We start from the raw sequence: 144179 nt of genomic DNA, 5'->3' as shown, positions 1-144179 counted from the left end.
TCGTTTAACAAATTTGTTGCTCATTTGCCGAAGTTAACGAGCTTCAAAGTTTGAAAAGTCAAAAAGATGTGTGTTTGAGCACATAAAGTTCTATTTTTCTTGCAAATTCAACAAGATGAAATCATGATGTGTTGTGACATCAAAATCTCGTCGAGATGATTAATTTGACACTCCGTTTAACAAATTTGTTACTCATTTGTCGAAGTTATCGAGCTTCAAAGTTTGGAAAGTCAAAAAGATGTGTTTTTGAGCACATAAAGTACTATTTTTCTTGGAAATTCAACAAGATGCAATCATGATGTGTTGTGACATCTTCAAAATCACGTCGAGATGATTAATTTGACACTCCGTTTAACAAATTTATTCCTCATTTGCCGAAGTTAACGAGCTTCAAAGTATGAAAAGTCAAAAAGATGTGTATTTGAGCACATAAAGTACTATTTTTCTTGGAAATTCAACAAGATGCAATCATGATGTGTTGTGACATCTTCAAAATCACGTCGAGATGATTAATTTGACACTCCGTTTAACAAATTTATTCCTCATTTGCCGAAGTTAACGAGCTTCAAAGTGTGAAAAGTCAAAAAGATGTGTATTTGAGCACATAAAGTACTATTTTTCTTGGAAATTCAACAAGATGCAATCATGATGAGTTGTGACATCTTCAAAATCACGTCGAGATGATTAATTTGACACTCCGTTTAACAAATTTATTCCTCATTTGCCGAAGTTAACGTGCTTCAAAGTGTGAAAAGTCAAAAAGATGTGTATTTGAGCACATAAAGTACTATTTTTCTTGGAAATTCAACAAGATGCAATCATGATGAGTTGTGACATCTTCAAAATCACGTCGAGATGATTAATTTGACACTCCGTTTAACAAATTTGTTCCTCATTTGCCGAAGTTATCGAGCTCCAAAGTTTGAAAAGTCAAAAAGATGTTTGTTTGAGCACATAAAGTACTATTTTTCGTGGAAATTCAACAAGATGCAATCATGATGAGTGTTGACATCTTCAAAATCACGTCGAGATGATTAATTTGACACTCCGTTTAACAAATTTGTTCCTCATTTGCCGAAGTTATCAAGCTCCAATGTTTGAAACGTCAAAAAGATGTGTGTTTGAGCACATAAAGTACTATTTTTCGTGGAAATTCAACAAGATGCAATCATGATGAGTGTTGACATCTTCAAAATCACGTCGAGATGATTAATTTGACACTCCGTTTAACAAATTTGTTCCTCATTTGCCGAAGTTATCGAGCTCCAAAGTTTGAAAAGTCAAAAAGATGTGTGTTTGAGCACATAAAGTACTATTTTTCGTGGAAATTCAACAAGATGCAATCATGATGAGTGTTGACATCTTCAAAATCACGTCGAGATGATTAATTTGACACTCCGTTTAACAAATTTGTTCCTCATTTGTCGAAGTTATCGAGCTCCAAAGTTTGAAAAGTCAAAAAGATGTGTGTTTGAGCACAACAAGAACTATTTTTCTTGGAAATTCAACAAGATGCAATCTTGATGTGTTGTGACATCTTCAAAATCTCGTCGAGCTGATTAATTTGACACTCCGTTTAACAAGTTTGTTCCTCATTTGCCGAAGTTATTGAGCTTCAAATTTGGAAAGTTACAAAAGATGTTTGTTTGAGCAGATAAAGTACTATTTTTCTTGGAAATTCAATAAGATGCAATCATGATGAGTTGTGACATCTTCAAAATCTCGTCGCGCTGATTAATTTGACTCTTCGTTTAACAAATTTGTTCCTCATTTGCCGAAGTTAACGAGCTTCAAAGTTTGAAAAGTCAAAAAGATGTGTGTTTGAGCACATAAAGTACTATTTTTCTTGGAAATTCAACAAGATGCAATCATGATGAGTTGTTACATCTTCAAATCTCGTCGAGCTGATTAATTTGACTCTTCGTTTAACAAATTTGTTCCTCATTTGCCGATGTTAACGAGCTTCAAAGTTTGAAAAGTCAAAAAGAGGTGAGTTTGAGCACATAAAGTACTATTTTTCTTGGAAATTCAACAAGATGCAATCAAGATGTGTTGTGACATCAAAATCTCGTCGAGCTGATTAATTTGACACTCCGTTTAACAAATTTGTTACTCATTTGCCGAAGTTAACGAGCTTCAAAGTTTGAAAAGTCAAAAAGATGTGTTTTTGAGCACATAAAGTACTATTTTTCTTGGAAATTCAACAAGATGCAATCATGATGAGTTGTGACATCTTCAAATCTCGTCGAGCTGATTAATTTGACACTTCCTTTAACAAATTTGTTCCTCATTTGCCGAAGTTAACGAGCTTCAAAGTTTGAAAAGTCAAAAAGATGTGTTTTTGAGCACATAAAGTACTATTTTTCTTGGAAATTCAACAAGATGCAATCATGATGTGTTGTGACATCTTCAAATCTCGTCGAGCTGATTAATTTGACACTTCCTTTAACAAATTTGTTCCTCATTTGCCGAAGTTAACGAGCTTCAAAGTTTGAAAAGTCAAAAAGATGTGTTTTTGAGCACATAAAGTACTATTTTTCTTGGAAATTCAACAAGATGCAATCATGATGTGTTGTGACATCTTCAAAATCACGTCGAGATGATTAATTTGACACTCCGTTTAACAAATTTATTCCTCATTTGCCGAAGTTAACGAGCTTCAAAGTGTGAAAAGTCAAAAAGATGTGTATTTGAGCACATAAAGTACTATTTTTCGTGGAAATTCAACAAGATGCAATCATGATGAGTTGTGACATCTTCAAAATCACGTCGAGATGATTAATTTGACACTCCGTTTAACAAATTTATTCCTCATTTGCCGAAGTTAACGTGCTTCAAAGTGTGAAAAGTCAAAAAGATGTGTATTTGAGCACATAAAGTACTATTTTTCTTGGAAATTCAACAAGATGCAATCATGATGAGTTGTGACATCTTCAAAATCACGTCGAGATGATTAATTTGACACTCCGTTTAACAAATTTGTTCCTCATTTGCCGAAGTTATCGAGCTCCAAAGTTTGAAAAGTCAAAAAGATGTTTGTTTGAGCACATAAAGTACTATTTTTCGTGGAAATTCAACAAGATGCAATCATGATGAGTGTTGACATCTTCAAAATCACGTCGAGATGATTAATTTGACACTCCGTTTAACAAATTTGTTCCTCATTTGCCGAAGTTATCAAGCTCCAATGTTTGAAACGTCAAAAAGATGTGTGTTTGAGCACATAAAGTACTATTTTTCGTGGAAATTCAACAAGATGCAATCATGATGAGTGTTGACATCTTCAAAATCACGTCGAGATGATTAATTTGACACTCCGTTTAACAAATTTGTTCCTCATTTGCCGAAGTTATCGAGCTCCAAAGTTTGAAAAGTCAAAAAGATGTGTGTTTGAGCACATAAAGTACTATTTTTCGTGGAAATTCAACAAGATGCAATCATGATGAGTGTTGACATCTTCAAAATCACGTCGAGATGATTAATTTGACACTCCGTTTAACAAATTTGTTCCTCATTTGTCGAAGTTATCGAGCTCCAAAGTTTGAAAAGTCAAAAAGATGTGTGTTTGAGCACAACAAGAACTATTTTTCTTGGAAATTCAACAAGATGCAATCTTGATGTGTTGTGACATCTTCAAAATCTCGTCGAGCTGATTAATTTGACACTCCGTTTAACAAGTTTGTTCCTCATTTGCCGAAGTTATTGAGCTTCAAATTTGGAAAGTTACAAAAGATGTTTGTTTGAGCAGATAAAGTACTATTTTTCTTGGAAATTCAATAAGATGCAATCATGATGAGTTGTGACATCTTCAAAATCTCGTCGCGCTGATTAATTTGACTCTTCGTTTAACAAATTTGTTCCTCATTTGCCGAAGTTAACGAGCTTCAAAGTTTGAAAAGTCAAAAAGATGTGTGTTTGAGCACATAAAGTACTATTTTTCTTGGAAATTCAACAAGATGCAATCATGATGAGTTGTTACATCTTCAAATCTCGTCGAGCTGATTAATTTGACTCTTCGTTTAACAAATTTGTTCCTCATTTGCCGATGTTAACGAGCTTCAAAGTTTGAAAAGTCAAAAAGAGGTGAGTTTGAGCACATAAAGTACTATTTTTCTTGGAAATTCAACAAGATGCAATCAAGATGTGTTGTGACATCAAAATCTCGTCGAGCTGATTAATTTGACACTCCGTTTAACAAATTTGTTACTCATTTGCCGAAGTTATCGAGCTTCATAGTTTGAAAAGTCAAAAAGATGTGTTTTTGAGCACATAAAGTACTATTTTTCTTGCAAATTCAACAAGATGAAATCATAATGTGTTGTGACATCTTCAAATCTCGTCGAGCTGATTAATTTGACTCTTCGTTTAACAAATTTGTTCCTCATTTGCCGAAGTTATCGAGCTTCAAAGTTTGGAAAGTCGCAAAAGTTGTTTGTTTGAGCACATAAAGTACTATTTTACTTGGAAATTCAACAAGGTGCAAACAAGATGAGTTGTGATATCTTCAAAATCTTGACGAGCTGATTAATTTGACACTCTGTTTAACAAATTTATTCCTCATTTGCCGAAGTTAACGAGCTTCAAAGTGTGAAAAGTCAAAAAGATGTGTATTTGAGCACATAAAGTACTATTTTTCTTGGAAATTCAACAAGATGCAATCATGATGTGTTGTGACATCTTCAAAATCACGTCGAGATGATTAATTTGACACTCCGTTTAACAAATTTGTTCCTCATTTGTCGAAGTTATCGAGCTCCAAAGTTTGAAAAGTCAAAAAGATGTGTGTTTGAGCACAACAAGAACTATTTTTCTTGGAAATTCAACAAGATGCAATCTTGATGTGTTGTGACATCTTCAAATCTCGTCGAGCTGATTAATTTGACTCTTCGTTTAACAAATTTGTTCCTCATTTGCCGAAGTTAACGAGCTTCAAAGTTTGAAAAGTCAAAAAGATGTGTGTTTGAGCACATAAAGTACTATTTTTCTTGGAAATTCAACAAGATGCAATCTTGATGTGTTGTGACATCTTCAAAATCTCGTCGAGCTGATTAATTTGACACTCCGTTTAACAAGTTTGTTCCTCATTTGCCGAAGTTATTGAGCTTCAAATTTGGAAAGTTACAAAAGATGTTTGTTTGAGCAGATAAAGTACTATTTTTCTTGGAAATTCAATAAGATGCAATCATGATGAGTTGTGACATCTTCAAAATCTCGTCGCGCTGATTAATTTGACTCTTCGTTTAACAAATTTGTTCCTCATTTGCCGAAGTTAACGAGCTTCAAAGTTTGAAAAGTCAAAAAGATGTGTGTTTGAGCACATAAAGTACTATTTTTCTTGGAAATTCAACAAGATGCAATCATGATGAGTTGTTACATCTTCAAATCTCGTCGAGCTGATTAATTTGACTCTTCGTTTAACAAATTTGTTCCTCATTTGCCGATGTTAACGAGCTTCAAAGTTTGAAAAGTCAAAAAGAGGTGAGTTTGAGCACATAAAGTACTATTTTTCTTGGAAATTCAACAAGATGCAATCAAGATGTGTTGTGACATCAAAATCTCGTCGAGCTGATTAATTTGACACTCCGTTTAACAAATTTGTTACTCATTTGCCGAAGTTATCGAGCTTCATAGTTTGAAAAGTCAAAAAGATGTGTGTTTGAGCACATAAAGTACTATTTTTCTTGGAAATTCAACAAGATGCAATCATGATGAGTTGTGACATCTTCAAATCTCGTCGAGCTGATTAATTTGACACTTCCTTTAACAAATTTGTTCCTCATTTGCCGAAGTTAACGAGCTTCAAAGTTTGAAAAGTCAAAAAGATGTGTTTTTGAGCACATAAAGTACTATTTTTCTTGGAAATTCAACAAGATGCAATCATGATGTGTTGTGACATCTTCAAATCTCGTCGAGCTGATTAATTTGACACTTCCTTTAACAAATTTGTTCCTCATTTGCCGAAGTTAACGAGCTTCAAAGTTTGAAAAGTCAAAAAGATGTGTTTTTGAGCACATAAAGTACTATTTTTCTTGGAAATTCAACAAGATGCAATCATGATGTGTTGTGACATCTTCAAAATCACGTCGAGATGATTAATTTGACACTCCGTTTAACAAATTTATTCCTCATTTGCCGAAGTTAACGAGCTTCAAAGTGTGAAAAGTCAAAAAGATGTGTATTTGAGCACATAAAGTACTATTTTTCTTGGAAATTCAACAAGATGCAATCATGATGAGTTGTGACATCTTCAAAATCACGTCGAGATGATTAATTTGACACTCCGTTTAACAAATTTATTCCTCATTTGCCGAAGTTAACGTGCTTCAAAGTGTGAAAAGTCAAAAAGATGTGTATTTGAGCACATAAAGTACTATTTTTCTTGGAAATTCAACAAGATGCAATCATGATGAGTTGTGACATCTTCAAAATCACGTCGAGATGATTAATTTGACACTCCGTTTAACAAATTTGTTCCTCATTTGCCGAAGTTATCGAGCTCCAAAGTTTGAAAAGTCAAAAAGATGTTTGTTTGAGCACATAAAGTACTATTTTTCGTGGAAATTCAACAAGATGCAATCATGATGAGTGTTGACATCTTCAAAATCACGTCGAGATGATTAATTTGACACTCCGTTTAACAAATTTGTTCCTCATTTGCCGAAGTTATCAAGCTCCAATGTTTGAAACGTCAAAAAGATGTGTGTTTGAGCACATAAAGTACTATTTTTCGTGGAAATTCAACAAGATGCAATCATGATGAGTGTTGACATCTTCAAAATCACGTCGAGATGATTAATTTGACACTCCGTTTAACAAATTTGTTCCTCATTTGCCGAAGTTATCGAGCTCCAAAGTTTGAAAAGTCAAAAAGATGTGTGTTTGAGCACATAAAGTACTATTTTTCGTGGAAATTCAACAAGATGCAATCATGATGAGTGTTGACATCTTCAAAATCACGTCGAGATGATTAATTTGACACTCCGTTTAACAAATTTGTTCCTCATTTGTCGAAGTTATCGAGCTCCAAAGTTTGAAAAGTCAAAAAGATGTGTGTTTGAGCACAACAAGAACTATTTTTCTTGGAAATTCAACAAGATGCAATCTTGATGTGTTGTGACATCTTCAAAATCTCGTCGAGCTGATTAATTTGACACTCCGTTTAACAAGTTTGTTCCTCATTTGCCGAAGTTATTGAGCTTCAAATTTGGAAAGTTACAAAAGATGTTTGTTTGAGCAGATAAAGTACTATTTTTCTTGGAAATTCAATAAGATGCAATCATGATGAGTTGTGACATCTTCAAAATCTCGTCGCGCTGATTAATTTGACTCTTCGTTTAACAAATTTGTTCCTCATTTGCCGAAGTTAACGAGCTTCAAAGTTTGAAAAGTCAAAAAGATGTGTGTTTGAGCACATAAAGTACTATTTTTCTTGGAAATTCAACAAGATGCAATCATGATGAGTTGTTACATCTTCAAATCTCGTCGAGCTGATTAATTTGACTCTTCGTTTAACAAATTTGTTCCTCATTTGCCGATGTTAACGAGCTTCAAAGTTTGAAAAGTCAAAAAGAGGTGAGTTTGAGCACATAAAGTACTATTTTTCTTGGAAATTCAACAAGATGCAATCAAGATGTGTTGTGACATCAAAATCTCGTCGAGCTGATTAATTTGACACTCCGTTTAACAAATTTGTTACTCATTTGCCGAAGTTATCGAGCTTCATAGTTTGAAAAGTCAAAAAGATGTGTTTTTGAGCACATAAAGTACTATTTTTCTTGCAAATTCAACAAGATGAAATCATAATGTGTTGTGACATCTTCAAATCTCGTCGAGCTGATTAATTTGACTCTTCGTTTAACAAATTTGTTCCTCATTTGCCGAAGTTATCGAGCTTCAAAGTTTGGAAAGTCGCAAAAGTTGTTTGTTTGAGCACATAAAGTACTATTATACTTGGAAATTCAACAAGGTGCAAACAAGATGAGTTGTGATATCTTCAAAATCTTGACGAGCTGATTAATTTGACACTCTGTTTAACAAATTTATTCCTCATTTGCCGAAGTTAACGAGCTTCAAAGTGTGAAAAGTCAAAAAGATGTGTATTTGAGCACATAAAGTACTATTTTTCTTGGAAATTCAACAAGATGCAATCATGATGTGTTGTGACATCTTCAAAATCACGTCGAGATGATTAATTTGACACTCCGTTTAACAAATTTGTTCCTCATTTGTCGAAGTTATCGAGCTCCAAAGTTTGAAAAGTCAAAAAGATGTGTGTTTGAGCACAACAAGAACTATTTTTCTTGGAAATTCAACAAGATGCAATCTTGATGTGTTGTGACATCTTCAAATCTCGTCGAGCTGATTAATTTGACTCTTCGTTTAACAAATTTGTTCCTCATTTGCCGAAGTTAACGAGCTTCAAAGTTTGAAAAGTCAAAAAGATGTGTGTTTGAGCACATAAAGTACTATTTTTCTTGGAAATTCAACAAGATGCAATCATGATGAGTTGTTACATCTTCAAATCTCGTCGAGCTGATTAATTTGACTCTTCGTTTAACAAATTTGTTCCTCATTTGCCGATGTTAACGAGCTTCAAAGTTTGAAAAGTCAAAAAGATGTGTGTTTGAGCACATAAAGTACTATTTTTCTTGGAAATTCAACAAGATGCAATCATGATGAGTTGTTACATCTTCAAATCTCGTCGAGCTGATTAATTTGACTCTTCGTTTAACAAATTTGTTCCTCATTTGCCGATGTTAACGAGCTTCAAAGTTTGAAAAGTCAAAAAGAGGTGAGTTTGAGCACATAAAGTACTATTTTTCTTGGAAATTCAACAAGATGCAATCAAGATGTGTTGTGACATCAAAATCACGTCGAGCTGATTAATTTGACACTCCGTTTAACAAATTTGTTACTCATTTGCCGAAGTTATCGAGCTTCATAGTTTGAAAAGTCAAAAAGATGTGTGTTTGAGCACATAAAGTACTATTTTTCTTGGAAATTCAACAAGATGCAATCATGATGAGTTGTGACATCTTCAAATCTCGTCGAGCTGATTAATTTGACACTTCCTTTAACAAATTTGTTCCTCATTTGCCGAAGTGAACGAGCTTCAAAGTTTGAAAAGTCAAAAAGATGTGTTTTTGAGCACATATAGTACTATTTTTCTTGGAAATTCAACAAGATGCAATCATGATGAGTTGTGACATCTTCAAATCTCGTCGAGCTGATTAATTTGACACTTCGTTTAACAAATTTGTTGCTCATTTGCCGAAGTTAACGAGCTTCAAAGTGTGAAAAGTCAAAAAGATGTGTATTTGAGCACATAAAGTACTATTTTTCTTGGAAATTCAACAAGATGCAATCATGATGTGTTGTGACATCAAAATCTCGTCGAGATGATTAATTTGACACTCCGTTTAACAAATTTGTTACTCATTTGCCGAAGTTAACGAGCTTCAAAGTTTGAAAAGTCAAAAAGATGTGTTTTTGAGCACATATAGTACTATTTTTCTTGGAAATTCAACAAGATGCAATCATGATGAGTTGTGACATCTTCAAATCTCGTCGAGCTGATTAATTTGACACTTCGTTTAACAAATTTGTTGCTCATTTGCCGAAGTTAACGAGCTTCAAAGTGTGAAAAGTCAAAAAGATGTGTATTTGAGCACATAAAGTACTATTTTTCTTGGAAATTCAACAAGATGCAATCATGATGTGTTGTGACATCTTCAAAATCACGTCGAGATGATTAATTTGACTCTTCGTTTAACAAATTTGTTGCTCATTTGCCGAAGTTAACGAGCTTCAAAGTTTGAAAAGTCAAAAAGATGTGTGTTTGAGCACATAAAGTTCTATTTTTCTTGCAAATTCAACAAGATGAAATCATGATGTGTTGTGACATCAAAATCTCGTCGAGATGATTAATTTGACACTCTGTTTAACAAATTTGTTACTCATTTGTCGAAGTTATCGAGCTTCAAAGTTTGAAAAGTCAAAAAGATGTGTTTTTGAGCACATAAAGTACTATTTTTCTTGGAAATTCAACAAGATGCAATCATGATGTGTTGTGACATCTTCAAAATCACGTCGAGATGATTAATTTGACACTCCGTTTAACAAATTTATTCCTCATTTGCCGAAGTTAACGAGCTTCAAAGTATGAAAAGTCAAAAAGATGTGTATTTGAGCACATAAAGTACTATTTTTCTTGGAAATTCAACAAGATGCAATCATGATGTGTTGTGACATCTTCAAAATCACGTCGAGATGATTAATTTGACACTCCGTTTAACAAATTTATTCCTCATTTGCCGAAGTTAACGAGCTTCAAAGTATGAAAAGTCAAAAAGATGTGTATTTGAGCACATAAAGTACTATTTTTCTTGGAAATTCAACAAGATGCAATCATGATGTGTTGTGACATCTTCAAAATCACGTCGAGATGATTAATTTGACACTCCGTTTAACAAATTTGTTCCTCATTTGCCGAAGTTATCGAGCTCCAAAGTTTGAAAAGTCAAAAAGATGTTTGTTTGAGCACATAAAGTACTATTTTTCGTGGAAATTCAACAAGATGCAATCATGATGAGTGTTGACATCTTCAAAATCACGTCGAGATGATTAATTTGACACTCCGTTTAACAAATTTGTTCCTCATTTGCCGAAGTTATCGAGCTCCAAAGTTTGAAAAGTCAAAAAGATGTGTGTTTGAGCACATAAAGTACTATTTTTCGTGGAAATTCAACAAGATGCAATCATGATGTGTTGTGACATCTTCAAAATCACGTCGAGATGATTAATTTGACACTCCGTTTAACAAATTTGTTCCTCATTTGTCGAAGTTATCGAGCTCCAAAGTTTGAAAAGTCAAAAAGATGTGTGTTTGAGCACAACAAGAACTATTTTTCTTGGAAATTCAACAAGATGCAATCTTGATGTGTTGTGACATCTTCAAATCTCGTCGAGCTGATTAATTTGACTCTTCGTTTAACAAATTTGTTCCTCATTTGCCGAAGTTAACGAGCTTCAAAGTTTGAAAAGTCAAAAAGATGTGTGTTTGAGCACATAAAGTACTATTTTTCTTGGAAATTCAACAAGATGCAATCATGATGAGTTGTTACATCTTCAAATCTCGTCGAGCTGATTAATTTGACTCTTCGTTTAACAAATTTGTTCCTCATTTGCCGATGTTAACGAGCTTCAAAGTTTGAAAAGTCAAAAAGATGTGTGTTTGAGCACATAAAGTACTATTTTTCTTGGAAATTCAACAAGATGCAATCATGATGAGTTGTTACATCTTCAAATCTCGTCGAGCTGATTAATTTGACTCTTCGTTTAACAAATTTGTTCCTCATTTGCCGATGTTAACGAGCTTCAAAGTTTGAAAAGTCAAAAAGAGGTGAGTTTGAGCACATAAAGTACTATTTTTCTTGGAAATTCAACAAGATGCAATCAAGATGTGTTGTGACATCAAAATCTCGTCGAGCTGATTAATTTGACACTCCGTTTAACAAATTTGTTACTCATTTGCCGAAGTTATCGAGCTTCATAGTTTGAAAAGTCAAAAAGATGTGTGTTTGAGCACATAAAGTACTATTTTTCTTGGAAATTCAACAAGATGCAATCATGATGAGTTGTGACATCTTCAAATCTCGTCGAGCTGATTAATTTGACACTTCCTTTAACAAATTTGTTCCTCATTTGCCGAAGTGAACGAGCTTCAAAGTTTGAAAAGTCAAAAAGATGTGTTTTTGAGCACATATAGTACTATTTTTCTTGGAAATTCAACAAGATGCAATCATGATGAGTTGTGACATCTTCAAATCTCGTCGAGCTGATTAATTTGACACTTCGTTTAACAAATTTGTTGCTCATTTGCCGAAGTTAACGAGCTTCAAAGTGTGAAAAGTCAAAAAGATGTGTATTTGAGCACATAAAGTACTATTTTTCTTGGAAATTCAACAAGATGCAATCATGATGAGTTGTGACATCAAAATCTCGTCGAGCTGATTAATTTGACACTGCGTTTAACAAATTTGTTACTCATTTGTCGAAGTTAACGAGCTTCAAAGTTTGAAAAGTCAAAAAGATGTGTGTTTGAGCACATAAAGTTCTATTTTTCTTGCAAATTCAACAAGATGAAATCATGATGTGTTGTGACATCAAAATCTCGTCGAGATGATTAATTTGACACTCCGTTTAACAAATTTGTTACTCATTTGCCGAAGTTAACGAGCTTCAAAGTTTGAAAAGTCAAAAAGATGTGTTTTTGAGCACATATAGTACTATTTTTCTTGGAAATTCAACAAGATGCAATCATGATGAGTTGTGACATCTTCAAATCTCGTCGAGCTGATTAATTTGACACTTCGTTTAACAAATTTGTTGCTCATTTGCCGAAGTTAACGAGCTTCAAAGTGTGAAAAGTCAAAAAGATGTGTATTTGAGCACATAAAGTACTATTTTTCTTAGAAATTCAACAAGATGCAATCATGATGTGTTGTGACATCTTCAAAATCACGTCGAGATGATTAATTTGACTCTTCGTTTAACAAATTTGTTGCTCATTTGCCGAAGTTAACGAGCTTCAAAGTTTGAAAAGTCAAAAAGATGTGTGTTTGAGCACATAAAGTTCTATTTTTCTTGCAAATTCAACAAGATGAAATCATGATGTGTTGTGACATCAAAATCTCGTCGAGATGATTAATTTGACACTCTGTTTAACAAATTTGTTACTCATTTGTCGAAGTTATCGAGCTTCAAAGTTTGAAAAGTCAAAAAGATGTGTTTTTGAGCACATAAAGTACTATTTTTCTTGGAAATTCAACAAGATGCAATCATGATGTGTTGTGACATCTTCAAAATCACGTCGAGATGATTAATTTGACACTCCGTTTAACAAATTTATTCCTCATTTGCCGAAGTTAACGAGCTTCAAAGTATGAAAACTCAAAAAGATGTGTATTTGAGCACATAAAGTACTATTTTTCTTGGAAATTCAACAAGATGCAATCATGATGTGTTGTGACATCTTCAAAATCACGTCGAGATGATTAATTTGACACTCCGTTTAACAAATTTATTCCTCATTTGCCGAAGTTAACGAGCTTCAAAGTGTGAAAAGTCAAAAAGATGTGTATTTGAGCACATAAAGTACTATTTTTCTTGGAAATTCAACAAGATGCAATCATGATGAGTTGTGACATCTTCAAAATCACGTCGAGATGATTAATTTGACACTCCGTTTAACAAATTTGTTCCTCATTTGCCGAAGTTATCTAGCTCCAAAGTTTGAAAAGTCAAAAAGATGTTTGTTTGAGCACATAAAGTACTATTTTTCGTGGAAATTCAACAAGATGCAATCATGATGAGTGTTGACATCTTCAAAATCACGTCGAGATGATTAATTTGACACTCCGTTTAACAAATTTGTTCCTCATTTGCCGATGTTAACGAGCTTCAAAGTGTGAAAAGTCAAAAAGATGTGTATTTGAGCACATAAAGTACTATTTTTCTTGGAAATTCAACAAGATGCAATCTTGATGTGTTGTGACATCTTCAAAATCTCGTCGAGCTGATTAATTTGACACTCCGTTTAACAAGTTTGTTCCTCATTTGCCGAAGTTATTGAGCTTCAAATTTGGAAAGTTACAAAAGATGTTTGTTTGAGCAGATAAAGTACTATTTTTCTTGGAAATTCAACAAGATGCAATCATGATGAGTTGTGACATCTTCAAATCTCGTCGAGCTGATTAATTTGACTCTTCGTTTAACAAATTTGTTCCTCATTTGCCGAAGTTAACGAGCTTCAAAGTTTGAAAAGTCAAAAAGATGTGTGTTTGAGCACATAAAGTACTATTTTTCTTGGAAATTCAACAAGATGCAATCATGATGAGTTGTTACATCTTCAAATCTCGTCGAGCTGATTAATTTGACTCTTCGTTTAACAAATTTGTTCCTCATTTGCCGATGTTAACGAGCTTCAAAGTTTGAAAAGTCAAAAAGATGTGTGTTTGAGCACATAAAGTACTATTTTTCTTGGAAATTCAACAAGATGCAATCATGATGAGTTGTTACATCTTCAAATCTCGTCGAGCTGATTAATCTGACTCTTCGTTTAACAAATTTGTTCCTCATTTGCCGATGTTAACGAGCTTCAAAGTTTGAAAAGTCAAAAAGAGGTGAGTTTGAGCACATAAAGTACTATTTTTCTTGGAAATTCAACAAGATGCAATCATGATGTGTTGTGACATCTTCAAAATCACGTCGAGATGATTAATTTGACTCTTCGTTTAACAAATTTGTTGCTCATTTGCCGAAGTTAACGAGCTTCAAAGTTTGAAAAGTCAAAAAGATGTGTGTTTGAGCACATAAAGTTCTATTTTTCTTGCAAATTCAACAAGATGAAATCATGATGTGTTGTGACATCAAAATCTCGTCGAGATGATTAATTTGACACTCCGTTTAACAAATTTATTCCTCATTTGCCGAAGTTAACGAGCTTCAAAGTGTGAAAAGTCAAAAAGATGTGTATTTGAGCACATAAAGTACTATTTTTCTTGGAAATTCAACAAGATGCAATCATGATGTGTTGTGACATCTTCAAAATCACGTCGAGATGATTAATTTGACTCTTCGTTTAACAAATTTGTTGCTCATTTGCCGAAGTTAACGAGCTTCAAAGTTTGAAAAGTCAAAAAGATGTGTGTTTGAGCACATAAAGTTCTATTTTTCTTGCAAATTCAACAAGATGAAATCATGATGTGTTGTGACATCAAAATCTCGTCGAGATGATTAATTTGACACTCCGTTTAACAAATTTGTTACTCATTTGTCGAAGTTATCGAGCTTCAAAGTTTGAAAAGTCAAAAAGATGTGTTTTTGAGCACATAAAGTACTATTTTTCTTGGAAATTCAACAAGATGCAATCATGATGTGTTGTGACATCTTCAAAATCACGTCGAGATGATTAATTTGACACTCCGTTTAACAAATTTATTCCTCATTTGCCGAAGTTAACGAGCTTCAAAGTATGAAAAGTCAAAAAGATGTGTATTTGAGCACATAAAGTACTATTTTTCTTGGAAATTCAACAAGATGCAATCATGATGTGTTGTGACATCTTCAAAATCACGTCGAGATGATTAATTTGACACTCCGTTTAACAAATTTATTCCTCATTTGCCGAAGTTAACGAGCTTCAAAGTGTGAAAAGTCAAAAAGATGTGTATTTGAGCACATAAAGTACTATTTTTCTTCGAAATTCAACAAGATGCAATCATGATGTGTTGTGACATCTTCAAAATCACGTCGAGATGATTAATTTGACACTCCGTTTAACAAATTTGTTCCTCATTTGCCGAAGTTATCGAGCTCCAAAGTTTGAAAAGTCAAAAAGATGTTTGTTTGAGCACATAAAGTACTATTTTTCGTGGAAATTCAACAAGATGCAATCATGATGAGTGTTGACATCTTCAAAATCACGTCGAGATGATTAATTTGACACTCCGTTTAACAAATTTGTTCCTCATTTGCCGAAGTTATCGAGCTCCAAAGTTTGAAAAGTCAAAAAGATGTTTGTTTGAGCACATAAAGTACTATTTTTCGTGGAAATTCAACAAGATGCAATCATGATGAGTGTTGACATCTTCAAAATCACGTCGAGATGATTAATTTGACACTCCGTTTAACAAATTTGTTCCTCATTTGCCGAAGTTATCGAGCTCCAAAGTTTGAAAAGTCAAAAAGATGTGTGTTTGAGCACATAAAGTACTATTTTTCGTGGAAATTCAACAAGATGCAATCATGATGAGTGTTGACATCTTCAAAATCACGTCGAGATGATTAATTTGACACTCCGTTTAACAAATTTGTTCCTCATTTGCCGAAGTTATCGAGCTCCAAAGTTTGAAAAGTCAAAAAGATGTGTGTTTGAGCACATAAAGTACTATTTTTCGTGGAAATTCTACAAGATGCAATCATGATGAGTGTTGACATCTTCAAAATCACGTCGAGATGATTAATTTGACACTCCGTTTAACAAATTTGTTCCTCATTTGTCGAAGTTATCGAGCTCCAAAGTTTGAAAAGTCAAAAAGATGTGTGTTTGAGCACAACAAGAACTATTTTTCTTGGAAATTCAACAAGATGCAATCTTGATGTGTTGTGACATCTTCAAAATCTCGTCGAGCTGATTAATTTGACACTCCGTTTAACAAGTTTGTTCCTCATTTGCCGAAGTTATTGAGCTTCAAATTTGGAAAGTTACAAAAGATGTTTGTTTGAGCAGATAAAGTACTATTTTTCTTGGAAATTCAATAAGATGCAATCATGATGAGTTGTGACATCTTCAAAATCTCGTCGCGCTGATTAATTTGACTCTTCGTTTAACAAATTTGTTCCTCATTTGCCGAAGTTAACGAGCTTCAAAGTTTGAAAAGTCAAAAAGATGTGTGTTTGAGCACATAAAGTACTATTTTTCTTGGAAATTCAACAAGATGCAATCATGATGAGTTGTTACATCTTCAAATCTCGTCGAGCTGATTAATTTGACTCTTCGTTTAACAAATTTGTTCCTCATTTGCCGATGTTAACGAGCTTCAAAGTTTGAAAAGTCAAAAAGAGGTGAGTTTGAGCACATAAAGTACTATTTTTCTTGGAAATTCAACAAGATGCAATCATGATGAGTGTTGACATCTTCAAAATCACGTCGAGATGATTAATTTGACACTCCGTTTAACAAATTTGTTCCTCATTTGTCGAAGTTATCGAGCTCCAAAGTTTGAAAAGTCAAAAAGATGTGTGTTTGAGCACAACAAGAACTATTTTTCTTGGAAATTCAACAAGATGCAATCTTGATGTGTTGTGACATCTTCAAAATCTCGTCGAGCTGATTAATTTGACACTCCGTTTAACAAATTTGTAACTCATTTGCCGAAGTTATCGAGCTTCATAGTTTGAAAAGTCAAAAAGATGTGTGTTTGAGCACATAAAGTACTATTTTTCTTGGAAATTCAACAAGATGCAATCATGATGAGTTGTGACATCTTCAAATCTCGTCGAGCTGATTAATTTGACACTTCCTTTAACAAATTTGTTCCTCATTTGCCGAAGTTAACGAGCTTCAAAGTTTTAAAAGTCAAAAAGATGTGTTTTTGAGCACATAAAGTACTATTTTTCTTGCAAATTCAACAAGATGAAATCATAATGTGTTGTGACATCTTCAAATCTCGTCGAGCTGATTAATTTGACTCTTCGTTTAACAAATTTGTTCCTCATTTGCCGAAGTTATCGAGCTTCAAAGTTTGGAAAGTCGCAAAAGTTGTTTGTTTGAGCACATAAAGTACTATTTTACTTGGAAATTCAACAAGGTGCAAACAAGATGAGTTGTGATATCTTCAAAATCTTGACGAGCTGATTAATTTGACACTCTGTTTAACAAATTTATTCCTCATTTGCCGAAGTTAACGAGCTTCAAAGTGTTAAAAGTCAAAAAGATGTGTATTTGAGCACATAAAGTACTATTTTTCTTGCAAATTCAACAAGATGAAATCATAATGTGTTGTGACATCTTCAAATCTCGTCGAGCTGATTAATTTGACTCTTCGTTTAACAAATTTGTTCCTCATTTGCCGAAGTTATCGAGCTTCAAAGTTTGGAAAGTCGCAAAAGTTGTTTGTTTGAGCACATAAAGTACTATTTTACTTGGAAATTCAACAAGGTGCAAACAAGATGAGTTGTGATATCTTCAAAATCTTGACGAGCTGATTAATTTGACACTCTGTTTAACAAATTTATTCCTCATTTGCCGAAGTTAACGAGCTTCAAAGTTTGAAAATCAAAAAGATGTGTTTTTGAGCACATATAGTACTATTTTTCTTGCAAATTCAACAAGATGCAATCATGATGTGTTGTGACATCTTTAAAATCTCGTCGAGCTGGTTAATTTGACACTTCGTTTAAGAAATTTGGTCCACATTTGCCGCAGTTATTGAGCTTCACAATTTGGAAAGTCAAAAAGATGTGTGTTTGAGCACATAAAGTACTATTTTTCTTGGAAATTCAACAAGATGCAATCATGATGTGTTGTGACATCTTCAAAATCTCGTGGAGCTGATTAATTTGACTCTTCGTTTAACAAATTTGTTCCTCATTTGCCGAAGTTAACGAGCTCCAAAGTTTGAAAAGTCAAAAAGATGTTTGTTTGAGCACATAAAGTACTATTTTTCGTGGAAATTCAACAAGATGCAATCATGATGAGTGTTGACATCTTCAAAATCACGTCGAGATGATTAATTTGACACTCCGTTTAACAAATTTGTTCCTCATTTGCCGAAGTTATCGAGCTCCAAAGTTTGAAAAGTCAAAAAGATGTGTGTTTGAGCACATAAAGTACTATTTTTCGTGGAAATTCAACAAGATGCAATCATGATGAGTGTTGACATCTTCAAAATCACGTCGAGATGATTAATTTGACACTCCGTTTAACAAATTTGTTCCTCATTTGCCGAAGTTATCGAGCTCCAAAGTTTGAAAAGTCAAAAAGATGTGTGTTTGAGCACATAAAGTACTATTTTTCGTGGAAATTCAACAAGATGCAATCATGATGAGTGTTGACATCTTCAAAATCACGTCGAGATGATTAATTTGACACTCCGTTTAACAAATTTGTTCCTCATTTGTCGAAGTTATCGAGCTCCAAAGTTTGAAAAGTCAAAAAGATGTGTGTTTGAGCACAACAAGAACTATTTTTCTTGGAAATTCAACAAGATGCAATCTTGATGTGTTGTGACATCTTCAAAATCTCGTCGAGCTGATTAATTTGACACTCCGTTTAACAAGTTTGTTCCTCATTTGCCGAAGTTATTGAGCTTCAAATTTGGAAAGTTACAAAAGATGTTTGTTTGAGCAGATAAAGTACTATTTTTCTTGGAAATTCAATAAGATGCAATCATGATGAGTTGTGACATCTTCAAAATCTCGTCGCGCTGATTAATTTGACTCTTCGTTTAACAAATTTGTTCCTCATTTGCCGAAGTTAACGAGCTTCAAAGTTTGAAAAGTCAAAAAGATGTGTGTTTGAGCACATAAAGTACTATTTTTCTTGGAAATTCAACAAGATGCAATCATGATGAGTTGTTACATCTTCAAATCTCGTCGAGCTGATTAATTTGACTCTTCGTTTAACAAATTTGTTCCTCATTTGCCGAAGTTAACGAGCTTCAAAGTTTGAAAAGTCAAAAAGATGTGTGTTTGAGCACATAAAGTACTATTTTTCTTGGAAATTCAACAAGATGCAATCATGATGAGTTGTGACATCTTCAAATCTCGTCGAGCTGATTAATTTGACACTTCGTTTAACAAATTTGTTGCTCATTTGCCGAAGTTATCGAGCTTCAAAGTTTGAAAAGTCAAAAAGATGTGTTTTTGAGCACATAAAGTACTATTTTTCTTGCAAATTCAACAAGATGAAATCATAATGTGTTGTGACATCTTCAAATCTCGTCGAGCTGATTAATTTGACTCTTCGTTTAACAAATTTGTTCCTCATTTGCCGAAGTTATCGAGCTTCAAAGTTTGGAAAGTCGCAAAAGTTGTTTGTTTGAGCACATAAAGTACTATTTTACTTGGAAATTCAACAAGGTGCAAACAAGATGAGTTGTGATATCTTCAAAATCTTGACGAGCTGATTAATTTGACACTCTGTTTAACAAATTTATTCCTCATTTGCCGAAGTTAACGAGCTTCAAAGTGTGAAAAGTCAAAAAGATGTGTATTTGAGCACATAAAGTACTATTTTTCTTGCAAATTCAACAAGATTAAATCATAATGTGTTGTGACATCTTCAAATCTCGTCGAGCTGATTAATTTGACTCTTCGTTTAACAAATTTGTTCCTCATTTGCCGAAGTTATCGAGCTTCAAAGTTTGGAAAGTCGCAAAAGTTGTTTGTTTGAGCACATAAAGTACTATTTTACTTGGAAATTCAACAAGGTGCAAACAAGATGAGTTGTGATATCTTCAAAATCTTGACGAGCTGATTAATTTGACACTCTGTTTAACAAATTTATTCCTCATTTGCCGAAGTTAACGAGCTTCAAAGTGTGAAAAGTCAAAAAGATGTGTATTTGAGCACATAAAGTACTATTTTTCTTGGAAATTCAACAAGATGCAATCTTGATGTGTTGTGACATCTTCAAAATCTCGTCGAGCTGATTAATTTGACACTCCGTTTAACAAGTTTGTTCCTCATTTGCCGAAGTTATTGAGCTTCAAATTTGGAAAGTTACAAAAGATGTTTGTTTGAGCAGATAAAGTACTATTTTTCTTGGAAATTCAACAAGATGCAATCATGATGAGTTGTGACATCTTCAAATCTCGTCGAGCTGATTAATTTGACTCTTCGTTTAACAAATTTGTTCCTCATTTGCCGAAGTTAACGAGCTTCAAAGTTTGAAAAGTCAAAAAGATGTGTGTTTGAGCACATAAAGTACTATTTTTCTTGGAAATTCAACAAGATGCAATCATGATGAGTTGTTACATCTTCAAATCTCGTCGAGCTGATTAATTTGACTCTTCGTTTAACAAATTTGTTCCTCATTTGCCGATGTTAACGAGCTTCAAAGTTTGAAAAGTCAAAAAGATGTGTGTTTGAGCACATAAAGTACTATTTTTCTTGGAAATTCAACAAGATGCAATCATGATGAGTTGTTACATCTTCAAATCTCGTCGAGCTGATTAATCTGACTCTTCGTTTAACAAATTTGTTCCTCATTTGCCGATGTTAACGAGCTTCAAAGTTTGAAAAGTCAAAAAGAGGTGAGTTTGAGCACATAAAGTACTATTTTTCTTGGAAATTCAACAAGATGCAATCAAGATGTGTTGTGACATCAAAATCTCGTCGAGCTGATTAATTTGACACTCCGTTTAACAAATTTGTTACTCATTTGCCGAAGTTATCGAGCTTCATAGTTTGAAAAGTCAAAAAGATGTGTGTTTGAGCACATAAAGTACTATTTTTCTTGGAAATTCAACAAGATGCAATCATGATGAGTTGTGACATCTTCAAATCTCGTCGAGCTGATTAATTTGACACTTCCTTTAACAAATTTGTTCCTCATTTGCCGAAGTTAACGAGCTTCAAAGTGTGAAAAGTCAAAAAGATGTGTATTTGAGCACATAAAGTACTATTTTTCTTGGAAATTCAACAAGATGCAATCTTGATGTGTTGTGACATCTTCAAAATCTCGTCGAGCTGATTAATTTGACACTCCGTTTAACAAGTTTGTTCCTCATTTGCCGAAGTTATCTAGCTCCAAAGTTTGAAAAGTCAAAAAGATGTTTGTTTGAGCACATAAAGTACTATTTTTCGTGGAAATTCAACAAGATGCAATCATGATGAGTGTTGACATCTTCAAAATCACGTCGAGCTGATTAATTTGACTCTTCGTTTAACAAATTTGTTCCTCATTTGCCGAAGTTAACGAGCTTCAAAGTTTGAAAAGTCAAAAAGATGTGTGTTTGAGCACATAAAGTACTATTTTTCTTGGAAATTCAACAAGATGCAATCATGATGAGTTGTTACATCTTCAAATCTCGTCGAGCTGATTAATTTGACTCTTCGTTTAACAAATTTGTTCCTCATTTGCCGATGTTAACGAGCTTCAAAGTTTGAAAAGTCAAAAAGATGTATGTTTGAGCACATAAAGTACTATTTTTCTTGGAAATTCAACAAGATGCAATCATGATGAGTTGTTACATCTTCAAATCTCGTTGAGCTGATTAATCTGACTCTTCGTTTAACAAATTTGTTCCTCATTTGCCGATGTTAACGAGCTTCAAAGTTTGAAAAGTCAAAAAGAGGTGAGTTTGAGCACATAAAGTACTATTTTTCTTGGAAATTCAACAAGATGCAATCAAGATGTGTTGTGACATCAAAATCTCGTCGAGCTGATTAATTTGACACTCTGTTTAACAAATTTATTCCTCATTTGCCGAAGTTAACGAGCTTCAAAGTGTGAAAAGTCAAAAAGATGTGTATTTGAGCACATAAAGTACTATTTTTCTTGCAAATTCAACAAGATTAAATCATAATGTGTTGTGACATCTTCAAATCTCGTCGAGCTGATTAATTTGACTCTTCGTTTAACAAATTTGTTCCTCATTTGCCGAAGTTATCGAGCTTCAAAGTTTGGAAAGTCGCAAAAGTTGTTTGTTTGAGCACATAAAGTACTATTTTACTTGGAAATTCAACAAGGTGCAAACAAGATGAGTTGTGATATCTTCAAAATCTTGACGAGCTGATTAATTTGACACTCTGTTTAACAAATTTATTCCTCATTTGCCGAAGTTAACGAGCTTCAAAGTGTGAAAAGTCAAAAAGATGTGTATTTGAGCACATAAAGTACTATTTTTCTTGGAAATTCAACAAGATGCAATCTTGATGTGTTGTGACATCTTCAAAATCTCGTCGAGCTGATTAATTTGACACTCCGTTTAACAAGTTTGTTCCTCATTTGCCGAAGTTATTGAGCTTCAAATTTGGAAAGTTACAAAAGATGTTTGTTTGAGCAGATAAAGTACTATTTTTCTTGGAAATTCAACAAGATGCAATCATGATGAGTTGTGACATCTTCAAATCTCGTCGAGCTGATTAATTTGACTCTTCGTTTAACAAATTTGTTCCTCATTTGCCGAAGTTAACGAGCTTCAAAGTTTGAAAAGTCAAAAAGATGTGTGTTTGAGCACATAAAGTACTATTTTTCTTGGAAATTCAACAAGATGCAATCATGATGAGTTGTTACATCTTCAAATCTCGTCGAGCTGATTAATTTGACTCTTCGTTTAACAAATTTGTTCCTCATTTGCCGATGTTAACGAGCTTCAAAGTTTGAAAAGTCAAAAAGATGTGTGTTTGAGCACATAAAGTACTATTTTTCTTGGAAATTCAACAAGATGCAATCATGATGAGTTGTTACATCTTCAAATCTCGTCGAGCTGATTAATCTGACTCTTCGTTTAACAAATTTGTTCCTCATTTGCCGATGTTAACGAGCTTCAAAGTTTGAAAAGTCAAAAAGAGGTGAGTTTGAGCACATAAAGTACTATTTTTCTTGGAAATTCAACAAGATGCAATCAAGATGTGTTGTGACATCAAAATCTCGTCGAGCTGATTAATTTGACACTCCGTTTAACAAATTTGTTACTCATTTGCCGAAGTTATCGAGCTTCATAGTTTGAAAAGTCAAAAAGATGTGTGTTTGAGCACATAAAGTACTATTTTTCTTGGAAATTCAACAAGATGCAATCATGATGAGTTGTGACATCTTCAAATCTCGTCGAGCTGATTAATTTGACACTTCCTTTAACAAATTTGTTCCTCATTTGCCGAAGTTAACGAGCTTCAAAGTGTGAAAAGTCAAAAAGATGTGTATTTGAGCACATAAAGTACTATTTTTCTTGGAAATTCAACAAGATGCAATCTTGATGTGTTGTGACATCTTCAAAATCTCGTCGAGCTGATTAATTTGACACTCCGTTTAACAAGTTTGTTCCTCATTTGCCGAAGTTATTGAGCTTCAAATTTGGAAAGTTACAAAAGATGTTTGTTTGAGCAGATAAAGTACTATTTTTCTTGGAAATTCAACAAGATGCAATCATGATGAGTTGTGACATCTTCAAATCTCGTCGAGCTGATTAATTTGACTCTTCGTTTAACAAATTTGTTCCTCATTTGCCGAAGTTAACGAGCTTCAAAGTTTGAAAAGTCAAAAAGATGTGTGTTTGAGCACATAAAGTACTATTTTTCTTGGAAATTCAACAAGATGCAATCATGATGAGTTGTTACATCTTCAAATCTCGTCGAGCTGATTAATTTGACTCTTCGTTTAACAAATTTGTTCCTCATTTGCCGATGTTAACGAGCTTCAAAGTTTGAAAAGTCAAAAAGATGTGTGTTTGAGCACATAAAGTACTATTTTTCTTGGAAATTCAACAAGATGCAATCATGATGAGTTGTTACATCTTCAAATCTCGTTGAGCTGATTAATCTGACTCTTCGTTTAACAAATTTGTTCCTCATTTGCCGATGTTAACGAGCTTCAAAGTTTGAAAAGTCAAAAAGAGGTGAGTTTGAGCACATAAAGTACTATTTTTCTTGGAAATTCAACAAGATGCAATCAAGATGTGTTGTGACATCAAAATCTCGTCGAGCTGATTAATTTGACACTCCGTTTAACAAATTTGTTACTCATTTGCCGAAGTTATCGAGCTTCATAGTTTGAAAAGTCAAAAAGATGTGTGTTTGAGCACATAAAGTACTATTTTTCTTGGAAATTCAACAAGATGCAATCATGATGAGTTGTGACATCTTCAAATCTCGTCGAGCTGATTAATTTGACACTTCCTTTAACAAATTTGTTCCTCATTTGCCGAAGTTAACGAGCTTCAAAGTTTGAAAAGTCAAAAAGATGTGTTTTTGAGCACATAAAGTACTATTTTTCTTGCAAATTCAACAAGATGAAATCATAATGTGTTGTGACATCTTCAAATCTCGTCGAGCTGATTAATTTGACTCTTCGTTTAACAAATTTGTTCCTCATTTGCCGAAGTTATCGAGCTTCAAAGTTTGGAAAGTCGCAAAAGTTGTTTGTTTGAGCACATAAAGTACTATTTTACTTGGAAATTCAACAAGGTGCAAACAAGATGAGTTGTGATATCTTCAAAATCTTGACGAGCTGATTAATTTGACACTCCGTTTAACAAATTTGTTCCTCATTTGCCGAAGTTATCGAGCTCCAAAGTTTGAAAAGTCAAAAAGATGTGTTTTTGAGCACATATAGTACTATTTTTCTTGGAAATTCAACAAGATGCAATCATGATGAGTTGTGACATCTTCAAATCTCGTCGAGATGATTAATTTGACACTCCGTTTAACAAATTTGTTCCTCATTTGTCGAAGTTATCGAGCTCCAAAGTTTGAAAAGTCAAAAAGATGTGTGTTTGAGCACATAAAGTACTATTTTTCTTGGAAATTCAACAAGATGCAATCATGATGAGTTGTGACATCTTCAAAATCTCGTCGAGCTGATTAATTTGACACTCCGTTTAACAAATTTGTAACTCATTTGCCGAAGTTATCGAGCTCCAAAGTTTGAAAAGTCAAAAAGATGTGTTTTTGAGCACATATAGTACTATTTTTCTTGGAAATTCAACAAGATGCAATCATGATGAGTTGTGACATCTTCAAAATCTCGTCGAGCTGATTAATTTGACACTCCGTTTAACAAATTTGTAACTCATTTGCCGAAGTTATCGAGCTTCATAGTTTGAAAAGTCAAAAAGATGTGTGTTTGAGCACATAAAGTACTATTTTTCTTGGAAATTCAACAAGATGCAATCATGATGAGTTGTGACATCTTCAAATCTCGTCGAGCTGATTAATTTGACACTTCCTTTAACAAATTTGTTCCTCATTTGCCGAAGTTAACGAGCTTCAAAGTTTGAAAAGTCAAAAAGATGTGTGTTTGAGCACATAAAGTACTATTTTTCTTGGAAATTCAACAAGATGCAATCATGATGAGTTGTTACATCTTCAAATCTCGTCGAGCTGATTAATTTGACTCTTCGTTTAACAAATTTGTTCCTCATTTGCCGATGTTAACGAGCTTCAAAGTTTGAAAAGTCAAAAAGATGTGTGTTTGAGCACATAAAGTACTATTTTTCTTGGAAATTCAACAAGATGCAATCATGATGAGTTGTTACATCTTCAAATCTCGTCGAGCTGATTAATTTGACTCTTCGTTTAACAAATTTGTTCCTCATTTGCCGATGTTAACGAGCTTCAAAGTTTGAAAAGTCAAAAAGAGGTGAGTTTGAGCACATAAAGTACTATTTTTCTTGGAAATTCAACAAGATGCAATCAAGATGTGTTGTGACATCAAAATCTCGTCGAGCTGATTAATTTGACACTCCGTTTAACAAATTTGTTACTCATTTGCCGAAGTTATCGAGCTTCATAGTTTGAAAAGTCAAAAAGATGTGTGTTTGAGCACATAAAGTACTATTTTTCTTGGAAATTCAACAAGATGCAATCATGATGAGTTGTGACATCTTCAAATCTCCTCGAGCTGATTAATTTGACACTTCCTTTAACAAATTTGTTCCTCATTTGCCGAAGTTAACGAGCTTCAAAGTTTGAAAAGTCAAAAAGATGTGTTTGTGAGCACATATAGTACTATTTTTCTTGGAAATTCAACAAGATGCAATCATGATGAGTTGTGACATCTTCAAATCTCGTCGAGCTGATTAATTTGACACTTCGTTTAACAAATTTGTTGCTCATTTGCCGAAGTTAACGAGCTTCAAAGTGTGAAAAGTCAAAAAGATGTGTATTTGAGCACATAAAGTACTATTTTTCTTGGAAATTCAACAAGATGCAATCATGATGAGTTGTGACATCAAAATCTCGTCGAGCTGATTAATTTGACACTGCGTTTAACAAATTTGTTACTCATTTGTCGAAGTTATCGAGCTTCAAAGTTTGAAAAGTCAAAAAGATGTGTTTTTGAGCACATAAAGTACTATTTTTCTTGGAAATTCAACAAGATGCAATCATGATGTGTTGTGACATCTTCAAAATCACGTCGAGATGATTAATTTGACTCTTCGTTTAACAAATTTGTTGCTCATTTGCCGAAGCTAACGAGCTTCAAAGTTTGAAAAGTCAAAAAGATGTGTGTTTGAGCACATAAAGTTCTATTTTTCTTGCAAATTCAACAAGATGAAATCATGATGTGTTGTGACATCAAAATCTCGTCGAGATGATTAATTTGACACTCCGTTTAACAAATTTGTTACTCATTTGCCGAAGTTATCGAGCTTCATAGTTTGAAAAGTCAAAAAGATGTGTGTTTGAGCACATAAAGTACTATTTTTCTTGGAAATTCAACAAGATGCAATCATGATGAGTTGTGACATCTTCAAATCTCGTCGAGCTGATTAATTTGACACTTCCTTTAACAAATTTGTTCCTCATTTGCCGAAGTTAACGAGCTTCAAAGTTTGAAAAGTCAAAAAGATATGTTTTTGAGCACATATAGTACTATTTTTCTTGGAAATTCAACAAGATGCAATCATGATGAGTTGTGACATCTTCAAATCTCGTCGAGCTGATTAATTTGACACTTCGTTTAACAAATTTGTTGCTCATTTGCCGAAGTTATCGAGCTTCAAAGTTTGAAAAGTCAAAAAGATGTGTGTTTGAGCACATAAAGTACTATTTTTCTTGGAAATTCAACAAGATGCAATCATGATGAGTTGTGACATCTTCAAATCTCGTCGAGCTGATTAATTTGACACTTCCTTTAACAAATTTGTTCCTCATTTGCCGAAGTGAACGAGCTTCAAAGTTTGAAAAGTCAAAAAGATGTGTTTTTGAGCACATATAGTACTATTTTTCTTGGAAATTCAACAAGATGCAATCATGATGAGTTGTGACATCTTCAAATCTCGTCGAGCTGATTAATTTGACACTTCGTTTAACAAATTTGTTGCTCATTTGCCGAAGTTAACGAGCTTCAAAGTGTGAAAAGTCAAAAAGATGTGTATTTGAGCACATAAAGTACTATTTTTCTTGGAAATTCAACAAGATGCAATCATGATGAGTTGTGACATCAAAATCTCGTCGAGCTGATTAATTTGACACTGCGTTTAACAAATTTGTTACTCATTTGTCGAAGTTAACGAGCTTCAAAGTTTGAAAAGTCAAAAAGATGTGTGTTTGAGCACATAAAGTTCTATTTTTCTTGCAAATTCAACAAGATGAAATCATGATGTGTTGTGACATCAAAATCTCGTCGAGATGATTAATTTGACACTCCGTTTAACAAATTTGTTACTCATTTGCCGAACTTAACGAGCTTCAAAGTTTGAAAAGTCAAAAAGATGTGTTTTTGAGCACATATAGTACTATTTTTCTTGGAAATTCAACAAGATGCAATCATGATGAGTTGTGACATCTTCAAATCTCGTCGAGCTGATTAATTTGACACTTCCTTTAACAAATTTGTTCCTCATTTGCCGAAGTGAACGAGCTTCAAAGTTTGAAAAGTCAAAAAGATGTGTTTTTGAGCACATATAGTACTATTTTTCTTGGAAATTCAACAAGATGCAATCATGATGAGTTGTGACATCTTCAAATCTCGTCGAGCTGATTAATTTGACACTTCGTTTAACAAATTTGTTGCTCATTTGCCGAAGTTAACGAGCTTCAAAGTGTGAAAAGTCAAAAAGATGTGTATTTGAGCACATAAAGTACTATTTTTCTTGGAAATTCAACAAGATGCAATCACGATGAGTTGTGACATCAAAATTTCGTCGAGCTGATTAATTTGACACTGCGTTTAACAAATTTGTTACTCATTTGTCGAAGTTAACGAGCTTCAAAGTTTGAAAAGTCAAAAAGATGTGTGTTTGAGCACATAAAGTTCTATTTTTCTTGCAAATTCAACAAGATGCAATCATGATGAGTTGTGACATCAAAATCTCGTCGAGATGATTAATTTGACACTCCGTTTAACAAATTTGTTACTCATTTGCCGAAGTTAACGAGCTTCAAAGTTTGAAAAGTCAAAAAGATGTGTTTTTGAGCACATATAGTACTATTTTACTTGGAAATTCAACAAGGTGCAAACAAGATGAGTTGTGATATCTTCAAAATCTTGACGAGCTGATTAATTTGACACTCTGTTTAACAAATTTATTCCTCATTTGCCGAAGTTAACGAGCTTCAAAGTGTGAAAAGTCAAAAAGATGTGTATTTGAGCACATAAAGTACTATTTTTCTTGCAAATTCAACAAGATGAAATCATAATGTGTTGTGACATCTTCAAAATCACGTCGAGATGATTAATTTGACTCTTCGTTTAACAAATTTGTTGCTCATTTGCCGAAGTTAACGAGCTTCAAAGTTTGAAAAGTCAAAAAGATGTGTGTTTGAGCACATAAAGTTCTATTTTTCTTGCAAATTCAACAAGATGAAATCATGATGTGTTGTGACATCAAAATCTCGTCGAGATGATTAATTTGACACTCCGTTTAACAAATTTGTTACTCATTTGTCGAAGTTATCGAGCTTCAAAGTTTGAAAAGTCAAAAAGATGTGTTTTTGAGCACATAAAGTACTATTTTTCTTGGAAATTCAACAAGATGCAATCATGATGTGTTGTGACATCTTCAAAATCACGTCGAGATGATTAATTTGACACTCCGTTTAACAAATTTGTTCCTCATTTGCCGATGTTAACGAGCTTCAAAGTTTGAAAAGTCAAAAAGAGGTGAGTTTGAGCACATAAAGTACTATTTTTCTTGGAAATTCAACAAGATGCAATCAAGATGTGTTGTGACATCAAAATCTCGTCGAGCTGATTAATTTGACACTCCGTTTAACAAATTTGTTACTCATTTGCCGAAGTTATCGAGCTTCATAGTTTGAAAAGTCAAAAAGATGTGTGTTTGAGCACATAAAGTACTATTTTTCTTGGAAATTCAACAAGATGCAATCATGATGAGTTGTGACATCTTCAAATCTCGTCGAGCTGATTAATTTGACACTTCCTTTAACAAATTTGTTCCTCATTTGCCGAAGTTATCGAGCTTCAAAGTTTGGAAAGTCGCAAAAGTTGTTTGTTTGAGCACATAAAGTACTATTTTACTTGGAAATTCAACAAGGTGCAAACAAGATGAGTTGTGATATCTTCAAAATCTTGACGAGCTGATTAATTTGACACTCTGTTTAACAAATTTATTCCTCATTTGCCGAAGTTAACGAGCTTCAAAGTGTGAAAAGTCAAAAAGATGTGTATTTGAGCACAACAAGAACTATTTTTCTTGGAAATTCAACAAGATGCAATCTTGATGTGTTGTGACATCTTCAAAATCTCGTCGAGCTGATTAATTTGACACTCCGTTTAACAAGTTTGTTCCTCATTTGCCGAAGTTATTGAGCTTCAAATTTGGAAAGTTACAAAAGATGTTTGTTTGAGCAGATAAAGTACTATTCTTCTTGGAAATTCAACAAGATGCAATCATGATGAGTTGTGACATCTTCAAATCTCGTCGAGCTGATTAATTTGACTCTTCGTTTAACAAATTTGTTCCTCATTTGCCGAAGTTAACGAGCTTCAAAGTTTGAAAAGTCAAAAAGATGTGTGTTTGAGCACATAAAGTACTATTTTTCTTGGAAATTCAACAAGATGCAATCATGATGAGTTGTTACATCTTCAAATCTCGTCGAGCTGATTAATTTGACTCTTCGTTTAACAAATTTGTTCCTCATTTGCCGATGTTAACGAGCTTCAAAGTTTGAAAAGTCAAAAAGATGTGTGTTTGAGCACATAAAGTACTATTTTTCTTGGAAATTCAACAAGATGCAATCATGATGAGTTGTTACATCTTCAAATCTCGTCGAGCTGATTAATTTGACTCTTCGTTTAACAAATTTGTTCCTCATTTGCCGATGTTAACGAGCTTCAAAGTTTGAAAAGTCAAAAAGAGGTGAGTTTGAGCACATAAAGTACTATTTTTCTTGGAAATTCAACAAGATGCAATCAAGATGTGTTGTGACATCAAAATCTCGTCGAGCTGATTAATTTGACACTCCGTTTAACAAATTTGTTACTCATTTGCCGAAGTTATCGAGCTTCATAGTTTGAAAAGTCAAAAAGAGGTGAGTTTGAGCACATAAAGTACTATTTTTCTTGGAAATTCAACAAGATGCAATCATGATGAGTTGTGACATCTTCAAATCTCGTCGAGCTGATTAATTTGACACTTCCTTTAACAAATTTGTTCCTCATTTGCCGAAGTTAACGAGCTTCAAAGTTTGAAAAGTCAAAAAGATGTGTATTTGAGCACATAAAGTACTATTTTTCTTGGAAATTCAACAAGATGCAATCATGATGAGTTGTGACATCAAAATCTCGTCGAGCTGATTAATTTGACACTGCGTTTAACAAATTTGTTACTCATTTGTCGAAGTTATCGAGCTTCAAAGTTTGAAAAGTCAAAAAGATGTGTGTTTGAGCACATAAATTACTATTTTTCTTGGAAATTCAACAAGATGCAATCATGATGAGTTGTGACATCTTCAAATCTCGTCGAGCTGATTAATTTGACACTTCGTTTAACAAATTTGTTGCTCATTTGCCGAAGTTAACGAGTTTCAAAGTGTGAAAAGTCAAAAAGATGTGTATTTGAGCACATAAAGTACTATTTTTCTTGGAAATTCAACAAGATGCAATCATGATGAGTTGTGACATCAAAATCTCGTCGAGCTGATTAATTTGACACTGCGTTTAACAAATTTGTTACTCATTTGTCGAAGTTATCGAGCTTCAAAGTTTGAAAAGTCAAAAAGATGTGTTTTTGAGCACATAAAGTACTATTTTTCTTGGAAATTCAACAAGATGCAATCATGATGTGTTGTGACATCTTCAAAATCACGTCGAGATGATTAATGTGACTCTTCGTTTAACAAATTTGTTGCTCATTTGCCGAAGTTAACGAGCTTCAAAGTTTGAAAAGTCAAAAAGATGTGTGTTTGAGCACATAAAGTTCTATTTTTCTTGCAAATTCAACAAGATGAAATCATGATGTGTTGTGACATCAAAATCTTGTCGAGATGATTAATTTGACACTCCGTTTAACAAATTTGTTACTCATTTGTCGAAGTTATCGAGCTTCAAAGTTTGAAAAGTCAAAAAGATGTGTGTTTGAGCACATAAAGTTCTATTTTTCTTGCAAATTCAACAAGATGCAATCATGATGTGTTGTGACATCTTCAAAATCACGTCGAGATGATCAATTTGACACTCCGTTTAACAAATTTATTCCTCATTTGCCGAAGTTAACGAGCTTCAAAGTATGAAAAGTCAAAAAGATGTGTATTTGAGCACATAAAGTACTATTTTTCTTGGAAATTCAACAAGATGCAATCATGATGTGTTGTGACATCTTCAAAATCACGTCGAGATGATTAATTTGACTGTTCGTTTAACAAATTTGTTGCTCATTTGCCGAAGTTAACGAGCTTCAAAGTTTGAAAAGTCAAAAAGATGTGTGTTTGAGCACATAAAGTTCTATTTTTCTTGCAAATTCAACAAGATGAAATCATGATGTGTTGTGACATCAAAATCTCGTCGAGATGATTAATTTGACACTCCGTTTAACAAATTTGTTACTCATTTGCCGAAGTTAACGAGCTTCAAAGTTTGAAAAGTCAAAAAGATGTGTTTTTGAGCACATATAGTACTATTTTTCTTGGAAATTCAACAAGATGCAATCATGATGAGTTGTGACATCTTCAAATCTCGTCGAGCTAATTAATTTGACACTTCGTTTAACAAATTTGTTGCTCATTTGCCGAAGTTAACGAGCTTCAAAGTTTGAAAAGTCAAAAAGATGTGTGTTTGAGCACATAAAGTTCTATTTTTCTTGCAAATTCAACAAGATGAAATCATGATGTTTTGTGACATCAAAATCTCGTCGAGATGATTAATTTGACACTCCGTTTAACAAATTTGTTACTCATTTGCCGAAGTTATTGAGCTTCAAAGTTTGGAAATTCACAAAAGTTGTTTGTTTGAGCACATAAAGTACTATTTTTCTTGCAAATTGAACAAGATGCAATCATGATGAGTTGCGACATCTTCAAATCTCGTCGAGCTGATTAATTTGACTCTTCGTTTAACAAATTTGTTCCTCATTTGCCGAAGTTAACGAGCTTCAAAGTTTGAAAAGTCAAGAAGATATGTTTTTGAGCACATATAGTACTATTTTTCTTGGAAATTCAACAAGATGCAATCATGATGAGTTGTGACATCTTCAAATCTCGTCGAGCTGATTAATTTGACACTTCGTTTAACAAATTTGTTGCTCATTTGCCGAAGTTATCGAGCTCCAAAGTTTGAAAAGTCAAAAAGATGTGTGTTTGAGCACATAAAGTACTATTTTTCGTGGAAATTCAACAAGATGCAATCATGATGAGTGTTGACATCTTCAAAATCACGTCGAGATGATTAATTTGACACTCCGTTTAACAAATTTGTTCCTCATTTGTCGAAGTTATCGAGCTCCAAAGTTTGAAAAGTCAAAAAGATGTGTGTTTGAGCACAACAAGAACTATTTTTCTTGGAAATTCAACAAGATGCAATCTTGATGTGTTGTGACATCTTCAAAATCTCGTCGAGCTGATTAATTTGACACTCCGTTTAACAAGTTTGTTCCTCATTTGCCGAAGTTATTGAGCTTCAAATTTGGAAAGTTACAAAAGATGTTTGTTTGAGCAGATAAAGTACTATTCTTCTTGGAAATTCAACAAGATGCAATCATGATGAGTTGTGACATCTTCAAATCTCGTCGAGCTGATTAATTTGACTCTTCGTTTAACAAATTTGTTCCTCATTTGCCGAAGTTAACGAGCTTCAAAGTTTGAAAAGTCAAAAAGATGTGTGTTTGAGCACATAAAGTACTATTTTTCTTGGAAATTCAACAAGATGCAATCATGATGAGTTGTTACATCTTCAAATCTCGTCGAGCTGATTAATTTGACTCTTCGTTTAACAAATTTGTTCCTCATTTGCCGATGTTAACGAGCTTCAAAGTTTGAAAAGTCAAAAAGATGTGTGTTTGAGCACATAAAGTACTATTTTTCTTGGAAATTCAACAAGATGCAATCATGATGAGTTGTTACATCTTCAAATCTCGTCGAGCTGATTAATTTGACTCTTCGTTTAACAAATTTGTTCCTCATTTGCCGATGTTAACGAGCTTCAAAGTTTGAAAAGTCAAAAAGAGGTGAGTTTGAGCACATAAAGTACTATTTTTCTTGGAAATTCAACAAGATGCAATCATGATGTGTTGTGACATCTTCAAAATCACGTCGAGATGATTAATGTGACTCTTCGTTTAACAAATTTGTTGCTCATTTCCCGAAGTTAACGAGCTTCAAAGTTTGAAAAGTCAAAAAGATGTGTGTTTGAGCACATAAAGTTCTATTTTTCTTGCAAATTCAACAAGATGAAATCATGATGTGTTGTGACATCAAAATCTTGTCGAGATGATTAATTTGACACTCCGTTTAACAAATTTGTTACTCATTTGTCGAAGTTATCGAGCTTCAAAGTTTGAAAAGTCAAAAAGATGTGTGTTTGAGCACATAAAGTTCTATTTTTCTTGCAAATTCAACAAGATGCAATCATGATGTGTTGTGACATCTTCAAAATCACGTCGAGATGATTAATTTGACACTCCGTTTAACAAATTTGTTACTCATTTGTCGAAGTTATCGAGCTTCAAAGTTTGAAAAGTCAAAAACATGTGTTTTTGAGCACATAAAGTACTATTTTTCTTGGAAATTCAACAAGATGCAATCATGATGTGTTGTGACATCTTCAAAATCACGTCGAGATGATTAATTTGACACTCCGTTTAACAAATTTATTCCTCATTTGCCGAAGTTAACGAGCTTCAAAGAATGAAAAGTCAAAAAGATGTGTATTTGAGCACATAAAGTACTATTTTTCTTGGAAATTCAACAAGATGAAATCATGATGTGTTGTGACATCAAAATCTCGTCGATATGATTAATTTGACACTCCGTTTAACAAATTTGTTCCTCATTTGCCGAAGTTATTGAGCTTCATAGTTTGGAAATTCACAAAAGTTGTTTGTTTGAGCACATAAAGTACTATTTTTCTTGCAAATTGAACAAGATGCAATCATGATGAGTTGCGACATCTTCAAATCTCGTCGAGCTGATTAATTTGACTCTTCGTTTAACAAATTTGTTCCTCATTTGCCGATGTTAACGAGCTTCAAAGTTTGGAAAGTTACAAAAGTTGTTTGTTTGAGCACATAAAGTACTATTTTTCTTGGAAATTCAACAAGATGCAATCATGATGAGTGTTGACATCTTCAAAATCTCGTCGAGCTGATTAATGTGACTCTTCGTTTAACAAATTTGTTCCTCATTTGCCGAAGTTTTCGAGCTCCAAAGTTTGAAAAGTCAAAAAGATGTGTGTTTGAGCACATAAAGTACTATTTTTCTTGGAAATTCAACAAGATGCAATCATGATGAGTTGCGACATCTTCAAATCTCGTCGAGCTGATTAATTTGACTCTTCGTTTAACAAATTTGTTCCTCATTTGCCGATGTTAACGCGCTTCAAAGTTTGGAAAGTTACAAAAGTTGTTTGTTTGAGCACATAAAGTACTATTTTTCTTGGAAATTCAACAAGATGCAATCATGATGAGTGTTGACATCTTCAAAATCTCGTCGAGATGATTAATTTGACACTCCGTTTAACAAATTTATTCCTCATTTGCCGAAGTTAACGAGCTTCAAAGAATGAAAAGTCAAAAAGATGTGTATTTGAGCACATAAAGTACTATTTTTCTTGGAAATTCAACAAGATGAAATCATGATGTGTTGTGACATCAAAATCTCGTCGAGATGATTAATTTGACACTCCGTTTAACAAATTTGTTCCTCATTTGCCGAAGTTATTGAGCTTCAAAGTTTGGAAATTCACAAAAGTTGTTTGTTTGAGCACATAAAGTACTATTTTTCTTGCAAATTGAACAAGATGCAATCATGATGAGTTGCGACATCTTCAAATCTCGTCGAGCTGATTAATTTGACTCTTCGTTTAACAAATTTGTTCCTCATTTGCCGAAGTTAACGAGCTTCAAAGTTTGAAAAGTCAAGAAGATGTGTGTTTGAGCACATAAAGTACTATTTTTCTTGGAAATTCAACAAGATGCAATCATGATGAGTTGTGACATCTTCAAAATCACGTCGAGATGATTAATTTGACACTCCGTTTAAGAAATTTGTTCCTCATTTGCCGAAGTTATCGAGCTCCAAAGTTTGAAAAGTCAAAAAGATGTGTGTTTGAGCACAACAATAACTATTTTTCTTGGAAATTCAACAAGATGCAATCTTGATGTGTTGTGACATCTTCAAAATCTCGTCGAGCTGATTAATTTGACCCTCCGTTTAACAAGTTTGTTCCTCATTTGCCGAAGTTATTGAGCTTCAAAGTTTGGAAAGTTACAAAAGTTGTTTGTTTGAGCACATAAAGTACTATTTTTCTTGGAAATTCAACAAGATGCTATCATGATGAGTTGTGACATCTTCAAATCTCGTCGAGGTGATTAATTTGACACTTCGTTTAACAAATTTGTTCCTCATTTGCTGAAGTTAACGAGCTTCAAAGTTTGAAAAGTCAAGAAGATGTGTGTTTGAGCACATAAAGTTCTATTTTTCTTGCAAATTCAACAAGATGAAATCATGATGTTTTGTGACATCAAAATCTCGTCGAGATGATTAATTTGACACTCCGTTTAACAAATTTGTTACTCATTTGTCGAAGTTATCGAGCTTCAAAGTTTGAAAAGTCAAAAACATGTGTTTTTGAGCACATAAAGTACTATTTTTCTTGGAAATTCAACAAGATGCAATCATGATGAGTTGCGACATCTTCAAATCTCGTCGAGCTGATTAATTTGACTCTTCGTTTAACAAATTTGTTCCTCATTTGCCGATGTTAACGAGCTTCAAAATTTGACAAGTCAAAAAGACGTGTATTTGAGCACATAAAGTACTGTTTTTCTTGGAAATGCAAGAAGATGCAATCATAATGTGTTGTGTCATCTTCAAAATCTCGTCGAGCTTATTAATTTGACACTACATTGTATCTTGGTAAGTTTTCTAGAAAACGAGTAATTTATGTGCTCAAACACACATCTTTCGTGACTTTTCAAGTTTTGAACATCGGTAACTTCGGCAAATGAGCTCCAAATACCTTCAAAAATTGATCATAGAATCACCTCGTTGAGCTGTTCATCATGACTCATAAGGCTTCATTCTGTCTTTATGAGTTTTCTAGAAAACGAGTAATTTATGTGCTCAAACACACATCTTTCGTGACTTTTCAAGATTTGAACCTCCGTAACTTCGGCAAATGAGTTCCAAATACCTTCATAATTTGACCACAGAATCACCTCGTTGAGCTCTTCATCATGACTCATAAGGCTTCATTCTGTCTTTGTGAGTTTTCTAGAAAACGAGTAATTTATGTGCTCAAACACACATCTTTCGTGACTTTTCAAGATTTTAACCTCCGTAACTTCGGCAAATGAGCTCCAAACACCTTCAAAAATTGATCAATGAATCACCTCGACGAGCTCTTTAAAATGACCGTTAAGGCTTCATTCTGTCTTTGTGAGTTTTCTAGAAAACGAGTAATTTATGTGCTCAAACACACATCTTTCGTGACTTTTCAAGTTTTGAACCTCCGTAACTTCGGCAAATGAGTTCCAAATACCTTCAAAATTTGACCACATAATAAACTCGAAGAGCTCTTTAACATGACCAGTAAGGATTCATTGTATCTTGGTAAGTTTTCTAGAAAAGGAGTAATTTATGTGCTCAAACACAAATCTTTCGTGACTTTTCAAGTTTTGAACATCGGTAACTTCGGCAAATGAGCTCCAAATACCTTCCAAAATTGATCATAGAATCACCTCGTTGAGCTGTTCATCATGACTCATAAGGCTTCATTCTGTCTTTGTGAGTTTTCTAGAAAACGAGTAATTTATGTGCTCAAACACACATCTTTCGTGACTTTTCAAGTTTTGAACCTCCGTAACTTCGGCAAATGAGTTCCAAATACCTTCAAAATTTGACCACATAATAAACTCGAAGAGCTCTTTAACATGACCAGTAAGGATTCATTGTATCTTGGTAAGTTTTCTAGAAAAGGAGTAATTTATGTGCTCAAACACACATCTTTCGTGACTTTTCAAGTTTTGAACATCGGTAACTTCGGCAAATGAGTTCCAAATACCTTCAAAATTTGACCACATAATAAACTCGAAGAGCTCTTTAACATGACCAGTAAGGATTCATTGTATCTTAGTAAGTTTTCTAGAAAAGGAGTAATTTATGTGCTCAAACACACATCTTTCGTGACTTTTCAAGATTTGAACCTCCGTAACTTCGGCAAATGAGCTCCAACTACCTTCAAAATTTGACCACAGAATCACCTCGTTGAGCTCTTCATCATGACTCATAAGGCTTCATTCTGTCTTTATGAGTTTTCTAGAAAACGAGTAATTTATGTGCTCAAACACACATCTTTCGTGACTTTTCAAGATTTGAACCTCCGTAACTTCGGCAAATGAGTTCCAAATACCTTCATAATTTGACCACAGAATCACCTCGTTGAGCTCTTCATCATGACTCATAAGGCTTCATTGTATCTTGGTAAGTTTTCTAGAAAACGAGTAATATATGTGCTCAAACACACATCTTTCGGGACTTTTCAAGATTTTCACCTCCGTAACTTCGGCAAATGAGCTCCAAATACCTTCAAAATTTGACCACAGAATCAACTCGACGAGCTCTTTAAAATGACTGTTAAGGCTTCATTCTGTCTTTGTGCGTTTTCTAGAAAACGAGTAATTTATGTGCTCAAACACACATCTTTCGTGACTTTTCAAGATTTGAACCTCCGTAACTTCGGCAAATGAGCTCCAAACACCTTCAAAAATTGATCAATGAATCACCTCGACGAGCTCTTTAAAATGACCGTTAAGGCTTCATTCTGTCTTGGTGAGTTTTCGAGAAAACGAGTAATTTATGTGCTCTAACACACATCTTTCTTGACGTTTCAAGATTTGAACATCGGTAACTTCGGCAAATGAGCTCCAAATACCTTCAAAAATTGACCACAGAATCACCTCGTTGAGCTCTTCATCATGACTCATAAGGCTTCATTCTGTCTTTGTGAGTTTTCTAGAAAACCAGTAATTTATTTGCTCAAACACACATTTTTCGTGACTTTTCAAGATTTGAACCTCCGTAACTTCGGCAAATTAGTTCCAAATACCTTCAAAATTTGACCACAGAATCACCTCGTTGAGCTCTTCATCATGACTCATAAGGCTTCATTCTGTCTTTGTGAGTTTTCTAGAAAACGAGTAATTTATGTGCTCAAACACACATCTTTCGTGACTTTTCAAGATTTGAACCTCGGTAACTTCGGCAAATGAGTTCCAAATACCTTCAAAATTTGACCACATAATAAACTCGAAGAGCTCTTTAACATGACTAGTAAGGCTTCATTGTATCTTGGTAAGTTTTCTAGAAAACGAGTAATTTATGTGCTCAAACACACATCTTTCGGGACTTTTCAAGATTTTCACCTCCGTAACTTCGGCAAATAAGTTCCAAATACCTTCAAAATTTGACCACAGAATCAACTTGATGAGCTCTTTAACATGACCAGTAAGGCTTCATTGTATCTTGGTAAGTTTTCTAGAAAACGAGTAATTTATGTGCTCAAACACACATCTTTCGTGACTTTTCAAGCTTTGAACCTACGTAACTTCGGCAAATAAGTTCCAAATACCTTCAAAATTTGACCACAGAATCACCTTGATGAGCTCTTTAACATGACTTGTAAGGCTTCATTGTATCTTGGTAAGTTTTATAGAAAAGGAGTAATTTATGTGCTCAAACACACATTTTTCGTGACTTTTCAAGATTTGAACCTCCGTAACTTCGGCAAATTAGTTCCAAATACCTTCAAACTTTGACCACAGAATCACCTTGATGAGCTCTTTAACATGACCGGTAAGGCTTCATTCTGTCTTGGTGAGTCTTCGAGAAAACGAGTAATTTATGTGCTCTAACACACATCTTTCTTGACGTTTCAAGATTTGAACATCGGTAACTTCGGCAAATGAGCTCCAAATACCTTCAAAATTGATCATAGAATCACCTCGTTGAGCTCTTCATCATGACTCATAAGGCTTCATTCTGTCTTTGTGAGTTTTCTAGAAAACGAGTAATTTATGTGCTCAAACACACATCTTTCGTGACTTTTCAAGATTTGAACCTCCGTAACTTCGGCAAATGAGCTCCAACTACCTTCATAATTTGACCACAGAATCACCTCGTTGAGCTCTTCATCATGACTCATAAGGCTTCATTCTGTCTTTGTGAGTTTTCTAGAAAACGAGTAATTTATGTGCTCAAACACACATCTTTCGTGACTTTTCAAGATTTTAACCTCCGTAACTTCGGCAAATGAGCTCCAAACACCTTCAAAAATTGATCAATGAATCACCTCGACGAGCTCTTTAAAATGACCGTTAAGGCTTCATTCTGTCTTTGTGAGTTTTCTAGAAAACGAGTAATTTATGTGCTCAAACACACATCTTTCGTGACTTTTCAAGTTTTGAACCTCCGTAACTTCGGCAAATGAGTTCCAAATACCTTCAAAATTTGACCACATAATAAACTCGAAGAGCTCTTTAACATGACCAGTAAGGATTCATTGTATCTTGGTAAGTTTTCTAGAAAAGGAGTAATTTATGTGCTCAAACACACATCTTTCGTGACTTTTCAAGTTTTGAACATCGGTAACTTCGGCAAATGAGCTCCAAATACCTTCAAAAATTGATCATAGAATCACCTCGTTGAGCTGTTCATCATGACTCATAAGGCTTCATTCTGTCTTGGTGTGTTTTCTAGAAAACGAGTAATTTATGTGCTCAAACACTCATCTTTCGTGACTTTTCAAGATTTTAACCTCCGTAACTTCGGCAAATGAGCTCCAAACATCTTCAAAAATTGATCAATGAATCACCTCGACGAGCTCTTTAAAATGACCGTTAAGGCTTCATTCTGTCTTTGTGAGTTTTCTAGAAAACAAGTAATTTATGTGCTCAAACACACATCTTTCGTGACTTTTCAAGATTTGAACCTCGGTAACTTCGGCAAATGAGTTCCAAATACCTTCAAAATTTGACCACATAATAAACTCGAAGAGCTCTTTAACATGACTAGTAAGGCTTCATTGTATCTTGGTAAGTTTTCTAGAAAACGAGTAATTTATGTGCTCAAACACACATCTTTCGGGACTTTTCAAGATTTTCACCTCCGTAACTTCGGCAAATGAGCTCCAAATACCTTCAAAATTTGACCACAGAATCAACTCGACGAGCTCTTTAAAATGACTGTTAAGGCTTCATTCTGTCTTTGTGCGTTTTCTAGAAAACGAGTAATTTATGTGCTCAAACATACATCTTTCGTGACTTTTCAAGATTTGAACCTCCGTAACTTCGGCAAATGAGCTCCAAACACCTTCAAAAATTGATCAATGAATCACCTCGACGAGCTCTTTAAAATGACCGTTAAGGCTTCATTCTGTCTTTGTGAGTTTTCTAGAAAACGAGTAATTTATGTGCTCAAACACACATCTTTCGTGACTTTTCAAGTTTTGAACCTCGGTAACTTCGGCAAATGAGTTCCAAATACCTTCAAAATTTGACCACATAATAAACTCGAAGAGCTCTTTAACATGACCAGTAAGGTTTCATTCTGTCTTGGTGTCTTTTCTAGAAAACGAGTAATTTATGTGCTCAAACACACATCTTTCGTGACTTTTCAAGCTTTGAACCTACGTAACTTCGGCAAATGAGCTCCAAATACCTTCAAAATTTGACCACAGAATCACCTCGTTGAGCTCTTCATCATGACTCATAAGGCTTCATTCTGTCTTTGTGAGTTTTCTAGAAAACGAGTAATTTATGTGCTCAAACACACATCTTTCGTGACTTTTCAAGATTTTAACCTCCGTAACTTCGGCAAATGAGCTCCAAACACCTTCAAAAATTGATCAATGAATCACCTCGACGAGCTCTTTAAAATGACCGTTAAGGCTTCATTCTGTCTTTGTGAGTTTTCTAGAAAACGAGTAATTTATGTGCTCAAACACACATCTTTCGTGACTTTGCAAGATTTGAACCTCCGTAACTTCGGCAAATGAGCTCCAAATACCTTCAAAAATTGATCATAGAATCACCTCGACGAGCTCTTTAAAATGACCGGTAAGGTTTCATTCTGTCTTTGTGAGTTTTCTAGAAAACCAGTAATTTATGTGCTCAAACACACATCTTTAGTGACTTTTCAAGATTTGAACCTCCGTAACTTCGGCAAATGAGCTCCAAATACGTTCAAAATTTGACCACAGAATCACCTCGTTGAGCTCTTCATCATGACTCATAAGGCTTCATTCTGTCTTTGTGAGTTTTCTAGAAAACGAGTAATTTATGTGCTCAAACACACATCTTTCGTGACTTTTCAAGGTTTGAACCTCCGCAACTTCGGCAAATGAGCTCCAAATACCTTCAAAAATTGATCACAGAATCACCTCTACGAGCTCTTTAAAATGACCTGTAAGGCTTCATTCTGTCTTGGTGTGTTTTCTAGAAAACGAGTAATTTATGTGCTCAAACACACATTTTTCGTGACTTTTCAAAATTTGAACCTCCGTAACTTCGGCAAATTAGTTCCAAATACCTTCAAAATTTGACCACAGAATCACCTCGTTGAGCTCTTCGTCATGATTCATAAGGCTTCATTCTGTCTTTGTGAGTTTTCTAGAAAACCAGTAATTTATGTGCTCAAACACACATCTTTCGTGACTTTTCAAGTTTTGAACCTCCGTAACTTCGGCAAATGAGTTCCAAATACCTTCAAAATTTGACCACAGAATCACCTTGATGAGCTCTTTAACATGACCGGTAAGGCTTCATTCTGTCTTGGTGAGTTTTCGAGAAAACGAGTAATTTATGTGCTCTAACACACATCTTTCTGGACGTTTCAAGATTTGAACATCGGTAACTTCGGCAAATGAGCTCCAAATACCTTCAAAAATTGACCACAGAATCACCTCGTTGAGCTCTTCATCATGACTCATAAGGCTTCATTCTGTCTTTGTGAGTTTTCTAGAAAACCAGTAATTTATGTGCTCAAACACACATCTTTCGTGACTTTTCAAGCTTTGAACCTACGTAACTTCGGCAAATGAGCTCCAAATACCTTCAAAATTTGACCACAGAATCACCTCGTTGAGCTCTTCATCATGACTCATAAGGCTTCATTCTGTCTTTGTGAGTTTTCTAGAAAACGAGTAATTTATGTGCTCAAACACACATCTTTCGTGACTTTTCAAGATTTTAACCTCCGTAACTTCGGCAAATGAGCTCCAAACACCTTCAAAAATTGATCAATGAATCACCTCGACGAGCTCTTTAAAATGACCGTTAAGGCTTCATTCTGTCTTTGTGAGTTTTCTAGAAAACGAGTAATTTATGTGCTCAAACACACATCTTTCGTGACTTTGCAAGATTTGAACCTCCGTAACTTCGGCAAATGAGCTCCAAATACCTTCAAAAATTGATCATAGAATCACCTCGACGAGCTCTTTAAAATGACCGGTAAGGTTTCATTCTGTCTTTGTGAGTTTTCTAGAAAACCAGTAATTTATGTGCTCAAACACACATCTTTAGTGACTTTTCAAGATTTGAACCTCCGTAACTTCGGCAAATGAGCTCCAAATACCTTCAAAATTTGACCACAGAATCACCTCGTTGAGCTCTTCATCATGACTCATAAGGCTTCATTCTGTCTTTGTGAGTTTTCTAGAAAACGAGTAATTTATGTGCTCAAACACACATCTTTCGTGACTTTTCAAGGTTTGAACCTCCGCAACTTCGGCAAATGAGCTCCAAATACCTTCAAAAATTGATCACAGAATCACCTCTACGAGCTCTTTAAAATGACCTGTAAGGCTTCATTCTGTCTTGGTGTGTTTTCTAGAAAACGAGTAATTTATGTGCTCAAACACACATTTTTCGTGACTTTTCAAAATTTGAACCTCCGTAACTTCGGCAAATTAGTTCCAAATACCTTCAAAATTTGACCACAGAATCACCTCGTTGAGCTCTTCGTCATGATTCATAAGGCTTCATTCTGTCTTTGTGAGTTTTCTAGAAAACCAGTAATTTATGTGCTCAAACACACATCTTTAGTGACTTTTCAAGATTTGAACCTCCGTAACTTCGGCAAATGAGCTCCAAATACCTTCAAAATTTGACCACAGAATCACCTCGTTGAGCTCTTCATCATGACTCAAAAGGCTTCATTCTGTCTTTGTGAGTTTTCTAGAAAACGAGTAATTTATGTGCTCAAACACACATCTTTCGTGACTTTTCAAGATTTGAACCTCCGTAACTTCGGCAAATGAGCTCCAACTACCTTCAAAAATTGATCAAAGAATCACCTTGATGAGCTCTTTAACATGACCGGTAAGGCTTCATTCTGTCTTGGTGAGTTTTCGAGAAAACGAGTAATTTATGTGCTCTAACACACATCTTTCTTGACGTTTCAAGATTTGAACATCGGTAACTTCGGCAAATGAGCTCCAAATACCTTCAAAAATTGATCATAGAATCACCTCGTTGAGCTCTTCATCATGACTCATAAGGCTTCATTCTGTCTTTATGAGTTTTCTAGAAAACGAGTAATTTATGTGCTCAAACACACATCTTTCGTGACTTTTCAAGATTTGAACCTCCGTAACTTCGGCAAATGAGTTCGAAATACCTTCATAATTTGACCACAGAATCACCTCGTTGAGCTCTTCATCATGACTAATAAGGCTTCATTCTGTCTTTGTGAGTTTTCTAGAAAACGAGTAATTTATGTGCTCAAACACACATCTTTCGTGACTTTTCAAGATTTTAACCTCCGTAACTTCGGCAAATGAGCTCCAAACACCTTCAAAAATTGAACAATGAATCACCTCGACGAGCTCTTTAAAATGACCGTTAAGGCTTCATTCTGTCTTTGTGAGTTTTCTAGAAAACGAGTAATTTATGTGCTCAAACACACATCTTTCGTGACTTTTCAAGTTTTGAACCTCGGTAACTTCGGCAAATGAGTTCCAAATACCTTCAAAATTTGACCACATAATAAACTCGAAGAGCTCTTTAACATGACCAGTAAGGTTTCATTCTGTCTTGGTGTCTTTTCTAGAAAACGAGTAATTTATGTGCTCAAACACACATCTTTCGTGACTTTTCAAGCTTTGAACCTACGTAACTTCGGCAAATGAGCTCCAAATACCTTCAAAATTTGACCACAGAATCACCTCGTTGAGCTCTTCATCATGACTCATAAGGCTTCATTCTGTCTTTGTGAGTTTTCTAGAAAACGAGTAATTTATGTGCTCAAACACACATCTTTCGTGACTTTTCAAGATTTTAACCTCCGTAACTTCGGCAAATGAGCTCCAAACACCTTCAAAAATTGATCAATGAATCACCTCGACGAGCTCTTTAAAATGACCGTTAAGGCTTCATTCTGTCTTTGTGAGTTTTCTAGAAAACGAGTAATTTATGTGCTCAAACACACATCTTTCGTGACTTTGCAAGATTTGAACCTCCGTAACTTCGGCAAATGAGCTCCAAATACCTTCAAAAATTGATCATAGAATCACCTCGACGAGCTCTTTAAAATGACCGGTAAGGTTTCATTCTGTCTTTGTGAGTTTTCTAGAAAACCAGTAATTTATGTGCTCAAACACACATCTTTAGTGACTTTTCAAGATTTGAACCTCCGTAACTTCGGCAAATGAGCTCCAAATACGTTCAAAATTTGACCACAGAATCACCTCGTTGAGCTCTTCATCATGACTCATAAGGCTTCATTCTGTCTTTGTGAGTTTTCTAGAAAACGAGTAATTTATGTGCTCAAACACACATCTTTCGTGACTTTTCAAGGTTTGAACCTCCGCAACTTCGGCAAATGAGCTCCAAATACCTTCAAAAATTGATCACAGAATCACCTCTACGAGCTCTTTAAAATGACCTGTAAGGCTTCATTCTGTCTTGGTGTGTTTTCTAGAAAACGAGTAATTTATGTGCTCAAACACACATTTTTCGTGACTTTTCAAAATTTGAACCTCCGTAACTTCGGCAAATTAGTTCCAAATACCTTCAAAATTTGACCACAGAATCACCTCGTTGAGCTCTTCGTCATGATTCATAAGGCTTCATTCTGTCTTTGTGAGTTTTCTAGAAAACCAGTAATTTATGTGCTCAAACACACATCTTTCGTGACTTTTCAAGTTTTGAACCTCCGTAACTTCGGCAAATGAGTTCCAAATACCTTCAAAATTTGACCACAGAATCACCTTGATGAGCTCTTTAACATGACCGGTAAGGCTTCATTCTGTCTTGGTGAGTTTTCGAGAAAACGAGTAATTTATGTGCTCTAACACACATCTTTCTGGACGTTTCAAGATTTGAACATCGGTAACTTCGGCAAATGAGCTCCAAATACCTTCAAAAATTGACCACAGAATCACCTCGTTGAGCTCTTCATCATGACTCATAAGGCTTCATTCTGTCTTTGTGAGTTTTCTAGAAAACCAGTAATTTATGTGCTCAAACACACATCTTTCGTGACTTTTCAAGCTTTGAACCTACGTAACTTCGGCAAATGAGCTCCAAATACCTTCAAAATTTGACCACAGAATCACCTCGTTGAGCTCTTCATCATGACTCATAAGGCTTCATTCTGTCTTTGTGAGTTTTCTAGAAAACGAGTAATTTATGTGCTCAAACACACATCTTTCGTGACTTTTCAAGATTTTAACCTCCGTAACTTCGGCAAATGAGCTCCAAACACCTTCAAAAATTGATCAATGAATCACCTCGACGAGCTCTTTAAAATGACCGTTAAGGCTTCATTCTGTCTTTGTGAGTTTTCTAGAAAACGAGTAATTTATGTGCTCAAACACACATCTTTCGTGACTTTGCAAGATTTGAACCTCCGTAACTTCGGCAAATGAGCTCCAAATACCTTCAAAAATTGATCATAGAATCACCTCGACGAGCTCTTTAAAATGACCGGTAAGGTTTCATTCTGTCTTTGTGAGTTTTCTAGAAAACCAGTAATTTATGTGCTCAAACACACATCTTTAGTGACTTTTCAAGATTTGAACCTCCGTAACTTCGGCAAATGAGCTCCAAATACCTTCAAAATTTGACCACAGAATCACCTCGTTGAGCTCTTCATCATGACTCATAAGGCTTCATTCTGTCTTTGTGAGTTTTCTAGAAAACGAGTAATTTATGTGCTCAAACACACATCTTTCGTGACTTTTCAAGGTTTGAACCTCCGCAACTTCGGCAAATGAGCTCCAAATACCTTCAAAAATTGATCACAGAATCACCTCTACGAGCTCTTTAAAATGACCTGTAAGGCTTCATTCTGTCTTGGTGTGTTTTCTAGAAAACGAGTAATTTATGTGCTCAAACACACATTTTTCGTGACTTTTCAAAATTTGAACCTCCGTAACTTCGGCAAATTAGTTCCAAATACCTTCAAAATTTGACCACAGAATCACCTCGTTGAGCTCTTCGTCATGATTCATAAGGCTTCATTCTGTCTTTGTGAGTTTTCTAGAAAACCAGTAATTTATGTGCTCAAACACACATCTTTAGTGACTTTTCAAGATTTGAACCTCCGTAACTTCGGCAAATGAGCTCCAAATACCTTCAAAATTTGACCACAGAATCACCTCGTTGAGCTCTTCATCATGACTCAAAAGGCTTCATTCTGTCTTTGTGAGTTTTCTAGAAAACGAGTAATTTATGTGCTCAAACACACATCTTTCGTGACTTTTCAAGATTTGAACCTCCGTAACTTCGGCAAATGAGCTCCAACTACCTTCAAAAATTGATCAAAGAATCACCTTGATGAGCTCTTTAACATGACCGGTAAGGCTTCATTCTGTCTTGGTGAGTTTTCGAGAAAACGAGTAATTTATGTGCTCTAACACACATCTTTCTTGACGTTTCAAGATTTGAACATCGGTAACTTCGGCAAATGAGCTCCAAATACCTTCAAAAATTGATCATAGAATCACCTCGTTGAGCTCTTCATCATGACTCATAAGGCTTCATTCTGTCTTTATGAGTTTTCTAGAAAACGAGTAATTTATGTGCTCAAACACACATCTTTCGTGACTTTTCAAGATTTGAACCTCCGTAACTTCGGCAAATGAGTTCGAAATACCTTCATAATTTGACCACAGAATCACCTCGTTGAGCTCTTCATCATGACTAATAAGGCTTCATTCTGTCTTTGTGAGTTTTCTAGAAAACGAGTAATTTATGTGCTCAAACACACATCTTTCGTGACTTTTCAAGATTTTAACCTCCGTAACTTCGGCAAATGAGCTCCAAACACCTTCAAAAATTGAACAATGAATCACCTCGACGAGCTCTTTAAAATGACCGTTAAGGCTTCATTCTGTCTTTGTGAGTTTTCTAGCAAACGAGTAATTTATGTGCTCAAACACACATCTTTCGTGACTTTTCAAGTTTTGAACCTCCGTAACTTCGGCAAATGAGTTCCAAATACCTTCAAAATTTGACCACATAATAAACTCGAAGAGCTCTTTAACATGACCAGTAAGGCTTCATTGTATCTTGGTAAGTTTTCTAGAAAACGAGTAATTTATGTGCTCAAACATACATCTTTCGTGACTTTTCAAGATTTGAACCTCCGTAACTTCGGCAAATTAGTTCCAAATACCTTCAAACTTTGACCACAGAATCACCTTGATGAGCTCTTTAACATGACCGGTAAGGCTTCATTCTGTCTTGGTGAGTTTTCGAGAAAACGAGTAATTTATGTGCTCTAACACACATCTTTCTTGACGTTTCAAGATTTGAACATCGGTAACTTCGGCAAATGAGCTCCTAATACCTTCAAAAATTGATCATAGAATCACCTCGTTGAGCTCTTCATCATGACTCATAAGGCTTCATTCTGTCTTTGTGAGTTTTCTAGAAAACGAGTAATTTATGTGCTCAAACACACATCTTTCGTGACTTTTCAAGATTTGAACCTCCGTAACTTCGGCAAATGAGCTCCAACCACCTTCAAAATTTGACCACAGAATCACCTCGTTGAGCTCTTCATCATGACTCATAAGGCTTCATTCTGTCTTTATGAGTTTTCTAGAAAACGAGTAATTTATGTGCTCAAACACACATCTTTCGTGACTTTTCAAGATTTGAACCTCCGTAACTTCGGCAAATGAGTTCGAAATACCTTCATAATTTGACCACAGAATCACCTCGTTGAGCTCTTCATCATGACTAATAAGGCTTCATTGTGTCTTTGTGAGTTTTCTAGAAAACGAGTAATTTATGTGCTCAAACACACATCTTTCGTGACTTTTCAAGATTTGAACCTCCGCAACTTCGGTAAATGAGCTCCAAATACCTTCAAAAATTGATCATAGAATCACCTCGACGAGCTCTTTATCATGACTCATAAGGCTTCATTCTGTCTTTGTGAGTTTTCTAGAAAACGAGTAATTTATGTGCTCAAACACACATCTTTCGTGACTTTTCAAGATTTTAACCTCCGTAACTTCGGCAAATGAGCTCCAAACACCTTCAAAAATTGATCAATGAATCACCTCGACGAGCTCTTTAAAATGACCGTTAAGGCTTCATTCTGTCTTTGTGAGTTTTCTAGCAAACGAGTAATTTATGTGCTCAAACACACATCTTTCGTGACTTTTCACGCTTTGAACGTACGTAACTTCGGCAAATAAGTTCCAAATACCTTCAAAATTTGACCACAGAATCACCTTGATGAGCTCTTTAACATGACCAGTAAGGCTTCATTGTATCTTGGTAAGTTTTCTAGAAAACGAGTAATTTATGTGCTCAAACACACATCTTTCGTGACTTTTCAAGCTTTGAACCTACGTAACTTCGGCAAATAAGTTCCAAATACCTTCAAAATTTGACCACAGAATCACCTTGATGAGCTCTTTAACATGACCGGTAAGGCTTCATTCTGTCTTGGTGAGTCTTCGAGAAAACGAGTAATTTATGTGCTCTAACACACATCTTTCTTGACGTTTCAAGATTTGAACATCGGTAACTTCGGCAAATGAGCTCCAAATACCTTCAAAATTGATCATAGAATCACCTCGTTGAGCTCTTCATCATGACTCATAAGGCTTCATTCTGTCTTTGTGAGTTTTCTAGAAAACGAGTAATTTATGTGCTCAAACACACATCTTTCGTGACTTTTCAAGATTTGAACCTCCGTAACTTCGGCAAATGAGCTCCAACTACCTTCAAAATTTGACCACAGAATCACCTCGTTGAGCTCTTCATCATGACTCATAAGGCTTCATTCTGTCTTTATGAGTTTTCTAGAAAACGAGTAATTTATGTGCTCAAACACACATCTTTCGTGACTTTTCAAGATTTGAACCTCCGTAACTTCGGCAAATGAGTTCGAAATACCTTCATACTTTGACCACAGAATCACCTCGTTGAGCTCTTCATCATGACTAATAAGGCTTCATTGTGTCTTTGTGAGTTTTCTAGAAAACGAGTAATTTATGTGCTCAAACACACATCTTTCGTGACTTTTCAAGATTTGAACCTCCGCAACTTCGGTAAATGAGCTCCAAATACCTTCAAAAATTGATCATAGAATCACCTCGACGAGCTCTTCATCATGACTCATAAGGCTTCATTCTGTCTTTGTGAGTTTTCTAGAAAACGAGTAATTTATGTGCTCAAACACAAATCTTTCGTGACTTTTCAAGATTTTAACCTCCGTAACTTCGGCAAATGAGCTCCAAACACCTTCAAAAATTGATCAATGAATCACCTCGACGAGCTCTTTAAAATGACCGTTAAGGCTTCATTCTGTCTTTGTGAGTTTTCTAGCAAACGAGTAATTTATGTGCTCAAACACACATCTTTCGTGACTTTTCAAGTTTTGAACCTCCGTAACTTCGGCAAAGGAGTTCCAAATACCTTCAAAATTTGACCACATAATAAACTCGAAGAGCTCTTTAACATGACCAGTAAGGATTCATTGTATCTTGGTAAGTTTTCTAGAAAAGGAGTAATTTATGTGCTCAAACACACATCTTTCGTGACTTTTCAAGCTTTGAACGTACGTAACTTCGGCAAATAAGTTCCAAATACCTTCAAAATTTGACCACAGAATCACCTTGATGAGCTCTTTAACATGACCAGTAAGGCTTCATTGTATCTTGGTAAGTTTTCTAGAAAACGAGTAATATATGTGCTCAAACACACATCTTTCGTGACTTTTCAAGCTTTGAACCTACGTAACTTCGGCAAATAAGTTCCAAATACCTTCAAAATTTGACCACAGAATCACCTTGATGAGCTCTTTAACATGACTTGTAAGGCTTCATTGTATCTTGGTAAGTTTTATAGAAAAGGAGTAATTTATGTGCTCAAACACACATCTTTCGTGACTTTTCAAGATTTGAACCTCCGTAACTTCGGCAAATAAGTTCCAAATACCTTCAAAATTTGACCACAGAATCACCTTGATGAGCTCTTTAACATGACCAGTAAGGCTTCATTGTATCTTGGTAAGTTTTCTAGAAAACGAGTAATTTATGTGCTCAAACATACATCTTTCGTGACTTTTCAAGATTTGAACCTCCGTAACTTCGGCAAATTAGTTCCAAATACCTTCAAACTTTGACCACAGAATCACCTTGATGAGCTCTTTAACATGACCGGTAAGGCTTCATTCTGTCTTGGTGAGTTTTCGAGAAAACGAGTAATTTATGTGCTCTAACACAAATCTTTCTTGACGTTTCAAGATTTGAACATCGGTAACTTCGGCAAATGAGCTCCTAATACCTTCAAAAATTGATCATAGAATCACCTCGTTGAGCTCTTCATCATGACTCATAAGGCTTCATTCTGTCTTTGTGAGTTTTCTAGAAAACGAGTAATTTATGTGCTCAAACACACATCTTTCGTGACTTTTCAAGATTTGAACCTCCGTAACTTCGGCAAATGAGTTCGAAATACCTTCAAAATTTGACCACAGAATCACCTTGATGAGCTCTTTAACATGACCAGTAAGGCTTCATTGTATCTTGGTAAGTTTTCTAGAAAACGAGTAATTTATGTGCTCAAACACACATTTTTCGTGACTTTTCAAGATTTGAACCTCCGTAACTTCGGCAAATGAGCTCCAAATACCTTCAAAAATTGATCATAGAATCACCTCGTTGAGCTCTTCATCATGACTCATAAGGCTTCATTCTGTCTTTGTGAGTTTTCTAGAAAACGAGTAATTTATGTGCTCAAACACACATCTTTCGTGACTTTTCAAGATTTGAACCTCCGTAACTTCGGCAAATGAGCTCCAACTACCTTCAAAATTTGACCACAGAATCACCTCGTTAAGCTCTTCATCATGACTCATAAGGCTTCATTCTGTCTTTATGAGTTTTCTAGAAAACGAGTAATTTATGTGCTCAAACACACATCTTTCGTGACTTTTCAAGATTTGAACCTCCGTAACTTCGGCAAATGAGTTCGAAATACCTTCATAATTTGACCACAGAATCACCTCGTTGAGCTCTTCATCATGACTCATAAGGCTTCATTCTGTCTTTATGAGTTTTCTAGAAAACGAGTAATTTATGTGCTCTAACACACATCTTTCTTGACGTTTCAAGATTTGAACATCGGTAACTTCGGCAAATGAGCTCCAAATACCTTCAAAAATTGATCATAGAATCACCTCGTTGAGCTCTTCATCATGACTCATAAGGCTTCATTCTGTCTTTGTGAGTTTTCTAGAAAACGAGTAATTTATGTGCTCAAACACACATCTTTCGTGACTTTTCAAGATTTGAACCTCCGTAACTTCGGCAAATGAGCTCCAACTACCTTCAAAAATTGATCAAAGAATCACCTCGACGAGCTCTTTAAAATGACCGGTAAGGCTTCATTCTGTCTTGGTGAGTTTTCGAGAAAACGAGTAATTTATGTGCTCTAACACACATCTTTCTTGACGTTTCAAGATTTGAACATCGGTAACTTCGGCAAATGAGCTCCAAATACCTTCAAAAATTGATCATAGAATCACCTCGTTGAGCTCTTCATCATGACTCATAAGGCTTCATTCTGTCTTTATGAGTTTTCTAGAAAACGAGTAATTTATGTGCTCAAACACACATCTTTCGTGACTTTTCAAGATTTGAACCTCCGTAACTTCGGCAAATGAGTTCGAAATACCTTCATAATTTGACCACAGAATCACCTCGTTAAGCTCTTCATCATGACTTATAAGGCTTCATTCTGTCTTTGTGAGTTTTCTAGAAAACGAGTAATTTATGTGCTCAAACACACATCTTTCGTGACTTTTCAAGATTTTAACCTCCGTAACTTCGGCAAATGAGCTCCAAACACCTTCAAAAATTGATCAATGAATCACCTCGACGAGCTCTTTATCATGACTCATAAGGCTTCATTCTGTCTTTGTGAGTTTTCTAGAAAACGAGTAATTTATGTGCTCAAACACACATCTTTCGTGACTTTTCAAGATTTTAACCTCCGTAACTTCGGCAAATGAGCTCCAAACACCTTCAAAAATTGATCAATGAATCACCTCGACGAGCTCTTTAAAATGACCGTTAAGGCTTCATTCTGTCTTTGTGAGTTTTCTAGCAAACGAGTAATTTATGTGCTCAAACACACATCTTTCGTGACTTTTCAAGCTTTGAACGTACGTAACTTCGGCAAATAAGTTCCAAATACCTTCAAAATTTGACCACAGAATCACCTTGATGAGCTCTTTAACATGACCAGTAAGGCTTCATTGTATCTTGGTAAGTTTTCTAGAAAACGAGTAATATATGTGCTCAAACACACATCTTTCGTGACTTTTCAAGCTTTGAACCTACGTAACTTCGGCAAATAAGTTCCAAATACCTTCAAAATTTGACCACAGAATCACCTTGATGAGCTCTTTAACATGACTTGTAAGGCTTCATTGTATCTTGGTAAGTTTTATAGAAAAGGAGTAATTTATGTGCTCAAACACACATCTTTCGTGACTTTTCAAGATTTGAACCTCCGTAACTTCGGCAAATAAGTTCCAAATACCTTCAAAATTTGACCACAGAATCACCTTGATGAGCTCTTTAACATGACCAGTAAGGCTTCATTGTATCTTGGTAAGTTTTCTAGAAAACGAGTAATTTATGTGCTCAAACATACATCTTTCGTGACTTTTCAAGATTTGAACCTCCGTAACTTCGGCAAATTAGTTCCAAATACCTTCAAACTTTGACCACAGAATCACCTTGATGAGCTCTTTAACATGACCGGTAAGGCTTCATTCTGTCTTGGTGAGTTTTCGAGAAAACGAGTAATTTATGTGCTCTAACACAAATCTTTCTTGACGTTTCAAGATTTGAACATCGGTAACTTCGGCAAATGAGCTCCTAATACCTTCAAAAATTGATCATAGAATCACCTCGTTGAGCTCTTCATCATGACTCATAAGGCTTCATTCTGTCTTTGTGAGTTTTCTAGAAAACGAGTAATTTATGTGCTCAAACACACATCTTTCGTGACTTTTCAAGATTTGAACCTCCGTAACTTCGGCAAATGAGTTCGAAATACCTTCAAAATTTGACCACAGAATCACCTTGATGAGCTCTTTAACATGACCAGTAAGGCTTCATTGTATCTTGGTAAGTTTTCTAGAAAACGAGTAATTTATGTGCTCAAACACACATTTTTCGTGACTTTTCAAGATTTGAACCTCCGTAACTTCGGCAAATGAGCTCCAAATACCTTCAAAAATTGATCATAGAATCACCTCGTTGAGCTCTTCATCATGACTCATAAGGCTTCATTCTGTCTTTGCGAGTTTTCTAGAAAACGAGTAATTTATGTGCTCAAACACACATCTTTCGTGACTTTTCAAGATTTGAACCTCCGTAACTTCGGCAAATGAGCTCCAACTACCTTCAAAATTTGACCACAGAATCACCTCGTTAAGCTCTTCATCATGACTCATAAGGCTTCATTCTGTCTTTATGAGTTTTCTAGAAAACGAGTAATTTATGTGCTCAAACACACATCTTTCGTGACTTTTCAAGATTTGAACCTCCGTAACTTCGGCAAATGAGTTCGAAATACCTTCATAATTTGACCACAGAATCACCTCGTTGAGCTCTTCATCATGACTCATAAGGCTTCATTCTGTCTTTATGAGTTTTCTAGAAAACGAGTAATTTATGTGCTCTAACACACATCTTTCTTGACGTTTCAAGATTTGAACATCGGTAACTTCGGCAAATGAGCTCCAAATACCTTCAAAAATTGATCATAGAATCACCTCGTTGAGCTCTTCATCATGACTCATAAGGCTTCATTCTGTCTTTGTGAGTTTTCTAGAAAACGAGTAATTTATGTGCTCAAACACACATCTTTCGTGACTTTTCAAGATTTGAACCTCCGTAACTTCGGCAAATGAGCTCCAACTACCTTCAAAAATTGATCAAAGAATCACCTCGACGAGCTCTTTAAAATGACCGGTAAGGCTTCATTCTGTCTTGGTGAGTTTTCGAGAAAACGAGTAATTTATGTGCTCTAACACACATCTTTCTTGACGTTTCAAGATTTGAACATCGGTAACTTCGGCAAATGAGCTCCAAATACCTTCAAAAATTGATCATAGAATCACCTCGTTGAGCTCTTCATCATGACTCATAAGGCTTCATTCTGTCTTTATGAGTTTTCTAGAAAACGAGTAATTTATGTGCTCAAACACACATCTTTCGTGACTTTTCAAGATTTGAACCTCCGTAACTTCGGCAAATGAGTTCGAAATACCTTCATAATTTGACCACAGAATCACCTCGTTAAGCTCTTCATCATGACTTATAAGGCTTCATTCTGTCTTTGTGAGTTTTCTAGAAAACGAGTAATTTATGTGCTCAAACACACATCTTTCGTGACTTTTCAAGATTTTAACCTCCGTAACTTCGGCAAATGAGCTCCAAACACCTTCAAAAATTGATCAATGAATCACCTCGACGAGCTCTTTATCATGACTCATAAGGCTTCATTCTGTCTTTGTGAGTTTTCTAGAAAACGAGTAATTTATGTGCTCAAACACACATCTTTCGTGACTTTTCAAGATTTTAACCTCCGTAACTTCGGCAAATGAGCTCCAAACACCTTCAAAAATTGATCAATGAATCACCTCGACGAGCTCTTTAAAATGACCGTTAAGGCTTCATTCTGTCTTTGTGAGTTTTCTAGCAAACGAGTAATTTATGTGCTCAAACACACATCTTTCGTGACTTTTCAAGCTTTGAACGTACGTAACTTCGGCAAATAAGTTCCAAATACCTTCAAAATTTGACCACAGAATCACCTTGATGAGCTCTTTAACATGACCAGTAAGGCTTCATTGTATCTTGGTAAGTTTTCTAGAAAACGAGTAATTTATGTGCTCAAACACACATCTTTCGTGACTTTTCAAGCTTTGAACCTACGTAACTTCGGCAAATAAGTTCCAAATACCTTCAAAATTTGACCACAGAATCACCTTGATGAGCTCTTTAACATGACTTGTAAGGCTTCATTGTATCTTGGTAAGTTTTATAGAAAAGGAGTAATTTATGTGCTCAAACACACATTTTTCGTGACTTTTCAAGATTTGAACCTCCGTAACTTCGGCAAATTAGTTCCAAATACCTTCAAACTTTGACCACAGAATCACCTTGATGAGCTCTTTAACATGACCGGTAAGGCTTCATTCTGTCTTGGTGAGTCTTCGAGAAAACGAGTAATTTATGTGCTCTAACACACATCTTTCTTGACGTTTCAAGATTTGAACATCGGTAACTTCGGCAAATGAGCTCCAAATACCTTCAAAATTGATCATAGAATCACCTCGTTGAGCTCTTCATCATGACTCATAAGGCTTCATTCTGTCTTTGTGAGTTTTCTAGAAAACGAGTAATTTATGTGCTCAAACACACATCTTTCGTGACTTTTCAAGATTTTAACCTCCGTAACTTCGGCAAATGAGCTCCAAACACCTTCAAAAATTGATCAATGAATCACCTCGACGAGCTCTTTAAAATGACCGTTAAGGCTTCATTCTGTCTTTGTGAGTTTTCTAGCAAACGAGTAATTTATGTGCTCAAACACACATCTTTCGTGACTTTTCAAGCTTTGAACGTACGTAACTTCGGCAAATAAGTTCCAAATACCTTCAAAATTTGACCACAGAATCACCTTGATGAGCTCTTTAACATGACCAGTAAGGCTTCATTGTATCTTGGTAAGTTTTCTAGAAAACGAGTAATTTATGTGCTCAAACACACATCTTTCGTGACTTTTCAAGCTTTGAACCTACGTAACTTCGGCAAATAAGTTCCAAATACCTTCAAAATTTGACCACAGAATCACCTTGATGAGCTCTTTAACATGACTTGTAAGGCTTCATTGTATCTTGGTAAGTTTTATAGAAAAGGAGTAATTTATGTGCTCAAACACACATTTTTCGTGACTTTTCAAGATTTGAACCTCCGTAACTTCGGCAAATTAGTTCCAAATACCTTCAAACTTTGACCACAGAATCACCTTGATGAGCTCTTTAACATGACCGGTAAGGCTTCATTCTGTCTTGGTGAGTCTTCGAGAAAACGAGTAATTTATGTGCTCTAACACACATCTTTCTTGACGTTTCAAGATTTGAACATCGGTAACTTCGGCAAATGAGCTCCAAATACCTTCAAAATTGATCATAGAATCACCTCGTTGAGCTCTTCATCATGACTCATAAGGCTTCATTCTGTCTTTGTGAGTTTTCTAGAAAACGAGTAATTTATGTGCTCAAACACACATCTTTCGTGACTTTTCAAGATTTGAACCTCCGTAACTTCGGCAAATGAGTTCGAAATACCTTCATAATTTGACCACAGAATCACCTCGTTGAGCTCTTCATCATGACTAATAAGGCTTCATTGTGTCTTTGTGAGTTTTCTAGAAAACGAGTAATTTATGTGCTCAAACACACATCTTTCGTGACTTTTCAAGATTTGAACCTCCGCAACTTCGGTAAATGAGCTCCAAATACCTTCAAAAATTGATCATAGAATCACCTCGACGAGCTCTTCATCATGACTCATAAGGCTTCATTCTGTCTTTGTGAGTTTTCTAGAAAACGAGTAATTTATGTGCTCAAACACAAATCTTTCGTGACTTTTCAAGATTTTAACCTCCGTAACTTCGGCAAATGAGCTCCAAACACCTTCAAAAATTGATCAATGAATCACCTCGACGAGCTCTTTAAAATGACCGTTAAGGCTTCATTCTGTCTTTGTGAGTTTTCTAGCAAACGAGTAATTTATGTGCTCAAACACACATCTTTCGTGACTTTTCAAGCTTTGAACGTACGTAACTTCGGCAAATAAGTTCCAAATACCTTCAAAATTTGACCACAGAATCACCTTGATGAGCTCTTTAACATGACCAGTAAGGCTTCATTGTATCTTGGTAAGTTTTCTAGAAAACGAGTAATTTATGTGCTCAAACACACATCTTTCGTGACTTTTCAAGCTTTGAACCTACGTAACTTCGGCAAATAAGTTCCAAATACCTTCAAAATTTGACCACAGAATCACCTTGATGAGCTCTTTAACATGACTTGTAAGGCTTCATTGTATCTTGGTAAGTTTTATAGAAAAGGAGTAATTTATGTGCTCAAACACACATTTTTCGTGACTTTTCAAGATTTGAACCTCCGTAACTTCGGCAAATTAGTTCCAAATACCTTCAAACTTTGACCACAGAATCACCTTGATGAGCTCTTTAACATGACCGGTAAGGCTTCATTCTGTCTTGGTGAGTCTTCGAGAAAACGAGTAATTTATGTGCTCTAACACACATCTTTCTTGACGTTTCAAGATTTGAACATCGGTAACTTCGGCAAATGAGCTCCAAATACCTTCAAAATTGATCATAGAATCACCTCGTTGAGCTCTTCATCATGACTCATAAGGCTTCATTCTGTCTTTGTGAGTTTTCTAGAAAACGAGTAATTTATGTGCTCAAACACACATCTTTCGTGACTTTTCAAGATTTGAACCTCCGTAACTTCGGCAAATGAGTTCGAAATACCTTCATAATTTGACCACAGAATCACCTCGTTGAGCTCTTCATCATGACTAATAAGGCTTCATTGTGTCTTTGTGAGTTTTCTAGAAAACGAGTAATTTATGTGCTCAAACACACATCTTTCCTGACTTTTCAAGATTTGAACCTCCGCAACTTCGGTAAATGAGCTCCAAATACCTTCAAAAATTGATCATAGAATCACCTCGACGAGCTCTTCATCATGACTCATAAGGCTTCATTCTGTCTTTGTGAGTTTTCTAGAAAACGAGTAATTTATGTGCTCAAACACAAATCTTTCGTGACTTTTCAAGATTTTAACCTCCGTAACTTCGGCAAATGAGCTCCAAACACCTTCAAAAATTGATCAATGAATCACCTCGACGAGCTCTTTAAAATGACCGTTAAGGCTTCATTCTGTCTTTGTGAGTTTTCTATCAAACGAGTAATTTATGTGCTCAAACACACATCTTTCGTGACTTTTCAAGTTTTGAACCTCCGTAACTTCGGCAAAGGAGTTCCAAATACCTTCAAAATTTGACCACATAATAAACTCGAAGAGCTCTTTAACATGACCAGTAAGGATTCATTGTATCTTGGTAAGTTTTCTAGAAAAGGAGTAATTTATGTGCTCAAACACACATCTTTCGTGACTTTTCAAGCTTTGAACGTACGTAACTTCGGCAAATAAGTTCCAAATACCTTCAAAATTTGACCACAGAATCACCTTGATGAGCTCTTTAACATGACCAGTAAGGCTTCATTGTATCTTGGTAAGTTTTCTAGAAAACGAGTAATTTATGTGCTCAAACACACATCTTTCGTGACTTTTCAAGCTTTGAACCTACGTAACTTCGGCAAATAAGTTCCAAATACCTTCAAAATTTGACCACAGAATCACCTTGATGAGCTCTTTAACATGACTTGTAAGGCTTCATTGTATCTTGGTAAGTTTTATAGAAAAGGAGTAATTTATGTGCTCAAACACACATCTTTCGTGACTTTTCAAGCTTTGAACGTACGTAACTTCGGCAAATAAGTTCCAAATACCTTCAAAATTTGACCACAGAATCACCTTGATGAGCTCTTTAACATGACCAGTAAGGCTTCATTGTATCTTGGTAAGTTTTCTAGAAAACGAGTAATTTATGTGCTCAAACATACATCTTTCGTGACTTTTCAAGATTTGAACCTCCGTAACTTCGGCAAATTAGTTCCAAATACCTTCAAACTTTGACCACAGAATCACCTTGATGAGCTCTTTAACATGACCGGTAAGGCTTCATTCTGTCTTGGTGAGTTTTCGAGAAAACGAGTAATTTATGTGCTCTAACACAAATCTTTCTTGACGTTTCAAGATTTGAACATCGGTAACTTCGGCAAATGAGCTCCTAATACCTTCAAAAATTGATCATAGAATCACCTCGTTGAGCTCTTCATCATGACTCATAAGGCTTCATTCTGTCTTTGTGAGTTTTCTAGAAAACGAGTAATTTATGTGCTCAAACACACATCTTTCGTGACTTTTCAAGATTTGAACCTCCGTAACTTCGGCAAATGAGTTCGAAATACCTTCAAAATTTGACCACAGAATCACCTTGATGAGCTCTTTAACATGACCAGTAAGGCTTCATTGTATCTTGGTAAGTTTTCTAGAAAACGAGTAATTTATGTGCTCAAACACACATTTTTCGTGACTTTTCAAGATTTGAACCTCCGTAACTTCGGCAAATGAGCTCCAAATACCTTCAAAAATTGATCATAGAATCACCTCGTTGAGCTCTTCATCATGACTCATAAGGCTTCATTCTGTCTTTGTGAGTTTTCTAGAAAACGAGTAATTTATGTGCTCAAACACAAATCTTTCGTGACTTTTCAAGATTTTAACCTCCGTAACTTCGGCAAATGAGCTCCAAACACCTTCAAAAATTGATCAATGAATCACCTCGACGAGCTCTTTAAAATGACCGTTAAGGCTTCATTCTGTCTTTGTGAGTTTTCTATCAAACGAGTAATTTATGTGCTCAAACACACATCTTTCGTGACTTTTCAAGTTTTGAACCTCCGTAACTTCGGCAAAGGAGTTCCAAATACCTTCAAAATTTGACCACATAATAAACTCGAAGAGCTCTTTAACATGACCAGTAAGGATTCATTGTATCTTGGTAAGTTTTCTAGAAAAGGAGTAATTTATGTGCTCAAACACACATCTTTCGTGACTTTTCAAGCTTTGAACGTACGTAACTTCGGCAAATAAGTTCCAAATACCTTCAAAATTTGACCACAGAATCACCTTGATGAGCTCTTTAACATGACCAGTAAGGCTTCATTGTATCTTGGTAAGTTTTCTAGAAAACGAGTAATTTATGTGCTCAAACACACATCTTTCGTGACTTTTCAAGCTTTGAACCTACGTAACTTCGGCAAATAAGTTCCAAATACCTTCAAAATTTGACCACAGAATCACCTTGATGAGCTCTTTAACATGACTTGTAAGGCTTCATTGTATCTTGGTAAGTTTTATAGAAAAGGAGTAATTTATGTGCTCAAACACACATCTTTCGTGACTTTTCAAGATTTGAACCTCCGTAACTTCGGCAAATGAGTTCGAAATACCTTCAAAATTTGACCACAGAATCACCTTGATGAGCTCTTTAACATGACCAGTAAGGCTTCATTGTATCTTGGTAAGTTTTCTAGAAAACGAGTAATTTATGTGCTCAAACACACATCTTTCGTGACTTTTCAAGCTTTGAACCTACGTAACTTCGGCAAATAAGTTCCAAATACCTTCAAAATTTGACCACAGAATCACCTTGATGAGCTCTTTAACATGACTTGTAAGGCTTCATTGTATCTTGGTAAGTTTTATAGAAAAGGAGTAATTTATGTGCTCAAACACACATCTTTCGTGACTTTTCAAGATTTGAACCTCCGTAACTTCGGCAAATGAGTTCGAAATACCTTCAAAATTTGACCACAGAATCACCTTGATGAGCTCTTTAACATGACCGGTAAGGCTTCATTCTGTCTTGGTGAGTTTTCGAGAAAACGAGTAATTTATGTGCTCTAACACAAATCTTTCTTGACGTTTCAAGATTTGAACATCGGTAACTTCGGCAAATGAGCTCCTAATACCTTCAAAAATTGATCATAGAATCACCTCGTTGAGCTCTTCATCATGACTCATAAGGCTTCATTCTGTCTTTGTGAGTTTTCTAGAAAACGAGTAATTTATGTGCTCAAACACACATCTTTCGTGACTTTTCAAGATTTGAACCTCCGTAACTTCGGCAAATGAGCTCCAACTACCTTCAAAATTTGACCACAGAATCACCTCGTTGAGCTCTTCATCATGACTCATAAGGCTTCATTCTGTCTTTATGAGTTTTCTAGAAAACGAGTAATTTATGTGCTCAAACACACATCTTTCGTGACTTTTCAAGATTTGAACCTCCGTAACTTCGGCAAATGAGTTCGAAATACCTTCATAATTTGACCACAGAATCACCTCGTTGAGCTCTTCATCATGACTAATAAGGCTTCATTCTGTCTTGGTGAGTTTTCGAGAAAACGAGTAATTTATGTGCTCTAACACACATCTTTCTTGACGTTTCAAGATTTGAACATCGGTAACTTCGGCAAATGAGATCCAAATACCTTCAAAAATTGATCATAGAATCACCTCGTTGAGCTCTTCATCATGACTCATAAGGCTTCATTCTGTCTTTGTGAGTTTTCTAGAAAACGAGTAATTTATGTGCTCAAACACACATCTTTCGTGACTTTTCAAGATTTGAACCTCCGTAACTTCGGCAAATGAGCTCCAACTACCTTCAAAAATTGATCAAAGAATCACCTCGACGAGCTCTTTAAAATGACCGGTAAGGCTTCATTCTGTCTTGGTGAGTTTTCTAGCAAACGAGTAATTTATGTGCTCAAACACACATCTTTCGTGACTTTTCAAGTTTTGAACCTCCGTAACTTCGGCAAATGAGTTCCAAATACCTTCAAAATTTGACCACATAATAAACTCGAAGAGCTCTTTAACATGACCAGTAAGGATTCATTGTATCTTGGTAAGTTTTCTAGAAAAGGAGTAATTTATGTGCTCAAACACACATCTTTCGTGACTTTTCAAGCTTTGAACGTACGTAACTTCGGCAAATAAGTTCCAAATACCTTCAAAATTTGACCACAGAATCACCTTGATGAGCTCTTTAACATGACCTGTAAGGCTTCATTGTATCTTGGTAAGTTTTCTAGAAAACGAGTAATTTATGTGCTCAAACACACATCTTTCGTGACTTTTCAAGCTTTGAACCTACGTAACTTCGGCAAATAAGTTCCAAATACCTTCAAAATTTGACCACAGAATCACCTTGATGAGCTCTTTAACATGACTTGTAAGGCTTCATTGTATCTTGGTAAGTTTTATAGAAAAGGAGTAATTTATGTGCTCAAACACACATCTTTCGTGACTTTTCAAGCTTTGAACGTACGTAACTTCGGCAAATAAGTTCCAAATACCTTCAAAATTTGACCACAGAATCACCTTGATGAGCTCTTTAACATGACCAGTAAGGCTTCATTGTATCTTGGTAAGTTTTCTAGAAAACGAGTAATTTATGTGCTCAAACATACATCTTTCGTGACTTTTCAAGATTTGAACCTCCGTAACTTCGGCAAATTAGTTCCAAATACCTTCAAACTTTGACCACAGAATCACCTTGATGAGCTCTTTAACATGACCGGTAAGGCTTCATTCTGTCTTGGTGAGTTTTCGAGAAAACGAGTAATTTATGTGCTCTAACACAAATCTTTCTTGACGTTTCAAGATTTGAACATCGGTAACTTCGGCAAATGAGCTCCTAATACCTTCAAAAATTGATCATAGAATCACCTCGTTGAGCTCTTCATCATGACTCATAAGGCTTCATTCTGTCTTTGTGAGTTTTCTAGAAAACGAGTAATTTATGTGCTCAAACACACATCTTTCGTGACTTTTCAAGATTTGAACCTCCGTAACTTCGGCAAATGAGTTCGAAATACCTTCAAAATTTGACCACAGAATCACCTTGATGAGCTCTTTAACATGACCAGTAAGGCTTCATTGTATCTTGGTAAGTTTTCTAGAAAACGAGTAATTTATGTGCTCAAACACACATTTTTCGTGACTTTTCAAGATTTGAACCTCCGTAACTTCGGCAAATGAGCTCCAAATACCTTCAAAAATTGACCACAGAATCACCTCGTTGAGCTCTTCATCATGACTCATAAGGCTTCATTCTGTCTTTATGAGTTTTCTAGAAAACGAGTAATTTATGTGCTCAAACACACATCTTTCGTGACTTTTCAAGATTTGAACCTCCGTAACTTCGGCAAATGAGTTCGAAATACCTTCATAATTTGACCACAGAATCACCTCGTTGAGCTCTTCATCATGACTAATAAGGCTTCATTCTGTCTTGGTGAGTTTTCGAGAAAACGAGTAATTTATGTGCTCTAACACACATCTTTCTTGACGTTTCAAGATTTGAACATCGGTAACTTCGGCAAATGAGCTCCAAATACCTTCAAAAATTGATCATAGAATCACCTCGTTGAGCTCTTCATCATGACTCATAAGGCTTCATTCTGTCTTTGTGAGTTTTCTAGAAAACGAGTAATTTATGTGCTCAAACACACATCTTTCGTGACTTTTCAAGATTTGAACCTCCGTAACTTCGGCAAATGAGCTCCAACTACCTTCAAAAATTGATCAAAGAATCACCTCGACGAGCTCTTTAAAATGACCGGTAAGGCTTCATTCTGTCTTGGTGAGTTTTCGAGAAAACGAGTAATTTATGTGCTCTAACACACATCTTTCTTGACGTTTCAAGATTTGAACATCGGTAACTTCGGCAAATGAGCTCCAAATACCTTCAAAAATTGATCATAGAATCACCTCGTTGAGCTCTTCATCATGACTCATAAGGCTTCATTCTGTCTTTATGAGTTTTCTAGAAAACGAATAATTTATGTGCTCAAACACACATCTTTCGTGACTTTTCAAGATTTGAACCTCCGTAACTTCGGCAAATGAGTTCGAAATACCTTCATAATTTGACCACAGAATCACCTCGTTGAGCTCTTCATCATGACTAATAAGGCTTCATTCTGTCTTGGTGAGTTTTCGAGAAAACGAGTAATTTATGTGCTCTAACACACATCTTTCTTGACGTTTCAAGATTTGAACATCGGTAACTTCGGCAAATGAGCTCCAAATACCTTCAAAAATTGATCATAGAATCACCTCGTTGAGCTCTTCATCATGACTCATAAGGCTTCATTCTGTCTTTGTGAGTTTTCTAGAAAACGAGTAATTTATGTGCTCAAACACACATCTTTCGTGACTTTTCAAGATTTGAACCTCCGTAACTTCGGCAAATGAGCTCCAACTACCTTCAAAAATTGATCAAAGAATCACCTCGACGAGCTCTTTAAAATGACCGGTAAGGCTTCATTCTGTCTTGGTGAGTTTTCGAGAAAACGAGTAATTTATGTGCTCTAACACACATCTTTCTTGACGTTTCAAGATTTGAACATCGGTAACTTCGGCAAATGAGCTCCAAATACCTTCAAAAATTGATCATAGAATCACCTCGTTGAGCTCTTCATCATGACTCATAAGGCTTCATTCTGTCTTTATGAGTTTTCTAGAAAACGAATAATTTATGTGCTCAAACACACATCTTTCGTGACTTTTCAAGATTTGAACCTCCGTAACTTCGGCAAATGAGTTCGAAATACCTTCATAATTTGACCACAGAATCACCTCGTTGAGCTCTTCATCATGACTAATAAGGCTTCATTCTGTCTTTGTGAGTTTTCTAGAAAACGAGTAATTTATGTGCTCAAACACACATCTTTCGTGACTTTTCAAGATTTGAACCTCCGTAACTTCGGCAAATGAGCTCCAACTACCTTCAAAAATTGATCAAAGAATCACCTCGACGAGCTCTTTAAAATGACCGGTAAGGCTTCATTCTGTCTTGGTGAGTTTTCGAGAAAACGAGTAATTTATGTGCTCTAACACACATCTTTCTTGACGTTTCAAGATTTGAACATCGGTAACTTCGGCAAATGAGCTCCAAATACCTTCAAAAATTGATCATAGAATCACCTCGTTGAGCTCTTCATCATGACTCATAAGGCTTCATTCTGTCTTTATGAGTTTTCTAGAAAACGAATAATTTATGTGCTCTAACACACATCTTTCTTGACGTTTCAAGATTTGAACATCGGTAACTTCGGCAAATGAGCTCCAAATACCTTCAAAAATTGATCATAGAATCACCTCGTTGAGCTCTTCATCATGACTCATAAGGCTTCATTCTGTCTTTGTGAGTTTTCTAGAAAACGAGTAATTTATGTGCTCAAACACACATCTTTCGTGACTTTTCAAGATTTGAACCTCCGTAACTTCGGCAAATGAGCTCCAACTACCTTCAAAAATTGATCAAAGAATCACCTCGACGAGCTCTTTAAAATGACCGGTAAGGCTTCATTCTGTCTTGGTGAGTTTTCGAGAAAACGAGTAATTTATGTGCTCTAACACACATCTTTCTTGACGTTTCAAGATTTGAACATCGGTAACTTCGGCAAATGAGCTCCAAATACCTTCAAAAATTGATCATAGAATCACCTCGTTGAGCTCTTCATCATGACTCATAAGGCTTCATTCTGTCTTTATGAGTTTTCTAGAAAACGAATAATTTATGTGCTCAAACACACATCTTTCGTGACTTTTCAAGATTTGAACCTCCGTAACTTCGGCAAATGAGTTCGAAATACCTTCATAATTTGACCACAGAATCACCTCGTTGAGCTCTTCATCATGACTAATAAGGCTTCATTCTGTCTTTGTGAGTTTTCTAGAAAACGAGTAATTTATGTGCTCAAACACACATCTTTCGTGACTTTTCAAGATTTGAACCTCCGTAACTTCGGCAAATGAGCTCCAACTACCTTCAAAAATTGATCAAAGAATCACCTCGACGAGCTCTTTAAAATGACCGGTAAGGCTTCATTCTGTCTTGGTGAGTTTTCGAGAAAACGAGTAATTTATGTGCTCTAACACACATCTTTCTTGACGTTTCAAGATTTGAACATCGGTAACTTCGGCAAATGAGCTCCAAATACCTTCAAAAATTGATCATAGAATCACCTCGTTGAGCTCTTCATCATGACTCATAAGGCTTCATTCTGTCTTTATGAGTTTTCTAGAAAACGAATAATTTATGTGCTCAAACACACATCTTTCGTGACTTTTCAAGATTTGAACCTCCGTAACTTCGGCAAATGAGTTCGAAATACCTTCATAATTTGACCACAGAATCACCTCGTTGAGCTCTTCATCATGACTAATAAGGCTTCATTCTGTCTTTGTGAGTTTTCTAGAAAACGAGTAATTTATGTGCTCAAACACACATCTTTCGTGACTTTTCAACATTTTAACCTCCGTAACTTCGGCAAATGAGCTCCAAACACCTTCAAAAATTGATCAATGAATCACCTCGACGAGCTCTTTAAAATGACCGTTAAGGCTTCATTCTGTCTTTGTGAGTTTTCTAGCAAACGAGTAATTTATGTGCTCAAACACACATTTTTCGTGACTTTTCAAGATTTGAACCTCCGTAACTTCGGCAAATGAGCTCCAAATACCTTCAAAAATTGATCATAGAATTACCTCGTTGAGCTCTTCATCATGACTCATAAGGCTTCATTCTGTCTTTGTGAGTTTTCTAGAAAACGAGTAATTTATGTGCTCAAACACACATTTTTCGTGACTTTTCAAGATTTGAACCTCCGTAACTTCGGCAAATGAGCTCCAAATACCTTCAAAAATTGATCATAGAATTACCTCGTTGAGCTCTTCATCATGACTCATAAGGCTTCATTCTGTCTTTGTGAGTTTTCTAGAAAACGAGTAATTTATGTGCTCAAACACACATCTTTCGTGACTTTTCAAGATTTTAACCTCCGTAACTTCGGCAAATGAGCTCCAAACACCTTCAAAAATTGATCAATGAATCACCTCGACGAGCTCTTTAAAATGACCGTTAAGGCTTCATTCTGTCTTTGTGAGTTTTCTAGCAAACGAGTAATTTATGTGCTCAAACACACATTTTTCGTGACTTTTCAAGATTTGAACCTCCGTAACTTCGGCAAATGAGCTCCAAATACCTTCAAAAATTGATCATAGAATTACCTCGTTGAGCTCTTCATCATGACTCATAAGGCTTCATTCTGTCTTTGTGAGTTTTCTAGAAAACGAGTAATTTATGTGCTCAAACACACATCTTTCGTGACTTTTCAAGATTTGAACCTCCGTAACTTCGGCAAATGAGCTCCAACTACCTTCAAAATTTGACCACAGAATCACCTCGTTGAGCTCTTCATCATGACTCATAAGGCTTCATTCTGTCTTTATGAGTTTTCTAGAAAACGAGTAATTTATGTGCTCAAACACACATCTTTCGTGACTTTTCAAGATTTGAACCTCCGTAACTTCGGCAAATGAGTTCGAAATACCTTCATAATTTGACCACAGAATCACCTCGTTGAGCTCTTCATCATGACTAATAAGGCTTCATTCTGTCTTGGTGAGTTTTCGAGAAAACGAGTAATTTATGTGCTCTAACACACATCTTTCTTGACGTTTCAAGATTTGAACATCGGTAACTTCGGCAAATGAGCTCCAAATACCTTCAAAAATTGATCATAGAATCACCTCGTTGAGCTCTTCATCATGACTCATAAGGCTTCATTCTGTCTTTATGAGTTTTCTAGAAAACGAATAATTTATGTGCTCAAACACACATCTTTCGTGACTTTTCAAGATTTGAACCTCCGTAACTTCGGCAAATGAGTTCGAAATACCTTCATAATTTGACCACAGAATCACCTCGTTGAGCTCTTCATCATGACTAATAAGGCTTCATTCTGTCTTGGTGAGTTTTCGAGAAAACGAGTAATTTATGTGCTCTAACACACATCTTTCTTGACGTTTCAAGATTTGAACATCGGTAACTTCGGCAAATGAGCTCCAAATACCTTCAAAAATTGATCATAGAATCACCTCGTTGAGCTCTTCATCATGACTCATAAGGCTTCATTCTGTCTTTGTGAGTTTTCTAGAAAACGAGTAATTTATGTGCTCAAACACACATCTTTCGTGACTTTTCAAGATTTGAACCTCCGTAACTTCGGCAAATGAGCTCCAACTACCTTCAAAAATTGATCAAAGAATCACCTCGACGAGCTCTTTAAAATGACCGGTAAGGCTTCATTCTGTCTTGGTGAGTTTTCGAGAAAACGAGTAATTTATGTGCTCTAACACACATCTTTCTTGACGTTTCAAGATTTGAACATCGGTAACTTCGGCAAATGAGCTCCAAATACCTTCAAAAATTGATCATAGAATCACCTCGTTGAGCTCTTCATCATGACTCATAAGGCTTCATTCTGTCTTTATGAGTTTTCTAGAAAACGAATAATTTATGTGCTCAAACACACATCTTTCGTGACTTTTCAAGATTTGAACCTCCGTAACTTCGGCAAATGAGTTCGAAATACCTTCATAATTTGACCACAGAATCACCTCGTTGAGCTCTTCATCATGACTAATAAGGCTTCATTCTGTCTTTGTGAGTTTTCTAGAAAACGAGTAATTTATGTGCTCAAACACACATCTTTCGTGACTTTTCAAGATTTGAACCTCCGTAACTTCGGCAAATGAGCTCCAACTACCTTCAAAAATTGATCAAAGAATCACCTCGACGAGCTCTTTAAAATGACCGGTAAGGCTTCATTCTGTCTTGGTGAGTTTTCGAGAAAACGAGTAATTTATGTGCTCTAACACACATCTTTCTTGACGTTTCAAGATTTGAACATCGGTAACTTCGGCAAATGAGCTCCAAATACCTTCAAAAATTGATCATAGAATCACCTCGTTGAGCTCTTCATCATGACTCATAAGGCTTCATTCTGTCTTTGTGAGTTTTCTAGAAAACGAGTAATTTATGTGCTCAAACACACATCTTTCGTGACTTTTCAAGATTTGAACCTCCGTAACTTCGGCAAATGAGCTCCAACTACCTTCAAAAATTGATCAAAGAATCACCTCGACGAGCTCTTTAAAATGACCGGTAAGGCTTCATTCTGTCTTGGTGAGTTTTCGAGAAAACGAGTAATTTATGTGCTCTAACACACATCTTTCTTGACGTTTCAAGATTTGAACATCGGTAACTTCGGCAAATGAGCTCCAAATACCTTCAAAAATTGATCATAGAATCACCTCGTTGAGCTCTTCATCATGACTCATAAGGCTTCATTCTGTCTTTATGAGTTTTCTAGAAAACGAATAATTTATGTGCTCAAACACACATCTTTCGTGACTTTTCAAGATTTGAACCTCCGTAACTTCGGCAAATGAGTTCGAAATACCTTCATAATTTGACCACAGAATCACCTCGTTGAGCTCTTCATCATGACTAATAAGGCTTCATTCTGTCTTTGTGAGTTTTCTAGAAAACGAGTAATTTATGTGCTCAAACACACATCTTTCGTGACTTTTCAAGATTTGAACCTCCGTAACTTCGGCAAATGAGCTCCAACTACCTTCAAAAATTGATCAAAGAATCACCTCGACGAGCTCTTTAAAATGACCGGTAAGGCTTCATTCTGTCTTGGTGAGTTTTCGAGAAAACGAGTAATTTATGTGCTCTAACACACATCTTTCTTGACGTTTCAAGATTTGAACATCGGTAACTTCGGCAAATGAGCTCCAAATACCTTCAAAAATTGATCATAGAATCACCTCGTTGAGCTCTTCATCATGACTCATAAGGCTTCATTCTGTCTTTATGAGTTTTCTAGAAAACGAATAATTTATGTGCTCAAACACACATCTTTCGTGACTTTTCAAGATTTGAACCTCCGTAACTTCGGCAAATGAGTTCGAAATACCTTCATAATTTGACCACAGAATCACCTCGTTGAGCTCTTCATCATGACTAATAAGGCTTCATTCTGTCTTTGTGAGTTTTCTAGAAAACGAGTAATTTATGTGCTCAAACACACATCTTTCGTGACTTTTCAACATTTTAACCTCCGTAACTTCGGCAAATGAGCTCCAAACACCTTCAAAAATTGATCAATGAATCACCTCGACGAGCTCTTTAAAATGACCGTTAAGGCTTCATTCTGTCTTTGTGAGTTTTCTAGCAAACGAGTAATTTATGTGCTCAAACACACATTTTTCGTGACTTTTCAAGATTTGAACCTCCGTAACTTCGGCAAATGAGCTCCAAATACCTTCAAAAATTGATCATAGAATTACCTCGTTGAGCTCTTCATCATGACTCATAAGGCTTCATTCTGTCTTTGTGAGTTTTCTAGAAAACGAGTAATTTATGTGCTCAAACACACATTTTTCGTGACTTTTCAAGATTTGAACCTCCGTAACTTCGGCAAATGAGCTCCAAATACCTTCAAAAATTGATCATAGAATTACCTCGTTGAGCTCTTCATCATGACTCATAAGGCTTCATTCTGTCTTTGTGAGTTTTCTAGAAAACGAGTAATTTATGTGCTCAAACACACATCTTTCGTGACTTTTCAAGATTTTAACCTCCGTAACTTCGGCAAATGAGCTCCAAACACCTTCAAAAATTGATCAATGAATCACCTCGACGAGCTCTTTAAAATGACCGTTAAGGCTTCATTCTGTCTTTGTGAGTTTTCTAGCAAACGAGTAATTTATGTGCTCAAACACACATTTTTCGTGACTTTTCAAGATTTGAACCTCCGTAACTTCGGCAAATGAGCTCCAAATACCTTCAAAAATTGATCATAGAATTACCTCGTTGAGCTCTTCATCATGACTCATAAGGCTTCATTCTGTCTTTGTGAGTTTTCTAGAAAACGAGTAATTTATGTGCTCAAACACACATCTTTCGTGACTTTTCAAGATTTGAACCTCCGTAACTTCGGCAAATGAGCTCCAACTACCTTCAAAATTTGACCACAGAATCACCTCGTTGAGCTCTTCATCATGACTCATAAGGCTTCATTCTGTCTTTATGAGTTTTCTAGAAAACGAGTAATTTATGTGCTCAAACACACATCTTTCGTGACTTTTCAAGATTTGAACCTCCGTAACTTCGGCAAATGAGTTCGAAATACCTTCATAATTTGACCACAGAATCACCTCGTTGAGCTCTTCATCATGACTCATAAGGCTTCATTCTGTCTTTATGAGTTTTCTAGAAAACGAATAATTTATGTGCTCTAACACACATCTTTCTTGACGTTTCAAGATTTGAACATCGGTAACTTCGGCAAATGAGCTCCAAATACCTTCAAAAATTGATCATAGAATCACCTCGTTGAGCTCTTCATCATGACTCATAAGGCTTCATTCTGTCTTGGTGAGTTTTCGAGAAAACGAGTAATTTATGTGCTCTAACACACATCTTTCTTGACGTTTCAAGATTTGAACATCGGTAACTTCGGCAAATGAGCTCCAAATACCTTCAAAAATTGATCATAGAATCACCTCGTTGAGCTCTTCATCATGACTCATAAGGCTTCATTCTGTCTTTGTGAGTTTTCTAGAAAACGAGTAATTTATGTGCTCAAACACACATCTTTCGTGACTTTTCAAGATTTGAACCTCCGTAACTTCGGCAAATGAGCTCCAACTACCTTCAAAAATTGATCAAAGAATCACCTCGACGAGCTCTTTAAAATGACCGGTAAGGCTTCATTCTGTCTTGGTGAGTTTTCGAGAAAACGAGTAATTTATGTGCTCTAACACACATCTTTCTTGACGTTTCAAGATTTGAACATCGGTAACTTCGGCAAATGAGCTCCAAATACCTTCAAAAATTGATCATAGAATCACCTCGTTGAGCTCTTCATCATGACTCATAAGGCTTCATTCTGTCTTTATGAGTTTTCTAGAAAACGAATAATTTATGTGCTCAAACACACATCTTTCGTGACTTTTCAAGATTTGAACCTCCGTAACTTCGGCAAATGAGTTCGAAATACCTTCATAATTTGACCACAGAATCACCTCGTTGAGCTCTTCATCATGACTAATAAGGCTTCATTCTGTCTTTGTGAGTTTTCTAGAAAACGAGTAATTTATGTGCTCAAACACACATCTTTCGTGACTTTTCAAGATTTGAACCTCCGTAACTTCGGCAAATGAGCTCCAACTACCTTCAAAAATTGATCAAAGAATCACCTCGACGAGCTCTTTAAAATGACCGGTAAGGCTTCATTCTGTCTTGGTGAGTTTTCGAGAAAACGAGTAATTTATGTGCTCTAACACACATCTTTCTTGACGTTTCAAGATTTGAACATCGGTAACTTCGGCAAATGAGCTCCAAATACCTTCAAAAATTGATCATAGAATCACCTCGTTGAGCTCTTCATCATGACTCATAAGGCTTCATTCTGTCTTTATGAGTTTTCTAGAAAACGAATAATTTATGTGCTCAAACACACATCTTTCGTGACTTTTCAAGATTTGAACCTCCGTAACTTCGGCAAATGAGTTCGAAATACCTTCATAATTTGACCACAGAATCACCTCGTTGAGCTCTTCATCATGACTAATAAGGCTTCATTCTGTCTTTGTGAGTTTTCTAGAAAACGAGTAATTTATGTGCTCAAACACACATCTTTCGTGACTTTTCAACATTTTAACCTCCGTAACTTCGGCAAATGAGCTCCAAACACCTTCAAAAATTGATCAATGAATCACCTCGACGAGCTCTTTAAAATGACCGTTAAGGCTTCATTCTGTCTTTGTGAGTTTTCTAGCAAACGAGTAATTTATGTGCTCAAACACACATTTTTCGTGACTTTTCAAGATTTGAACCTCCGTAACTTCGGCAAATGAGCTCCAAATACCTTCAAAAATTGATCATAGAATTACCTCGTTGAGCTCTTCATCATGACTCATAAGGCTTCATTCTGTCTTTGTGAGTTTTCTAGAAAACGAGTAATTTATGTGCTCAAACACACATCTTTCGTGACTTTTCAAGATTTTAACCTCCGTAACTTCGGCAAATGAGCTCCAAACACCTTCAAAAATTGATCAATGAATCACCTCGACGAGCTCTTTAAAATGACCGTTAAGGCTTCATTCTGTCTTTGTGAGTTTTCTAGCAAACGAGTAATTTATGTGCTCAAACACACATTTTTCGTGACTTTTCAAGATTTGAACCTCCGTAACTTCGGCAAATGAGCTCCAAATACCTTCAAAAATTGATCATAGAATTACCTCGTTGAGCTCTTCATCATGACTCATAAGGCTTCATTCTGTCTTTGTGAGTTTTCTATAAAACGAGTAATTTATGTGCTCAAACACACATCTTTCGTGACTTTTCAAGATTTGAACCTCCGTAACTTCGGCAAATGAGCTCCAACTACCTTCAAAATTTGACCACAGAATCACCTCGTTGAGCTCTTCATCATGACTCATAAGGCTTCATTCTGTCTTTATGAGTTTTCTAGAAAACGAGTAATTTATGTGCTCAAACACACATCTTTCGTGACTTTTCAAGATTTGAACCTCCGTAACTTCGGCAAATGAGTTCGAAATACCTTCATAATTTGACCACAGAATCACCTCGTTGAGCTCTTCATCATGACTAATAAGGCTTCATTCTGTCTTGGTGAGTTTTCGAGAAAACGAGTAATTTATGTGCTCTAACACACATCTTTCTTGACGTTTCAAGATTTGAACATCGGTAACTTCGGCAAATGAGCTCCAAATACCTTCAAAAATTGATCATAGAATCACCTCGTTGAGCTCTTCATCATGACTCATAAGGATTCATTCTGTCTTTGTGAGTTTTCTAGAAAACGAGTAATTTATGTGCTCAAACACACATCTTTCGTGACTTTTCAAGATTTGAACCTCCGTAACTTCGGCAAATGAACTCCAACTACCTTCAAAAATTGATCAAAGAATCACCTCGACGACCTCTTTAAAATGACCGGTAAGGCTTCATTCTGTCTTGGTGAGTTTTCGAGAAAACGAGTAATTTATGTGCTCTAACACACATCTTTCTTGACGTTTCAAGATTTGACCATCGGTAACTTCGGCAAATGAGCTCCAACTACCTTCAAAATTTGACCACAGAATCACCTCGTTGAGCTCTTCATCATGACTCATAAGGCTTCATTCTGTCTTTATGAGTTTTCTAGAAAACGAGTAATTTATGTGCTCAAACACACATCTTTCGTGACTTTTCAAGATTTGAACCTCCGTAACTTCGGCAAATGAGTTCGAAATACCTTCATAATTTGACCACAGAATCACCTCGTTGAGCTCTTCATCATGACTAATAAGGCTTCATTCTGTCTTGGTGAGTTTTCGAGAAAACGAGTAATTTATGTGCTCTAACACACATCTTTCTTGACGTTTCAAGATTTGAACATCGGTAACTTCGGCAAATGAGCTCCAAATACCTTCAAAAATTGATCATAGAATCACCTCGTTGAGCTCTTCATCATGACTCATAAGGATTCATTCTGTCTTTGTGAGTTTTCTAGAAAACGAGTAATATATGTGCTCAAACACACATCTTTCGTGACTTTTCAAGATTTGAACCTCCGTAACTTCGGCAAATGAGCTCCAACTACCTTCAAAAATTGATCAAAGAATCACCTCGACGAGCTCTTTAAAATGACCGGTAAGGCTTCATTCTGTCTTGGTGAGTTTTCGAGAAAACGAGTAATTTATGTGCTCTAACACACATCTTTCTTGACGTTTCAAGATTTGAACATCGGTAACTTCGGCAAATGAGATCCAAATACCTTCAAAAATTGATCATAGAATCACCTCGTTGAGCTCTTCATCATGACTCATAAGGCTTCATTCTGTCTTTGTGAGTTTTCTAGAAAACGAGTAATTTATGTGCTCAAACACACATCTTTCGTGACTTTTCAAGATTTGAACCTCCGTAACTTCGGCAAATGAGCTCCAACTACCTTCAAAAATTGATCAAAGAATCACCTCGACGAGCTCTTTAAAATGACCGGTAAGGCTTCATTCTGTCTTGGTGAGTTTTCGAGAAAACGAGTAATTTATGTGCTCTAACACACATCTTTCTTGACGTTTCAAGATTTGACCATCGGTAACTTCGGCAAATGAGCTCCAAATACCTTCAAAAATTGATCATAGAATCACCTCGTTGAGCTCTTCATCATGACTCATAAGGATTCATTCTGTCTTTGTGAGTTTTCTAGAAAACGAGTAATTTATGTGCTCAAACACACATCTTTCGTGACTTTTCAAGATTTGAACCTCCGTAACTTCGGCAAATGAACTCCAACTACCTTCAAAAATTGATCAAAGAATCACCTCGACGAGCTCTTTAAAATGACCGGTAAGGCTTCATTCTGTCTTGGTGAGTTTTCGAGAAAACGAGTAATTTATGTGCTCTAACACACATCTTTCTTGACGTTTCAAGATTTGACCATCGGTAACTTCGGCAAATGAGCTCCAAATACCTTCAAAAATTGATCATAGAATCACCTCGTTGAGCTCTTCATCATGACTCATAAGGATTCATTCTGTCTTTGTGAGTTTTCTAGAAAACGAGTAATTTATGTGCTCAAACACACATCTTTCGTGACTTTTCAAGATTTGAACCTCCGTAACTTCGGCAAATGAACTCCAACTACCTTCAAAAATTGATCAAAGAATCACCTCGACGAGCTCTTTAAAATGACCGGTAAGGCTTCATTCTGTCTTTATGAGTTTTCTAGAAAACGAGTAATTTATGTGCTCAAACACACATCTTTCGTGACTTTTCAAGATTTGAACCTCCGTAACTTCGGCAAATGAGTTCGAAATACCTTCATAATTTGACCACAGAATCACCTCGTTGAGCTCTTCATCATGACTAATAAGGCTTCATTCTGTCTTGGTGAGTTTTCGAGAAAACGAGTAATTTATGTGCTCTAACACACATCTTTCTTGACGTTTCAAGATTTGAACATCGGTAACTTCGGCAAATGAGATCCAAATACCTTCAAAAATTGATCATTGAATCACCTCGTTGAGCTCTTCATCATGACTCATAAGGCTTCATTCTGTCTTTGTGAGTTTTCTAGAAAACGAGTAATTTATGTGCTCAAACACACATCTTTCGTGACTTTTCAAGATTTGAACCTCCGTAACTTCGGCAAATGAGCTCCAACTACCTTCAAAAATTGATCAAAGAATCACCTCGACGAGCTCTTTAAAATGACCGGTAAGGCTTCATTCTGTCTTGGTGAGTTTTCGAGAAAACGAGTAATTTATGTGCTCTAACACACATCTTTCTTGACGTTTCAAGATTTGAACATCGGTAACTTCGGCAAATGAGCTCCAACTACCTTCAAAATTTGACCACAGAATCACCTCGTTGAGCTCTTCATCATGACTCATAAGGCTTCATTCTGTCTTTATGAGTTTTCTAGAAAACGAGTAATTTATGTGCTCAAACACACATCTTTCGTGACTTTTCAAGATTTGAACCTCCGTAACTTCGGCAAATGAGTTCGAAATACCTTCATAATTTGACCACAGAATCACCTCGTTGAGCTCTTCATCATGACTAATAAGGCTTCATTCTGTCTTGGTGAGTTTTCGAGAAAACGAGTAATTTATGTGCTCTAACACACATCTTTCTTGACGTTTCAAGATTTGAACATCGGTAACTTCGGCAAATGAGCTCCAAATACCTTCAAAAATTGATCATAGAATCACCTCGTTGAGCTCTTCATCATGACTCATAAGGATTCATTCTGTCTTTGTGAGTTTTCTAGAAAACGAGTAATTTATGTGCTCAAACACACATCTTTCGTGACTTTTCAAGATTTGAACCTCCGTAACTTCGGCAAATGAACTCCAACTACCTTCAAAAATTGATCAAAGAATCACCTCGACGAGCTCTTTAAAATGACCGGTAAGGCTTCATTCTGTCTTGGTGAGTTTTCGAGAAAACGAGTAATTTATGTGCTCTAACACACATCTTTCTTGACGTTTCAAGATTTGACCATCGGTAACTTCGGCAAATGAGCTCCAAATACCTTCAAAAATTGATCATAGAATCACCTCGTTGAGCTCTTCATCATGACTCATAAGGCTTCATTCTGTCTTTATGAGTTTTCTAGAAAACGAATAATTTATGTGCTCAAACACACATCTTTCGTGACTTTTCAAGATTTGAACCTCCGTAACTTCGGCAAATGAGTTCGAAATACCTTCATAATTTGACCACAGAATCACCTCGTTGAGCTCTTCATCATGACTAATAAGGCTTCATTCTGTCTTTGTGAGTTTTCTAGAAAACGAGTAATTTATGTGCTCAAACACACATCTTTCGTGACTTTTCAAGATTTTAACCTCCGTAACTTCGGCAAATGAGCTCCAAACACCTTCAAAAATTGATCAATGAATCACCTCGACGAGCTCTTTAAAATGACCGTTAAGGCTTCATTCTGTCTTTGTGAGTTTCCTAGCAAACGAGTAATTTATGTGCTCAAACACACATCTTTCGTGACTTTTCAAGTTTTGAACCTCCGTAACTTCGGCAAATGAGTTCCAAATACCTTCAAAATTTGACCACATAATAAACTCGAAAAGCTCTTTAACATGACCAGTAAGGATTCATTGTATCTTGGTAAGTTTTCTAGAAAAGGAGTAATTTATGTGCTCAAACACACATCTTTCGTGACTTTTCAAGCTTTGAACGTACGTAACTTCGGCAAATAAGTTCCAAATACCTTCAAAATTTGACCACAGAATCACCTTGATGAGCTCTTTAACATGACCAGTAAGGCTTCATTGTATCTTGGTAAGTTTTCTAGAAAACGAGTAATTTATGTGCTCAAACACACATCTTTCGTGACTTTTCAAGCTTTGAACCTACGTAACTTCGGCAAATAAGTTCCAAATACCTTCAAAATTTGACCACAGAATCACCTTGATGAGCTCTTTAACATGACTTGTAAGGCTTCATTGTATCTTGGTAAGTTTTATAGAAAAGGAGTAATTTATGTGCTCAAACACACATCTTTCGTGACTTTTCAAGCTTTGAACGTACGTAACTTCGGCAAATAAGTTCCAAATACCTTCAAAATTTGACCACAGAATCACCTTGATGAGCTCTTTAACATGACCAGTAAGGCTTCATTGTATCTTGGTAAGTTTTCTAGAAAACGAGTAATTTATGTGCTCAAACATACATCTTTCGTGACTTTTCAAGATTTGAACCTCCGTAACTTCGGCAAATTAGTTCCAAATACCTTCAAACTTTGACCACAGAATCACCTTGATGAGCTCTTTAACATGACCGGTAAGGCTTCATTCTGTCTTGGTGAGTTTTCGAGAAAACGAGTAATTTATGTGCTCTAACACAAATCTTTCTTGACGTTTCAAGATTTGAACATCGGTAACTTCGGCAAATGAGCTCCTAATACCTTCAAAAATTGATCATAGAATCACCTCGTTGAGCTCTTCATCATGACTCATAAGGCTTCATTCTGTCTTTGTGAGTTTTCTAGAAAACGAGTAATTTATGTGCTCAAACACACATCTTTCGTGACTTTTCAAGATTTGAACCTCCGTAACTTCGGCAAATGAGTTCGAAATACCTTCAAAATTTGACCACAGAATCACCTTGATGAGCTCTTTAACATGACCAGTAAGGCTTCATTGTATCTTGGTAAGTTTTCTAGAAAACGAGTAATTTATGTGCTCAAACACACATTTTTCGTGACTTTTCAAGATTTGAACCTCCGTAACTTCGGCAAATGAGCTCCAAATACCTTCAAAAATTGATCATAGAATTACCTCGTTGAGCTCTTCATCATGACTCATAAGGCTTCATTCTGTCTTTGTGAGTTTTCTAGAAAACGAGTAATTTATGTGCTCAAACACACATCTTTCGTGACTTTTCAAGATTTGAACCTCCGTAACTTCGGCAAATGAGCTCCAACTACCTTCAAAATTTGACCACAGAATCACCTCGTTGAGCTCTTCATCATGACTCATAAGGCTTCATTCTGTCTTTATGAGTTTTCTAGAAAACGAGTAATTTATGTGCTCAAACACACATCTTTCGTGACTTTTCAAGATTTGAACCTCCGTAACTTCGGCAAATGAGTTCGAAATACCTTCATAATTTGACCACAGAATCACCTCGTTGAGCTCTTCATCATGACTAATAAGGCTTCATTCTGTCTTGGTGAGTTTTCGAGAAAACGAGTAATTTATGTGCTCTAACACACATCTTTCTTGACGTTTCAAGATTTGAACATCGGTAACTTCGGCAAATGAGCTCCAAATACCTTCAAAAATTGATCATAGAATCACCTCGACGAGCTCTTTAAAATGACCGGTAAGGCTTCATTCTGTCTTGGTGAGTTTTCGAGAAAACGAGTAATTTATGTGCTCTAACACACATCTTTCTTGACGTTTCAAGATTTGAACATCGGTAACTTCGGCAAATGAGCTCCAAATACCTTCAAAAATTGATCATAGAATCACCTCGTTGAGCTCTTCATCATGACTCATAAGGCTTCATTCTGTCTTTATGAGTTTTCTAGAAAACGAGTAATTTATGTGCTCAAACACACATCTTTCGTGACTTTTCAAGATTTGAACCTCCGTAACTTCGGCAAATGAGTTCGAAATACCTTCATAATTTGACCAAAGAATCACCTCGTTGAGCTCTTCATCATGACTCATAAGGCTTCATTCTGTCTTTGTGAATTTTCTAGAAAACGAGTAATTTATGTGCTCAAACACACATCTTTCGTGACTTTTCAAGATTTTAACCTCCGTAACTTCGGCAAATGAGCTCCAAACACCTTCAAAAATTGATCAATGAATCACCTCGACGAGCTCTTTAAAATGAGCGTTAAGGCTTCATTCTGTCTTTGTGAGTTTTCTAGCAAACGAGTAATTTATGTGCTCAAACACACATCTTTCGTGACTTTTCAAGTTTTGAACCTCCGTAACTTCGGCAAATGAGTTCCAAATACCTTCAAAATTTGACCACATAATAAACTCGAAGAGCTCTTTAACATGACCAGTAAGGATTCATTGTATCTTGGTAAGTTTTCTAGAAAACGAGTAATTTATGTGCTCAAACACACATTTTTCGTGACTTTTCAAGATTTGAACCTCCGTAACTTCGGCAAATGAGCTCCAAATACCTTCAAAAATTGATCATAGAATCACCTCGTTGAGCTCTTCATCATGACTCATAAGGCTTCATTCTGTCTTTGTGAGTTTTCTAGAAAACGAGTAATTTATGTGCTCAAACACACATCTTTCGTGACTTTTCAAGATTTGAACCTCCGTAACTTCGGCAAATGAGTTCGAAATACCTTCAAAATTTGACCACAGAATCACCTTGATGAGCTCTTTAACATGACCAGTAAGGCTTCATTGTATCTTGGTAAGTTTTCTAGAAAACGAGTAATTTATGTGCTCAAACACACATTTTTCGTGACTTTTCAAGATTTGAACCTCCGTAACTTCGGCAAATGAGCTCCAAATACCTTCAAAAATTGATCATAGAATCACCTCGTTGAGCTCTTCATCATGACTCATAAGGCTTCATTGTGTCTTTGTGAGTTTTCTAGAAAACAAGTAATTTATGTGCTCAAACACACATCTTTCGTGACTTTTCAAGATTTGAACCTCCGCAACTTCGGTAAATGAGCTCCAAATACCTTCAAAATTTGACCACAGAATCACCTTGATGAGCTCTTTAACATGACCGGTAAGGCTTCATTCTGTCTTGGTGAGTTTTCGAGAAAACGAGTAATTTATGTGCTCTAACACACATCTTTCTTGACGTTTCAAGATTTGAACATCGGTAACTTCGGCAAATGAGCTCCTAATACCTTCAAAAATTGATCATAGAATCACCTCGTTGAGCTCTTCATCATGACTCATAAGGCTTCATTCTGTCTTGGTGAGTTTTCGAGAAAACGAGTAATTTATGTGCTCTAACACACATCTTTCTTGACGTTTCAAGATTTGAACATCGGTAACTTCGGCAAATGAGCTCCTAATACCTTCAAAAATTGATCATAGAATCACCTCGTTGAGCTCTTCATCATGACTCATAAGGCTTCATTCTGTCTTTGTGAGTTTTCTAGAAAACGAGTAATTTATGTGCTCAAACACACATCTTTCGTGACTTTTCAAGATTTGAACCTCCGTAACTTCGGCAAATGAGTTCGAAATACCTTCATAATTTGACCACAGAATCACCTCGTTGAGCTCTTCATCATGACTAATAAGGCTTCATTGTGTCTTTGTGAGTTTTCTAGAAAACAAGTAATTTATGTGCTCAAACACACATCTTTCGTGACTTTTCAAGATTTGAACCTCCGCAACTTCGGTAAATGAGCTCCAAATACCTTCAAAAATTCATCATAGAATCACCTCGACGAGCTCTTCATCATGACTCATAAGGCTTCATTCTGTCTTTGTGAGTTTTCTAGAAAACGAGTAATTTATGTGCTCAAACACACATCTTTCGTGACTTTTCAAGATTTTAACCTCCGTAACTTCGGCAAATGAGCTCCAAACACCTTCAAAAATTGATCAATGAATCACCTCGACGAGCTCTTTAAAATGACCGTTAAGGCTTCATTCTGTCTTTGTGAGTTTTCTAGCAAACGAGTAATTTATGTGCTCAAACACACATCTTTCGTGACTTTTCAAGTTTTGAACCTCCGTAACTTCGGCAAATGAGTTCCAAATACCTTCAAAATTTGACCACATAATAAACTCGAAGAGCTCTTTAACATGACCAGTAAGGATTCATTGTATCTTGGTAAGTTTTCTAGAAAAGGAGTAATTTATGTGCTCAAACAAACATCTTTCGTGACTTTTCAAGCTTTGAACGTACGTAACTTCGGCAAATAAGTTCCAAATACCTTCAAAATTTGACCACAGAATCACCTTGATGAGCTCTTTAACATGACCAGGAAGGCTTCATTGTATCTTGGTAAGTTTTCTAGAAAACGAGTAATTTATGTGCTCAAACACACATCTTTCGTGACTTTTCAAGCTTTGAACCTACGTAACTTCGGCAAATAAGTTCCAAATACCTTCAAAATTTGACCACAAAATCACCTTGATGAGCTCTTTAACATGACTTGTAAGGCTTCATTGTATCTTGGTAAGTTTTATAGAAAAGGAGTAATTTATGTGCTCAAACACACATCTTTCGTGACTTTTCAAGCTTTGAACGTACGTAACTTCGGCAAATAAGTTCCAAATACCTTCAAAATTTGACCACAGAATCACCTTGATGAGCTCTTTAACATGACCAGTAAGGCTTCATTGTATCTTGGTAAGTTTTCTAGAAAACGAGTAATTTATGTGCTCAAACACACATCTTTCGTGACTTTTCAAGTTTTGAACATCGGTAACTTCGGCAAATGAGCTCCAAATACCTTCAAAATTTGACCACAGAATCACCTTGATGAGCTCTTTAACATGACCAGTAAGGCTTCATTGTATCTTGGTAAGTTTTCTAGAAAACGAGTAATTTATGTGCTCAAACACACATCTTTCGTGACTTTTCAAGTTTTGAACATCGGTAACTTCGGCAAATGAGCTCCAAATACCTTCAAAATTTGACCACAGAATCACCTTGATGAGCTCTTTAACATGACCAGTAAGGCTTCATTGTATCTTGGTAAGTTTTCTAGAAAACGAGTAATTTATGTGCTCAAACACATATCTTTCGTGACTTTTCAAGTTTTGAACATCGGTAACTTCGGCAAATGAGCTCCAAATACCTTCAAAAATTGATCATAGAATCACCTCGTTGAGCTCTTCATCATGACTCATAAGGCTTCATTCTGTCTTGGTGTGTTTTCTAGAAAACGAGTAATTTATGTGCTCAAACACACATCTTTCGTGACTTTTCAAGATTTGAACCTCCGTAACTTCGGCAAATGAGCTCCAACTACCTTCAAAAATTGATCAAAGAATCACCTCGACGAGCTCTTTAAAATGACCGGTAAGGCTTCATTCTGTCTTGGTGAGTTTTCGAGAAAACGAGTAATTTATGTGCTCTAACACACATCTTTCTTGACGTTTCAAGATTTGAACATCGGTAACTTCGGCAAATGAGCTCCAAATACCTTCAAAAATTGATCATAGAATCACCTCGTTGAGCTCTTCATCATGACTCATAAGGCTTCATTCTGTCTTTGTGAGTTTTCTAGAAAACGAGTAATTTATGTGCTCAAACACACATCTTTCGTGACTTTTCAAGTTTTGAACATCGGTAACTTCGGCAAATGAGCTCCAAATACCTTCAAAATTTGACCACAGAATCACCTTGATGAGCTCTTTAACATGACCAGTAAGGCTTCATTGTATCTTGGTAAGTTTTCTAGAAAACGAGTAATATATGTGCTCAAACACATATCTTTCGTGACTTTTCAAGTTTTGAACATCGGTAACTTCGGCAAATGAGCTCCAAATACCTTCAAAAATTGATCATAGAATCACCTCTTTGAGCTCTTCATCATGACTCATAAGGCTTCATTCTGTCTTGGTGTGTTTTCTAGAAAACGAGTAATTTATGTGCTCAAACACACATCTTTCGTGACTTTTCAAGATTTGAACCTCCGTAACTTCGGCAAATGAGCTCCAACTACCTTCAAAAATTGATCAAAGAATCACCTCGACGAGCTCTTTAAAATGACCGGTAAGGCTTCATTCTGTCTTGGTGAGTTTTCGAGAAAACGAGTAATTTATGTGCTCTAACACATATCTTTCGTGACTTTTCAAGTTTTGAACATCGGTAACTTCGGCAAATGAGCTCCAAATACCTTCAAAAATTGATCATAGAATCACCTCGTTGAGCTCTTCATCATGACTCATAAGGCTTCATTCTGTCTTTGTGAGTTTTCTAGAAAACGAGTAATTTATGTGCTCAAACACACTTCTTTCGTGACTTTTCAAGATTTGAACCTCCGTAACTTCGGCAAATGAGCTCCAACTACCTTCAAAAATTGATCAAAGAATCACCTCGACGAGCTCTTTAAAATGACCGGTAAGGCTTCATTCTGTCTTGGTGAGTTTTCGAGAAAACGAGTAATTTATGTGCTCAAACACACATCTTTCGTGACTTTTCAAGATTTGAACCTCCGTAACTTCGGCAAATGAGTTCGAAATACCTTCATAATTTGACCAAAGAATCACCTCGTTGAGCTCTTCATCATGCCTCATAAGGCTTCATTCTGTCTTTGTGAATTTTCTAGAAAACGAGTAATTTATGTGCTCAAACACACATCTTTCGTGACTTTTCAAGATTTTAACCTCCGTAACTTCGGCAAATGAATCACCTCGACGAGCTCTTTAAAATGACCGTTAAGGCTTCATTCTGTCTTTGTGAGTTTTCTAGCAAACGAGTAATTTATGTGCTCAAACACACATCTTTCGTGACTTTTCAAGTTTTGAACCTCCGTAACTTCGGCAAATGAGTTCCAAATACCTTCAAAATTTGACCACATAATAAACTCGAAGAGCTCTTTAACATGACCAGTAAGGATTCATTGTATCTTGGTAAGTTTTCTAGAAAACGAGTAATTTATGTGCTCAAACACACATTTTTCGTGACTTTTCAAGATTTGAACCTCCGTAACTTCGGCAAATGAGCTCCAAATACCTTCAAAAATTGATCATAGAATCACCTCGTTGAGCTCTTCATCATGACTCATAAGGCTTCATTCTGTCTTTGTGAGTTTTCTAGAAAACGAGTAATTTATGTGCTCAAACACACATCTTTCGTGACTTTTCAAGATTTGAACCTCCGTAACTTCGGCAAATGAGTTCGAAATACCTTCAAAATTTGACCACAGAATCACCTTGATGAGCTCTTTAACATGACCAGTAAGGCTTCATTGTATCTTGGTAAGTTTTCTAGAAAACGAGTAATTTATGTGCTCAAACACACATTTTTCGTGACTTTTCAAGATTTGAACCTCCGTAACTTCGGCAAATGAGCTCCAAATACCTTCAAAAATTGATCATAGAATTACCTCGTTGAGCTCTTCATCATGACTCATAAGGCTTCATTCTGTCTTTGTGAGTTTTCTAGAAAACGAGTAATTTATGTGCTCAAACACACATCTTTCGTGACTTTTCAAGATTTGAACCTCCGTAACTTCGGCAAATGAGCTCCAACTACCTTCAAAATTTGACCACAGAATCACCTCGTTGAGCTCTTCATCATGACTCATAAGGCTTCATTCTGTCTTTATGAGTTTTCTAGAAAACGAGTAATTTATGTGCTCAAACACACATCTTTCGTGACTTTTCAAGATTTGAACCTCCGTAACTTCGGCAAATGAGTTCGAAATACCTTCATAATTTGACCACAGAATCACCTCGTTGAGCTCTTCATCATGACTAATAAGGCTTCATTCTGTCTTGGTGAGTTTTCGAGAAAACGAGTAATTTATGTGCTCTAACACACATCTTTCTTGACGTTTCAAGATTTGAACATCGGTAACTTCGGCAAATGAGCTCCAAATACCTTCAAAAATTGATCATAGAATCACCTCGACGAGCTCTTTAAAATGACCGGTAAGGCTTCATTCTGTCTTGGTGAGTTTTCGAGAAAACGAGTAATTTATGTGCTCTAACACACATCTTTCTTGACGTTTCAAGATTTGAACATCGGTAACTTCGGCAAATGAGCTCCAAATACCTTCAAAAATTGATCATAGAATCACCTCGTTGAGCTCTTCATCATGACTCATAAGGCTTCATTCTGTCTTTATGAGTTTTCTAGAAAACGAGTAATTTATGTGCTCAAACACACATCTTTCGTGACTTTTCAAGATTTGAACCTCCGTAACTTCGGCAAATGAGTTCGAAATACCTTCATAATTTGACCAAAGAATCACCTCGTTGAGCTCTTCATCATGACTCATAAGGCTTCATTCTGTCTTTGTGAATTTTCTAGAAAACGAGTAATTTATGTGCTCAAACACACATCTTTCGTGACTTTTCAAGATTTTAACCTCCGTAACTTCGGCAAATGAGCTCCAAACACCTTCAAAAATTGATCAATGAATCACCTCGACGAGCTCTTTAAAATGAGCGTTAAGGCTTCATTCTGTCTTTGTGAGTTTTCTAGCAAACGAGTAATTTATGTGCTCAAACACACATCTTTCGTGACTTTTCAAGTTTTGAACCTCCGTAACTTCGGCAAATGAGTTCCAAATACCTTCAAAATTTGACCACATAATAAACTCGAAGAGCTCTTTAACATGACCAGTAAGGATTCATTGTATCTTGGTAAGTTTTCTAGAAAACGAGTAATTTATGTGCTCAAACACACATTTTTCGTGACTTTTCAAGATTTGAACCTCCGTAACTTCGGCAAATGAGCTCCAAATACCTTCAAAAATTGATCATAGAATCACCTCGTTGAGCTCTTCATCATGACTCATAAGGCTTCATTCTGTCTTTGTGAGTTTTCTAGAAAACGAGTAATTTATGTGCTCAAACACACATCTTTCGTGACTTTTCAAGATTTGAACCTCCGTAACTTCGGCAAATGAGTTCGAAATACCTTCAAAATTTGACCACAGAATCACCTTGATGAGCTCTTTAACATGACCGGTAAGGCTTCATTCTGTCTTGGTGAGTTTTCGAGAAAACGAGTAATTTATGTGCTCTAACACACATCTTTCTTGACGTTTCAAGATTTGAACATCGGTAACTTCGGCAAATGAGCTCCTAATACCTTCAAAAATTGATCATAGAATCACCTCGTTGAGCTCTTCATCATGACTCATAAGGCTTCATTCTGTCTTGGTGAGTTTTCGAGAAAACGAGTAATTTATGTGCTCTAACACACATCTTTCTTGACGTTTCAAGATTTGAACATCGGTAACTTCGGCAAATGAGCTCCTAATACCTTCAAAAATTGATCATAGAATCACCTCGTTGAGCTCTTCATCATGACTAATAAGGCTTCATTGTGTCTTTGTGAGTTTTCTAGAAAACAAGTAATTTATGTGCTCAAACACACATCTTTCGTGACTTTTCAAGATTTGAACCTCCGCAACTTCGGTAAATGAGCTCCAAATACCTTCAAAAATTCATCATAGAATCACCTCGACGAGCTCTTCATCATGACTCATAAGGCTTCATTCTGTCTTTGTGAGTTTTCTAGAAAACGAGTAATTTATGTGCTCAAACACACATCTTTCGTGACTTTTCAAGATTTTAACCTCCGTAACTTCGGCAAATGAGCTCCAAACACCTTCAAAAATTGATCAATGAATCACCTCGACGAGCTCTTTAAAATGACCGTTAAGGCTTCATTCTGTCTTTGTGAGTTTTCTAGCAAACGAGTAATTTATGTGCTCAAACACACATCTTTCGTGACTTTTCAAGTTTTGAACCTCCGTAACTTCGGCAAATGAGTTCCAAATACCTTCAAAATTTGACCACATAATAAACTCGAAGAGCTCTTTAACATGACCAGTAAGGATTCATTGTATCTTGGTAAGTTTTCTAGAAAAGGAGTAATTTATGTGCTCAAACAAACATCTTTCGTGACTTTTCAAGCTTTGAACGTACGTAACTTCGGCAAATAAGTTCCAAATACCTTCAAAATTTGACCACAGAATCACCTTGATGAGCTCTTTAACATGACCAGGAAGGCTTCATTGTATCTTGGTAAGTTTTCTAGAAAACGAGTAATTTATGTGCTCAAACACACATCTTTCGTGACTTTTCAAGCTTTGAACCTACGTAACTTCGGCAAATAAGTTCCAAATACCTTCAAAATTTGACCACAAAATCACCTTGATGAGCTCTTTAACATGACTTGTAAGGCTTCATTGTATCTTGGTAAGTTTTATAGAAAAGGAGTAATTTATGTGCTCAAACACACATCTTTCGTGACTTTTCAAGCTTTGAACGTACGTAACTTCGGCAAATAAGTTCCAAATACCTTCAAAATTTGACCACAGAATCACCTTGATGAGCTCTTTAACATGACCAGTAAGGCTTCATTGTATCTTGGTAAGTTTTCTAGAAAACGAGTAATTTATGTGCTCAAACACACATCTTTCGTGACTTTTCAAGTTTTGAACATCGGTAACTTCGGCAAATGAGCTCCAAATACCTTCAAAATTTGACCACAGAATCACCTTGATGAGCTCTTTAACATGACCAGTAAGGCTTCATTGTATCTTGGTAAGTTTTCTAGAAAACGAGTAATTTATGTGCTCAAACACACATCTTTCGTGACTTTTCAAGTTTTGAACATCGGTAACTTCGGCAAATGAGCTCCAAATACCTTCAAAATTTGACCACAGAATCACCTTGATGAGCTCTTTAACATGACCAGTAAGGCTTCATTGTATCTTGGTAAGTTTTCTAGAAAACGAGTAATTTATGTGCTCAAACACATATCTTTCGTGACTTTTCAAGTTTTGAACATCGGTAACTTCGGCAAATGAGCTCCAAATACCTTCAAAAATTGATCATAGAATCACCTCGTTGAGCTCTTCATCATGACTCATAAGGCTTCATTCTGTCTTGGTGTGTTTTCTAGAAAACGAGTAATTTATGTGCTCAAACACACATCTTTCGTGACTTTTCAAGATTTGAACCTCCGTAACTTCGGCAAATGAGCTCCAACTACCTTCAAAAATTGATCAAAGAATCACCTCGACGAGCTCTTTAAAATGACCGGTAAGGCTTCATTCTGTCTTGGTGAGTTTTCGAGAAAACGAGTAATTTATGTGCTCTAACACACATCTTTCTTGACGTTTCAAGATTTGAACATCGGTAACTTCGGCAAATGAGCTCCAAATACCTTCAAAAATTGATCATAGAATCACCTCGTTGAGCTCTTCATCATGACTCATAAGGCTTCATTCTGTCTTTGTGAGTTTTCTAGAAAACGAGTAATTTATGTGCTCAAACACACATCTTTCGTGACTTTTCAAGTTTTGAACATCGGTAACTTCGGCAAATGAGCTCCAAATACCTTCAAAATTTGACCACAGAATCACCTTGATGAGCTCTTTAACATGACCAGTAAGGCTTCATTGTATCTTGGTAAGTTTTCTAGAAAACGAGTAATATATGTGCTCAAACACATATCTTTCGTGACTTTTCAAGTTTTGAACATCGGTAACTTCGGCAAATGAGCTCCAAATACCTTCAAAAATTGATCATAGAATCACCTCTTTGAGCTCTTCATCATGACTCATAAGGCTTCATTCTGTCTTGGTGTGTTTTCTAGAAAACGAGTAATTTATGTGCTCAAACACACATCTTTCGTGACTTTTCAAGATTTGAACCTCCGTAACTTCGGCAAATGAGCTCCAACTACCTTCAAAAATTGATCAAAGAATCACCTCGACGAGCTCTTTAAAATGACCGGTAAGGCTTCATTCTGTCTTGGTGAGTTTTCGAGAAAACGAGTAATTTATGTGCTCTAACACATATCTTTCGTGACTTTTCAAGTTTTGAACATCGGTAACTTCGGCAAATGAGCTCCAAATACCTTCAAAAATTGATCATAGAATCACCTCGTTGAGCTCTTCATCATGACTCATAAGGCTTCATTCTGTCTTTGTGAGTTTTCTAGAAAACGAGTAATTTATGTGCTCAAACACACTTCTTTCGTGACTTTTCAAGATTTGAACCTCCGTAACTTCGGCAAATGAGCTCCAACTACCTTCAAAAATTGATCAAAGAATCACCTCGACGAGCTCTTTAAAATGACCGGTAAGGCTTCATTCTGTCTTGGTGAGTTTTCGAGAAAACGAGTAATTTATGTGCTCAAACACACATCTTTCGTGACTTTTCAAGATTTGAACCTCCGTAACTTCGGCAAATGAGTTCGAAATACCTTCATAATTTGACCAAAGAATCACCTCGTTGAGCTCTTCATCATGCCTCATAAGGCTTCATTCTGTCTTTGTGAATTTTCTAGAAAACGAGTAATTTATGTGCTCAAACACACATCTTTCGTGACTTTTCAAGATTTTAACCTCCGTAACTTCGGCAAATGAATCACCTCGACGAGCTCTTTAAAATGACCGTTAAGGCTTCATTCTGTCTTTGTGAGTTTTCTAGCAAACGAGTAATTTATGTGCTCAAACACACATCTTTCGTGACTTTTCAAGTTTTGAACCTCCGTAACTTCGGCAAATGAGTTCCAAATACCTTCAAAATTTGACCACATAATAAACTCGAAGAGCTCTTTAACATGACCAGTAAGGATTCATTGTATCTTGGTAAGTTTTCTAGAAAACGAGTAATTTATGTGCTCAAACACACATTTTTCGTGACTTTTCAAGATTTGAACCTCCGTAACTTCGGCAAATGAGCTCCAAATACCTTCAAAAATTGATCATAGAATCACCTCGTTGAGCTCTTCATCATGACTCATAAGGCTTCATTCTGTCTTTGTGAGTTTTCTAGAAAACGAGTAATTTATGTGCTCAAACACACATCTTTCGTGACTTTTCAAGATTTGAACCTCCGTAACTTCGGCAAATGAGTTCGAAATACCTTCAAAATTTGACCACAGAATCACCTTGATGAGCTCTTTAACATGACCAGTAAGGCTTCATTGTATCTTGGTAAGTTTTCTAGAAAACGAGTAATTTATGTGCTCAAACACACATTTTTCGTGACTTTTCAAGATTTGAACCTCCGTAACTTCGGCAAATGAGCTCCAAATACCTTCAAAAATTGATCATAGAATCACCTCGTTGAGCTCTTCATCATGACTCATAAGGCTTCATTCTGTCTTTGTGAGTTTTCTAGAAAACGAGTAATTTATGTGCTCAAACACACATCTTTCGTGACTTTTCAAGATTTGAACCTCCGTAACTTCGGCAAATGAGTTCGAAATACCTTCAAAATTTGACCACAGAATCACCTTGATGAGCTCTTTAACATGACCAGTAAGGCTTCATTGTATCTTGGTAAGTTTTCTAGAAAACGAGTAATTTATGTGCTCAAACACACATCTTTCGTGACTTTTCAAGTTTTGAACATCGGTAACTTCGGCAAATGAGCTCCAAATACCTTCAAAATTTGACCACAGAATCACCTTGATGAGCTCTTTAACATGACCAGTAAGGCTTCATTGTATCTTGGTAAGTTTTCTAGAAAACGAGTAATTTATGTGCTCAAACACATATCTTTCGTGACTTTTCAAGTTTTGAACATCGGTAACTTCGGCAAATGAGCTCCAAATACCTTCAAAAATTGATCATAGAATCACCTCGTTGAGCTCTTCATCATGACTCATAAGGCTTCATTCTGTCTTGGTGTGTTTTCTAGAAAACGAGTAATTTATGTGCTCAAACACATATCTTTCGTGACTTTTCAAGTTTTGAACATCGGTAACTTCGGCAAATGAGCTCCAAATACCTTCAAAAATTGATCATAGAATCACCTCGACGAGCTCTTTAAAATGACCGGTAAGGCTTCATTCTGTCTTGGTGAGTTTTCGAGAAAACGAGTAATTTATGTGCTCTAACACATATCTTTCGTGACTTTTCAAGTTTTGAACATCGGTAACTTCGGCAAATGAGCTCCAAATACCTTCAAAAATTGATCATAGAATCACCTCGTTGAGCTCTTCATCATGACTCATAAGGCTTCATTCTGTCTTTGTGAGTTTTCTAGAAAACGAGTAATTTATGTGCTCAAACACACTTCTTTCGTGACTTTTCAAGATTTGAACCTCCGTAACTTCGGCAAATGAGCTCCAACTACCTTCAAAAATTGATCAAAGAATCACCTCGTTGAGCTCTTCATCATGCCTCATAAGGCTTCATTCTGTCTTTGTGAATTTTCTAGAAAACGAGTAATTTATGTGCTCAAACACACATCTTTCGTGACTTTTCAAGATTTTAACCTCCGTAACTTCGGCAAATGAGCTCCAAACACCTTCAAAAATTGATCAATGAATCACCTCGACGAGCTCTTTAAAATGACCGTTAAGGCTTCATTCTGTCTTTGTGAGTTTTCTAGCAAACGAGTAATTTATGTGCTCAAACACACATCTTTCGTGACTTTTCAAGTTTTGAACCTCCGTAACTTCGGCAAATGAGTTCCAAATACCTTCAAAATTTGACCACATAATAAACTCGAAGAGCTCTTTAACATGACCAGTAAGGATTCATTGTATCTTGGTAAGTTTTCTAGAAAACGAGTAATTTATGTGCTCAAACACACATTTTTCGTGACTTTTCAAGATTTGAACCTCCGTAACTTCGGCAAATGAGCTCCAAATACCTTCAAAAATTGATCATAGAATCACCTCGTTGAGCTCTTCATCATGACTCATAAGGCTTCATTCTGTCTTTGTGAGTTTTCTAGAAAACGAGTAATTTATGTGCTCAAACACACATCTTTCGTGACTTTTCAAGATTTGAACCTCCGTAACTTCGGCAAATGAGTTCGAAATACCTTCAAAATTTGACCACAGAATCACCTTGATGAGCTCTTTAACATGACCAGTAAGGCTTCATTGTATCTTGGTAAGTTTTCTAGAAAACGAGTAATTTATGTGCTCAAACACACATTTTTCGTGACTTTTCAAGATTTGAACCTCCGTAACTTCGGCAAATGAGCTCCAAATACCTTCAAAAATTGATCATAGAATCACCTCGTTGAGCTCTTCATCATGACTCATAAGGCTTCATTCTGTCTTTGTGAGTTTTCTAGAAAACGAGTAATTTATGTGCTCAAACACACATCTTTCGTGACTTTTCAAGATTTGAACCTCCGTAACTTCGACAAATGAGTTCCAAATACCTTCAAAATTTGACCACATAATAAACTCGAAGAGCTCTTTAACATGACCAGTAAGGATTCATTGTATCTTGGTAAGTTTTCTAGAAAAGGAGTAATTTATGTGCTCAAACAAACATCTTTCGTGACTTTTCAAGCTTTGAACGTACGTAACTTCGGCAAATAAGTTCCAAATACCTTCAAAATTTGACCACAGAATCACCTTGATGAGCTCTTTAACATGACCAGTAAGGATTCATTGTATCTTGGTAAGTTTTCTAGAAAACGAGTAATTTATGTGCTCAAACACACATCTTTCGTGACTTTTCAAGCTTTGAACCTACGTAACTTCGGCAAATAAGTTCCAAATACCTTCAAAATTTGACCACAGAATCACCTTGATGAGCTCTTTAACATGACTTGTAAGGCTTCATTGTATCTTGGTAAGTTTTATAGAAAAGGAGTAATTTATATGCTCAAACACACATCTTTCGTGACTTTTCAAGCTTTGAACGTACGTAACTTCGGCAAATAAGTTCCAAATACCTTCAAAATTTGACCACAGAATCACCTTGATGAGCTCTTTAACATGACCAGTAAGGCTTCATTGTATCTTGGTAAGTTTTCTAGAAAACAAGTAATTTATGTGCTCAAACACACATCTTTCGTGACTTTTCAAGATTTGAACCTCCGTAACTTCGGCAAATGAGCTCCTAATACCTTCAAAAATTGATCATAGAATCACCTCGTTGAGCTCTTCATCATGACTCATAAGGCTTCATTCTGTCTTTGTGAGTTTTCTAGAAAACGAGTAATTTATGTGCTCAAACACACATCTTTCGTGACTTTTCAAGATTTGAACCTCCGTAACTTCGGCAAATGAGTTCGAAATACCTTCAAAATTTGACCACAGAATCACCTTGATGAGCTCTTTAACATGACCAGTAAGGCTTCATTGTATCTTGGTAAGTTTTCTAGAAAACGAGTAATTTATGTGCTCAAACACACATCTTTCGTGACTTTTCAAGTTTTGAACATCGGTAACTTCGGCAAATGAGCTCCAAATACCTTCAAAATTTGACCACAGAATCACCTTGATGAGCTCTTTAACATGACCAGTAAGGCTTCATTGTATCTTGGTAAGTTTTCTAGAAAACGAGTAATTTATGTGCTCAAACACACATCTTTCGTGACTTTTCAAGTTTTGAACATCGGTAACTTCGGCAAATGAGCTCCAAATACCTTCAAAATTTGACCACAGAATCACCTTGATGAGCTCTTTAACATGACCAGTAAGGCTTCATTGTATCTTGGTAAGTTTTCTAGAAAACGAGTAATTTATGTGCTCAAACACATATCTTTCGTGACTTTTCAAGTTTTGAACATCGGTAACTTCGGCAAATGAGCTCCAAATACCTTCAAAAATTGATCATAGAATCACCTCGTTGAGCTCTTCATCATGACTCATAAGGCTTCATTCTGTCTTTGTGAGTTTTCTAGAAAACGAGTAATTTATGTGCTCAAACACACATCTTTCGTGACTTTTCAAGTTTTGAACATCGGTAACTTCGGCAAATGAGCTCCAAATACCTTCAAAATTTGACCACAGAATCACCTTGATGAGCTCTTTAACATGACCAGTAAGGCTTCATTGTATCTTGGTAAGTTTTCTAGAAAACGAGTAATTTATGTGCTCAAACACATATCTTTCGTGACTTTTCAAGTTTTGAACATCGGTAACTTCGGCAAATGAGCTCCAAATACCTTCAAAAATTGATCATAGAATCACCTCGTTGAGCTCTTCATCATGACTCATAAGGCTTCATTCTGTCTTGGTGTGTTTTCTAGAAAACGAGTAATTTATGTGCTCAAACACACATCTTTCGTGACTTTTCAAGATTTGAACCTCCGTAACTTCGGCAAATGAGCTCCAACTACCTTCAAAAATTGATCAAAGAATCACCTCGACGAGCTCTTTAAAATGACCGGTAAGGCTTCATTCTGTCTTGGTGAGTTTTCGAGAAAACGAGTAATTTATGTGCTCTAACACATATCTTTCGTGACTTTTCAAGTTTTGAACATCGGTAACTTCGGCAAATGAGCTCCAAATACCTTCAAAAATTGATCATAGAATCACCTCGTTGAGCTCTTCATCATGACTCATAAGGCTTCATTCTGTCTTTGTGAGTTTTCTAGAAAACGAGTAATTTATGTGCTCAAACACACATCTTTCGTGACTTTTCAAGATTTGAACCTCCGTAACTTCGGCAAATGAGCTCCAACTACCTTCAAAAATTGATCAAAGAATCACCTCGACGAGCTCTTTAAAATGACCGGTAAGGCTTCATTCTGTCTTGGTGAGTTTTCGAGAAAACGAGTAATTTATGTGCTCAAACACACATCTTTCTTGACGTTTCAAGATTTGAACATCGGTAACTTCGGCAAATGAGCTCCAAATACCTTCAAAAATTGATCATAGAATCACCTTGATGAGCTCTTTAACATGACCAGTAAGGCTTCATTGTATCTTGGTAAGTTTTCTAGAAAACGAGTAATTTATGTGCTCAAACACACATTTTTCGTGACTTTTCAAGATTTGAACCTCCGTAACTTCGGCAAATGAGCTCCAAATACCTTCAAAAATTGATCATAGAATCACCTCGTTGAGCTCTTCATCATGACTCATAAGGCTTCATTCTGTCTTTGTGAGTTTTCTAGAAAACGAGTAATTTATGTGCTCAAACACACATCTTTCGTGACTTTTCAAGATTTGAACCTCCGTAACTTCGGCAAATGAGTTCGAAATACCTTCAAAATTTGACCACAGAATCACCTTGATGAGCTCTTTAACATGACCAGTAAGGCTTCATTGTATCTTGGTAAGTTTTCTAGAAAACGAGTAATTTATGTGCTCAAACACACATTTTTCGTGACTTTTCAAGATTTGAACCTCCGTAACTTCGGCAAATGAGCTCCAAATACCTTCAAAAATTGATCATAGAATCACCTCGTTGAGCTCTTCATCATGACTCATAAGGCTTCATTCTGTCTTTGTGAGTTTTCTAGAAAACGAGTAATTTATGTGCTCAAACACACATCTTTCGTGACTTTTCAAGATTTGAACCTCCGTAACTTCGACAAATGAGCTCCAACTACCTTCAAAATTTGACCACAGAATCACATCGTTGAGCTCTTCATCATGACTCATAAGGCTTCATTCTGTCTTTATGAGTTTTCTAGAAAACGAGTAATTTATGTGCTCAAACACACATCTTTCGTGACTTTTCAAGCTTTGAACCTACGTAACTTCGGCAAATGAGCTCCAAACACCTTCAAAAATTGATCAATGAATCACCTCGACGAGCTCTTTAAAATGACCGTTAAGGCTTCATTCTGTCTTTGTGAGTTCTCTAGCAAACGAGTAATTTATGTGCTCAAACACACATCTTTCGTGACTTTTCAAGATTTTAACCTCCGTAACTTCGGCAAATGAGCTCCAAACACCTTCAAAAATTGATCAATGAATCACCTCGACGAGCTCTTTAAAATGACCGGTAAGGCTTCATTCTGTCTTGGTGAGTTTTCGAGAAAACGAGTAATTTATGTGCTCTAACACATATCTTTCGTGACTTTTCAAGTTTTGAACATCGGTAACTTCGGCAAATGAGCTCCAAATACCTTCAAAAATTGATCATAGAATCACCTCGTTGAGCTCTTCATCATGACTCATAAGGCTTCATTCTGTCTTTATGAGTTTTCTAGAAAACGAGTAATTTATGTGCTCAAACACACATCTTTCGTGACTTTTCAAGATTTGAACCTCCGTAACTTCGGCAAATGAGCTCCAAATACCTTCAAAAATTGATCATAGAATCACCTCGTTGAGCTCTTCATCATGACTCATAAGGCTTCATTCTGTCTTTGTGAGTTTTCTAGAAAACGAGTAATTTATGTGCTCAAACACACATCTTTCGTGACTTTTCAAGATTTTAACCTCCGTAACTTCGGCAAATGAGCTCCAAACACCTTCAAAAATTGATCAATGAATCACCTCGACGAGCTCTTTAAAATGACCGTTAAGGCTTCATTCTGTCTTTGTGAGTTTTCTAGCAAACGAGTAATTTATGTGCTCAAACACACATCTTTCGTGACTTTTCAAGTTTTGAACCTCCGTAACTTCGGCAAATGAGTTCCAAATACCTTCAAAATTTGACCACATAATAAACTCGAAGAGCTCTTTAACATGACCAGTAAGGATTCATTGTATCTTGGTAAGTTTTCTAGAAAAGGAGTAATTTATGTGCTCAAACAAACATCTTTCGTGACTTTTCTAGCTTTGAACGTACGTAACTTCGGCAAATAAGTTCCAAATACCTTCAAAATTTGACCACAGAATCACCTTGATGAGCTCTTTAACATGACCAGGAAGGCTTCATTGTATCTTGGTAAGTTTTCTAGAAAACGAGTAATTTATGTGCTCAAACACACATCTTTCGTGACTTTTCAAGCTTTGAACCTACGTAACTTCGGCAAATAAGTTCCAAATACCTTCAAAATTTGACCACAGAATCACCTTGATGAGCTCTTTAACATGACTTGTAAGGCTTCATTGTATCTTGGTAAGTTTTATAGAAAAGGAGTAATTTATGTGCTCAAACACACATCTTTCGTGACTTTTCAAGCTTTGAACGTACGTAACTTCGGCAAATAAGTTCCAAATACCTTCAAAATTTGACCACAGAATCACCTTGATGAGCTCTTTAACATGACCAGTAAGGCTTCATTGTATCTTGGTAAGTTTTCTAGAAAACAAGTAATTTATGTGCTCAAACACACATCTTTCGTGACTTTTCAAGATTTGAACCTCCGTAACTTCGGCAAATTAGTTCCAAATACCTTCAAACTTTGACCACAGAATCACCTTGATGAGCTCTTTAACATGACCGGTAAGGCTTCATTCTGTCTTGGTGAGTTTTCGAGAAAACGAGTAATTTATGTGCTCTAACACACATCTTTCTTGACGTTTCAAGATTTGAACATCGGTAACTTCGGCAAATGAGCTCCTAATACCTTCAAAAATTGATCATAGAATCACCTCGTTGAGCTCTTCATCATGACTGATAAGGCTTCATTCTGTCTTTGTGAGTTTTCTAGAAAACGAGTAATTTATGTGCTCAAACACACATCTTTCGTGACTTTTCAAGATTTGAACCTCCGTAACTTCGGCAAATGAGTTCGAAATACCTTCAAAATTTGACCACAGAATCACCTTGATGAGCTCTTTAACATGACCAGTAAGGCTTCATTGTATCTTGGTAAGTTTTCTAGAAAACGAGTAATTTATGTGCTCAAACACACATCTTTCGTGACTTTTCAAGTTTTGAACATCGGTAACTTCGGCAAATGAGCTCCAAATACCTTCAAAATTTGACCACAGAATCACCTTGATGAGCTCTTTAACATGACCAGTAAGGCTTCATTGTATCTTGGTAAGTTTTCTAGAAAACGAGTAATTTATGTGCTCAAACACATATCTTTCGTGACTTTTCAAGTTTTGAACATCGGTAACTGCGGCAAATGAGCTCCAAATACCTTCAAAATTTGACCACATAATAAACTCGAAGAGCTCTTCATCATGACTAATAAGGCTTCATTGTGTCTTTCTGAGTTTTCTAGAAAACGAGTAATTTATGTGCTCAAACACACATCTTTCGTGACTTTTCAAGATTTGAACCTCCGTAACTTCGGCAAATGAGCTCCAACTACCTTCAAAATTTGACCACAGAATCACCTCGTTGAGCTCTTCATCATGACTCATAAGGCTTCATTCTGTCTTTGTGAGTTTTCTAGAAAACGAGTAATTTATGTGCTCAAACACACATCTTTCGTGACTTTTCAAGATTTGAACCTCCGCAACTTCGGTAAATGAGCTCCAAATACCTTCAAAAATTGATCATAGAATCACCTCGACGAGCTCTTTAAAATTACCGTTAAGGCTTCATTCTGTCTTTGTGTGTTTTCTAGAAAACGAGTAATTTATGTGCTCAAAGACACATCTTTCGTGACTTTTCAAGATTTGAACCTCCGTAACTTCGGCAAATGAGTTCCAAATACCTTCATAATTTGACCACAGAATCACCTCGTTGAGCTCTTCATCATGACTCATAAGGCTTCATTCTGTCTTTGTGAGTTTTCTAGAAAACGAGTAATTTATGTGCTCAAACACACATCTTTTGTGACTTTTCAAGATTTGAACCTCCGTAACTTCGGCAAATGAGCTCCAAATACCTTCAAAATTTGACCACAGAATCACCTCTACGAGCTCTTTAAAATGACTGGTAAGGGTGCATTCTGTCTTGGTGTGTTTTCTAGAAAACGAGTAATTTATGTGCTCAAACACACATCTTTTGTGACTTTTCAAGATTTGAACCTCCGTAACTTCGGCAAATGAGCTCCAAATACCTTCAAAATTTGACCACAGAATCACCTCTACGAGCTCTTTAAAATGACTGGTAAGGGTGCATTCTGTCTTGGTGTGTTTTCTAGAAAACGAGTAATTTATGTGCTCAAACACACATCTTTCGTGACTTTTCAAGTTTTGAACCTCCGTAACTTCGGCAAATGAGTTCCAAATACCTTCAAAATTTGACCACAGAATCACCTTGATGAGCTCTTTAACATGACCGGTAAGGCTTCATTCTGTCTTGGTGAGTTTTCGAGAAAACGAGTAATTTATGTGCTCTAACACACATCTTTCTTGACGTTTCAAGATTTGAACCTCCGTAACTTCGGCAAATGAGTTCGAAATACCTTCAAAAATTGATCATAGAATCACCTCGACGAGCTCTTTAAAATGACCGTTAAGGCTTCATTCTGTCTTTGTGAGTTTTCTAGAAAACGAGTAATTTATGTGCTCAAACACACATCTTTCGTGACTTTTCAAGATTTGAACATCGGTAACTTCGGCAAATGAGCTCCAAATACCTTCAAAATTTGACCACAGAATCACCTTGATGAGCTCTTTAACATGACCAGTAAGGCTTCATTGTATCTTGGTAAGTTTTCTAGAAAACGAGTAATTTATGTGCTCAAACACATATCTTTCGTGACTTTTCAAGTTTTGAACATCGGTAACTTCGGCAAATGAGCTCCAAATACCTTCAAAAATTGATCATAGAATCACCTCGTTGAGCTCTTCATCATGACTCATAAGGCTTCATTGTATCTTGGTAAGTTTTCTAGAAAACGAGTAATTTATGTGCTCAAACACATATCTTTCGTGACTTTTCAAGTTTTGAACATCGGTAACTGCGGCAAATGAGCTCCAAATACCTTCAAAATTTGACCACATAATAAACTCGAAGAGCTCTTCATCATGACTAATAAGGCTTCATTGTGTCTTTCTGAGTTTTCTAGAAAACGAGTAATTTATGTGCTCAAACACACATCTTTCGTGACTTTTCAAGATTTGAACCTCCGTAACTTCGGCAAATGAGCTCCAACTACCTTCAAAATTTGACCACAGAATCACCTCGTTGAGCTCTTCATCATGACTCATAAGGCTTCATTCTGTCTTTGTGAGTTTTCTAGAAAACGAGTAATTTATGTGCTCAAACACACATCTTTCGTGACTTTTCAAGATTTGAACCTCCGCAACTTCGGTAAATGAGCTCCAAATACCTTCAAAAATTGATCATAGAATCACCTCGACGAGCTCTTTAAAATTACCGTTAAGGCTTCATTCTGTCTTTGTGTGTTTTCTAGAAAACGAGTAATTTATGTGCTCAAAGACACATCTTTCGTGACTTTTCAAGATTTGAACCTCCGTAACTTCGGCAAATGAGTTCCAAATACCTTCATAATTTGACCACAGAATCACCTCGTTGAGCTCTTCATCATGACTCATAAGGCTTCATTCTGTCTTGGTGTGTTTTCTAGAAAACGAGTAATTTATGTGCTCAAACACACATCTTTCGTGACTTTTCAAGTTTTGAACCTCCGTAACTTCGGCAAATGAGTTCCAAATACCTTCAAAATTTGACCACATAATAAACTCGAAGAGCTCTTTAACATGACCAGTAAGGATTCATTGTATCTTGGTAAGTTTTCTAGAAAAGGAGTAATTTATGTGCTCAAACACACATCTTTCGTGACTTTTCAAGCTTTGAACCTACGTAACTTCGGCAAATAAGTTCCAAATACCTTCAAAATTTGACCACAGAATCACCTTGATGAGCTCTTTAACATGACCAGTAAGGCTTCATTGTATCTTGGTAAGTTTTCTAGAAAACGAGTAATTTATGTGCTCAAACACACATCTTTCGTGACTTTTCAAGATTTGAACCTCCGTAACTTCGGCAAATGAGCTCCAAATACCTTCAAAAATTGATCATAGAATCACCTCGACGAGCTCTTTAAAATGACCGGTAAGGCTTCATTCTGTCTTGGTGTGTTTTCTAGAAAACGAGTAATTTATGTGCTCAAACACACATTTTTCGTGACTTTTCAAGATTTGAACCTCCGTAACGTCGGCAAATTAGTTCCAAATACCTTCAAAATTTGACCACAGAATCACCTTGATGAGCTCTTTAACATGACCAGTAACGCTTCATTGTATCTTGGTAAGTTTTCTAGAAAACGAGTAATTTATGTGCTCAAACACACATCTTTCGTGACTTTTCAAGTTTTGAACCTCCGTAACTTCGGCAAATGAGTTCCAAATACCTTCAAAATTTGACCACATAATAAACTCGAAGAGCTCTTTAACATGACTAGTAAGGCTTCATTGTATCTTGGTAAGTTTTCTAGAAAACGAGTAATTTATGTGCTCAAACACACATTTTTCGTGACTTTTCAAGATTTGAACCTCCGTAACTTCGGCAAATGAGTTCCAAATACCTTCATAATTTGACCACAGAATCACCTCGTTGAGCTCTTCATCATGACTCATAAGGCTTCATTCTGTCTTTGTGAGTTTTCTAGAAAACCAGTAATTTATGTGCTCAAACACACATCTTTAGTGACTTTTCAAGATTTGAACCTCCGTAACTTCGGCAAATGAGCTCCAAATACCTTCAAAATTTGACCACAGAATCACCTCTACGAGCTCTTTAAAATGACCGGTAAGGCTGCATTCTGTCTTGGTGTGTTTTCTAGAAAACGAGTAATTTATGTGCTCAAACACACATCTTTCGTGACTTTTCAAGTTTTGAACCTCCGTAACTTCGGCAAATGAGTTCCAAATACCTTCAAAATTTGACCACAGAATCACCTTGATGAGCTCTTTAACATGACCGGTAAGGCTTCATTCTGTCTTGGTGAGTTTTCTAGAAAACGAGTAATTTATGTGCTCAAACACACATCTTTCGTGACGTTTCAAGATTTGAACATCGGTAACTTCGGCAAATGAGCTCCAAATACCTTCAAAAATTGATCATAGAATCACCTCGTTGAGCTCTTCATCATGACTCATAAGGCTTCATTCTGTCTTTGTGAGTTTTCTAGAAAACGAGTAATTTATGTGCTCAAACACACATCTTTCGTGACTTTTCAAGATTTGAACCTCCGTAACTTCGGCAAATGAGCTCCAAATACCTTCAAAATTTGACCACAGAATCACCTCTACGAGCTCTTTAAAATGACCGGTAAGGCTGCATTCTGTCTTGGTGAGTTTTCGAGAAAATGAGTAATTTATGTGCTCTAACACACATCTTTCTTGACGTTTCAAGATTTGAACATCGGTAACTTCGGCAAATGAGCTCCAAATACCTTCAAAAATTGAGCATAGAATCACCTCGTTGAGCTCTTCATCATGACTCATAAGGCTTCATTCTGTCTTTATGAGTTTTCTAGAAAACGAGTAATTTATGTGCTCAAACACACATCTTTCGTGACTTTTCAAGATTTGAACCTCCGTAACTTCGGCAAATGAGTTCGAAATACCTTCATAATTTGACCACAGAATCACCTCGTTGAGCTCTTCATCATGACTCATAAGGCTTCATTCTGTCTTTGTGAGTTTTCTAGAAAACGAGTAATTTATGTGCTCAAACACACATCTTTCGTGACTTTTCAAGATTTTAACCTCCGTAACTTCGGCAAATGAGCTCCAAACATCTTCAAAAATTAATCAATGAATCACCTCGACGAGCTCTTTAAAATGACCGTTAAGGCTTCATTCTGTCTTTGTGTGTTTTCTAGAAAACGAGTAATTTATGTGCTCAAAGACACATCTTTCGTGACTTTTCAAGATTTTAACCTCCGTAACTTCGGCAAATGAGTTCCAAATACCTTCATAATTTGACCACAGAATCACCTCGTTGAGCTCTTCATCATGACTCATAAGGCTTCATTCTGTCTTTGTGAGTTTTCTAGAAAACGAGTAATTTATGTGCTCAAACACACATCTTTCGTGACTTTTCAAGATTTTAACCTCCGTAACTTCGGCAAATGAGTTCCAAATACCTTCATAATTTGACCACAGAATCACCTCGTTGAGCTCTTCATCATGACTCATAAGGCTTCATTCTGTCTTGGTGTGTTTTCTAGAAAACTAGTAATTTATGTGCTCAAACACACATTTTTCGTGACTGTTCAAGATTTGAACCTCCGTAACTTCGGCAAATGAGTTCCAAATACCTTCATAATTTGACCACAGAATCACCTCGTTGAGCTCTTCATCATGACTCATAAGGCTTCATTCTGTCTTTGTGAGTTTTCTAGAAAACCAGTAATTTATGTGCTCAAACACACATCTTTAGTGACTTTTCAAGATTTGAACCTCCGTAACTTCGGCAAATGAGCTCCAAATACCTTCAAAATTTGACCACAGAATCACCTCTACGAGCTCTTTAAAATGACCGGTAAGGCTGCATTCTGTCTTGGTGTGTTTTCTAGAAAACGAGTAATTTATGTGCTCAAACACACATCTTTCGTGACTTTTCAAGTTTTGAACCTCCGTAACTTCGGCAAATGAGTTCCAAATACCTTCAAAATTTGACCACAGAATCACCTTGATGAGCTCTTTAACATGACCGGTAAGGCTTCATTCTGTCTTGGTGAGTTTTCTAGAAAACGAGTAATTTATGTGCTCAAACACACATCTTTCGTGACTTTTCAAGATTTGAACATCGGTAACTTCGGCAAATGAGCTCCAAATACCTTCATAATTTGACCACAGAATCACCTCGTTGAGCTCTTCATCATGACTCATAAGGCTTCATTCTGTCTTTGTGAGTTTTCTAGAAAACGAGTAATTTATGTGCTCAAACACACATCTTTCGTGACTTTTCAAGATTTGAACCTCCGTAACTTCGGCAAATGAACTCCAACTACCTTCAAAAATTGATCAAAGAATCACCTCGACGAGCTCTTTAAAATGACCGGTAAGGCTTCATTCTGTCTTGGTGAGTTTTCGAGAAAATGAGTAATTTATGTGCTCTAACACACATCTTTCTTGACGTTTCAAGATTTGAACATCGGTAACTTCGGCAAATGAGCTCCAAATACCTTCAAAAATTGATCATAGAATCACCTCGTTGAGCTCTTCATCATGACTCATAAGGCTTCATTCTGTCTTTATGAGTTTTCTAGAAAACGAGTAATTTATGTGCTCAAACACACATCTTTCGTGACTTTTCAAGATTTGAACCTCCGTAACTTCGGCAAATGAGTTCGAAATACCTTCATAATTTGACCACAGAATCACCTCGTTGAGCTCTTCATCATGACTCATAAGGCTTCATTCTGTCTTTGTGAGTTTTCTAGAAAACGAGTAATTTATGTGCTCAAACACACATCTTTCGTGACTTTTCAAGATTTTAACCTCCGTAACTTCGGCAAATGAGCTCCAAACATCTTCAAAAATTAATCAATTAATCACCTCGACGAGCTCTTTAAAATGACCGTTAAGGCTTCATTCTGTCTTTGTGAGTTTTCTAGAAAACGAGTAATTTATGTGCTCAAACACACATCTTTCGTGACTTTTCAAGATTTGAACCTCGGTAACTTCGGCAAATGAGTTCCAAATACCTTCAAAATTTGACCACATAATAAACTCGAAGAGCTCTTCATCATGACTAATAAGGCTTCATTGTGTCTTTCTGAGTTTTCTAGAAAACGAGTAATTTATGTGCTCAAACACACATCTTTCGTGACTTTTCAAGATTTGAACCTCCGCAACTTCGGTAAATGAGCTCCAAATACCTTCAAAAATTGATCATAGAATCACCTCGACGAGCTCTTTAAAATTACCGTTAAGGCTTCATTCTGTCTTTGTGTGTTTTCTAGAAAACGAGTAATTTATGTGCTCAAAGACACATCTTTCGTGACTTTTCAAGATTTTAACCTCCGTAACTTCGGCAAATGAGTTCCAAATACCTTCATAATTTGACCACAGAATCACCTCGTTGAGCTCTTCATCATGACTCATAAGGCTTCATTCTGTCTTTGTGAGTTTTCTAGAAAACGAGTAATTTATGTGCTCAAACACACATCTTTCGTGACTTTTCAAGATTTTAACCTCCGTAACTTCGGCAAATGAGTTCCAAATACCTTCATAATTTGACCACAGAATCACCTCGTTGAGCTCTTCATCATGACTCATAAGGCTTCATTCTGTCTTTGTGAGTTTTCTAGAAAACGAGTAATTTATGTGCTCAAACACACATCTTTTGTGACTTTTCAAGATTTGAACCTCCGTAACTTCGGCAAATGAGCTCCAAATACCTTCAAAATTTGACCACAGAATCACCTCTACGAGCTCTTTAAAATGACCGGTAAGGGTGCATTCTGTCTTGGTGTGTTTTCTAGAAAACGAGTAATTTATGTGCTCAAACACACATCTTTTGTGACTTTTCAAGATTTGAACCTCCGTAACTTCGGCAAATGAGCTCCAAATACCTTCAAAATTTGACCACAGAATCACCTCTACGAGCTCTTTAAAATGACCGGTAAGGCTTCATTCTGTCTTGGTGTGTTTTCTAGAAAACTAGTAATTTATGTGCTCAAACACACATTTTTCGTGACTGTTCAAGATTTGAACCTCCGTAACTTCGGCAAATGAGTTCCAAATACCTTCATAATTTGACCACAGAATCACCTCGTTGAGCTCTTCATCATGACTCATAAGGCTTCATTCTGTCTTTGTGAGTTTTCTAGAAAACCAGTAATTTATGTGCTCAAACACACATCTTTAGTGACTTTTCAAGATTTGAACCTCCGTAACTTCGGCAAATGAGCTCCAAATACCTTCAAAATTTGACCACAGAATCACCTCTACGAGCTCTTTAAAATGACCGGTAAGGGTGCATTCTGTCTTGGTGTGTTTTCTAGAAAACGAGTAATTTATGTGCTCAAACACACATGTTTCGTGACTTTTCAAGTTTTGAGCCTCCGTAACTTCGGCAAATGAGTTCCAAATACCTTCAAAATTTGACCACATAATAAACTCGAAGAGCTCTTTAACATGACCAGTAAGGATTCATTGTATCTTGGTAAGTTTTCTAGAAAAGGAGTAATTTATGTGCTCAAACACACATCTTTCGTGACTTTTCAAGCTTTGAACCTACGTAACTTCGGCAAATAAGTTCCAAATACCTTCAAAATTTGACCACAGAATCACCTTGATGAGCTCTTTAACATGACCGGTAAGGCTTCATTCTGTCTTGGTGAGTTTTCGAGAAAACGAGTAATTTATGTGCTCAAACACACATCTTTCGTGACTTTTCAAGTTTTGAACCTCCGTAACTTCGGCAAATGAGTTCCAAATACCTTCAAAATTTGACCACATAATAAACTCGAAGAGCTCTTTAACATGACCAGTAAGGATTCATTGTATCTTGGTAAGTTTTCTAGAAAAGGAGTAATTTATGTGCTCAAACACACATCTTTCGTGACTTTTCAAGCTTTGAACCTACGTAACTTCGGCAAATAAGTTCCAAATACCTTCAAAATTTGACCACAGAATCACCTTGATGAGCTCTTTAACATGACCAGTAAGGCTTCATTGTATCTTGGTAAGTTTTCTAGAAAACGAGTAATTTATGTGCTCAAACACACATCTTTCGTGACTTTTCAAGATTTGAACCTCCGTAACTTCGGCAAATGAGCTCCAAATACCTTCAAAAATTGATCATAGAATCACCTCGACGAGCTTTTTAAAATGACCGGTAAGGCTTCATTCTGTCTTGGTGTGTTTTCTAGAAAACGAGTAATTTATGTGCTCAAACACACATTTTTCGTGACTTTTCAAGATTTGAACCTCCGTAACTTCGGCAAATTAGTTCCAAATACCTTCAAAATTTGACCACAGAATCACCTTGATGAGCTCTTTAACATGAACAGTAACGCTTCATTGTATCTTGGTAAGTTTTCTAGAAAACGAGTAATTTATGTGCTCAAACACACATCTTTCGTGACTTTTCAAGTTTTGAACCTCCGTAACTTCGGCAAATGAGTTCCAAATACCTTCAAAATTTGACCACAGAATCACCTTGATGAGCTCTTTAACATGACCGGTAAGGCTTCATTCTGTCTTGGTGAGTTTTCTAGAAAACGAGTAATTTATGTGCTCAAACACACATCTTTCGTGACGTTTCAAGATTTGAACCTCCGTAACTTCGGCAAATGAGCTCCAAACACCTTCAAAAATTGACCACAGAATCACCTTGATGAGCTCTTTAACATGACCGGTAAGGCTTCATTCTGTCTTGGTGAGTTTTCGAGAAAACGAGTAATTTATGTGCTCAAACACACATCTTTCGTGACTTTTCAAGTTTTGAACCTCCGTAACTTCGGCAAATGAGTTCCAAATACCTTCAAAATTTGACCACATAATAAACTCGAAGAGCTCTTTAACATGACCAGTAAGGATTCATTGTATCTTGGTAAGTTTTCTAGAAAAGGAGTAATTTATGTGCTCAAACACACATCTTTCGTGACTTTTCAAGCTTTGAACCTACGTAACTTCGGCAAATAAGTTCCAAATACCTTCAAAATTTGACCACAGAATCACCTTGATGAGCTCTTTAACATGACCAGTAAGGCTTCATTGTATCTTGGTAAGTTTTCTAGAAAACGAGTAATTTATGTGCTCAAACACACATCTTTCGTGACTTTTCAAGATTTGTACCTCCGTAACTTCGGCAAATGAGCTCCAAATACCTTCAAAAATTGATCATAGAATCACCTCGACGAGCTCTTTAAAATGACCGGTAAGGCTTCATTCTGTCTTGGTGTGTTTTCTAGAAAAGGAGTAATTTATGTGCTCAAACACACATCTTTCGTGACTTTTCAAGCTTTGAACCTACGTAACTTCGGCAAATAAGTTCCAAATACCTTCAAAATTTGACCACAGAATCACCTTGATGAGCTCTTTAACATGACCGGTAAGGCTTCATTCTGTCTTGGTGAGTTTTCGAGAAAACGAGTAATTTATGTGCTCAAACACACATCTTTCGTGACTTTTCAAGTTTTGAACCTCCGTAACTTCGGCAAATGAGTTCCAAATACCTTCAAAATTTGACCACATAATAAACTCGAAGAGCTCTTTAACATGACCAGTAAGGATTCATTGTATCTTGGTAAGTTTTCTAGAAAAGGAGTAATTTATGTGCTCAAACACACATCTTTCGTGACTTTTCAAGCTTTGAACCTACGTAACTTCGGCAAATAAGTTCCAAATACCTTCAAAATTTGACCACAGAATCACCTTGATGAGCTCTTTAACATGACCAGTAAGGCTTCATTGTATCTTGGTAAGTTTTCTAGAAAACGAGTAATTTATGTGCTCAAACACACATCTTTCGTGACTTTTCAAGATTTGAACCTCCGTAACTTCGGCAAATGAGCTCCAAATACCTTCAAAAATTGATCATAGAATCACCTCGACGAGCTTTTTAAAATGACCGGTAAGGCTTCATTCTGTCTTGGTGTGTTTTCTAGAAAACGAGTAATTTATGTGCTCAAACACACATTTTTCGTGACTTTTCAAGATTTGAACCTCCGTAACTTCGGCAAATTAGTTCCAAATACCTTCAAAATTTGACCACAGAATCACCTTGATGAGCTCTTTAACATGAACAGTAACGCTTCATTGTATCTTGGTAAGTTTTCTAGAAAACGAGTAATTTATGTGCTCAAACACACATCTTTCGTGACTTTTCAAGCTTTGAACCTACGTAACTTCGGCAAATAAGTTCCAAATACCTTCAAAATTTGACCACAGAATCACCTTGATGAGCTCTTTAACATGACCAGTAACGCTTCATTGTATCTTGGTAAGTTTTCTAGAAAACGAGTAATTTATGTGCTCAAACACACATCTTTCGTGACTTTTCAAGTTTTGAACCTCCGTAACTTCGGCAAATGAGTTCCAAATACCTTCAAAATTTGACCACATAATAAACTCGAAGAGCTCTTTAACATGACTAGTAAGGCTTCATTGTATCTTGGTAAGTTTTCTAGAAAACGAGTAATTTATGTGCTCAAACACACATTTTTCGTGACTTTTCAAGATTTGAACCTCCGTAACTTCGGCAAATGAGCTCCAAATACCTTCAAAATTTGACCACAGAATCACCTCTACGAGCTCTTTAAAATGACCGGTAAGGCTGCATTCTGTCTTGGTGTGTTTTCTAGAAAACGAGTAATTTATGTGCTCAAACACACATCTTTCGTGACTTTTCAAGTTTTGAACCTCCGTAACTTCGGCAAATGAGCTCCAAATACCTTCAAAAATTGATCATAGAATTACCTCGTTGAGCTCTTCATCATGACTCATAAGGCTTCATTCTGTCTTTGTGAGTTTTCTAGAAAACGAATAATTTATGTGCTCAAACACACATCTTTCGTGACTTTTCAAGATTTGAACCTCCGTAACTTCGGCAAATGAGTTCGAAATACCTTCATAATTTGACCACAGAATCACCTCGTTGAGCTCTTCATCATGACTAATAAGGCTTCATTCTGTCTTTGTGAGTTTTCTAGAAAACGAGTAATTTATGTGCTCAAACACACATCTTTCGTGACTTTTCAACATTTTAACCTCCGTAACTTCGGCAAATGAGCTCCAAACACCTTCAAAAATTGATCAATGAATCACCTCGACGAGCTCTTTAAAATGACCGTTAAGGCTTCATTCTGTCTTTGTGAGTTTTCTAGCAAACGAGTAATTTATGTGCTCAAACACACATTTTTCGTGACTTTTCAAGATTTGAACCTCCGTAACTTCGGCAAATGAGCTCCAAATACCTTCCAAAATTGATCATAGAATCACCTCGTTGAGCTGTTCATCATGACTCATAAGGCTTCATTCTGTCTTTGTGAGTTTTCTAGAAAACGAGTAATTTATGTGCTCAAACACACATCTTTCGTGACTTTTCAAGATTTGTACCTCCGTAACTTCGGCAAATGAGCTCCAAATACCTTCAAAAATTGATCATAGAATCACCTCGACGAGCTCTTTAAAATGACCGGTAAGGCTTCATTCTGTCTTGGTGTGTTTTCTAGAAAAGGAGTAATTTATGTGCTCAAACACACATCTTTCGTGACTTTTCAAGCTTTGAACCTACGTAACTTCGGCAAATAAGTTCCAAATACCTTCAAAATTTGACCACAGAATCACCTTGATGAGCTCTTTAACATGACCGGTAAGGCTTCATTCTGTCTTGGTGAGTTTTCGAGAAAACGAGTAATTTATGTGCTCAAACACACATCTTTCGTGACTTTTCAAGTTTTGAACCTCCGTAACTTCGGCAAATGAGTTCCAAATACCTTCAAAATTTGACCACATAATAAACTCGAAGAGCTCTTTAACATGACCAGTAAGGATTCATTGTATCTTGGTAAGTTTTCTAGAAAAGGAGTAATTTATGTGCTCAAACACACATCTTTCGTGACTTTTCAAGCTTTGAACCTACGTAACTTCGGCAAATAAGTTCCAAATACCTTCAAAATTTGACCACAGAATCACCTTGATGAGCTCTTTAACATGACCAGTAAGGCTTCATTGTATCTTGGTAAGTTTTCTAGAAAACGAGTAATTTATGTGCTCAAACACACATCTTTCGTGACTTTTCAAGATTTGAACCTCCGTAACTTCGGCAAATGAGCTCCAAATACCTTCAAAAATTGATCATAGAATCACCTCGACGAGCTTTTTAAAATGACCGGTAAGGCTTCATTCTGTCTTGGTGTGTTTTCTAGAAAACGAGTAATTTATGTGCTCAAACACACATTTTTCGTGACTTTTCAAGATTTGAACCTCCGTAACTTCGGCAAATTAGTTCCAAATACCTTCAAAATTTGACCACAGAATCACCTTGATGAGCTCTTTAACATGAACAGTAACGCTTCATTGTATCTTGGTAAGTTTTCTAGAAAACGAGTAATTTATGTGCTCAAACACACATCTTTCGTGACTTTTCAAGTTTTGAACCTCCGTAACTTCGGCAAATGAGTTCCAAATACCTTCAAAATTTGACCACAGAATCACCTTGATGAGCTCTTTAACATGACCGGTAAGGCTTCATTCTGTCTTGGTGAGTTTTCTAGAAAACGAGTAATTTATGTGCTCAAACACACATCTTTCGTGACGTTTCAAGATTTGAACCTCCGTAACTTCGGCAAATGAGCTCCAAACACCTTCAAAAATTGACCACAGAATCACCTTGATGAGCTCTTTAACATGACCGGTAAGGCTTCATTCTGTCTTGGTGAGTTTTCGAGAAAACGAGTAATTTATGTGCTCAAACACACATCTTTCGTGACTTTTCAAGTTTTGAACCTCCGTAACTTCGGCAAATGAGTTCCAAATACCTTCAAAATTTGACCACATAATAAACTCGAAGAGCTCTTTAACATGACCAGTAAGGATTCATTGTATCTTGGTAAGTTTTCTAGAAAAGGAGTAATTTATGTGCTCAAACACACATCTTTCGTGACTTTTCAAGCTTTGAACCTACGTAACTTCGGCAAATAAGTTCCAAATACCTTCAAAATTTGACCACAGAATCACCTTGATGAGCTCTTTAACATGACCAGTAAGGCTTCATTGTATCTTGGTAAGTTTTCTAGAAAACGAGTAATTTATGTGCTCAAACACACATCTTTCGTGACTTTTCAAGATTTGTACCTCCGTAACTTCGGCAAATGAGCTCCAAATACCTTCAAAAATTGATCATAGAATCACCTCGACGAGCTCTTTAAAATGACCGGTAAGGCTTCATTCTGTCTTGGTGTGTTTTCTAGAAAACGAGTAATTTATGTGCTCAAACACACATTTTTCGTGACTTTTCAAGATTTGAACCTCCGTAACTTCGGCAAATTAGTTCCAAATACCTTCAAAATTTGACCACAGAATCACCTTGATGAGCTCTTTAACATGACCAGTAACGCTTCATTGTATCTTGGTAAGTTTTCTAGAAAACGAGTAATTTATGTGCTCAAACACACATCTTTCGTGACTTTTCAAGTTTTGAACCTCCGTAACTTCGGCAAATGAGTTCCAAATACCTTCAAAATTTGACCACATAATAAACTCGAAGAGCTCTTCATCATGACTCATAAGGCTTCATTCTGTCTTGGTGAGTTTTCTAGAAAACGAGTAATTTATGTGCTCAAACACACATCTTTCGTGACGTTTCAAGATTTGAACCTCCGTAACTTCGGCAAATGAGCTCCAAACACCTTCAAAAATTGACCACAGAATCACCTTGATGAGCTCTTTAACATGACCGGTAAGGCTTCATTCTGTCTTGGTGAGTTTTCGAGAAAACGAGTAATTTATGTGCTCAAACACACATCTTTCGTGACTTTTCAAGTTTTGAACCTCCGTAACTTCGGCAAATGAGTTCCAAATACCTTCAAAATTTGACCACATAATAAACTCGAAGAGCTCTTTAACATGACCAGTAAGGATTCATTGTATCTTGGTAAGTTTTCTAGAAAAGGAGTAATTTATGTGCTCAAACACACATCTTTCGTGACTTTTCAAGCTTTGAACCTACGTAACTTCGGCAAATAAGTTCCAAATACCTTCAAAATTTGACCACAGAATCACCTTGATGAGCTCTTTAACATGACCAGTAAGGCTTCATTGTATCTTGGTAAGTTTTCTAGAAAACGAGTAATTTATGTGCTCAAACACACATCTTTCGTGACTTTTCAAGATTTGTACCTCCGTAACTTCGGCAAATGAGCTCCAAATACCTTCAAAAATTGATCATAGAATCACCTCGACGAGCTCTTTAAAATGACCGGTAAGGCTTCATTCTGTCTTGGTGTGTTTTCTAGAAAAGGAGTAATTTATGTGCTCAAACACACATCTTTCGTGACTTTTCAAGCTTTGAACCTACGTAACTTCGGCAAATAAGTTCCAAATACCTTCAAAATTTGACCACAGAATCACCTTGATGAGCTCTTTAACATGACCGGTAAGGCTTCATTCTGTCTTGGTGAGTTTTCGAGAAAACGAGTAATTTATGTGCTCAAACACACATCTTTCGTGACTTTTCAAGTTTTGAACCTCCGTAACTTCGGCAAATGAGTTCCAAATACCTTCAAAATTTGACCACATAATAAACTCGAAGAGCTCTTTAACATGACCAGTAAGGATTCATTGTATCTTGGTAAGTTTTCTAGAAAAGGAGTAATTTATGTGCTCAAACACACATCTTTCGTGACTTTTCAAGCTTTGAACCTACGTAACTTCGGCAAATAAGTTCCAAATACCTTCAAAATTTGACCACAGAATCACCTTGATGAGCTCTTTAACATGACCAGTAAGGCTTCATTGTATCTTGGTAAGTTTTCTAGAAAACGAGTAATTTATGTGCTCAAACACACATCTTTCGTGACTTTTCAAGATTTGAACCTCCGTAACTTCGGCAAATGAGCTCCAAATACCTTCAAAAATTGATCATAGAATCACCTCGACGAGCTTTTTAAAATGACCGGTAAGGCTTCATTCTGTCTTGGTGTGTTTTCTAGAAAACGAGTAATTTATGTGCTCAAACACACATTTTTCGTGACTTTTCAAGATTTGAACCTCCGTAACTTCGGCAAATTAGTTCCAAATACCTTCAAAATTTGACCACAGAATCACCTTGATGAGCTCTTTAACATGAACAGTAACGCTTCATTGTATCTTGGTAAGTTTTCTAGAAAACGAGTAATTTATGTGCTCAAACACACATCTTTCGTGACTTTTCAAGCTTTGAACCTACGTAACTTCGGCAAATAAGTTCCAAATACCTTCAAAATTTGACCACAGAATCACCTTGATGAGCTCTTTAACATGACCAGTAACGCTTCATTGTATCTTGGTAAGTTTTCTAGAAAACGAGTAATTTATGTGCTCAAACACACATCTTTCGTGACTTTTCAAGTTTTGAACCTCCGTAACTTCGGCAAATGAGTTCCAAATACCTTCAAAATTTGACCACATAATAAACTCGAAGAGCTCTTTAACATGACTAGTAAGGCTTCATTGTATCTTGGTAAGTTTTCTAGAAAACGAGTAATTTATGTGCTCAAACACACATTTTTCGTGACTTTTCAAGATTTGAACCTCCGTAACTTCGGCAAATGAGCTCCAAATACCTTCAAAATTTGACCACAGAATCACCTCTACGAGCTCTTTAAAATGACCGGTAAGGCTGCATTCTGTCTTGGTGTGTTTTCTAGAAAACGAGTAATTTATGTGCTCAAACACACATCTTTCGTGACTTTTCAAGTTTTGAACCTCCGTAACTTCGGCAAATGAGCTCCAAATACCTTCAAAAATTGATCATAGAATTACCTCGTTGAGCTCTTCATCATGACTCATAAGGCTTCATTCTGTCTTTGTGAGTTTTCTAGAAAACGAATAATTTATGTGCTCAAACACACATCTTTCGTGACTTTTCAAGATTTGAACCTCCGTAACTTCGGCAAATGAGTTCGAAATACCTTCATAATTTGACCACAGAATCACCTCGTTGAGCTCTTCATCATGACTAATAAGGCTTCATTCTGTCTTTGTGAGTTTTCTAGAAAACGAGTAATTTATGTGCTCAAACACACATCTTTCGTGACTTTTCAACATTTTAACCTCCGTAACTTCGGCAAATGAGCTCCAAACACCTTCAAAAATTGATCAATGAATCACCTCGACGAGCTCTTTAAAATGACCGTTAAGGCTTCATTCTGTCTTTGTGAGTTTTCTAGCAAACGAGTAATTTATGTGCTCAAACACACATTTTTCGTGACTTTTCAAGATTTGAACCTCCGTAACTTCGGCAAATGAGCTCCAAATACCTTCCAAAATTGATCATAGAATCACCTCGTTGAGCTGTTCATCATGACTCATAAGGCTTCATTCTGTCTTTGTGAGTTTTCTAGAAAACGAGTAATTTATGTGCTCAAACACACATCTTTCGTGACTTTTCAAGATTTGTACCTCCGTAACTTCGGCAAATGAGCTCCAAATACCTTCAAAAATTGATCATAGAATCACCTCGACGAGCTCTTTAAAATGACCGGTAAGGCTTCATTCTGTCTTGGTGTGTTTTCTAGAAAAGGAGTAATTTATGTGCTCAAACACACATCTTTCGTGACTTTTCAAGCTTTGAACCTACGTAACTTCGGCAAATAAGTTCCAAATACCTTCAAAATTTGACCACAGAATCACCTTGATGAGCTCTTTAACATGACCGGTAAGGCTTCATTCTGTCTTGGTGAGTTTTCGAGAAAACGAGTAATTTATGTGCTCAAACACACATCTTTCGTGACTTTTCAAGTTTTGAACCTCCGTAACTTCGGCAAATGAGTTCCAAATACCTTCAAAATTTGACCACATAATAAACTCGAAGAGCTCTTTAACATGACCAGTAAGGATTCATTGTATCTTGGTAAGTTTTCTAGAAAAGGAGTAATTTATGTGCTCAAACACACATCTTTCGTGACTTTTCAAGCTTTGAACCTACGTAACTTCGGCAAATAAGTTCCAAATACCTTCAAAATTTGACCACAGAATCACCTTGATGAGCTCTTTAACATGACCAGTAAGGCTTCATTGTATCTTGGTAAGTTTTCTAGAAAACGAGTAATTTATGTGCTCAAACACACATCTTTCGTGACTTTTCAAGATTTGAACCTCCGTAACTTCGGCAAATGAGCTCCAAATACCTTCAAAAATTGATCATAGAATCACCTCGACGAGCTTTTTAAAATGACCGGTAAGGCTTCATTCTGTCTTGGTGTGTTTTCTAGAAAACGAGTAATTTATGTGCTCAAACACACATTTTTCGTGACTTTTCAAGATTTGAACCTCCGTAACTTCGGCAAATTAGTTCCAAATACCTTCAAAATTTGACCACAGAATCACCTTGATGAGCTCTTTAACATGAACAGTAACGCTTCATTGTATCTTGGTAAGTTTTCTAGAAAACGAGTAATTTATGTGCTCAAACACACATCTTTCGTGACTTTTCAAGTTTTGAACCTCCGTAACTTCGGCAAATGAGTTCCAAATACCTTCAAAATTTGACCACAGAATCACCTTGATGAGCTCTTTAACATGACCGGTAAGGCTTCATTCTGTCTTGGTGAGTTTTCTAGAAAACGAGTAATTTATGTGCTCAAACACACATCTTTCGTGACGTTTCAAGATTTGAACCTCCGTAACTTCGGCAAATGAGCTCCAAACACCTTCAAAAATTGACCACAGAATCACCTTGATGAGCTCTTTAACATGACCGGTAAGGCTTCATTCTGTCTTGGTGAGTTTTCGAGAAAACGAGTAATTTATGTGCTCAAACACACATCTTTCGTGACTTTTCAAGTTTTGAACCTCCGTAACTTCGGCAAATGAGTTCCAAATACCTTCAAAATTTGACCACATAATAAACTCGAAGAGCTCTTTAACATGACCAGTAAGGCTTCATTGTATCTTGGTAAGTTTTCTAGAAAACGAGTAATTTATGTGCTCAAACACACATCTTTCGTGACTTTTCAAGATTTGTACCTCCGTAACTTCGGCAAATGAGCTCCAAATACCTTCAAAAATTGATCATAGAATCACCTCGACGAGCTCTTTAAAATGACCGGTAAGGCTTCATTCTGTCTTGGTGTGTTTTCTAGAAAACGAGTAATTTATGTGCTCAAACACACATTTTTCGTGACTTTTCAAGATTTGAACCTCCGTAACTTCGGCAAATTAGTTCCAAATACCTTCAAAATTTGACCACAGAATCACCTTGATGAGCTCTTTAACATGACCAGTAACGCTTCATTGTATCTTGGTAAGTTTTCTAGAAAACGAGTAATTTATGTGCTCAAACACACATCTTTCGTGACTTTTCAAGTTTTGAACCTCCGTAACTTCGGCAAATGAGTTCCAAATACCTTCAAAATTTGACCACATAATAAACTCGAAGAGCTCTTTAACATGACTAGTAAGGCTTCATTGTATCTTGGTAAGTTTTCTAGAAAACGAGTAATTTATGTGCTCAAACACACATTTTTCGTGACTTTTCAAGATTTGAACCTCCGTAACTTCGGCAAATGAGCTCCAAATACCTTCAAAATTTGACCACAGAATCACCTCTACGAGCTCTTTAAAATGACCGGTAAGGCTGCATTCTGTCTTGGTGTGTTTTCTAGAAAACGAGTAATTTATGTGCTCAAACACACATCTTTCGTGACTTTTCAAGTTTTGAACCTCCGTAACTTCGGCAAATGAGCTCCAAATACCTTCAAAAATTGATCATAGAATTACCTCGTTGAGCTCTTCATCATGACTCATAAGGCTTCATTCTGTCTTTGTGAGTTTTCTAGAAAACGAATAATTTATGTGCTCAAACACACATCTTTCGTGACTTTTCAAGATTTGAACCTCCGTAACTTCGGCAAATGAGTTCGAAATACCTTCATAATTTGACCACAGAATCACCTCGTTGAGCTCTTCATCATGACTAATAAGGCTTCATTCTGTCTTTGTGAGTTTTCTAGAAAACGAGTAATTTATGTGCTCAAACACACATCTTTCGTGACTTTTCAACATTTTAACCTCCGTAACTTCGGCAAATGAGCTCCAAACACCTTCAAAAATTGATCAATGAATCACCTCGACGAGCTCTTTAAAATGACCGTTAAGGCTTCATTCTGTCTTTGTGAGTTTTCTAGCAAACGAGTAATTTATGTGCTCAAACACACATTTTTCGTGACTTTTCAAGATTTGAACCTCCGTAACTTCGGCAAATGAGCTCCAAATACCTTCAAAAATTGATCATAGAATTACCTCGTTGAGCTCTTCATCATGACTCATAAGGCTTCATTCTGTCTTTGTGAGTTTTCTAGAAAACGAGTAATTTATGTGCTCAAACACACATCTTTCGTGACTTTTCAAGATTTTAACCTCCGTAACTTCGGCAAATGAGCTCCAAACACCTTCAAAAATTGATCAATGAATCACCTCGACGAGCTCTTTAAAATGACCGTTAAGGCTTCATTCTGTCTTTGTGAGTTTTCTAGCAAACGAGTAATTTATGTGCTCAAACACACATTTTTCGTGACTTTTCAAGATTTGAACCTCCGTAACTTCGGCAAATGAGCTCCAAATACCTTCAAAAATTGATCATAGAATTACCTCGTTGAGCTCTTCATCATGACTCATAAGGCTTCATTCTGTCTTTGTGAGTTTTCTATAAAACGAGTAATTTATGTGCTCAAACACACATCTTTCGTGACTTTTCAAGATTTGAACCTCCGTAACTTCGGCAAATGAGCTCCAACTACCTTCAAAATTTGACCACAGAATCACCTCGTTGAGCTCTTCATCATGACTCATAAGGCTTCATTCTGTCTTTATGAGTTTTCTAGAAAACGAGTAATTTATGTGCTCAAACACACATCTTTCGTGACTTTTCAAGATTTGAACCTCCGTAACTTCGGCAAATGAGTTCGAAATACCTTCATAATTTGACCACAGAATCACCTCGTTGAGCTCTTCATCATGACTAATAAGGCTTCATTCTGTCTTGGTGAGTTTTCGAGAAAACGAGTAATTTATGTGCTCTAACACACATCTTTCTTGACGTTTCAAGATTTGAACATCGGTAACTTCGGCAAATGAGATCCAAATACCTTCAAAAATTGATCATAGAATCACCTCGTTGAGCTCTTCATCATGACTCATAAGGCTTCATTCTGTCTTTGTGAGTTTTCTAGAAAACGAGTAATTTATGTGCTCAAACACACATCTTTCGTGACTTTTCAAGATTTGAACCTCCGTAACTTCGGCAAATGAGTTCGAAATACCTTCATAATTTGACCACAGAATCACCTCGTTGAGCTCTTCATCATGACTAATAAGGCTTCATTCTGTCTTGGTGAGTTTTCGAGAAAACGAGTAATTTATGTGCTCTAACACACATCTTTCTTGACGTTTCAAGATTTGAACATCGGTAACTTCGGCAAATGAGCTCCAAATACCTTCAAAAATTGATCATAGAATCACCTCGTTGAGCTCTTCATCATGACTCATAAGGATTCATTCTGTCTTTGTGAGTTTTCTAGAAAACGAGTAATTTATGTGCTCAAACACACATCTTTCGTGACTTTTCAAGATTTGAACCTCCGTAACTTCGGCAAATGAACTCCAACTACCTTCAAAAATTGATCAAAGAATCACCTCGACGAGCTCTTTAAAATGACCGGTAAGGCTTCATTCTGTCTTGGTGAGTTTTCGAGAAAACGAGTAATTTATGTGCTCTAACACACATCTTTCTTGACGTTTCAAGATTTGACCATCGGTAACTTCGGCAAATGAGCTCCAACTACCTTCAAAATTTGACCACAGAATCACCTCGTTGAGCTCTTCATCATGACTCATAAGGCTTCATTCTGTCTTTATGAGTTTTCTAGAAAACGAGTAATTTATGTGCTCAAACACACATCTTTCGTGACTTTTCAAGATTTGAACCTCCGTAACTTCGGCAAATGAGTTCGAAATACCTTCATAATTTGACCACAGAATCACCTCGTTGAGCTCTTCATCATGACTAATAAGGCTTCATTCTGTCTTGGTGAGTTTTCGAGAAAACGAGTAATTTATGTGCTCTAACACACATCTTTCTTGACGTTTCAAGATTTGAACATCGGTAACTTCGGCAAATGAGCTCCAAATACCTTCAAAAATTGATCATAGAATCACCTCGTTGAGCTCTTCATCATGACTCATAAGGATTCATTCTGTCTTTGTGAGTTTTCTAGAAAACGAGTAATATATGTGCTCAAACACACATCTTTCGTGACTTTTCAAGATTTGAACCTCCGTAACTTCGGCAAATGAGCTCCAACTACCTTCAAAAATTGATCAAAGAATCACCTCGACGAGCTCTTTAAAATGACCGGTAAGGCTTCATTCTGTCTTGGTGAGTTTTCGAGAAAACGAGTAATTTATGTGCTCTAACACACATCTTTCTTGACGTTTCAAGATTTGAACATCGGTAACTTCGGCAAATGAGATCCAAATACCTTCAAAAATTGATCATAGAATCACCTCGTTGAGCTCTTCATCATGACTCATAAGGCTTCATTCTGTCTTTGTGAGTTTTCTAGAAAACGAGTAATTTATGTGCTCAAACACACATCTTTCGTGACTTTTCAAGATTTGAACCTCCGTAACTTCGGCAAATGAGCTCCAACTACCTTCAAAAATTGATCAAAGAATCACCTCGACGAGCTCTTTAAAATGACCGGTAAGGCTTCATTCTGTCTTGGTGAGTTTTCGAGAAAACGAGTAATTTATGTGCTCTAACACACATCTTTCTTGACGTTTCAAGATTTGACCATCGGTAACTTCGGCAAATGAGCTCCAAATACCTTCAAAAATTGATCATAGAATCACCTCGTTGAGCTCTTCATCATGACTCATAAGGATTCATTCTGTCTTTGTGAGTTTTCTAGAAAACGAGTAATTTATGTGCTCAAACACACATCTTTCGTGACTTTTCAAGATTTGAACCTCCGTAACTTCGGCAAATGAACTCCAACTACCTTCAAAAATTGATCAAAGAATCACCTCGACGAGCTCTTTAAAATGACCGGTAAGGCTTCATTCTGTCTTGGTGAGTTTTCGAGAAAACGAGTAATTTATGTGCTCTAACACACATCTTTCTTGACGTTTCAAGATTTGACCATCGGTAACTTCGGCAAATGAGCTCCAAATACCTTCAAAAATTGATCATAGAATCACCTCGTTGAGCTCTTCATCATGACTCATAAGGATTCATTCTGTCTTTGTGAGTTTTCTAGAAAACGAGTAATTTATGTGCTCAAACACACATCTTTCGTGACTTTTCAAGATTTGAACCTCCGTAACTTCGGCAAATGAACTCCAACTACCTTCAAAAATTGATCAAAGAATCACCTCGACGAGCTCTTTAAAATGACCGGTAAGGCTTCATTCTGTCTTTATGAGTTTTCTAGAAAACGAGTAATTTATGTGCTCAAACACACATCTTTCGTGACTTTTCAAGATTTGAACCTCCGTAACTTCGGCAAATGAGTTCGAAATACCTTCATAATTTGACCACAGAATCACCTCGTTGAGCTCTTCATCATGACTAATAAGGCTTCATTCTGTCTTGGTGAGTTTTCGAGAAAACGAGTAATTTATGTGCTCTAACACACATCTTTCTTGACGTTTCAAGATTTGAACATCGGTAACTTCGGCAAATGAGATCCAAATACCTTCAAAAATTGATCATAGAATCACCTCGTTGAGCTCTTCATCATGACTCATAAGGCTTCATTCTGTCTTTGTGAGTTTTCTAGAAAACGAGTAATTTATGTGCTCAAACACACATCTTTCGTGACTTTTCAAGATTTGAACCTCCGTAACTTCGGCAAATGAGCTCCAACTACCTTCAAAAATTGATCAAAGAATCACCTCGACGAGCTCTTTAAAATGACCGGTAAGGCTTCATTCTGTCTTGGTGAGTTTTCGAGAAAACGAGTAATTTATGTGCTCTAACACACATCTTTCTTGACGTTTCAAGATTTGAACATCGGTAACTTCGGCAAATGAGCTCCAACTACCTTCAAAATTTGACCACAGAATCACCTCGTTGAGCTCTTCATCATGACTCATAAGGCTTCATTCTGTCTTTATGAGTTTTCTAGAAAACGAGTAATTTATGTGCTCAAACACACATCTTTCGTGACTTTTCAAGATTTGAACCTCCGTAACTTCGGCAAATGAGTTCGAAATACCTTCATAATTTGACCACAGAATCACCTCGTTGAGCTCTTCATCATGACTAATAAGGCTTCATTCTGTCTTGGTGAGTTTTCGAGAAAACGAGTAATTTATGTGCTCTAACACACATCTTTCTTGACGTTTCAAGATTTGAACATCGGTAACTTCGGCAAATGAGCTCCAAATACCTTCAAAAATTGATCATAGAATCACCTCGTTGAGCTCTTCATCATGACTCATAAGGATTCATTCTGTCTTTGTGAGTTTTCTAGAAAACGAGTAATTTATGTGCTCAAACACACATCTTTCGTGACTTTTCAAGATTTGAACCTCCGTAACTTCGGCAAATGAACTCCAACTACCTTCAAAAATTGATCAAAGAATCACCTCGACGAGCTCTTTAAAATGACCGGTAAGGCTTCATTCTGTCTTGGTGAGTTTTCGAGAAAACGAGTAATTTATGTGCTCTAACACACATCTTTCTTGACGTTTCAAGATTTGACCATCGGTAACTTCGGCAAATGAGCTCCAAATACCTTCAAAAATTGATCATAGAATCACCTCGTTGAGCTCTTCATCATGACTCATAAGGCTTCATTCTGTCTTTATGAGTTTTCTAGAAAACGAATAATTTATGTGCTCAAACACACATCTTTCGTGACTTTTCAAGATTTGAACCTCCGTAACTTCGGCAAATGAGTTCGAAATACCTTCATAATTTGACCACAGAATCACCTCGTTGAGCTCTTCATCATGACTAATAAGGCTTCATTCTGTCTTTGTGAGTTTTCTAGAAAACGAGTAATTTATGTGCTCAAACACACATCTTTCGTGACTTTTCAAGATTTTAACCTCCGTAACTTCGGCAAATGAGCTCCAAACACCTTCAAAAATTGATCAATGAATCACCTCGACGAGCTCTTTAAAATGACCGTTAAGGCTTCATTCTGTCTTTGTGAGTTTCCTAGCAAACGAGTAATTTATGTGCTCAAACACACATCTTTCGTGACTTTTCAAGTTTTGAACCTCCGTAACTTCGGCAAATGAGTTCCAAATACCTTCAAAATTTGACCACATAATAAACTCGAAAAGCTCTTTAACATGACCAGTAAGGATTCATTGTATCTTGGTAAGTTTTCTAGAAAAGGAGTAATTTATGTGCTCAAACACACATCTTTCGTGACTTTTCAAGCTTTGAACGTACGTAACTTCGGCAAATAAGTTCCAAATACCTTCAAAATTTGACCACAGAATCACCTTGATGAGCTCTTTAACATGACCAGTAAGGCTTCATTGTATCTTGGTAAGTTTTCTAGAAAACGAGTAATTTATGTGCTCAAACACACATCTTTCGTGACTTTTCAAGCTTTGAACCTACGTAACTTCGGCAAATAAGTTCCAAATACCTTCAAAATTTGACCACAGAATCACCTTGATGAGCTCTTTAACATGACTTGTAAGGCTTCATTGTATCTTGGTAAGTTTTATAGAAAAGGAGTAATTTATGTGCTCAAACACACATCTTTCGTGACTTTTCAAGCTTTGAACGTACGTAACTTCGGCAAATAAGTTCCAAATACCTTCAAAATTTGACCACAGAATCACCTTGATGAGCTCTTTAACATGACCAGTAAGGCTTCATTGTATCTTGGTAAGTTTTCTAGAAAACGAGTAATTTATGTGCTCAAACATACATCTTTCGTGACTTTTCAAGATTTGAACCTCCGTAACTTCGGCAAATTAGTTCCAAATACCTTCAAACTTTGACCACAGAATCACCTTGATGAGCTCTTTAACATGACCGGTAAGGCTTCATTCTGTCTTGGTGAGTTTTCGAGAAAACGAGTAATTTATGTGCTCTAACACAAATCTTTCTTGACGTTTCAAGATTTGAACATCGGTAACTTCGGCAAATGAGCTCCTAATACCTTCAAAAATTGATCATAGAATCACCTCGTTGAGCTCTTCATCATGACTCATAAGGCTTCATTCTGTCTTTGTGAGTTTTCTAGAAAACGAGTAATTTATGTGCTCAAACACACATCTTTCGTGACTTTTCAAGATTTGAACCTCCGTAACTTCGGCAAATGAGTTCGAAATACCTTCAAAATTTGACCACAGAATCACCTTGATGAGCTCTTTAACATGACCAGTAAGGCTTCATTGTATCTTGGTAAGTTTTCTAGAAAACGAGTAATTTATGTGCTCAAACACACATTTTTCGTGACTTTTCAAGATTTGAACCTCCGTAACTTCGGCAAATGAGCTCCAAATACCTTCAAAAATTGATCATAGAATTACCTCGTTGAGCTCTTCATCATGACTCATAAGGCTTCATTCTGTCTTTGTGAGTTTTCTAGAAAACGAGTAATTTATGTGCTCAAACACACATCTTTCGTGACTTTTCAAGTTTTGAACATCGGTAACTTCGGCAAATGAGCTCCAAATACCTTCAAAATTTGACCACAGAATCACCTTGATGAGCTCTTTAACATGACCAGTAAGGCTTCATTGTATCTTGGTAAGTTTTCTAGAAAACGAGTAATTTATGTGCTCAAACACATATCTTTCGTGACTTTTCAAGTTTTGAACATCGGTAACTTCGGCAAATGAGCTCCAAATACCTTCAAAAATTGATCATAGAATCACCTCGTTGAGCTCTTCATCATGACTCATAAGGCTTCATTCTGTCTTGGTGTGTTTTCTAGAAAACGAGTAATTTATGTGCTCAAACACACATCTTTCGTGACTTTTCAAGATTTGAACCTCCGTAACTTCGGCAAATGAGCTCCAACTACCTTCAAAAATTGATCAAAGAATCACCTCGACGAGCTCTTTAAAATGACCGGTAAGGCTTCATTCTGTCTTGGTGAGTTTTCGAGAAAACGAGTAATTTATGTGCTCTAACACACATCTTTCTTGACGTTTCAAGATTTGAACATCGGTAACTTCGGCAAATGAGCTCCAAATACCTTCAAAAATTGATCATAGAATCACCTCGTTGAGCTCTTCATCATGACTCATAAGGCTTCATTCTGTCTTTGTGAGTTTTCTAGAAAACGAGTAATTTATGTGCTCAAACACACATCTTTCGTGACTTTTCAAGTTTTGAACATCGGTAACTTCGGCAAATGAGCTCCAAATACCTTCAAAATTTGACCACAGAATCACCTTGATGAGCTCTTTAACATGACCAGTAAGGCTTCATTGTATCTTGGTAAGTTTTCTAGAAAACGAGTAATATATGTGCTCAAACACATATCTTTCGTGACTTTTCAAGTTTTGAACATCGGTAACTTCGGCAAATGAGCTCCAAATACCTTCAAAAATTGATCATAGAATCACCTCGTTGAGCTCTTCATCATGACTCATAAGGCTTCATTCTGTCTTGGTGTGTTTTCTAGAAAACGAGTAATTTATGTGCTCAAACACACATCTTTCGTGACTTTTCAAGATTTGAACCTCCGTAACTTCGGCAAATGAGCTCCAACTACCTTCAAAAATTGATCAAAGAATCACCTCGACGAGCTCTTTAAAATGACCGGTAAGGCTTCATTCTGTCTTGGTGAGTTTTCGAGAAAACGAGTAATTTATGTGCTCTAACACATATCTTTCGTGACTTTTCAAGTTTTGAACATCGGTAACTTCGGCAAATGAGCTCCAAATACCTTCAAAAATTGATCATAGAATCACCTCGTTGAGCTCTTCATCATGACTCATAAGGCTTCATTCTGTCTTTGTGAGTTTTCTAGAAAACGAGTAATTTATGTGCTCAAACACACTTCTTTCGTGACTTTTCAAGATTTGAACCTCCGTAACTTCGGCAAATGAGCTCCAACTACCTTCAAAAATTGATCAAAGAATCACCTCGACGAGCTCTTTAAAATGACCGGTAAGGCTTCATTCTGTCTTGGTGAGTTTTCGAGAAAACGAGTAATTTATGTGCTCAAACACACATCTTTCGTGACTTTTCAAGATTTGAACCTCCGTAACTTCGGCAAATGAGTTCGAAATACCTTCATAATTTGACCAAAGAATCACCTCGTTGAGCTCTTCATCATGCCTCATAAGGCTTCATTCTGTCTTTGTGAATTTTCTAGAAAACGAGTAATTTATGTGCTCAAACACACATCTTTCGTGACTTTTCAAGATTTTAACCTCCGTAACTTCGGCAAATGAATCACCTCGACGAGCTCTTTAAAATGACCGTTAAGGCTTCATTCTGTCTTTGTGAGTTTTCTAGCAAACGAGTAATTTATGTGCTCAAACACACATCTTTCGTGACTTTTCAAGTTTTGAACCTCCGTAACTTCGGCAAATGAGTTCCAAATACCTTCAAAATTTGACCACATAATAAACTCGAAGAGCTCTTTAACATGACCAGTAAGGATTCATTGTATCTTGGTAAGTTTTCTAGAAAACGAGTAATTTATGTGCTCAAACACACATTTTTCGTGACTTTTCAAGATTTGAACCTCCGTAACTTCGGCAAATGAGCTCCAAATACCTTCAAAAATTGATCATAGAATCACCTCGTTGAGCTCTTCATCATGACTCATAAGGCTTCATTCTGTCTTTGTGAGTTTTCTAGAAAACGAGTAATTTATGTGCTCAAACACACATCTTTCGTGACTTTTCAAGATTTGAACCTCCGTAACTTCGGCAAATGAGTTCGAAATACCTTCAAAATTTGACCACAGAATCACCTTGATGAGCTCTTTAACATGACCAGTAAGGCTTCATTGTATCTTGGTAAGTTTTCTAGAAAACGAGTAATTTATGTGCTCAAACACACATTTTTCGTGACTTTTCAAGATTTGAACCTCCGTAACTTCGGCAAATGAGCTCCAAATACCTTCAAAAATTGATCATAGAATCACCTCGTTGAGCTCTTCATCATGACTCATAAGGCTTCATTCTGTCTTTGTGAGTTTTCTAGAAAACGAGTAATTTATGTGCTCAAACACACATCTTTCGTGACTTTTCAAGATTTGAACCTCCGTAACTTCGGCAAATGAGTTCGAAATACCTTCAAAATTTGACCACAGAATCACCTTGATGAGCTCTTTAACATGACCAGTAAGGCTTCATTGTATCTTGGTAAGTTTTCTAGAAAACGAGTAATTTATGTGCTCAAACACACATCTTTCGTGACTTTTCAAGTTTTGAACATCGGTAACTTCGGCAAATGAGCTCCAAATACCTTCAAAATTTGACCACAGAATCACCTTGATGAGCTCTTTAACATGACCAGTAAGGCTTCATTGTATCTTGGTAAGTTTTCTAGAAAACGAGTAATTTATGTGCTCAAACACATATCTTTCGTGACTTTTCAAGTTTTGAACATCGGTAACTTCGGCAAATGAGCTCCAAATACCTTCAAAAATTGATCATAGAATCACCTCGTTGAGCTCTTCATCATGACTCATAAGGCTTCATTCTGTCTTGGTGTGTTTTCTAGAAAACGAGTAATTTATGTGCTCAAACACATATCTTTCGTGACTTTTCAAGTTTTGAACATCGGTAACTTCGGCAAATGAGCTCCAAATACCTTCAAAAATTGATCATAGAATCACCTCGACGAGCTCTTTAAAATGACCGGTAAGGCTTCATTCTGTCTTGGTGAGTTTTCGAGAAAACGAGTAATTTATGTGCTCTAACACATATCTTTCGTGACTTTTCAAGTTTTGAACATCGGTAACTTCGGCAAATGAGCTCCAAATACCTTCAAAAATTGATCATAGAATCACCTCGTTGAGCTCTTCATCATGACTCATAAGGCTTCATTCTGTCTTTGTGAGTTTTCTAGAAAACGAGTAATTTATGTGCTCAAACACACTTCTTTCGTGACTTTTCAAGATTTGAACCTCCGTAACTTCGGCAAATGAGCTCCAACTACCTTCAAAAATTGATCAAAGAATCACCTCGTTGAGCTCTTCATCATGCCTCATAAGGCTTCATTCTGTCTTTGTGAATTTTCTAGAAAACGAGTAATTTATGTGCTCAAACACACATGTTTCGTGACTTTTCAAGATTTTAACCTCCGTAACTTCGGCAAATGAGCTCCAAACACCTTCAAAAATTGATCAATGAATCACCTCGACGAGCTCTTTAAAATGACCGTTAAGGCTTCATTCTGTCTTTGTGAGTTTTCTAGCAAACGAGTAATTTATGTGCTCAAACACACATCTTTCGTGACTTTTCAAGTTTTGAACCTCCGTAACTTCGGCAAATGAGTTCCAAATACCTTCAAAATTTGACCACATAATAAACTCGAAGAGCTCTTTAACATGACCAGTAAGGATTCATTGTATCTTGGTAAGTTTTCTAGAAAACGAGTAATTTATGTGCTCAAACACACATTTTTCGTGACTTTTCAAGATTTGAACCTCCGTAACTTCGGCAAATGAGCTCCAAATACCTTCAAAAATTGATCATAGAATCACCTCGTTGAGCTCTTCATCATGACTCATAAGGCTTCATTCTGTCTTTGTGAGTTTTCTAGAAAACGAGTAATTTATGTGCTCAAACACACATCTTTCGTGACTTTTCAAGATTTGAACCTCCGTAACTTCGGCAAATGAGTTCGAAATACCTTCAAAATTTGACCACAGAATCACCTTGATGAGCTCTTTAACATGACCAGTAAGGCTTCATTGTATCTTGGTAAGTTTTCTAGAAAACGAGTAATTTATGTGCTCAAACACACATTTTTCGTGACTTTTCAAGATTTGAACCTCCGTAACTTCGGCAAATGAGCTCCAAATACCTTCAAAAATTGATCATAGAATCACCTCGTTGAGCTCTTCATCATGACTCATAAGGCTTCATTCTGTCTTTGTGAGTTTTCTAGAAAACGAGTAATTTATGTGCTCAAACACACATCTTTCGTGACTTTTCAAGATTTGAACCTCCGTAACTTCGACAAATGAGTTCCAAATACCTTCAAAATTTGACCACATAATAAACTCGAAGAGCTCTTTAACATGACCAGTAAGGATTCATTGTATCTTGGTAAGTTTTCTAGAAAAGGAGTAATTTATGTGCTCAAACAAACATCTTTCGTGACTTTTCAAGCTTTGAACGTACGTAACTTCGGCAAATAAGTTCCAAATACCTTCAAAATTTGACCACAGAATCACCTTGATGAGCTCTTTAACATGACCAGTAAGGATTCATTGTATCTTGGTAAGTTTTCTAGAAAACGAGTAATTTATGTGCTCAAACACACATCTTTCGTGACTTTTCAAGCTTTGAACCTACGTAACTTCGGCAAATAAGTTCCAAATACCTTCAAAATTTGACCACAGAATCACCTTGATGAGCTCTTTAACATGACTTGTAAGGCTTCATTGTATCTTGGTAAGTTTTATAGAAAAGGAGTAATTTATATGCTCAAACACACATCTTTCGTGACTTTTCAAGCTTTGAACGTACGTAACTTCGGCAAATAAGTTCCAAATACCTTCAAAATTTGACCACAGAATCACCTTGATGAGCTCTTTAACATGACCAGTAAGGCTTCATTGTATCTTGGTAAGTTTTCTAGAAAACAAGTAATTTATGTGCTCAAACACACATCTTTCGTGACTTTTCAAGATTTGAACCTCCGTAACTTCGGCAAATGAGCTCCTAATACCTTCAAAAATTGATCATAGAATCACCTCGTTGAGCTCTTCATCATGACTCATAAGGCTTCATTCTGTCTTTGTGAGTTTTCTAGAAAACGAGTAATTTATGTGCTCAAACACACATCTTTCGTGACTTTTCAAGATTTGAACCTCCGTAACTTCGGCAAATGAGTTCGAAATACCTTCAAAATTTGACCACAGAATCACCTTGATGAGCTCTTTAACATGACCAGTAAGGCTTCATTGTATCTTGGTAAGTTTTCTAGAAAACGAGTAATTTATGTGCTCAAACACACATCTTTCGTGACTTTTCAAGTTTTGAACATCGGTAACTTCGGCAAATGAGCTCCAAATACCTTCAAAATTTGACCACAGAATCACCTTGATGAGCTCTTTAACATGACCAGTAAGGCTTCATTGTATCTTGGTAAGTTTTCTAGAAAACGAGTAATTTATGTGCTCAAACACACATCTTTCGTGACTTTTCAAGTTTTGAACATCGGTAACTTCGGCAAATGAGCTCCAAATACCTTCAAAATTTGACCACAGAATCACCTTGATGAGCTCTTTAACATGACCAGTAAGGCTTCATTGTATCTTGGTAAGTTTTCTAGAAAACGAGTAATTTATGTGCTCAAACACATATCTTTCGTGACTTTTCAAGTTTTGAACATCGGTAACTTCGGCAAATGAGCTCCAAATACCTTCAAAAATTGATCATAGAATCACCTCGTTGAGCTCTTCATCATGACTCATAAGGCTTCATTCTGTCTTGGTGTGTTTTCTAGAAAACGAGTAATTTATGTGCTCAAACACACATCTTTCGTGACTTTTCAAGATTTGAACCTCCGTAACTTCGGCAAATGAGCTCCAACTACCTTCAAAAATTGATCAAAGAATCACCTCGACGAGCTCTTTAAAATGACCGGTAAGGCTTCATTCTGTCTTGGTGAGTTTTCGAGAAAACGAGTAATTTATGTGCTCTAACACATATCTTTCGTGACTTTTCAAGTTTTGAACATCGGTAACTTCGGCAAATGAGCTCCAAATACCTTCAAAAATTGATCATAGAATCACCTCGTTGAGCTCTTCATCATGACTCATAAGGCTTCATTCTGTCTTTGTGAGTTTTCTAGAAAACGAGTAATTTATGTGCTCAAACACACATCTTTCGTGACTTTTCAAGTTTTGAACATCGGTAACTTCGGCAAATGAGCTCCAAATACCTTCAAAATTTGACCACAGAATCACCTTGATGAGCTCTTTAACATGACCAGTAAGGCTTCATTGTATCTTGGTAAGTTTTCTAGAAAACGAGTAATTTATGTGCTCAAACACATATCTTTCGTGACTTTTCAAGTTTTGAACATCGGTAACTTCGGCAAATGAGCTCCAAATACCTTCAAAAATTGATCATAGAATCACCTCGTTGAGCTCTTCATCATGACTCATAAGGCTTCATTCTGTCTTGGTGTGTTTTCTAGAAAACGAGTAATTTATGTGCTCAAACACACATCTTTCGTGACTTTTCAAGATTTGAACCTCCGTAACTTCGGCAAATGAGCTCCAACTACCTTCAAAAATTGATCAAAGAATCACCTCGACGAGCTCTTTAAAATGACCGGTAAGGCTTCATTCTGTCTTGGTGAGTTTTCGAGAAAACGAGTAATTTATGTGCTCTAACACATATCTTTCGTGACTTTTCAAGTTTTGAACATCGGTAACTTCGGCAAATGAGCTCCAAATACCTTCAAAAATTGATCATAGAATCACCTCGTTGAGCTCTTCATCATGACTCATAAGGCTTCATTCTGTCTTTGTGAGTTTTCTAGAAAACGAGTAATTTATGTGCTCAAACACACATCTTTCGTGACTTTTCAAGATTTGAACCTCCGTAACTTCGGCAAATGAGCTCCAACTACCTTCAAAAATTGATCAAAGAATCACCTCGACGAGCTCTTTAAAATGACCGGTAAGGCTTCATTCTGTCTTGGTGAGTTTTCGAGAAAACGAGTAATTTATGTGCTCAAACACACATCTTTCTTGACGTTTCAAGATTTGAACATCGGTAACTTCGGCAAATGAGCTCCAAATACCTTCAAAAATTGATCATAGAATCACCTTGATGAGCTCTTTAACATGACCAGTAAGGCTTCATTGTATCTTGGTAAGTTTTCTAGAAAACGAGTAATTTATGTGCTCAAACACACATTTTTCGTGACTTTTCAAGATTTGAACCTCCGTAACTTCGGCAAATGAGCTCCAAATACCTTCAAAAATTGATCATAGAATCACCTCGTTGAGCTCTTCATCATGACTCATAAGGCTTCATTCTGTCTTTGTGAGTTTTCTAGAAAACGAGTAATTTATGTGCTCAAACACACATCTTTCGTGACTTTTCAAGATTTGAACCTCCGTAACTTCGGCAAATGAGTTCGAAATACCTTCAAAATTTGACCACAGAATCACCTTGATGAGCTCTTTAACATGACCAGTAAGGCTTCATTGTATCTTGGTAAGTTTTCTAGAAAACGAGTAATTTATGTGCTCAAACACACATTTTTCGTGACTTTTCAAGATTTGAACCTCCGTAACTTCGGCAAATGAGCTCCAAATACCTTCAAAAATTGATCATAGAATCACCTCGTTGAGCTCTTCATCATGACTCATAAGGCTTCATTCTGTCTTTGTGAGTTTTCTAGAAAACGAGTAATTTATGTGCTCAAACACACATCTTTCGTGACTTTTCAAGATTTGAACCTCCGTAACTTCGACAAATGAGCTCCAACTACCTTCAAAATTTGACCACAGAATCACATCGTTGAGCTCTTCATCATGACTCATAAGGCTTCATTCTGTCTTTATGAGTTTTCTAGAAAACGAGTAATTTATGTGCTCAAACACACATCTTTCGTGACTTTTCAAGCTTTGAACCTACGTAACTTCGGCAAATGAGCTCCAAACACCTTCAAAAATTGATCAATGAATCACCTCGACGAGCTCTTTAAAATGACCGTTAAGGCTTCATTCTGTCTTTGTGAGTTCTCTAGCAAACGAGTAATTTATGTGCTCAAACACACATCTTTCGTGACTTTTCAAGATTTTAACCTCCGTAACTTCGGCAAATGAGCTCCAAACACCTTCAAAAATTGATCAATGAATCACCTCGACGAGCTCTTTAAAATGACCGGTAAGGCTTCATTCTGTCTTGGTGAGTTTTCGAGAAAACGAGTAATTTATGTGCTCTAACACATATCTTTCGTGACTTTTCAAGTTTTGAACATCGGTAACTTCGGCAAATGAGCTCCAAATACCTTCAAAAATTGATCATAGAATCACCTCGTTGAGCTCTTCATCATGACTCATAAGGCTTCATTCTGTCTTTATGAGTTTTCTAGAAAACGAGTAATTTATGTGCTCAAACACACATCTTTCGTGACTTTTCAAGATTTGAACCTCCGTAACTTCGGCAAATGAGCTCCAAATACCTTCAAAAATTGATCATAGAATCACCTCGTTGAGCTCTTCATCATGACTCATAAGGCTTCATTCTGTCTTTGTGAGTTTTCTAGAAAACGAGTAATTTATGTGCTCAAACACACATCTTTCGTGACTTTTCAAGATTTTAACCTCCGTAACTTCGGCAAATGAGCTCCAAACACCTTCAAAAATTGATCAATGAATCACCTCGACGAGCTCTTTAAAATGACCGTTAAGGCTTCATTCTGTCTTTGTGAGTTTTCTAGCAAACGAGTAATTTATGTGCTCAAACACACATCTTTCGTGACTTTTCAAGTTTTGAACCTCCGTAACTTCGGCAAATGAGTTCCAAATACCTTCAAAATTTGACCACATAATAAACTCGAAGAGCTCTTTAACATGACCAGTAAGGATTCATTGTATCTTGGTAAGTTTTCTAGAAAAGGAGTAATTTATGTGCTCAAACAAACATCTTTCGTGACTTTTCTAGCTTTGAACGTACGTAACTTCGGCAAATAAGTTCCAAATACCTTCAAAATTTGACCACAGAATCACCTTGATGAGCTCTTTAACATGACCAGGAAGGCTTCATTGTATCTTGGTAAGTTTTCTAGAAAACGAGTAATTTATGTGCTCAAACACACATCTTTCGTGACTTTTCAAGCTTTGAACCTACGTAACTTCGGCAAATAAGTTCCAAATACCTTCAAAATTTGACCACAGAATCACCTTGATGAGCTCTTTAACATGACTTGTAAGGCTTCATTGTATCTTGGTAAGTTTTATAGAAAAGGAGTAATTTATGTGCTCAAACACACATCTTTCGTGACTTTTCAAGCTTTGAACGTACGTAACTTCGGCAAATAAGTTCCAAATACCTTCAAAATTTGACCACAGAATCACCTTGATGAGCTCTTTAACATGACCAGTAAGGCTTCATTGTATCTTGGTAAGTTTTCTAGAAAACAAGTAATTTATGTGCTCAAACACACATCTTTCGTGACTTTTCAAGATTTGAACCTCCGTAACTTCGGCAAATTAGTTCCAAATACCTTCAAACTTTGACCACAGAATCACCTTGATGAGCTCTTTAACATGACCGGTAAGGCTTCATTCTGTCTTGGTGAGTTTTCGAGAAAACGAGTAATTTATGTGCTCTAACACACATCTTTCTTGACGTTTCAAGATTTGAACATCGGTAACTTCGGCAAATGAGCTCCTAATACCTTCAAAAATTGATCATAGAATCACCTCGTTGAGCTCTTCATCATGACTGATAAGGCTTCATTCTGTCTTTGTGAGTTTTCTAGAAAACGAGTAATTTATGTGCTCAAACACACATCTTTCGTGACTTTTCAAGATTTGAACCTCCGTAACTTCGGCAAATGAGTTCGAAATACCTTCAAAATTTGACCACAGAATCACCTTGATGAGCTCTTTAACATGACCAGTAAGGCTTCATTGTATCTTGGTAAGTTTTCTAGAAAACGAGTAATTTATGTGCTCAAACACACATCTTTCGTGACTTTTCAAGTTTTGAACATCGGTAACTTCGGCAAATGAGCTCCAAATACCTTCAAAATTTGACCACAGAATCACCTTGATGAGCTCTTTAACATGACCAGTAAGGCTTCATTGTATCTTGGTAAGTTTTCTAGAAAACGAGTAATTTATGTGCTCAAACACATATCTTTCGTGACTTTTCAAGTTTTGAACATCGGTAACTGCGGCAAATGAGCTCCAAATACCTTCAAAATTTGACCACATAATAAACTCGAAGAGCTCTTCATCATGACTAATAAGGCTTCATTGTGTCTTTCTGAGTTTTCTAGAAAACGAGTAATTTATGTGCTCAAACACACATCTTTCGTGACTTTTCAAGATTTGAACCTCCGTAACTTCGGCAAATGAGCTCCAACTACCTTCAAAATTTGACCACAGAATCACCTCGTTGAGCTCTTCATCATGACTCATAAGGCTTCATTCTGTCTTTGTGAGTTTTCTAGAAAACGAGTAATTTATGTGCTCAAACACACATCTTTCGTGACTTTTCAAGATTTGAACCTCCGCAACTTCGGTAAATGAGCTCCAAATACCTTCAAAAATTGATCATAGAATCACCTCGACGAGCTCTTTAAAATTACCGTTAAGGCTTCATTCTGTCTTTGTGTGTTTTCTAGAAAACGAGTAATTTATGTGCTCAAAGACACATCTTTCGTGACTTTTCAAGATTTGAACCTCCGTAACTTCGGCAAATGAGTTCCAAATACCTTCATAATTTGACCACAGAATCACCTCGTTGAGCTCTTCATCATGACTCATAAGGCTTCATTCTGTCTTTGTGAGTTTTCTAGAAAACGAGTAATTTATGTGCTCAAACACACATCTTTTGTGACTTTTCAAGATTTGAACCTCCGTAACTTCGGCAAATGAGCTCCAAATACCTTCAAAATTTGACCACAGAATCACCTCTACGAGCTCTTTAAAATGACTGGTAAGGGTGCATTCTGTCTTGGTGTGTTTTCTAGAAAACGAGTAATTTATGTGCTCAAACACACATCTTTCGTGACTTTTCAAGTTTTGAACCTCCGTAACTTCGGCAAATGAGTTCCAAATACCTTCAAAATTTGACCACAGAATCACCTTGATGAGCTCTTTAACATGACCGGTAAGGCTTCATTCTGTCTTGGTGAGTTTTCGAGAAAACGAGTAATTTATGTGCTCAAACACACATCTTTCGTGACTTTTCAAGCTTTGAACCTACGTAACTTCGGCAAATAAGTTCCAAATACCTTCAAAATTTGACCACAGAATCACCTTGATGAGCTCTTTAACATGACTTGTAAGGCTTCATTGTATCTTGGTAAGTTTTATAGAAAAGGAGTAATTTATGTGCTCAAACACACATCTTTCGTGACTTTTCAAGCTTTGAACGTACGTAACTTCGGCAAATAAGTTCCAAATACCTTCAAAATTTGACCACAGAATCACCTTGATGAGCTCTTTAACATGACCAGTAAGGCTTCATTGTATCTTGGTAAGTTTTCTAGAAAACAAGTAATTTATGTGCTCAAACACACATCTTTCGTGACTTTTCAAGATTTGAACCTCCGTAACTTCGGCAAATTAGTTCCAAATACCTTCAAACTTTGACCACAGAATCACCTTGATGAGCTCTTTAACATGACCGGTAAGGCTTCATTCTGTCTTGGTGAGTTTTCGAGAAAACGAGTAATTTATGTGCTCTAACACACATCTTTCTTGACGTTTCAAGATTTGAACATCGGTAACTTCGGAAAATGAGCTCCTAATACCTTCAAAAATTGATCATAGAATCACCTCGTTGAGCTCTTCATCATGACTGATAAGGCTTCATTCTGTCTTTGTGAGTTTTCTAGAAAACGAGTAATTTATGTGCTCAAACACACATCTTTCGTGACTTTTCAAGATTTGAACCTCCGTAACTTCGGCAAATGAGTTCGAAATACCTTCAAAATTTGACCACAGAATCACCTTGATGAGCTCTTTAACATGACCAGTAAGGCTTCATTGTATCTTGGTAAGTTTTCTAGAAAACGAGTAATTTATGTGCTCAAACACACATCTTTCGTGACTTTTCAAGTTTTGAACATCGGTAACTTCGGCAAATGAGCTCCAAATACCTTCAAAATTTGACCACAGAATCACCTTGATGAGCTCTTTAACATGACCAGTAAGGCTTCATTGTATCTTGGTAAGTTTTCTAGAAAACGAGTAATTTATGTGCTCAAACACATATCTTTCGTGACTTTTCAAGTTTTGAACATCGGTAACTGCGGCAAATGAGCTCCAAATACCTTCAAAATTTGACCACATAATAAACTCGAAGAGCTCTTCATCATGACTAATAAGGCTTCATTGTGTCTTTCTGAGTTTTCTAGAAAACGAGTAATTTATGTGCTCAAACACACATCTTTCGTGACTTTTCAAGATTTGAACCTCCGTAACTTCGGCAAATGAGCTCCAACTACCTTCAAAATTTGACCACAGAATCACCTCGTTGAGCTCTTCATCATGACTCATAAGGCTTCATTCTGTCTTTGTGAGTTTTCTAGAAAACGAGTAATTTATGTGCTCAAACACACATCTTTCGTGACTTTTCAAGATTTGAACCTCCGCAACTTCGGTAAATGAGCTCCAAATACCTTCAAAAATTGATCATAGAATCACCTCGACGAGCTCTTTAAAATTACCGTTAAGGCTTCATTCTGTCTTTGTGTGTTTTCTAGAAAACGAGTAATTTATGTGCTCAAAGACACATCTTTCGTGACTTTTCAAGATTTGAACCTCCGTAACTTCGGCAAATGAGTTCCAAATACCTTCATAATTTGACCACAGAATCACCTCGTTGAGCTCTTCATCATGACTCATAAGGCTTCATTCTGTCTTTGTGAGTTTTCTAGAAAACGAGTAATTTATGTGCTCAAACACACATCTTTTGTGACTTTTCAAGATTTGAACCTCCGTAACTTCGGCAAATGAGCTCCAAATACCTTCAAAATTTGACCACAGAATCACCTCTACGAGCTCTTTAAAATGACTGGTAAGGGTGCATTCTGTCTTGGTGTGTTTTCTAGAAAACGAGTAATTTATGTGCTCAAACACACATCTTTCGTGACTTTTCAAGTTTTGAACCTCCGTAACTTCGGCAAATGAGTTCCAAATACCTTCAAAATTTGACCACAGAATCACCTTGATGAGCTCTTTAACATGACCGGTAAGGCTTCATTCTGTCTTGGTGAGTTTTCGAGAAAACGAGTAATTTATGTGCTCTAACACACATCTTTCTTGACGTTTCAAGATTTGAACCTCCGTAACTTCGGCAAATGAGTTCGAAATACCTTCAAAAATTGATCATAGAATCACCTCGACGAGCTCTTTAAAATGACCGTTAAGGCTTCATTCTGTCTTTGTGAGTTTTCTAGAAAACGAGTAATTTATGTGCTCAAACACACATCTTTCGTGACTTTTCAAGATTTGAACATCGGTAACTTCGGCAAATGAGCTCCAAATACCTTCAAAATTTGACCACAGAATCACCTTGATGAGCTCTTTAACATGACCAGTAAGGCTTCATTGTATCTTGGTAAGTTTTCTAGAAAACGAGTAATTTATGTGCTCAAACACATATCTTTCGTGACTTTTCAAGTTTTGAACATCGGTAACTTCGGCAAATGAGCTCCAAATACCTTCAAAAATTGATCATAGAATCACCTCGTTGAGCTCTTCATCATGACTCATAAGGCTTCATTGTATCTTGGTAAGTTTTCTAGAAAACGAGTAATTTATGTGCTCAAACACATATCTTTCGTGACTTTTCAAGTTTTGAACATCGGTAACTGCGGCAAATGAGCTCCAAATACCTTCAAAATTTGACCACATAATAAACTCGAAGAGCTCTTTAACATGACCAGTAAGGATTCATTGTATCTTGGTAAGTTTTCTAGAAAAGGAGTAATTTATGTGCTCAAACACACATCTTTCGTGACTTTTCAAGCTTTGAACCTACGTAACTTCGGCAAATAAGTTCCAAATACCTTCAAAATTTGACCACAGAATCACCTTGATGAGCTCTTTAACATGACCAGTAAGGCTTCATTGTATCTTGGTAAGTTTTCTAGAAAACGAGTAATTTATGTGCTCAAACACACATCTTTCGTGACTTTTCAAGATTTGAACCTCCGTAACTTCGGCAAATGAGCTCCAAATACCTTCAAAAATTGATCATAGAATCACCTCGACGAGCTCTTTAAAATGACCGGTAAGGCTTCATTCTGTCTTGGTGTGTTTTCTAGAAAACGAGTAATTTATGTGCTCAAACACACATTTTTCGTGACTTTTCAAGATTTGAACCTCCGTAACGTCGGCAAATTAGTTCCAAATACCTTCAAAATTTGACCACAGAATCACCTTGATGAGCTCTTTAACATGACCAGTAACGCTTCATTGTATCTTGGTAAGTTTTCTAGAAAACGAGTAATTTATGTGCTCAAACACACATCTTTCGTGACTTTTCAAGTTTTGAACCTCCGTAACTTCGGCAAATGAGTTCCAAATACCTTCAAAATTTGACCACATAATAAACTCGAAGAGCTCTTTAACATGACTAGTAAGGCTTCATTGTATCTTGGTAAGTTTTCTAGAAAACGAGTAATTTATGTGCTCAAACACACATTTTTCGTGACTTTTCAAGATTTGAACCTCCGTAACTTCGGCAAATGAGTTCCAAATACCTTCATAATTTGACCACAGAATCACCTCGTTGAGCTCTTCATCATGACTCATAAGGCTTCATTCTGTCTTTGTGAGTTTTCTAGAAAACCAGTAATTTATGTGCTCAAACACACATCTTTAGTGACTTTTCAAGATTTGAACCTCCGTAACTTCGGCAAATGAGCTCCAAATACCTTCAAAATTTGACCACAGAATCACCTCTACGAGCTCTTTAAAATGACCGGTAAGGCTGCATTCTGTCTTGGTGTGTTTTCTAGAAAACGAGTAATTTATGTGCTCAAACACACATCTTTCGTGACTTTTCAAGTTTTGAACCTCCGTAACTTCGGCAAATGAGTTCCAAATACCTTCAAAATTTGACCACAGAATCACCTTGATGAGCTCTTTAACATGACCGGTAAGGCTTCATTCTGTCTTGGTGAGTTTTCTAGAAAACGAGTAATTTATGTGCTCAAACACACATCTTTCGTGACGTTTCAAGATTTGAACATCGGTAACTTCGGCAAATGAGCTCCAAATACCTTCAAAAATTGATCATAGAATCACCTCGTTGAGCTCTTCATCATGACTCATAAGGCTTCATTCTGTCTTTGTGAGTTTTCTAGAAAACGAGTAATTTATGTGCTCAAACACACATCTTTCGTGACTTTTCAAGATTTGAACCTCCGTAACTTCGGCAAATGAGCTCCAAATACCTTCAAAATTTGACCACAGAATCACCTCTACGAGCTCTTTAAAATGACCGGTAAGGCTGCATTCTGTCTTGGTGAGTTTTCGAGAAAATGAGTAATTTATGTGCTCTAACACACATCTTTCTTGACGTTTCAAGATTTGAACATCGGTAACTTCGGCAAATGAGCTCCAAATACCTTCAAAAATTGAGCATAGAATCACCTCGTTGAGCTCTTCATCATGACTCATAAGGCTTCATTCTGTCTTTATGAGTTTTCTAGAAAACGAGTAATTTATGTGCTCAAACACACATCTTTCGTGACTTTTCAAGATTTGAACCTCCGTAACTTCGGCAAATGAGTTCGAAATACCTTCATAATTTGACCACAGAATCACCTCGTTGAGCTCTTCATCATGACTCATAAGGCTTCATTCTGTCTTTGTGAGTTTTCTAGAAAACGAGTAATTTATGTGCTCAAACACACATCTTTCGTGACTTTTCAAGATTTTAACCTCCGTAACTTCGGCAAATGAGCTCCAAACATCTTCAAAAATTAATCAATGAATCACCTCGACGAGCTCTTTAAAATGACCGTTAAGGCTTCATTCTGTCTTTGTGTGTTTTCTAGAAAACGAGTAATTTATGTGCTCAAAGACACATCTTTCGTGACTTTTCAAGATTTTAACCTCCGTAACTTCGGCAAATGAGTTCCAAATACCTTCATAATTTGACCACAGAATCACCTCGTTGAGCTCTTCATCATGACTCATAAGGCTTCATTCTGTCTTTGTGAGTTTTCTAGAAAACGAGTAATTTATGTGCTCAAACACACATCTTTCGTGACTTTTCAAGATTTTAACCTCCGTAACTTCGGCAAATGAGTTCCAAATACCTTCATAATTTGACCACAGAATCACCTCGTTGAGCTCTTCATCATGACTCATAAGGCTTCATTCTGTCTTGGTGTGTTTTCTAGAAAACTAGTAATTTATGTGCTCAAACACACATTTTTCGTGACTGTTCAAGATTTGAACCTCCGTAACTTCGGCAAATGAGTTCCAAATACCTTCATAATTTGACCACAGAATCACCTCGTTGAGCTCTTCATCATGACTCATAAGGCTTCATTCTGTCTTTGTGAGTTTTCTAGAAAACCAGTAATTTATGTGCTCAAACACACATCTTTAGTGACTTTTCAAGATTTGAACCTCCGTAACTTCGGCAAATGAGCTCCAAATACCTTCAAAATTTGACCACAGAATCACCTCTACGAGCTCTTTAAAATGACCGGTAAGGCTGCATTCTGTCTTGGTGTGTTTTCTAGAAAACGAGTAATTTATGTGCTCAAACACACATCTTTCGTGACTTTTCAAGTTTTGAACCTCCGTAACTTCGGCAAATGAGTTCCAAATACCTTCAAAATTTGACCACAGAATCACCTTGATGAGCTCTTTAACATGACCGGTAAGGCTTCATTCTGTCTTGGTGAGTTTTCTAGAAAACGAGTAATTTATGTGCTCAAACACACATCTTTCGTGACTTTTCAAGATTTGAACATCGGTAACTTCGGCAAATGAGCTCCAAATACCTTCATAATTTGACCACAGAATCACCTCGTTGAGCTCTTCATCATGACTCATAAGGCTTCATTCTGTCTTTGTGAGTTTTCTAGAAAACGAGTAATTTATGTGCTCAAACACACATCTTTCGTGACTTTTCAAGATTTGAACCTCCGTAACTTCGGCAAATGAACTCCAACTACCTTCAAAAATTGATCAAAGAATCACCTCGACGAGCTCTTTAAAATGACCGGTAAGGCTTCATTCTGTCTTGGTGAGTTTTCGAGAAAATGAGTAATTTATGTGCTCTAACACACATCTTTCTTGACGTTTCAAGATTTGAACATCGGTAACTTCGGCAAATGAGCTCCAAATACCTTCAAAAATTGATCATAGAATCACCTCGTTGAGCTCTTCATCATGACTCATAAGGCTTCATTCTGTCTTTATGAGTTTTCTAGAAAACGAGTAATTTATGTGCTCAAACACACATCTTTCGTGACTTTTCAAGATTTGAACCTCCGTAACTTCGGCAAATGAGTTCGAAATACCTTCATAATTTGACCACAGAATCACCTCGTTGAGCTCTTCATCATGACTCATAAGGCTTCATTCTGTCTTTGTGAGTTTTCTAGAAAACGAGTAATTTATGTGCTCAAACACACATCTTTCGTGACTTTTCAAGATTTTAACCTCCGTAACTTCGGCAAATGAGCTCCAAACATCTTCAAAAATTAATCAATGAATCACCTCGACGAGCTCTTTAAAATGACCGTTAAGGCTTCATTCTGTCTTTGTGAGTTTTCTAGAAAACGAGTAATTTATGTGCTCAAACACACATCTTTCGTGACTTTTCAAGATTTGAACCTCGGTAACTTCGGCAAATGAGTTCCAAATACCTTCAAAATTTGACCACATAATAAACTCGAAGAGCTCTTCATCATGACTAATAAGGCTTCATTGTGTCTTTCTGAGTTTTCTAGAAAACGAGTAATTTATGTGCTCAAACACACATCTTTCGTGACTTTTCAAGATTTGAACCTCCGCAACTTCGGTAAATGAGCTCCAAATACCTTCAAAAATTGATCATAGAATCACCTCGACGAGCTCTTTAAAATTACCGTTAAGGCTTCATTCTGTCTTTGTGTGTTTTCTAGAAAACGAGTAATTTATGTGCTCAAAGACACATCTTTCGTGACTTTTCAAGATTTTAACCTCCGTAACTTCGGCAAATGAGTTCCAAATACCTTCATAATTTGACCACAGAATCACCTCGTTGAGCTCTTCATCATGACTCATAAGGCTTCATTCTGTCTTTGTGAGTTTTCTAGAAAACGAGTAATTTATGTGCTCAAACACACATCTTTCGTGACTTTTCAAGATTTTAACCTCCGTAACTTCGGCAAATGAGTTCCAAATACCTTCATAATTTGACCACAGAATCACCTCGTTGAGCTCTTCATCATGACTCATAA

Source organism: Euwallacea fornicatus, unplaced genomic scaffold, assembly GCF_040115645.1.
Source record: "Euwallacea fornicatus isolate EFF26 unplaced genomic scaffold, ASM4011564v1 scaffold_45, whole genome shotgun sequence".
Classification (NCBI taxonomy): domain Eukaryota; kingdom Metazoa; phylum Arthropoda; class Insecta; order Coleoptera; family Curculionidae; genus Euwallacea; species Euwallacea fornicatus.
The sequence above is the reverse complement of the archived record's forward strand: the minus strand, read 5'-3'. Positions refer to the sequence as shown.